Genomic DNA, 125,037 nt, shown 5'->3' with positions numbered 1-125,037 from the left:
CCCATTATATGTATGTGTGTGTATAAATAAAATTTGTATATTTATATCATGTTTATACAATATATATTTTAAATATAGTATATTATGTAATATATATTGGGCCATACCTGAGTCATATGGAAGTGCCTGGGCCAGGGATCAAACCTCTGCCACAGCTGTAACCAGAGCCACAGCAGTGACAATGCCAGATCCTTAACCCACTGAGCAACCAGGGAACCCCCACTATGTATTTTTTAAGTAAAAAAGCTGTTTATTAAAGTGCTCTTAGACCCTCCGGAAGAGGCTTGGCCAGGTTCTGAAGGCACTGAAAATACCCAGTGTCACTGCCCCCCTGAAATTTCTGTGTCTCTAAAGATCAGGATCCATATCTTATTTATCTTTTTCTGTTCCACACCGTCTAGCGCTGTGATTTCTATGTGTCGATAGTAATAACATTATGAAGGTAGGACTTTTAGTCATGTTTTATGGGCAAGGTATATATAGGCTTAGAAAGCTTAAGAAATTTACTCGGTGTCACTCACAATAAATGATGGAGCCAGAGGTGTTTGTTAAAATACACCAGTCATGGCTACTTAGATCTGGAATCAAGTTTGTTTGTTTAGATGATGTAAATGTTGGGAGCTTAGACCCCTGGAGCTACATGCATCCTCATCCATTTATAGAGGAGGAACTGCATTTCCCTGGCCATAAACAGAACTTCACTTTAATTAAGCCAGATTTGGATACTGCTCACCTTGAATCAAGCATTATAACCAAGGAAATGATATGATCTGATCAGCTTGGGGCTCTGTAAATCCCTTTGTCTGCAGTAATCTGAGAGCAAAAGGAAATAGGTTTATACCAATTGGTTGAGGTTAATGACAGCCTCCTCTGGACACACACGGCTTCCATGTAGCGGGGGAGACATACATGGAATGAATGCTGAAGAAATTATCACAATGCTCCCCAGAGATGGACGTTTTGAAGCTGGAAAATTACAGTTTTGGACCGATTCTACCAAATTGTCCTCCCCAAATGCCATAGTAATTTACATTCCCACCAAGCCTATGAGAAAGTCTGTTTCCCCACACCTGGATTATGTTAGATAATACTGCTAATAATGTCCACGTTGACCAATCTGCTGGGTGAAAATTATCTGGCTTTAGTTTACATTTTCTTGATGATTACTGAGGTTACACATATTTTCATGCACTTTTTCTTTTTTACATATGTGTTGGTCATTGGGCTTCCTTCTTTGAATAAAGGATATTAAAGTTCTTTTTAAAAAGGTGAATCAGATTTTAACTTGAGTATTGGAGATTTCTTTTGTGGATGTGTTTCCTGCCTCCTGAAAACAAAGGCAAACACCAGATTCATATAATATAGTTTGGCTCAAAGTATATTGTGGATCAAAAATTATTCTAAACTGGGAAATGCAACTCAACCAGAAGAATGCACTTTAAGTCACACTTGTCTTAAGTGGGGGTGAGCAGGCCCCTTTTCTTCTGTTGAGTCTTGGGAGGAAAAAAGTCAATGAGATAGGAGTACGTTTCCCTTCTAAGGTAGAGCAATGAAGAACTCAGTTCTGCTCGGATGGACAGGGATTGTTTAAGGAGAACCATGAAAGTTCTGCTTCATAGTTGCTGCAGGTGGCCTTACATCCATCTCACGAGGACGACATCTTTTTTTTTTTTTCCTGTCTTTTTGCCTTTTTCTAGGGCCGCTCCCGAAGCATATGGAGATTCCCAGGCTAGGGGTTCAATCGGAGCTGCAGCCACCGGCCTATGCCAGAGCCACAGCATTGCGGGATCCGAGCTGTGTCTGCAACCTACACCACAGCTCACGGCAATGCTGGATCCTTAACCCACTGAGCAAGGCCAGGGATCGAACCCACAACCTCATGGTTCCTAGTCGGATTCGTTAACCACCGCGCCACAGCAGGAACTCCAAGAACGGCATCTTACTCCTTTGGCTCCGCCCCGTACTGCCAAGCGCCATCCAGGAGGTGGCAGTAAAGCCCCGCTCGCCGCAAGCCATTTGCTTTCCCCAAAGGGGAAAAGTGCCCAAACCTGTGATGAATCCCACCCGAGGGCTATTATGTGTTCTCGCGTCTGTGCCCTACGCGGTCTTCGTTCCCGTTTTTTCTGGGTCCAGAGTTGAGTGTTTAGTCTCTTTGAACCTCAAGGAAGGGCTGTAGTAGACGGTCCATCAGGTGGTGCTGGCCGAAGAGTGGCGCGCCCTAGTGGACATTGATAGTTCAACACTCTAGCAGTCCAGTCCTCGGGTATGAAGCTCAATGAGAACGGAAGAGACCCAAAACATGTGGCCTTTGTCTCTGTGATTGGGTCAGGGTTTCCCTAATATTAGCAGGTGGTTGGTGACTCAGAGCTCAGCAAGACAGAAGCAGTGGCTGGTGGAGGGCTAGGCTGTGAGAGCACGATGGGAATGAGGTGGCAAGAGAAGCCGTGGACTACACTGAAAATCCTGAGTCAAAGAAAAAGAACTTGGAGGCTGATGAAACTAGATTTGCCTCACGACGATGAAATGTGAGCGGATGGGTGAAGGCAGAGCGGCAGGAAGCTGATCAGACCACTTCCAGGACTGCTAATCTGAAAAGGGTGTTGAACATCTTTGGAATGAACTGGAAATGTGGTCTTCAAGTGTGATTTACAAGCAGCAAAATGTAAGTTGATGCTCACAGTGAATGGAAATTGGAAAATTAGGTCACACCGGGCCTGGCTGTTTTCCTTGGTTATATTGGAGTGCAGCATAGGGGGTTTCAGCCCCAGACACACATCTAAACTTGGTATCAGGCAGCTAACAGTTAAGTCATTGGTCAGTCCACTGGAACTGGCAAAAGTGCTGGGGCATGCTGTTTAGGGGAAATAAGTTATCTATTGTGTGTCTAAAATTAAAGTCCTCAACATACCTCTCAGCATGTTGATGTGCAAAAAAAAAAAAAAAATCACCACTGAAAACTGAAAAGCGACTATATAGAAAAGGGGAAATACTTTGCTAATATGAAAACAGAACCTTAAAATACATTTTATACACAATTTTATTACTATGACTATATGACATCTACTTCTATTCTGAGTGAGGGTGGGCATCTAATTCTCCAAGTGTAAGTTCCCGTGGTGGCTCAGCGGTAATGAACCCTATGCTGGATCCTCAACCCACTGGGCCACAGCGGGAACTCCCCCTGTAAACATTTTTTTTTTTGGTCTTTTTAGGGCTGCACCTGCAGCACATGGATGTTCCTGGGCTAGGGAGTCTAATCGGAGCTGTCGCCACCGTCCTGCACCACAGCCACAGCAACACAGGATCCGAGCCGTGTCTTTGACCTACCCCACAGCTCACGGCAACGCCGGATCCTCAACCCACTGAGCAAGGCCAGGGATAGAACCCGCAACCTCATGGTTCCTAGTCAGATTCGTTTCTGTTACACCACGACGGGAACTCCATAATTTCTTTTAAAATTCACTTTGTAAATACACCTTGCTCTGTAAGTTTTCTAGTGACAATAAAAGGGTGTCAGTAATGTCTCCAATTGTTTTATAACAATCTGAATTTATTTAAATGTTCTTTAATTTGGAAGAGGCAGTTGATTCTTCTGGCATCTCAGTATGGATTTTTAGAACTTTTCTTGCATAAATATCCTGTGATCATAAAAAGTAGGGGATAAGAATAATGTCCTTGTCGCTTCTCTTTTGCAAAACAAATAACCTATAAACCGACATGTTCACTGCTGAGAAGGAAAACAATTTCTAGTCAGTGGTGTTTAAGATGCTGAAATCTGTTTCTAGTCTTTTCTGAGGCCTTGGCTTCTTTTACATCAGCATGTCTGGGGCTTCTGTCTTCTCTCAGCTTTCCTCGGAGGAGCTCCCGCTCCAGAATCTTCTTCCGGGGAAATAATTGTAATGAGGAGGAAGGCGACCGTGTGGCCAAACAAACGGATAGAACTGAAAACGGTGGTTGCAGGTCGGAGGGAAGAAAGGTGTGTATGGGAACCTAATGTAGACTCTGGGCCTTCGTGGCGGAAAAAAATAGAAGGGACGCCTGGGGGTCCTTGGGATGGGCTGGCTCCTTGTCACCGGGCTCCTTGTGGTGGGGGGCGGGGTGAGTGTGAAGATCTGGCAGTCTGTAGGGTCTGCATTGTTCTGCGAGTCTCCAGGGGGGGTGGCCACCTCTTCTTGTCCTGGGGGGGAGAAGAGTGCAAGTCAGGAGACAGGCTTGCTGGCGGGAGCAGAGGGCGAGTCTGCAGGTGGGAGCAGGGGAGGAAGGAGAGAGCCCCAGAGTCTCAAAGCAAGTTTGAAAGAACTACCCAGGTCAGTAAAATGAGACCTGGACCGCTTCTTATGCCCCAGCAATTCAACTCTGGGGAATTTACCCAAGAAATGAGTGCTAATGTCTACAAAAGGCTAGTTCAAGGACGTTCACAGCAGCCTTATTCATATTAACCCCACCCTGGAAGGGATACCAATGTCCATCAGTAGGAGACTGGATCAACCAACTGTGTGTATTCATACAGTGAAAGGCTATGCTGCAGTGAAAAGGAAGAATTACCAATACAACAACACGGATGCATTAAAAAAAAATCAAGTCAAAAATGGAGTTTCCATTGTGGTTCAATGGTTAACGAATCTGACTAGATTTGATCCCTGGCCTTGCTCAGAGGGTTAAGGATCCGGTGTTGCTGTGAGCTGTGGTGTAGGCCAGCAGCTGCAGCTCTGATTCAACCCCTAGCCTGGGAACCTCCATATGCCTCGGGTACGGCCCTAAAAAGCAGAAGAAAAAAAAATCAAGTTAAAAAATGAGTTAGCTTAATAGGGTTAGGGTGGGTGTTATTTAGTGGACAAAGTAACCAGTGGATTCTTTAGAGCAGGGTGGTTGTTACATGAATATGGGGATACACATTTATATTTATACACAGCTACCTACATACACAAAAATACACATGTACACACGTGTTTCTATGCACACACACATACATGTAAAACAAGATCAATCTGTACCTTTAAGATTTTGTGCATTCGATTGTGCATAAATTATAAATAAAAAAATTCATTGTAAAAAAGAATTAAATAAGTTCTAAGAAAATAAAAATAATTGCCCCTGCCCCCTCCCGAAGTCCATTAATCCAAAAAATCTGCTTCACTTCTGCAAGTGCGATCACCCCCCGGAAGAGACAGGGAGGGGCCCCCTGCATGCAGTGGGGGGAGGAGCACTAAGGACCGGGGTGAAGTTAGCTTCTGAGAAGAAATTCATATCAGTTTCCAGGGTCAAGGTCTTCCCTCCAGCTGTATCATTCCCTCAAACTGACTATGAAAAAGCAAGCTTTCCTTTAGAAAATTATTCTGTCCCTCCCGTGGAGACTTACCAATACAGGCCTGCTGAGTGGGAATGGTGGGGAAATGAATTCCTCACAAGAAGTTAAGACTACTGAGGCACTTTAGAGCTAGATTTCCTTTTACCTTTAGAACAGCAGAATTCAGATTTCTTGGTTGTATTGGATTTTTTTTTTGGTCTTTTTTTCTTTTTTAACTCTCCAAGGCAATCTACAGATTTTTTAAATTCCTTTTTTAAATTACTTAATGAGTTTTTATTACATTTATAGGTGTACAGCAATCATCACAACCAAATTGTACAGCCTTAGTCTTTTTTTTTTTTTTTTTTTTTTAGGACTGCACCTGGGGCATATGGAAGTTCCCAGGCTAGGGGTCAAATCAGAGCTATAGCCGCTGGCCTATGCCACAGCCACAGCAATGCCAGATCTGAGCCATGCCTTTGACCCACACCACAGCTCATGGCAGTGCCGGATCCTTAACCCACTGAGAGAGACCAGGGATTGAACCTGCCTCATGGATACTAGTTGGATTCATTTCTTCTGAGCCATGACCTGCATATGCTTTTTGACTGCCTACACTCCTAGCCCGTTCTAGAGATTCTGTTTTCACCCACAATCCCTGGAAAGGCCAGTCCTACACCCCTATGGTGGTGGCTGATTGGACAACTGTTTGATACTCAACTCATTCACTGGCTGGCCAGTGACCAATCAGATTCTCATTTGAGAATTTCAACAAAGAGACACAGCCAATGAAAGATGTTAGTGGAAGGTATACGGCATAGGTATACGTGCATGGAAACACGTGTGTACATGTGTATTTTTGTGTATGTAGGTAGCTGTGTATAAATATAAATGTGTATCCCCATATTCATGTAACAACCACCCTGCTCTAAAGAATCCACTGGTTACTTTGTCCACTAAATAACACCCACCCTAACCCTATTAAGCTAACTCATTTTTTAACTTGATTTTTTTTTTTTCTCCTGCTTTTTAGGGCCGTACCCGAGGCATATGGAGGTTCCCAGGCTAGGGGCTGGAGTGTCAGCTGTTGGCCAGTTGAATGTTGAATAAACAGAGAAGGCAATCTTTCCATAACTGTAAAGTGGAGAAGGCCTCTCAAAGAGAAGAAGAGACATGAGACCATGTGGTAACAGTGATGATGAGAGTAACCTTGGCACCTGACCTTCCAAGGCTGGTCTTTCTGAGGGCTGGCTGTACTTCAGGTTCTTAGAAATGTCCACATACTTATCATTCCACCTCCAGCTCTTTTCTTCTTTTAAGCCAGTTCGAATGGCTGTCTGTCTCTCTCCTTTTCTTTTTCTTTCTTTTTTTTTTTTTGTCTTTTGCCTTTTCTAGGGCCGCTCCCTCGGCATATGGAGGTTCCCAGGCTAGGGGTTGAATCGGAGCCGTAGCCACCGGCCTACGCCACAGCCACAGCAACTCGGGTTCCGAGCTGCGTCTGTGACCTACACCACAGCTCACGGCAACACCGGATCCTTAACCCACTGAGCAAGGCCAGGGATTGAAACTGCAACCTCATGGTTCCTAGTCAGATTCGTTAACCACCGCACCACGATGGGAACTCCGTGTATCTTGAATTAAATACCAACCCTCTCTCCCATCCCCACCCAGGATACTAAGTATTAAAATCTTAGGGTTGAAACTAGATTAAGACATTTCAAATAACAGAAGGTGATTAAATCCCATATTACTCATTCTTTCCTCCTCTACAGTCAGATCAGTTCTGAACTTTTGTAACAAGAAAATTTTTGCTGAGAATCCAGTCTTAGGGGGAGAAGCTAGCCTTATTCTTCAATTCCATTTTGACATTTTGCTATCAGATCAGGCTTAGTGGGACCTTGGCTCTGCCCCTCAGTAAGCTGTATTGAAGCTTTTAAAAACACACACCCAGAGTTCCCATTGTGGCTCAACAGGTTAAGAGATTGACTAGTGTCCATGAGGATGTGGGTTTGATCCCTGGCCTCGCTCGGTGGGTTAAGGATCCAATGTTGCCATAAGCTGTGGTGTAGGTCGAAGATGTAGCTCAGATCTGGTATTGCTGTGGCTGTGGCATAGGCCAGTGGCTACAGCTCTGATTCAACCCCTAGCCTGGGAACCTCCACATGCTGTCGTGGGTGCGGCCCTAAAAAGACAATTAAAAAAATAAATAAAAGCACACACCCCTTATGTTCATTTCTTTTTTGGGGGGGATGGTGCTGCATCTGTGGCACATGGAGATTCCCAGGCTAGAGGTCCAATCAGAGCTACAACCGCCAGCCTACACCACAGCCACAGCAACACAGGATTTGAGCCCTGTCTGAGACCTATACCACAGCTCACAGCAATGCCGGATTCTTAACCCATGGAGCGAGGCCAGGGATTGAACCCAAGTTCTCATGGATGCTAGTCGAGGCCAGGGATCGAACCGACGTCCTCATGGATGCTAGTCGGGTTCGTTAACCTCTGAGTCACTACGGGAACTCCTCATTTCATTTCTTAAAACTGAGGCTACTCTCCAAATCCTCCAGACAGTGGGTGTTAGAGTCTCTAGTCAGTGTTTCTCTGACTCCGGGAGCATCTGATATTATTCACTGCTCTCTTCTGGGAATTTTCAAGACTCAAGATGGAGATATAAGTTTGTCCCAGTAACTGGCTCACATAAAACCACATTCTCCCAGCAGACTAGACACATGGTGACTATTTCAAGTCCCCCGTTGGCCAGCTCAAGTGCTCTAAAATGTGAGAGCCTCAGGGATTGACTTGGGAAACTGCTACAGGTTTTTTGCAAGGTTCAGGACACACAGGGGAGTGAGTGGCTTGATGCTGTGCCTGGTCTCCAAGAAGCTAACACAGCTCATCCATCCTTTTGTCCACCCCTGTCCTGCTTCACTCCCCCTATCGGCTCACCTGTCACATTCTCCTCAGAGCCCCTTCAAGTTTCTCATTCTTATTCATTCAGTGGAAGACTTCTCTTCAAAATTCTCTCTCCCTTTCTAGGCAGATTACTTAGCTCCACATTTTAGGGAGAAAACATCAGCGACCTGCCATGAACTTCTTCGGTTTCTACTTCTCTCACTTCAAAGAGAACTCTACCCATTTCTGACTCCATCCCCACCCCCCCACCTGTTTAATCCATTGGAATCTGACTCTGTTTCTTCTAGTCCACAAAAACTACTTTGACAAAAATCATCGGAGTTCCTGTTGCGGTGCGGTGGAAGCAAACCCAACTAATATTCATGAGGACTCGGGTTCGATCCCTGGCCTCGCTCAGTGGGTCAGGAAACTGGCATTGTCATGAGCTGTGGTCGAAGATGCGGCTCAGATCCTGTGTTGCTGTGGCTCTGGTGTAGGATGGCAGCTTTTGCTCTGAGTTGACCCCTAGCCTGGAAACTTCCATATGCTGCAGGTGTGGCCCTATTAAAAAAAATTATCAACAATCCTGGGGTTTAAAAAGTTGGTTCAAGAAGTTTAAGTGGTGCAGGGGTTTAGGAATCCAACTGCAGTGGCTCAGGTTGCTGCAGAGTTGTTAGTTCAATCCCAGCCTGGTGCAGTGGGTTAAGGGATCTGCATTGCAGATTGCAGCTGTGGCTTGGATTCCACCCCTGGCCTGGAACTTCTATATGCCATGCACACAGCCATTAAAAAAAAAAAAAGAAAAGGAGTTCCCATCGTGGCTCAGTGGTTAACGAATCCGACTAGCATCCATGAGGACACAGGTTTGACCCCTGGTCTCTGTCAGTGGGTTAAGGATCCGGCGTTGCTGTGAGTTGTGGTGTAGGTCACGGACGCAGCTTGGATCCTGTGTTGCTGTGGCTGTGCTGTAGGCTGGTGGCTACAGCTCCGATTAGACCCCTAGCCTGGGAACCTCCATATGCCATGGGCACAGCCCTAAAAAGACAAAAAATAAAAAACAAACAAATACAACAACAAAAAAAGTCTGCTCCTGCCGCATAGCCACCGTTTCCTGCCCTCTCTGACTGGCTTACACCATTGCAGATTTCAGGTCTGTTTCCTCCGGGAGGCCCTCCCTTCCCTGAGGCTGGCTTACCACCCCTGGCAAGATGCTTTCCTAGCACCCTCTGAGTCCACTTTCATCTCACTCCTCAGTCTGATTACTTTTCAGTGGTCATATTCCTCCTCCACCGCAATATCCGTGTGACCAGCCTGTAAACCGTGGTCTCCTTGTCACTGGCACAGCACAACAATGGACTTCAATCAACTGAGAGAAGTCTCAGTTTCCCTAATTGCAAAAATTACCATGTTCCTACCCCTCAGGGATAATGTGATCATTAATAAGCAACTGTTCTTCATTGTGTAGCACACTGACATGACACCCGAGGCCCTGAATGTCAAAGACCAGAGTTCTCCTGCAAATCTCATTAGACCAAAGTAGGTCAAATATTAAATGCAGACCGAAAGCATTTTTTTTTTTTGTCTTTTTGCTATTTCTTGGGCTGCTCCCTCGGCATATGGAGGTTCCCAGGCTAGGGGTCAAATCGGAGCTGTAGCCGCCAGTCTACGCCATAGCCACAGCGATGCTGGATCTGAGCCACGCCTGCAACCTACACCACAGCTCACGGCAACGCCAGATTGTTAACCCACTGAGCAAGGGCAGGGATCGAACCTGCAACCTCATAGTCGGATTCGTTAACCACTGCGCCACGATGGGAACTCCTGAAAGCATTTTGAGAGGCAGGATAGCACAGTGTTCAAAAGCCTCAGATCCCTGAGCGATGCCATTTAATAACTGTGACCACCGACAGCTTCCTTAACTTCTCCAAGGCTTCTTTTCTTTATTTATAAAATGGAGAAAATAACACCGCCTATCTCATTGGCTTGTTGTAACATCTGGAATAAGATACGTAAAGGGCTCAGATCGTGCCTGACACACAGCATGCATTTAGTAGGTGTGAGCTGCTGTTATTACTAATCTTGAATGTTATGGAAAATTCTGTTAGCATGAAACGTCATTTTCTTGGATCCAGATGGTTATATTGTATTCATAAAATCTGTGCACTATTGATAGGACTGAAGGGTAAAGATGTTGTTACAACCGGACCTCCATGGAGACAAGGACTGTTGACTCTCCTGGTCACTGCTATGTCCCTAGTACCTAGAATAGCCCCTGGCTTAGAGTGCTGCTCGGTGGTGACAATTCTTTTTTTTTTTTTTTGTCTTTTTGCTGTTTCTAGGGCCGCTCCTGAGGCATATGGAGGTTCTGAGGCTAGGGGTCGAATTGGAGCTGTAGCCACTGGCCTACACCACAGCCACAGCAACACCAGATCCGAGCCATGTCTGTGACCTACACCACAGCTCACGGCAATACCAGATCCTTAACCCACTGAGCGAGGCCAGGGATCGAACCCACAACCTCATGGTTCCTAGTCAGATTCGTTAACCACTGAGCCACGATGGGAACTCCTCGGTGGTGACAATTTATAGTGGGAATTGAATGAACGGCAGGGAGATGTTGAGTGTAGATGTTCCTCTCTGCAGATTTTTGTGAAGCTCAGTGAGTATTTAATTCCTGTCCCAGAAAAACTGTAGTAATAACAACGTTCAAAATTAGAGGATAGGTGTACCTGTCACGGTGCAGCAGAAATGAATCCGACTAGGAACCACGAGGTTGCAGGTTCAATCCCTGGCCTCACTCAGTGGGTTAAAGATCTGGCGTTGCCATGAGCTGTGGTGTAGGTCACAGGGGCAGCTCGGATCCCATGTTGCTGTGGCTGTGGTGTGGGCTGGCAGCTGCAGCTCATATTTGACCCCTAGCCTGGAACTTCCATATGCCATGGATGTGGCCCTAAAACACAAACAAAATTACAGGATAATAAAAAAATCAAGCCAGAATATTGCTTGGAGTTTGGACATCAGTTTTAAGTGGGTTTATTATAGTCTAGACATGAAAGTCATGGTACACCAACAACTAGTACTTGTTTTAAAAAGTAAGGATGAGATGACTTTTCAAAAAAAAAAAAAAGGAATTATCTGGAGTCTGTGGTTCTTTGGGCAGACAATAGCTGGTTTGTAGTGAACTACCCTGACTTTTAACAGAAGTAAGCTTTATGCTTGACATGTAAGTATACGGTGCTTCCTTTATACATGGAGAATTAGAAACATTCTCAGGTGCTTTCAGAGTCAAGCCAGAAAGAAACATAAACCCTGTGATTAATTTGCTCACAACTGCAACTTAATTCATTTTGTAGACTCACTGAATGACTGGCTATTTTGGTCAAATCTCTAATTTTACAGATAAAGACTTTGGAGCCCAGTTCGCACAAGTTCACACAGGCCTCTTTCAGTCCTAGGCTGCAAGTCTAGTCATTTCAACAGTGTGCAGGTTACTGTGTTAGGTGCTGTGGCAATGCAGAGATGATAAAGACACAGGGAGGTGTGGGGAGGCGCTGCCAATGCATGGATCTGTAATACAGAGCAGAATGTAGTGAGCTCTGTGGTTGATGAACAAATTGCTAGAAGAATTCAAAGAGATTGGAGAGTGCATGATTGCAGATTTTAAAACTGTCTTAAGAAAACCTTTGTGGAGTTCCCGTCGTGGCACAGTAGAAACGAATCCGACTAGGAACCACGTGGTTGAGGTTCGATCTCTGGTCTCGCTCAGCAGGTTAAGGATCCCACATTGCTGTGAGCTGTGGTGTAGGTCGCAGACGAGGCTTGGATCCTTTGTTGCTGTGGCTGTGGCTGTGGCTGGCAGCTGCAGCTCTGATTAGACCCCTAGCCTGGGAACCTCCATATGCCGCAGGTGCGGCCCTAAAAAGACAAAAAACAAAAACAAAAAAAACCAAATCCAAAGCAAAGAAAACCTTTGTGAGGATAATACTATAGTGACATTAAATGTCATTATGAGAAGCAGAATTTTGATAAACAGAGGTGGGAACAGGAAGGCGGGAGGAGAAAGAACGAGATGGGTTGGAGAGCTACACGTGCCCCTGACTGGCAGAGCCAGGGCGTAGGTAAGCAGGTGATGACCTGGAACCTGGGCTGCCTGGAGAGGGTGAAACTGCATTGGAAGGACTTGGAGGCCAGTCTGAGAGACAGTGGGGAAGGGTAAGCCCAAATCAGAAATCACACGTTAAAGGCGTTAGTTTTTCAGGAGTTCCCGTCGTGGCGCAGTGGTTAACGAATCTGACTAGGAACCATGAGGTTTGGGTTCGATCTTTGACCTTGCTCAGTCGGTTAAGGATCTGGCGTTGCCATGAGCTGTGGTGTGGGGTCGCAGACGTGGCTCGGATCCTAAGTTGCTGTGGCTCTGGTGTAGGCCGGTGGCTACAGCTCTGATTAGACCTCTAGCCTGGGAACCTCCATGTGCCGAGGGAGCAGCCCTAGAAAAAAAACACAAAAAGACCAAAAAAAAAAAAGGTGTTTGTTTTTCAGACGTGTATAAACCTCTAATCTCCTTATTACTTAGCTGCATATTTACAAGGTTTCCTGGAGAGGGGTTCACTTTCTGAAAAGGGGTCAGAGGACAAGTTCTATTTTACAGGGCCTCTTTCGGATGTTGCTTTTAGCAGGCGATGCTTGCAGGTCGAGTCCTGGGAACCACGGCAGGTGTTCTGGGTTATCTATGGCTCCTTGCCTCCTGATGGCTCCAGTTCACCCAGAGATTGGACTAGGTGGTCTCGGTGGTGTCACCACCAGCCCTGACGTCACTGCCCTTCTCTGCTCTGCCGGGAGCTTTTGGGACATGGGGACAGAGGACTCAGTTTGTCTCCTGCTGATCCTTTTCTTTCCTGTCCCCAGGGTTTGCAAACCAATTCTGTGGCTCAGGTGACCTGGAAAGTTTGTAATCGGGGAAAGGAAAGCGCTAGGAGCAGTGGAGAAATGGAATCTAATGGAATCCTAAAGAAAGAAGTCTATGTCCACCTCTGTGGCCCCAAGACACAGCTGACTAGATATGATTAAAGAATGAATAGAGACTCAACACCCACCACGTGCAAATTACTGTGCCGCTGGGGATAGAAAGAGGTGGACATTGTATAAATTGTTAGCTCTATAACAATAACTACTAGTATTCATACAGTGCTGGAAGCAGGGAGATCTTGCATGAGAGCTCATTTGGTCCTCACAACCCCGCTAATAATGAGTGTCATTGATGCTGTCGCTTCACATACAAGGAGACATGGCAGAGAGGTTAAGGGCATCTAAAGTCGCAGAGCTAGGGCGGAGACTAGGACCAAGGTCTTCAGATGATAAAGTTCAGCCTCTTTCTCCTTAACCACCCAGGCTGACGGGAGCTGACGTAAATATCCCAATCCATGGATGTGTATAATCATGGAGCCAAATTTTGTCTTTTCACACAACTTATTAATTAGTGGGCCCACAGGAGAATAAAAACAAACCCCTTACCTTCTGCCACAGTTACCACCAACCAGCAGACCCATAGCCAGGAGGAGAAGCAGAGTCTGGGAGCCATGGCTTCCACCCCGAGCAGTCACTGCCTTGAAGCCATCGTGGCTTTAAAGGGGTTGGTGAGTCACCCACAGCCTGATTCAGGGAGCCTGCATTTGCATAGTGGACCACAGTGATCAGGGCTTGTGGTGTGAGGGGAAGAGGTCAGCAAAGAAACACCAGACAGTGTTTATCAACCAGAGCTCCGTGTAATGACAGCTGAGCATCATTCATCTCTCCTTGGGGTTGGATTGCGGATGACCACGCCCTCACCATCCTTTTAATTCCTTCAGATCTTCTCCCCCTGTTAGCGCCATCTCTCTGTTTGTGTGGATAGGTCTCCCTCAGCAAGAGAAAGACCCGGTCCAGGAAATACTCAGCACGGCTTTGCTCTGTGTGGCTTACTTACTTCACAAAGCCAAACAGGATGGGAGGACCCTATCCAAAGGCTTCGTGACCCAGGTGGATTGAAGAGGTTGTTGGCAGACCTCCGTTCAGAGGGGATGACTTCTCTTCTCTGCTCTTGTCCAGGAGCCAAGGGCAGCAGAGTTATAAAACTGTCTTTTCCTGTAGCTGTCAAGGTCAAGGTCTAAGCGAACATGAAATTTTAGGGAGATTAGGTTCGTGAGTTGTCCTTCCAGGGCTCCCTCTAATTCATCGAATAGCTCATAAGATGCTGGGTTTGTCTGTCAGCTGTTGGAGGCGTGGAGGGGGCTGGGGGTGGGGGTGGGGGGTCACAAGAGCATGGACCTTGGACCAAGAGATTATCAGACGAAGTGATGTAAGTCAGAAAGAGAATGACAACTATCACGTGATATCATGTATTTGTGGAATCTAAAATATGATACAAATGAACTTCTTGACGATGGCAGCCGCACAGACACTGAGAACAGACTTGTGGTTGCCAAGCGGGGAGGGAGGCAGGAGGGAAGGAATGGAAGTTGGGGACTAGTGGATGCAACTAGTGCATTTGGGATGGATAAACAAGTCCTACTGTGTAGCACAGGGAACTATATTCAATATCTTGTGATTAATGTGTATCTTGTCATATGCGTATGTCATTGTGCTTTACAGTAGAAATTAACACAATGTTTTAAATCCATTATATCTCAGTAATTAAATTTATAAAAAAAAAAAGGAGCTTGGAGTTAGGAAAAATTGGCTCCAATTGTGTCTCATTTTTTACCAGCTGGGCAATCATGATGAGTCTCTGAGAGGCCCGGTCTGTGAAATGGGGCTTGCAGTATTTCCCTCAGGGGATTGTTGTGATGAATAAAAAAGGTAATTGACATAAAGCTCCACCTACAGGGCCTGGTGCTCCAACGGGAGTTGTTGTGGCTGCAATTAAATTACAGTGAGTCCCATTCTTTGTTCTCTTAGATTATGCTTGCTGACTCATTGCATTGCTCAGCGGCCTCTGGGTTGAGCAGAAGAGTCCCTGGCCATTGCAGAAAGAACAAAACAGCGCAGTTCTTGGCTCTGAAGGGCGGACTATCTAGCCAGGCAGACTGTGCAAACTGAGAACCAAAGTGAGTAAGAACGCAAACACTCCCCAACTAGACAATGGTAAATTCCACAGGCTTGATGCTAATCCTAGGCAAACGTCTAGAAACAGATGATTAAATGGGCGATTTGTCAGCAGCCCGGAGAGGAAGGAGGGCACATTGAAAGGAGCTCAGTTCCTGAGAGTCGGCAGCTCTGTTGATCCCATGTCCTGAGCCACATCCAGGTCTGGTGTAGGTGCTTGGGCTAAAGATAGGGTTCCTGCTCCCATGGAGTTTCCAGTCTGGCAGGGACATTAAACACTAAGGAACAAGAAAGGGTTTGAGTGTTAAGAGAAAGGAAGTACTGGAGGCTATGAAGTCGAGAAACATAATGAATTTTACGTCAATAGGTGTGACTCATACTGCCATGCCGACAAAATTAGATTCACATGCTCTCTTAACTACTGCCCTGTGTTCTGTTTTATGCATTTCTTGCAAATTTTTTTTTGTCTTTTTTTTTTTTTTTTTTTTTTGCTATTTCTTGGGCCGCTCCTGCGGCATATGGAGGTTCCCAGGCTAGGGGTCGAATTGGAGCTGTGGCCACCAGCCTACACCAGAGCCACAGCAACGCGGGATCCGAGCCGCGTCTGCAACATACACCACAGCTCACGGCAACGCCAGATCGTTAACCCACTGAGCAAGGGCAGGGACCGAACCCTCAACCTCATGGTTCCTAGTCGGATTCGTTAACCACTGCGCCACGACGGGAACTCCCATTTCTTGCAAATTATTTAAGAAAATTTTCTGTTGAGAGTTCCCATCATGGCTCAGTGGTTAAGGAATCTGCCTAGGAAGCATGAGGTTGTGGGTTCGATCCCTTGCCTTGCTCAGCAGGCTAAGGATCCGGCATTGCCCTGAGCTGTGGTGTAGGTTGCAGATGCAGCTCGGATCCCGCGTTGCTGTGGCTCTGGCGTAGGCTGGTGGCCTCAGCTTGGATTGGACCCCTAGCCTGGGAACCTCCATATGCTGCGGGTGCGGCCTTAGAGAAAGGCAAAACAAAACAAAACAAAAAAAGACAACTTTCTGTTGATGGACACCGCACTATTTCTACTGATTACTAGAAATTTTCTTTCCGGTATTGGATTTCTGCTGACCTTTCATTTGATGTTTTGTCCAAATTAAAGAACCCAAGCAAAACGGTATACCTGTTTTTCTCTGTATCTGTTGTCCTGAAATTAATAAAAGAAACAAAACGGCAAAGAGAGTGAAATTTTTAAAAATTTCTTCAAATTCTTATTTGAGGCATTCCCATGTGGTTCAGTGGGTTAAGAACCTGACATAGTGTCCATGAGGGTGTGGGTTCCATCTCTGGGCTCAATCAGTGGGTTAAGGGTCCAGCGTTGCCAGCCAGCAGCCTGTATAGGTCACAAATGGGCTCGGATCTGGCACTACTGTGGCTGTGGTGTAGGCCGGACACTGCAGCTCCGATTCAGCCCCTAGCCTGGGAACCTCCATATGCTACAGATGCAGCCTTAAAAAAAAAAATTCTTTTTTGGCTGAAAATTTCTAACTTTTCTCTTTACTGTTGGAATAGGGAGTAAGTCTTGCCAGTCTTGTGTGTATACTCTAGTTTAGACCAGCGGCGTCAGAAAGGTTGGTCTGCTCTAGCTGCAGCTTGGACGGATGCTTTGCTGAACTTCCTTTCACGCACTCAAGGGCTCCCAGGTGTCGGCCTGAGGGATGCTTGGCTTCACCTGGCCTTCCTCATCTCTGCTGGCCTGATGGGATGAAGTCCCCATTTTGCTGCCAGGCCTTGGAGAAGCAAAGATGAGCTAGAGTTATGTCCATTGGGGTTAGTCTCCTGCTGCAGAAACTGCTGCAGCTGTCCGGGAGAGATGGTCCGCTCACTCGGCCTTGGTGAGTAAGGGTGACGCTGCCAGGAGGTCCTCCATGAGTCAGGGTTACGGGTAGCAGGGGGAGTGGTGGGTACCAGGCCTGCCGGAGTCAGGCTGAGGGAGTAGCAGCTGGCGCTGCGAGCGAGGCTTACCTCCCGGAGGCCTGGGGGTGGAAGGACTGGAGCACATACTTGGGGAATCTGAAGTTTCTGTGGTTGGCGCCGATTTGAAGGTGCTGCTTCAGGGTGGCCTGTATGACTCTAGGCTTGCTAGGACATCTTCTATGGGGACTTCTCCGAAAAGGGATTGCAAGCAGCTTAGACATAACTCGAGCTCCACCCTTTTGCAAATCAGGAGGCCTGGAGAAGTTTCCTAGAGTCGTCTCCGTGATTTAACAGCAGAAAGGTCGTAACATCCAGGTCAGGGGCAGAGTAAAGCCCAGTACAGGAGATCCCTCGTTTATCAATGGCTTGAACAGCATTAAACCAGCAGGATAAATTAGTGTTCTAGTCCCGGCCTTGCCATCCATTAGCTGGGAGACCTGGACCAGTCAGCCCCACTGACCTCAGTTTCCTCATCTGTACAATAGATCATTTTCTGTATTCTAAAAGCATCGTTATTCCAATTATTGTCCATGCATTAGTTAAGCTATTTAATTGCCAAAATAACTCAAAGAGTTAGAAACTACTGTCATCGCCACTTAAAAGATGAGAAAATGAAGGTACAGAGAGGCCGAGTCAGGTGGCTCATAAGTGGCAGAGCCATGGTAGGAACTCAGGCAGTTTGGCTCTAGAATCCTTGCCCTCACACTGTGCTAGGTGGGCTCTGGGCCCCTGGTTGTCCACCTGCTGAGGGAAAAGCTCTGTGAAAGGATCCTTAAAATGCACCCATGGCTGTAGGACCAAAACTTGGTTTGTTAAAAAGTATTTTTTCAAGGCAAAAATAAATAAGTAAAAAGAGGTGGAGGGGGAATTTACAGAGTAAAAGAGACTTAAAGAGCCACGTCAAACAATACAACTTTTGAACCTTATTTGGGTCCTGCTTCAAATAAATTGCTAAAAAAAAAAATCCACCTGGGGAAATGTGAACACTGACTGGATATTTGATGATATTAAGTGATTCTTGTAGGTGTGACAATGATGAATGACTTTGTGAAAAAAAAAATAGAGTCCTTACCTTTCAGAGATAGGTCCTGAAATACTTACAGATTATATGTTACCTGGGATTACTTCAAAATAATCAGCAGATACAGAGTGAGTGCCGGTATAGTTGCAATAAGGTTGTCCATGTTTAATATCTGTTTAAGCTGGGTAATGGGTGCATTTGAGTTTATTCTCCTCTCTACTTTTGTTTGGAATTTTCCCTTATAAAAAGTCTTTAATAAGTCACTCTGTTAGGAGTTCCTGTTGTGGCTCAGTGGTAACAAGCCCGACTAGCATCCATGAGGACGCAGGTTCGATCGCTGGCCTCGATCAGTGGGTTAAGGTTTTGGTGTTGCCATGAGCTATGGTGTAGGTTGCAGACACAGCTCAGATCCTGAGTTGCTGTGGCTGTGGCGTAGACTGGCAGCTGCATCTCCAATTTGACCCCTGGCCTGGGAACTTCCATGTGCCTTGGGCGAGGGTCCTAAAAGACAAAAAACCAGCCACAGCAACTTGGGACCTGAGCCACATCTTTGACCTACACCGCAGCTCTCGGCAACGCTGAATGCTTTAACCCACCAAGCAAGGCCAGGGATGGATCCTGCATCCTTATGGATACTAGTTGGAGTCTTTTTTTTTTTTTTTGGTCTTTTTAGGGCTGCATCTATGGCATATGGAAGCTCCCAGGCTAGGGGTCAGATTGGAGCTGCAGCTGCCTACCTACGCCACAGCCACAGCAACTTGGGATCTGAGCCACATCTGTGACCTACACCCAAGCTCATGCAGCACTGGTTCCTTAACCCACTAAGCGAGGCCAGGGATTGAACCCACGTCCTAGTGGATACTAGCTGGGTTCATTACTGCTGAGCCACAATGGGATCTCCACTAGTTGGATGCTTAACCCGCTGAGCCACAACAGGAACTCCTGACAATTTAATTTGAATCCCTAGATCCAGCTGTACCTGAAGCCACACACAATGTTTGCATGTGATTTGCTAAAACTGATTCTAAAATATTACCAAACACAATCTTACAGTAGCAAATCACATGGAGAAAAAGATTCTATTTTAAGTCCAGTGTCGCTTGCTAAGTGGAAAGAAGAGCTATGAAGTCTTATATTCTTGTATTTGATTACAAAGTAGACAGGGGTAAAAAATTATGTCCCTTCCAGTGGTTGGGAAAGGTATTTGCAGAACTTAGACCAATCTTTTTCTCATACAGTGCATTCTTCGTGAGAGCTGAGAGCGACCAGGTGACGGGACAGACTCCCTCGCAGGCGGAAGTTGCAGATACCTGGCTGTCTCGGCTCTGTGTGCAGTGAGGTGACTTCACTCTGCGGGTGTAGCCGCCCTGTTTACGCTCGGCGGTAGCATCAGATGGATGAGTTTGTGGTGATGAGTCACTGTGGGCTCTCCCCAGCTCAGACACAGGCTGACTTCACATTTTGGCCTCTAACCACCCCAGCTGGAGCTCCTGAATGGCATGACTGAGGTCTGGCTTCAAGTGTCATGAATGTGCCACAGCAGTCAGCTTGCAGGGAATGGAAATTTCTGGGTCTGGCGTTGTAGGGCCGGGTCCACAACATTGTGTCTCTGTGTAATGTTGAGGCGACATGTCCTTGTATAAAGCAGCTGTGAGAGCATGGGCAAATGAACTTTTCTCTCTTTAATTTCTCTCTTTAATTTTCTCTCTTTAATTCATAGAATGAGGAAAATAATAGAACCCTCCTCACAGGAAGGAGGTTAGATGGATACCAACATTTAGGCGCTCTCAGTGGCCACTGGTGCCTAGTAATTGTCAACTATCACGACTGCTGAACAACAGTAGCTTCCTACCTCTGATGGACATTTCTCTAGAACCCGAAATCTGAAATTAAAACAAAGACAAGACAGACTGTGACGATGTACCAAAATCGTGAGACGTTCTATGCGAGTGTGCCCTGCTTCTCAGACATCCCTACTGGAAGTGCTGATTTTTCGTTTTCTGAGGTACCGAGGCAGCTGGAGAGCTGACCTGGAAGGTTCTCAACAGGCGAGCAGGGGGCGTTTTCTTGAGGGTTCTGTTGGGTGACAGGCAAGCTAAAATCTTGTCACCGCGCCTACCAAGACAGTGGTTTCTGTCAGTTGCAATACTTAAGCTGGCAGGCTTTGACAGAGTTCTTTGAAATATCCTGGAGTTACAGGAAATGGTAGTAATTTAAGATTTGGATCCAGCTTCGGCCAGTGCCTCCAGGAGATGATGAGGGTAACAAGCAGCTCCTTGTTTTTTCAGAAATGGCATGGTTTTGATGTAAATTTGCAGAATGCTGTTAAAATTTTTTCTTTCCTCTCTCACTCACTGCCTGATTTTTTCCCTTCCTCTCCCTCTCTCTCAAACTCCACACCCCCCACCCCACACAGGAAGTATATGCTTCCTTCTCTAGAGCTAACCACTTGCCCTATCATTCCATTCCTTTTATTTATTATTTATTTATTTATTTTTGTTGTTGTTGTTGTTTTAAAATTTTTTTTTTGCTATTTCTTGGGCCGCTCTCACGGCATATGGAGGTTCCCAGGCTAGGGGTCGAATCGGAGCTGTAGCCGCCAGCCTACGCCAGAGCCACAGCAACGCGGGATCCGAGCCGCGTCTGCAACCTACACCACAGCTCACAGCAACGCTAGATCGTTAACCCACTGAGCAAGGGCAGGGATCGAACCCGAAACCTCATGGTTCCTAGTCGGATTCGTTAACCACTGCGCCACGACGGGAACTCCCATTCCTTTTTAAATATATTTATACACACACACCCAGACATTGTTTTGTAGGTGGGTTTAATAGTTTTTTATATAAATGGGACAACATCTTGAGTTGCCTCCTATTTTTTTTTTCACTGCACCTGCAGCATGTGGAAGTTCCTGGGCCAGGGGTTGAACCCGTTACACAGCTATGGCCTGCATCACAGCAGTGGCCACAACGCTGGATCCTTAACCACCGCGCCACAAGGGAACTTCCTAAGTTGCCTTCTAAATCATTTTGTTCACTTAAAATGTCTTTTGTTTCCATATGCTGATATATATATATATATATATATATATATATATATATATATATATCTCTTTCTTTTGAATTGTTGCTTCTTATTGCCTTGTATGGGTGCATCATAGATTTATTTATCAATTCACCACTTGATGGAATTTGGGTTGCTTTCTATTTTCTGCTCTTGCAAATAATCCTCCCACGGCCCTCTTTGGGCACATGTAGAGTACCTTTGTTGTAAGGTGCATTTAAAAATAATTTGCTGAGGTGTTCCCACTGTGGCTCAGTAGGTTAAGAACCTGACTAGTGGGAATTCCTGTTGTGGCTCAGCAGAAACAAATCTGACTAGTATCCATGAGGATGGTGGGTTTGATCCCTAGCCTCGCTCAGTGGGTTAAGGATCTGGTGTTGCCGTGAGCTGTGGTGAAGGTCAAAGACACGGCTCGGATCCAGTGTGGCTGTGGTATAGGCCGGCACCTGTGCCTCCGATTCAACCCCTAGCCTGGGAATTTCCATATGCTGAGGGTGCAGCCCTAAAAAGCAGGGGAAAAAAAAAAAAAAAAAAAAAGGAACCTGACAGTACTGACAGTAGTATCCAAGAGGATGCAGGTTTAATCCCTGGCCTTGCTCAGTGGGTTAAGGATCTGGCATTGCCTTAAGCTGTTTAAGATGCGGTTAGGATTCGGTCCTGAAAAGCAAAACAAAGAAAAACAAAAAACTTGCTGCAAGTGTTTTTAGATTTAAGTTCTAGAATATATTTTCATTTCACTCTAAAATTTGCTGGTCCCTATGAGGCCTTGGTGATTTGATCTTTTGGACTAAACACATGTCATTTGCTGGCTAAAACCATTTCTTGTCTTTTCAACAAAATGAGACAGGATAGGAGTTCCCGTCGTGGCTCAGTGGTTAACAAATCCGACTCGGAACCATGAGGTTGTGGGTTTGATCCCTGGCCTTGCTCAATGGGTTAAGGATTCGGCGTTGCCGTGAGCTGTGGTGTAGGTTGCAGAAGCGGCTCGGATCCCGAGTTGTTGTGGCTCTGGTGTAGACCATCGGCTACAGCTCCGATTCGACCCCTAGCCTGGGAACCTCCATATGCTGCGAGAGCGGCCCAAGAAAATGGCAAAAAGACAAAAAAAAAAAAAAGAGACAGGATAATGGTGATGGCCACAGAAAGGCAGAATGTACATCTCAATAAGGCATTCCCTACTCTTAAGACCCCCACCCCAGGTGTCATAGTGAAAGTGGCAGCCAGAACATTTTTAAAAAAATCCTCAAGATTTCAGAGGTAATTCCCTTCAGCTCTGTAGCCTGGCAACACTTTGTACCATTAGCAGGCCCCCCTCTTTTATAAGCACCAGCACCCTTTATTTTCTAATTAAATTGCATGTTGAGTACACTTTGCTGGCAAGTCTGCAGCTGATGCCTTTCTCCACAGGATGTTAACTACAGTATTTGTGGTTAGCATCTTGCACGGCCTCTATGCCTCACTACCTTTATTTAATAAAACACTTCTTTTTTTGAGTTCCCACCATGGCAGAATCCTAACGCAGCAGCTTGGGTCGCTGAGGAGGTACGGGTTCGATCCTTGGCCCGGTGCAGTGGGTAAAAGGATCTGGTGTAGGTCACAGCTGTGGCTCAAAACTGAATCCCTAGCCTGGGAATTTCCATATGTCACGAGTGCGGCCATAAGTTAAAAAACAAACCAAAAAACCCCCACACCCTCTCAAAAAACCCCACTTCTTCCCCCCCCCCCACTTCTGTTTTAAAAAGCATGAGGCCCAGATTTGCTGAGTCAGATGTGATGTTATTTTTCTTCTTCAACTGTACAAGCATTACTGTAAGGATTTGGGAATTTTTTTTTCTTTGCCTTTTATTTTTTAAGGTCGCACCTGCAACATATGGAATGTAGAAGTTCCCAGGCTAGGGGTCAAATTGGAGCTACAGGTGCCAGCCTGCACCACAGCCACAGCAATGCTGGGTCCATGCTGTGTCTGCGATCTACACCAAAGCTCATGGCAATGCCGGATCTTTAGCCCACTGAGAGAGGCCAGGGATCGAACCTGCCACCTCATGGATACTAGTCAGATTCATTTCCACTGAGCCACGAGGGGAACTCTCGGAATTGGAAAATTATTATCTAACACAAACCTGTCGGAGACTCCTCTACTGTCAACTGACCATGGACCATGGAACTAAATTTAGTTCAAACACTGTTTAGTAAGTGGCTGTCTACGCTGAGGCAGTGTCAAAGTAGCTAGTCCTGGGGAGATAAGAGAGATAAAGGACTCCTGATGCTCCTTTGTTCTAGAATGAAAATCAACACATTGGTTCCTTTCACAGAGAAAATCTTGAGAGAAAAAATGGTGACTACATTAAATCATGGGCTTGATGATATAGTTGGATTTACTTTCTGGTACAGGCGCTTTCACTTGGGCACTGTCCCTAAACTATATGTCTGATGGGCTTTAGGAACTCAAATGAGTAAATGGATGAGTGAATGAGACATATCTGAGATGGAGTAAAATAACTTTTCAGGGTTGACAAGGCAGGATGTGATCAAATAAAATTTTCTCACTCAGTGGGATGAGGTTCCTTGCTTGCTTTTGTTTGTTTGTTTGTTTTTGGTTTTGGTTTTTGGCTTTTCTAGAGCCACTCCCATGGCACATGGAGGTTCCCAGGCTAGGGACTGAATCGGAGCTGTAGCCACTACCTATATCACACAGCCATAGAAACACCAGATCCGAGCCATGTCTGTGACCTACACCACAGCTCAGGGCAACGCCAGATCCTTAACCCACTGAGCAAGGCCAGGGAACCGAACCTTGCAACCTCATGGTTCCTAGTCGAATTCATTAACCACTGCACCACGACAGGAACCCCTTCCTTGCCTGCTTTTGCCTGCCACGGAGGGAAGGTTTATTTAAGGCACCAGGCTCACCTGGCCACTGTTGCCTTGCTACTGTTATCCCCTATCAAGGCATTTTCTCTTGTCGTGTTTTACCCTTCTTCCAGATCTTATCTCCTTTTCTCAGACTCCTGCCATGGGACTTGAGGAAAAAAAAACAATATATGGAAAGCTCATTCTATGGTCTATTAAATACAATTCTCCCTACAACGGGCTGAGGAAGTTATTATAGTCTACTTTGTATTTATTTATTTATTTTTTATTTTTTGTCTTTTTACCATTTCTAGGGCCACACCGTGGCATGGAGGTTCCCAGGCTAGGGGACTAATCGGAGCTGTAGCTGCCGGCCTACACCAGAGCACACAGCAATGAGGGATCCAAGCTGTGTCTGTGACCTACACAGCTCATGGCAACGTCGGATCCTCAACCCACTGAGCATGGCCAGGGATCGAACCCACAACCTCATTGTTCCTAGTTGGATTCGTTAACCGAGGAGCCATGACAGGAACTCCCTATTGTCTACTTTGTAAATGCTCAGAGAGGTTCAGGAACTTGGCCTGGGGCATATGCAATAAACTGGCACCTACATGTAAACTTGAACTTATGTCTCTGGTTCTCCCTGGTGGTCTGGGCTCCTACTCTCGCACCCAAGGAGAGTGCTCCCAGAATCTGGGTCCTGGCACAGAACCTTAAAGGTGCCCACACTGACACACTTATGTTCCCTTTTGGCTCCATTAATTTCATAGTCATCTACATTTTTTTTTTCTTTAGGGCCGCACCTGCAGCGTATAGAAGTTCCCAGGCTGGGATTGAATTGGAGCTATAGCTGCTGGCCTATACCACAGCTACAGCAACGTGGGATCCAAAGCTGTGTTTGTGATCTACACCTCATGGCAATGTTGGATCCTTCACTCACTGAGTGAGGCCAGGGATTGAACCCGTATCCTCACTGATACTAGTCGGGTTCTTTTTTTTTTTTTTGGTCTTTTTTGTCTCTTTGTTGTTGTTGTTGTTGCTATTTCTTGGGCCGCTCCCGCGGCATATGGAGGTTCCCAGGCTAGGGGTTGAATCGGAGCTGTAGCCACCGGCCTACGCCAGAGCCACAGCAACGCGGGATCCGAGCCGTGTCTGCAACCTACACCACAGCTCACAGCAACGCTGGATCGTTAACCCACTGAGCAAGGGCAGGGACCGAACCTGCAACCTCATGGTTCCTAGTCGGATTCGTTAACCACTGCGCCACGACGGGAACTCCCACTAGTCGGGTTCTTAACCTGCTGAACCACAACAGGAACTCCACATGGTCACCCACTTTAATTGCCACGGTCCTGCCACCATGTCCACTTCTCTGTGTTATAGACTCTGTACCTCCCTATAGGTTGAGAATGCCTTCGTCTTATCTTCGTATCCCTCACAGTAATGTGTGGGGCTTTGAAAGCAGCACACTCAGTAGATTATTATGTTAAATATGCTAGCCTATGAACTTTTTTTTTAGGGCTGCAACCTCCATACATGGAACTTCCCAGGCTAGGGATTGAGCTGAACTACACCGAAGCTTGTGGCAACACTGGCTTCTCAACCCACTGAGGCCAGAGATCAAATCCACATTCTCAGACACTATGTCAGGTTCTCAGTCAGCTGAGCCACGATGGGAACTCCCTTACGAACTTCTTTATGTGCCTAAGATAAATGTTAAATGAATGAGGTGTTCCCGCTCTGGGGCATGGGATTGATGGCATCTAGGGAGTGCAGGGATGTAGGTCCCAACCCCTGTCCAATACTGTGGGTTAAGGATCCCATGTTGCCATGGCTGCGGCTTAGGTCTTAACTACAGCTTGGATCTGATCCCTGGCCCAGGGACTCCATGTGCTGCCAGGCGACCAGAAAAAGAAAAAAAAAAAAATTAAATGAATGAGACTGAATGAGATGCAAATACTTAAACTTCAAGATGCTGTGATGTGAATTCCGTTGAGCATGTGTGTCTACTAATAAAGCCGAGGAGAAAGGCATCAGGCAGCCCATCCTCCTGAAATGCACTCTTTCCTCTCCCTGGGGCTTTTGGAGCTTCTTGCCAGTCTCTAACCTCCTTGAGGGCAGAAACTGGGCTTCTCTTTGTTGGTTCTCTGGTGCCTAGCACATTTTTTGGCACACAGTTCCTGGAACTTGAAAAATATGTGTGAAATGGTTGAATGTGCTAAATTCTTAGCATTTCTTCAACCGCTGTTACGTGAGCTTACTATCGGCCCCCGTGTGGTTCTTAGATTACAGATTGTACTTGGCTTCTGCTCCATGGTTTCCTGGTGCTGGTCTGACATTTTCTTCTGCCAATTCCATCACTTCCAGCTTCTGTTCTGCATCAGGCACAATTGTGTGATGAGAAGTACAGGCTGGGAGGAAGGTGAGTGATGTGGGAGTGTGGGCACCATTGTTTTTCCTGAGCACATCTCCGAAGAGGAGAGGTGACTGTTGTTGGAAGGATGGTGAAATGAAGTTTGAGGAAGCAAAGTCTGGAGGTAACCGGATGTGGGCTTCCAAGAGTCCTCGCTCAGGGTAGCAGTTACCTCCTATAGCATAGCATAGTGACAACACATATGAAGTGCTGTATACCAGGAAAGCTCATGAAAGACTCAGTGACCAAGATTTTACTGGGGGCTGGTCATGTAGGTGCTCTTTGCTTAAGACATCCCCAAATTCCAGACTCCTAGAAGGAGAGCAGGTGTTCAGCATAAACCACAGTGTTTCTACGAATGGTGAAGGCAGAGAGAGCTCCCCTCTTATCAGTTAGGGAATGGGGGAAGTCCTCCTGAAATCCAAATTCCTAGATGTCAGCCAAGAGCCATTCTTGCCAATAGGCCTAAGGATAGCAGTCCTCAAGTCTGCTATGTTAATTTATTTTTTTCAGACCCCTCAGCTTCGGATCTATGTTGGCTAAGATTGCCGCCTTTGCAGATCTCACAGGATGTAGGAACATGGCCCCCCACTAAAACTCCACTTAATTCCATAGCTCCTGCAAAATTTAGACAGATGCTTCAGGTTGACAGTGGACTAAAGCAAATCAACCAGTAACCCTGACTATAGCTGTGGGCCAGATGCAGTATTTTGAGCTGGTTAATATGGCTATGGGCACATTAACGGTATGTGATCAGTCATGGTTTGGACGCATACTTTCCATCCCTATGAAAAAACAAGATCAGGAACAGTTCATATTCACATGCATTTTTATTTTATTTTATATTTTTTTGTCTGTTTTTTTAGGGCTGCACCCATGGCATATGGAGGTTCCCAGGCTAGGGGTCTAATTAGAGCTACAGATGCTGGCCTTCGCTACTGCCACAGCAACCCCAGATCCAAGCTGCATCTGCGACCTACACCACAGCTCACGGCAATGCTGGATCCCTAATCCACTGAGTGAGGCCAGGGATTGAACCTTCAACCTCTTGGTTCCTAGTCGGATTCATTTCCACTGCACCACAACGGGAACTCCTTCACATGAAATTTTAAAAAAGCAATGTTGGAGGTCCCCTTGTGACACAATGGAAATGAATCTGACTAGGACCCATGAAGTTGTGGGTTTGATCCCTGGCCTTGCTCAGTGGGCTAAGGATCTGCTGCTGCCGTGAACTGTGGTGTAGGTTGCAGACACGGCTTGGATCCAGCATTGCTGTGGCTGTGGTGTAGGGCGGCAGCTACAGCTCCATTCCGACCCCTAGCCTGGGAACCTCCATATGCTGTGGGTGTGGCCCTTATAAAACAAAACAAAAAAAGCAATGTTAACAGCCTAGGTTATGTTATAACTCTCTTGCTGTTATAGCTGAAAGAGACCTAGACCAGGTAGACATTCTACAGAAAATCACTTCACTATATTGATGGATTATGTTAAATGGGATGAGCAAGATGTGACTAGTAAATGAGGCCTCAATAAAGTACATGTGCTCCAGAGAGTGAGCTAAAACCCATGAAATTCAGGGGCTACCACATTAGTAAAACGTGGAGGGATGAGTGTCCAGTGATTGGCTCCATGCTAGAACATTCCCTCTAAAGTAAAGACAAATGAGTGCAACTTGCATCTCCCATCATGAAGAAGGAGGCACAAAACCTAATAAGCCTGGCTGGGTTCTGATGCAGGCAGCATATTTCCAATCTCAGAATACTGCTCTCAGCTATATACTGGTGACAGGAAGGTGGCCAGTTTGGAGTGAAGCTGCAAGCAGGTCTGTGGCAGGTCCAGACCAGGATGGAAGCACGCTGCCGCCTGGGTCATCTACCCTAGCAGACCGTGATATTAGAGTTATTGGTGAGGAAAAAATGCGGAAGAGATTAAAGTAAAATCACTGTTTATGTATTCTTGATTTACCTCTGCTCATTTTACTGAATAACTGAATGTTTAAAAACCACACAGAGCACATTAGTGGAAAACATTTTATTTTTCAAATATATAATGGATTCTCCATTGCTCAATTATTTCTATAAAAACTTTATCTTTGTATTAAACCTAAATAGATGTATATTTATTACATTTATCTTTTCTCAGATTAAAGACTATGGTATAATTGTGATTATCTTTAGCAACCAAAGTCTATTTCCGGAGATTTAAACTTGCGATGGAGAAGAATCCTATGTCAAGTCCTTCGTACCTGATTTGGTGCCAAGGCTGGTTTGTCCCAGGACCCAGAGGCAATCCCATGCTTGAGAGCAAAGTGAGACCCCCAGGCTGGCCTCTGGAAGGGGCAGCTCGTTTTGCTCTGCACAGGACAGTTCTTCCTCAGGCCAAGCTGGAAGCCCTGGGAACAGTGGACTGAGGTATACGCTGTGTTCAGGCACTACTGGTGTGGCTGGCAGGTGGCAGACCAGGATGGAAAGAGCCAGTTTCGTACGTCAGACCTCTATTGGTAAACATTTCTTTATAAAAATAATGTCAAATGGTAGCTCTGGGTCCTTGATGATACTAATACTCTGCCCACGGTTATCTCGCTCTCTGTGATATTATGGCCAACGAAAACAGACGAACTGAGTTCCTTAAACACTGAATGCAAGTAGGAAAACTGATGGTGCCAACTGGGATGATGGTGGTGGAAATTGGGAACTAACTCTTGGAAAGGTCCTCTGGGCTTGATTTACTCTAAGCAGCCAGGAGAGACCGAGGATTTGGCCAATACTGTGCTTGGCTCTGCCCTCTTATTTTTCTCCATTGTCCACTGACTTTCATTTTTTAACTTGAAAATAGGGTGAGGGAACGAGTCTCTCCATCTCTATCACAGAATCTCCGTAAAACCTAAGATCGTACCCTAACTTTCCATGAGAGTGTCTGTTATGAATTTAAAATTAAATAACTAAAATAAATAATGGGTGATTCTTGAGTTTTAAGGTAGTAAAAAGATAGGAGGACCTCAGTGATTTCTTAGCATAATGCTAATCTCTCAAAGGTGGGTAAAATCCCACTTAGAGGGAAGGTTTGGAATCCTACATAAAAACATAACATGCATTAAAACAAAGTTCTTAAATATTAAAAAATTCAAGTGACCATATCCTTACTGATAGTAATATAACACAAATAAAATTACAATGAACATTTTAGCCCAGAATACAGTTCTAGTTAGCACACTGAAATGACTGACATTTAAATTTTAACTCTTATAGCATAGATGTGAGAACGAAGTTTGTGTATATGCACATGCTTCAAAGCAGAATTTGGCTTTGGGGGATAGTAATTTTTATCCTAATCCACAGTATTTATGATTCTTAACTTCAGTTGTTTTTACGAAGAAATTAGGAGAAAAAATTTAAACTTCTGACCCTTGGATCAATCAGAAAATAACTGAGTTATTCTCTTGTAAATTCAGTAAGAAGCTATTCTAGAATTGCTATTTTACATATTTATTTCTCTAAACAAAGGCTCTTGGATAGTAATCTACTTTCCTAATTTAAGGAAAGTATTGTAACTCTTTCTCCAATTCCTATTTTAACTAGAAGAGCCACAACATTATTTTTAATCATTTCTTCAGTATTTTGTATTTTAAAAAATGTAAGTAATATGACTCTCTATAAGATATGAAACATTAAATGTATCTGCTACTACTGGCATTCAGATTTTGAATATACCTTTATGATGAAATTACAGTCATGAAACACAATGTTCAGAAGAATTGTCAGAGTACCTAACCATTTAAAAATGAGATTTATGACCCTCTTTAAAAACCTGTTAAAGCTATGCGGGTTTACATCCAAGTGCTCCCAGTGGAGAGAAATGACATACTGTACCGAAAAGCCGAGCCCTCATCGGGGGTCTTCTTAACTTGGCTCTGAACTTTAAAAGCCAAAAGAGCTGCGCCATATGCTGTTCGCAAGTTCAGTGCGACGGGATGCCTTATAAAAAGATCTTTTGGTATTACTGATGACAGAAGCACCTTGGATTGGAGCCAAGATAGGCACATGGTAACTGAAAGTAACTGAATTCTGCTTTATGGTAAAATCCATTAAAGGACAATTCAATGTACTTATTATCATCAAGCACACACAAGCAAAGGTACTCCTTTGAAGCCAAAAATCTAATGCTGCTGAAGTGTCCAGTTCCTACTACTCTAGCTTAATGTGGCTGATTTGATACCATTTCCTTAGTCCTACACAATTTTTCTGATCTTGTAACATCTTACATTAGTGAGCTGGCACTAGCTTAGGTCTATGAAAACATAATTGTCACATGTCACACAAAAACTAGGTAACTCGTACAAATTTCTGCACATCTTCAAAATAAGTCTTTGGATAGTGACTCTAATGTATAATGCTGCAGAAGATCCAAAGAAGCACTCTGATGATGGCTATTATTTAATGATGGTAAATGAGAATTCTTTTCTAAAAATCTGTACCAACGTCAATTTTAGGTAGAACATAACATGAAATCAATTTCATGAAATATAGTCTTGTTCTATGCCCTCCTGACGACACTCCCAACAGAAAGCGTCAAGTCTCTTTGCTGTTTCTTGGCTGATGAGACATTCATCCTTTAATTCCCTGATTGTCTTCCTCAGTGATTTTTGGAAACGTTTTTCTCGGTCTAAAACATGCCGCAGACTTTTCTTAGTATCCTCTAGCTCGCTGATCACATGATCTAATTTATGCTTAAGTTTCTTTGGACTGTCCATTACACTGTAGCTATGTTCCTAAAAACACAAACAGCAAGTTATTAAACCAGACAAGTGGTTCGATAAAAAATTATAACTAGGCCTGTTTCTCCACTTCCTATGCTTAGAGAGGATCTTTAAGTTGTGGTACTAAGAGGTTTAATGGTCATAGGGAGAGGATGAAGGTAGAAGGAGTATTTCAGGGGCCGTGGACCCTCTTTGTCCAAGACCTGGCCTCCACATGGAGTGCAGAATCCTGCAGGTGGGAAGCACTTCTCGCCTGCAACTGGGTATCTGCTTATCAACACCATGACACCTGCAATGACTATAAAGCTCTCAGTCCCAGGAGTTCCCTTCGTGGGCAGGGGAAACGAATCTGACTAGTATCTGTGAGGATGCAGGTTCTCTCCCTGGCCTCGCTCAGTGGGTTGGGGATTTGGTGTTGCTGTGAGCTGTGGTGTAGGTTGCAGATGTGGCTCAGGCCAGGGTCTACAGCTCCAATTCAACCCCTAGTCTGGGAACTTTCATATGCTGCAGGTGTGGCCCTAAAAAGCAAAAAAAAAAAAAAAAAAAAGCTTTCAGTCCCTAAGTGTGATAAGTGTTACTTATCAAAAACACTTAAATAATTAAACTTTTACCTGAATTGCTTTATTTTGATGACTATTTCACTCTATAAGGGATGACAGGAAATGAGCACTAAAGCAGGTGCTCAAGGCTGGGCATTATGGCTTTACAGGGGACTCTGGTCTTGGATTTTTAAAGAGATAATTTAAGCTCTCAGTATTTATTATGATTATGTTTGCTACATATACTTTTTTCATTAGAAAATAATTTTGAAAAGCTATTACTTAATATTAGAATTAGCAAAGAGGACTTTGCTTCCAGCTGAGATGAAAGAGCAGAGATTGGATTGATTCCTACTTAAAAAAGAAAAAAAAAAACCACCAACACACAGCCAGAAGATGTGAAAAAAGTTTTGAAGATAATGACATCAGGCAAGGAAGGCAGAGACTGCAGAGAGATGGGAAATAGAGTGGGCCCTATGACTGCTCATCTTCCTGAGAGAGTTCTAGGCCTCCAATGCAAGGAGGGGAAATCCAGGCAGGGCTTGGTAGACTGAGTCCAGGATATGGTGCCAAGTACCCAGGGAGACCCAGGTGGTTACAGTTCAGAGGGCAAAGTACCGGAGAGGAAAGAGCTGCACAGAGAGAGAAGCCTGGCAATCTTCTGAGGCTCCCCAAGTATTCCTCTGAGTTAGATCAGCGCATGTGTGTAGGAGATTGCTCAAGGCTGAGGAAAGACTGATTAGAAAAGATAAGGAGTGCCCTGAGCTCACAAGGCACAGACATTCTTCCCACCAGCCAGACCAGATTCATGGGGCACTGCACAGAGTATACAAAAAGGTCTTGCCTCAGGGATGGAGAACAAGCAGCCAGAGACTGAGCACTGCTCTAGTCCTGCCTAACAAAGCAAAACCTGAAAAGATCAAACTATTTCCCAGTAACTTAACTATACCCCATACCAAAGCTCAAGTGTATAGGATACAAAAATACCCAGCATCCGGCTTGGGAAAATCCACAGTGTGTGGCACACAAAATTTACAGGCATGCAAAGCAACAAGAAAATATGAGCTGTAATGAGAGAAAACAATCAAGAGAAGCCAATCCAAAACTAGCAAATGTCAGAATTAGCAGACAAGGGAATTAAGAAAGTTACTGAAACTGTATTACATATGTTAAAAAGCTAGGTAGATACATGAAAGAAATAAAAAAAGAATCAAATAGAAAAGCTAGATACAAAATCACAATATATGAAGTGAAAAATGTATTGGAGAGAATTAATGGCAGACTAGATATTTCAGAAGAAAAGATTAGTGAAGGTAAAGCTATAGGAATAGGAACTATATAGAATGGACAAAAGAGAGAAAAAGTAATACTAAAAAAAAAATAACAAACAGAGCATCAGTGAGAGGTGGAATAGCTTCAGACAGCCTAAGGTAATTAACCTCCCAGAAGGAGAAGGAAGAAAAGTTGAGGTAGAAAGAAATATCTGAAAAAATCACGGTCAATTTTTTTCCAAATTTGATGAAAACTATAAACCCGCAGATAAAGAAGCTCAACAAATCCCAAGCATAAGACACATGAAGACAACTAAATTAGGTACATTATAATCAAATTATTCAAACCCGTTGGAGAGGAAATTTCTCGAAAGCAAAGAAACAAGAACTGTTAGGTACAGAGGATAAAGGTTAAATGTGACAGCAGATTTCTGCTGAGTAACAATGCATGTGAAAATACAGTGGAGCAACATCTTAAAAAAACCAACACCAACCAACAAACCCCCAAACCGTCAACCTAGAATTTGATACCTAGTAAAAGTATCTTTCAAAAATGAAGACTAAAGAATGATTTTCAGATATACAAAAGCTGAAACAATTTCTCACTAGCATAGCTGGACTGTAGGAATGTTAAAGTAAGTCCTTCAGACAGAATGATAGCAGACAGAAGTACAATCTTACACAAAGCAATGAAAAGTCCTGCCATGGCAACCACATGGGTAACATGTAAATTTTTTTCTTATTATTTAAATCTCCTTATGATATATTTTACTATTTAAACAAAAATAATATCAATGTGGGATTCACAGCTTATGTAAAAGTGAAAAGCATGACAGCAAAAGCAAAAAAGGTTGGAGAAGAGAAATGAAAGTATGCTGTGGTAAGGATCATACACTATGTATTAAGTGGAATAATATCGCTTATCAGGTAGCTTGCGGTAAGTTAAAGATGGATGCTACAGACCCAAAAGTTATTACTAAATAAATACACCAGAGTTATGGCTAATGAATCAAAAAAAAAAAAAAAGGAGATAAAATGGAATTGCAAAAAAAAAATTCAGTTAATCTAATATAAGAGAGAAAAAGAAGAAAATGGGAACACAGAACAAATGGAACAAATAGGAAGCAAGTAAGATGATAGGTTTAAATAAAACCATTTCGGGAGTTCCCGTCGTGGCTCAGTGGAAACAAATCCAACTAGCATTCACAAGGATGCAGGTTCGATCCCTGGCCTCACTCAGTGGGTTAAGGATCCAGAGTTGCTGTGACCTGTGGTGTAGGTGGAAGATGCGGCTCAGATCCTGCATTTCTATGGCTGTGTTGTAGGCCAGTAGCTGGAGCTCTCACTTGACCCCTAGCCTGGGAACTTGCATATGCCTTAAGTGTAGCCCTACAAAGCAAAAAAAAAAAAAAAAAAAAAAAAAATATAAATAAGTTGTAAGTAAGGGCATGGAAAAAATATACAACAATAACACTAATAAACGAAGCTATCATTGGTGCACTACTTTCAGACAAAGTAGAGTGAAGAATATTACTGGATAAAGGTCACTTCCGGAGTTCCTGTTGTGGCTCAATGGTTAGTGAATCCAATTAGGAACCAGGAGGTTGCGGGTTCGATCCAATGGCCTTGCTCAGTGGGTTAAGGATCCAGTATTGCCATCCTAGCCGTGGTGTAGGTCGCAGACACGGCTAGGGTCCTGCGTTGCTGTGGCTACAGTTCCGACTGGACCCCCTAGCCTGGGAACCTCCATATGCTGCAGGTGTGGCCCTAAAAAGACAAAAAAAAAAGGTCACTTCTTTCTTCCTTTCTTTCTCTCCCTCCCTTCTCTCTCTCTCTCATTCTTTCCTTCTCTTTTTCTTTATTTCGCTGCCATCTATGGCATATGGAAGTTCCCAGGCTAGGGGTCAAATAGGAGCTGCAACTGCAGGCCTATGCCAAAGCCAATTCCACAGCAAGACCAGATCTGATCTGCAACTGAGACCTACACCGCAGCTTGTGGCAATGCTGGATCCTTAACCCACTAAGCATGGTCAGGGATTGAACCCACATCCTCACAGGAACCATGTTGGGTTCTTAATCTAATGAGTCACATGGGAACTCCAAGAAGGCCATTTCTTAATAACAAAGGGGTTAATTTATGAGGACATAAAAATACTAAGTATTTAGTACCTAATAACAGTGCTGTAAAATGTAACAAGCAAAAGCTAACAACTGCGAGGAGACTCAAATCTACACCTATACGAGAAGATCAAACACTTCTCCCAATAATATATAGAATAAGTAGATGGAAATTCATTAAGAATGAAGATTTAGTTCCCATCGCGGCGCAGTGGTTAACGAAATCTGACTAGGAACCATGAGGTTGTGGGTTCGACCCCTGGCCTTGCTCAGTGGGTTAGGGATCTGGTGGTGTTGCCCAGAGCTGTGGTGTAGGTTGCAGACGCGGCTCGGATCCTCCATTGCTGTGGCTGTGGCGCAGGCCGGCAGCTACAGCTCTGATTGACCCCTAGCCTGGGAACCTCCATATGCCTCGGGAGCGGCCCAAGAAATGGTAAAAAGACAAAAAAAAAAAAAAAAGAATGAAGATTTAACATTATAGAACATTCAAGGCATACAATGTTTCATCTCTGACCACAACAGAATTAAATTAGAAATTAATAACAGACTGCCCCCGCCGCGGGTCCCAGGAGCTCCGGCGGCGGGAGGAGCGGCAGCGGCCAAACACTCCAGTTTCGCGAAGGCTCTTGGGGCGCGGCGGACCGCAGGCACCCGGCACGCGCCCGCTCCGTCGCCACGATGCCCAAGAGGAAGGTCAGCTCTGCCGAGGGGGTGGCGAAGGAGGAGCCCAAGAGGAGATCGGCGAGGCTGTCAGCTAAACCTGCTCCTGCAAAAGTGGAAACGAAGCCAAAAAAGGTGGCAGGAAAGGATGAAGCTTCGGACAAAAAAGTACAAACTAAAGGGAAAAGGGGAGCAAAGGGAAAACAGGCCGAAGTGACCAAGCAAGAGACAAAAGATCTGCCTGCAGAAAACAGAGAAACTAAAAACGAGGAGAGCCCAGCCTCTGATGAAGCAGGAGAGAAGGAAGCCAAGTCTGATTAACAGCCCATGCCCAGTCCTGTCAGTGGTCCCTGAGTCCCTTCTTGTACAATCCAGGGGAATATTTTTATCAATTATTTTGTAAATGCAAGTTTTTTGGTAGCTCCAGAACATTTTTAAGAAGAAGGGAATCTCACCTCATCCCATTTTTTAAGTGTAAATGCTTCTTTTTAAGAGGTGAAATCATTTGCTGGTTGTTTATTTTTTTGGTACAATCAGAAAATAGTGGGATATTGAATGTGGGAAGCTTTGATCGTCTTGGGTGTCAGCTTAACATTCCATAGACAGGGAGCTTTTATATCCTATAATACAAAGCTACTAAATGGTGATTTGGAGTCAGTTGTGCATTTAACGTCCTGAACACTTGAAATTACTTCTCTTCCCGTGTTGTTTTTGGTAGAACTGTTTCCTAAAGCAGACCAACCTTGACTGTGGCTTTCCTTGTCAGAATTTTGTGCACTCTGTAACACCTTTGGTCATGGTAGTCCAGTTTTCTTAGTAATTTTGTTAGTGTGCTGTGAAAGACTGAACATTTGAGTACGTAGTGTATATGATATTAAATTGTGAATTAGTGGGAATTATGATATAACAGCATATCAACATTTGAAGATATTGGTACTTGATATCCTGTTAAGGAAAATTTGCCTCCAAATTTTAAGCTGTAAAGTCACTGGAATAACTGTTGAGAAAAGAATCACAACTATATGATTTTTTTAGATTTTTGGTACGTTATGTTAAGAATTGGGTACAAATTGAAATGTCTGTGTACTGATCCTCAAAACAACCAATAAACTCTCAGTTATGAAAGAAAAAAAAAGAAATTAATAATAGAAAGATCTCTGGGAAATTCCCTAATATTTGGAAAGTACACAGCACACTTAGAAATAACCCATGGATCAAAGAACAAATCAAAATGGAATTTGGAATTTTTTTTTTTCTTTGCCATGCAGAAGGCAGGTGGAAGTTCCCAGGCCAGGGCTGAACCCATGCCACAGCCTTGACCTGAGCCACAGCAGTGACAATGCCAGATCCTTTAACTCCTAGGCCACCAGGGATTCTGGAAGTATTTTGAATTAAGTGAAAAGGAAAACATAACATATTTAATTTGTAGAATGCTGCTAAAGCAATGGAGAAATATTATAAAATGTTAACATTAGAAAGGATAAAGCCTCAAATCAATGACCTCAGCTTCCATCTTAAGAAACTAGAAAAATAAGCAAATTTTACTGAACTAAGTAGAAGGAAATAAAGAAGATGAGCAGAAATTACTGAAGTAGAAAATAAAAACAACAAAACAGCAAAATGATAAAATCAGTGAAAGCTAGTTCTTGACAAAATTAATAAAACTGATAAATCTCTAGGCAGACTGATCAACAAAAAAAGGACAGAAACAGGGTACTCGTATTAGAAAGAAGAGAGATGATATAACCACAGATTCTGCAGATATTGAAAAGATTAATAAAGAAATGTTTGAAACAATTTTAAGCTAATAAACTTGACAACTGAATAAAATGGGCAAGTCCCTTGGCAGATACAAGTTACTAAAAAACTTTCCCATAAAGAAACACAGTTCCAGATAAGCTTTACTGGAGAATTCTACTACATCCTTATAAAAGAGGTTATTGCCAATCTATACAAACTCTTCCAGAAAATTGAAAAATAAGGCAAGACTTTCTCATTGGTTCTTTGACGTTACCATTATTCTGATAGTGAAACCAGACAAAGACATTCCAAGAGAAGAAAACTATAGGCCAATATCCCTCTTGAACATACAAGGAAAGATTCTAACCAAATTTTAATTTGAATGCAACAAAATATAAAAGGGATAACATCATGAAGAAGTAGGGTTTATTCCAGAAAGCAAGGCTGATTTAACATTAAAAAAATCAGTCGATGTAACTAGTCACATTAACATACTAAAAAACACAACTCATACGATCTCTTAACAGATACAGAAAGAGCATTTGACAAAACTGACATTCCCTTCTGATAAAAAGTCTCAGCAACTAGGAATAGAAAGGCACTTCCCCTGAGACAATATGGATGGACCTAGAGGGCATTATGCTAAGTGATAATAAGTCAGACAGAGAAAGACAAAACTGTATGATTTCAATAATATATGGAATCCAAAAAAACAAAACATATAAACAAATATAGAGCAGAAACAGATTTATAGATTCAGAGAACATACAGGTGCCAGAGGAAGGGAGGAAAGAAAAAGGTTAGGAAGTAAGAGCAATAAACTTCTAGTTATAAAATAACCAAAGGTATGAGTGTGCAGTGTGGAGAATGAAACCAATGACTAAGTTATATGTTTGTATGGTGATATATTGTAACTATACTTATTGTGATAAGTTTGAAATGTATAAAAATAGGGAATCACTATGTTGTATAAGAGGAACTAACATAGTGTTGTAGGTCAATTACATTTTACAAACAAACAAACAAACAAAACAAACTCTTAGAAAAAGAGTTCAGATTTGTGGTTACCTGAGGCAGGGTATGGAGGAGGAAGAACTGGAGTGAAGGCAGTCAAAAGGTATGGGCTTCCAGTTATAAGAGAAATAAGTACTAGCTATATATCATACAACATGATAAATATAATTAACACTGCTGTATGTTATATATGAAAGTTAAGAGAGTAAATCCTAAGAATTCTCATCATATGAAAAATTTTGTTTTCTGTTTCTTTAATTTTGTTCTATATGAGATGATGGATAGTCACTAAACTTACTAATCATTTCATGATATATGTAATTCAAATCATTACTGTACACTTTAAACTTATACAGTGCTATTATTATGCCAGTTAAATCAATAAAAGTGGAAGGAAAAATAGAAAGGCACTTCCTCAATCTGATAAAGGGCAATTATGAAAGCCTACAGTTAACATCCTATTTAATATCATATGAATGTCTTTAATGGTAAAAGACTGAATGCCTTCCTCCTAAAATAAGGAGCAAAGTATAAAAATCAGTTCTCAGGACTTCTATTTGTCATAGCCTTGGAGGTTCAAGATCTCCAGGTAATGCAATAAAACAAGAAAAAGAAATGAAAGGTATTTATACTGGAAAGGAAGAATTGAAACTGTTTTAATGTCAGACAACATGATGGTCTATGTGGAAGATCTGCTAACTTCTACCAAAATGCTTTGATAATTAATTTGTGGGTTTGGCAAGTTTGACAGATATAAGATCAATATGAAAGTCAATTTATTTCCATATACTAACAGTCAGTAAAATACCATTTATAATAGCATCCAAATATATAAAATACTTAGGGATAAATCTGATAAAGAAGTGAAAAACCTGTACAATGAAAATTATAAAGCACTGCTGAATTTAAAGGTCTAAGTAAATGAAGAGATATAATGAGTTCATAGGTTGGAAGACTTAAAATAGTCTTATTAAGATATCAGTTCTTCCCTATGAGTTCCCTTGGCGGCGCAGTGGTTAACGAATCCGACTAGGAACCATGAGGTTTGCAGGTTCGATCCCTGACCTTGCTCAGTGGGTTAAGGATACAGCTTTGCCGTGAGCTGTGGTGTAGGTTGTGGACATGGCTCAGATCCTCTGCTGCTGTGGCTCTGGCGTAGGCTGGTGGCTACAGCTCCAATTCGACCCCTAGCCTGGGAACTTCCATATGCCGTGGGAGCGACCCTAGAAACGGCAAAAAGACAAAAAAAAAAAAAAAAAGATGTTAGTTCTTCCCAAGTGGATCTGTGGATTCAATGTGATCCCAGTCAAAACCCCAGCAGGCTTCCTGTAGAAATTTACCAAGTGATTCTAAAATTCACATAAAAATGCAAAGGACCTAGAATATCCAAATACTTTGGAAAAAGAACAAAGCTGGAAGATTAACACTGCTTGATTTCAAGAATTATAAAGCTATAGTAATCAAGACAGTAAAACAGATCTGGACTCCAGGCTTTGTTCTAACATGAACAAGCAATGAAATGAATAAATAAATGCAAGTTTCAATACCCTCTGTGTGTATGACTGTCCTTGAAGAAAACCTAAAGACAGGAATTCCCTTGTGGCCCTGCAGGTTAAGGATCTGGCGTTATTACTGCAATGGCTTGCATCACTACTGGAACTACTACATGCTGTGGGCATGGCCAAAAAAGAAAACCTAGAGACATAGTTATTTTCAAAAATTAGATCTTTCCATATGGAAACAACAGTACCTAAAGGGAGGAAACGATTACTGTATTTTATTGGTTGAAATAACCTTGTGCAAGTATTCTTTGTACTAAACATGTCACAAAAGATTAACTACCTGTATATCATCACTGCAATTATATAAATTATAATGGCTCTGAGAAACAATATTATTTTTGGATATTACATTTAAAAAAAAAAAATCTCAAACACCCAAACTTGCTTTTCAATAAGATTTTGAAAAGCTCAATCCTAATTAAGAGCACATGTTCATCTTCATCTTAAAAATATCAACATTAGCCCATTAACTAATTTACTTACAAAAATGAACTGGGACTGGAATTCTTCAGTACATGAGGAAGCACCAACAAGCTGGTGATTGTGGTTCGTGACTGGAAGTGCTTTGAGGGTGAAGTTTTTCCTACAATGGAGCTTTTCTCTCTTCCCCTGTTAAGAATAGTTAATAGCAATCGTTGTAGATATTTCTGTCCTTTTGTAAATTATTAATCTTTTTAACTTTGTGTAGTAAAACGAACATATTTCTTTTCATGGAAATTGCTTTAAAAGTCAGTAAAATTTAAATTCACTCAGATTACTTTAAAGGAACTTCCCCCAAGATAACGAACAAGGACTTACTGTAGAGTACAGGGAAATCTACTCAATATTCTATAATAACCTACATGGGAAGAAGAATGGATATATGCATATATATAACTGATTCACTTTGCTGTATATATGAAAGTAATACAACATTGTTAACTATACTCCAATAAAATTTATAACAACATAAAAGGAAGATCCAAGCTCTTTGATATAACATTAAAAAAAATGGCTGATCATCTTTAAAGTACTAAAGGACAAACAATAATGAAAACTACCATTTGAGAACAATGAAAAATCTTTTTAAAACAAAGGAGAAATAAAGATTTATTTTCTACCAGCAATGGCAAAAGAATTCTTTAGAAAAAAGGAAAATGATTCTAGATGGAAATACAACTTTTCCCAAAAGAATGCAGGCTACCAGAAATGGTCACTAAATGAGTAAACATGTGTTTTCCTTTTCTAATTATCTGAATCTATTTACTTGCCTTTTAGGGTTGTACCCGCAGCACATGGAGTTTCCCAGGCTAGGGGTCGAATCATAGCTACGGCCGTCAGCCTACGCCACAGCCATAGCAATGCCAGATCTGAGCCGGGTCTGTGACTTACACCACAGCTCATGGCAATGCCAGATCCTTAACCCACTGAGTGAGGCCAGGGATCGAACCTGCAACCTCATGGATCCTAGTCGGATTCGTTTCTGCTGTGCCACAACGGGAACTCCTGAATCTCTTTTTAAAATGTTCTTTAAGCAAAAAATAAAAATAATGATGGGAGTTCCCATCGTGGCGTAGTGGTTGACGAATCCGACTAGGAACCAAGAGGTTGCGGGTTTGGTCCCTGCCCTTGCTCAGTGGGTTAATGATCCGGCATTGCCGTGAGCTGTGGTGTAGGTTGCAGACGCGGCTCGGATCCCGAGTTGCTGTGGCTCTGGCGTAGGCCGGTGGCTACAGCTCCGATTCAACCCCTAGCCTGGGAACCTCCATATGCCGAGGGAGCAGCCCAAGAAATAGCAACAACAACAACAAAAAGCCAAAAAAAAAAAAATAAAATAATGATGTTCGAGGTTAAAATAAAATAAACCTCCCCTAAATAACTCTGAAGTTCATTTGGAAACTTACCTTAAAAAGAAAAAAAAAAGAGTGAAAGAGTGATAATGAGGGAAAATATGCCCTAAAGTATTAAAAATACACTACACAGTATTAATAGTTAAAATAGTATATTACTCTCTTAGAAAAATCTGAATAGGTCATGTAGATAAAAGCCTTTAGGATAAAAATGACATTCTAAATAAGTGGCAAAAGGCTATAAATCATGAAAAAAATGAGCTAAGAAAAAATTATATCCTTTATGTGTAATAAACCACATTGAAATTCTACATACTGAAAATTCAAGCAAGAATGAAAAGCATGGAGTTCCCATCGTGGGTCAGTGGTTAACGAACCTGACTAGTATCAATGAGGACAAGGGTTTGATCCGGGGCCTGACTCAGTGGGTTAAGGATCTTATGTTGCCGTGATCTGTGGTGTAGGTCACAGGTGCAGCTTAGATCCCAAGTTGCTGTGGCTGTGGCGTAGGCTGGCTGGCAGCTGTAGCTCTGATTTGACCCCTAGCCTGGGAACCTCCATAAGCCGCAGAAGCGGCCCTAAGAAGACAAAAGACAAAAAAAATGAAATAAAATAAAAGAATGAAAACCATGAGGAAGTAGAAAAATACATGGGAATTATTTATATAATGTTAAGGCAGGGAAGGCTAATGTCAGATAGCACAAGAAAAAATATAGGACGACTTTTAAAAAAAATCTGAATTTCAAAAAACAAAACAAACCAACCCGGTAATTAGAAGTAAAGGCAAACAACAAAAAGTAACTGCAATGCAGATGGCATTTAAATGATTCACAGCCTCAATATCTAGTGTTGTTACAGAACAGCTTAGAAAAAGATGAAAATTGAAGAGGACCTGAATAAGTTAATTCACAAAAGAATACAAATGTCTAATAAACACGTGAAAATGTAGAAATGCACTAATATTCAACGATAAACTGAAACAATAAGATGCCATTTTTGCCTATCGCTTTTAGCAAAGGTTAAAACACAGCTTATAGAGGGTTAGGGTGGACAGACACCTTTATTCTTGGCTAGCTGGAGAGCAGACTGGTATAAGCTTTATGGTGGGCTGGGCCTTTGAGAGGTCTCTATCAAAGCAAGCACCTTAAGAGTGCACATACTTTTTTTTTTTTTTTTTTTTTGTCTTTTTAGGGCTGTACTTGAGGCATATGGAAGTTCCCAGGCTAGGGGTCCAATAAGAGCTGTAGCCGCCAGCCTACGCCAGAGCCACAGCAACGTGGGATCCGAGCAGGGTCTGCAACCTAAACCGCAGCTTACAGCAACACTGTAATCCTTAACCCACTGTGTGAGGCCAGAGATAGAACCTGGGTCCTCATGGATGCCAGTCAGATTCGTTTCCGCTGAGCCACGATGGGAACTCCAAGAATGTATACACTTTTTGATCCTATGATTTTATTTCCAGGAATTCAGTTTGAGGAAATGAGGATATGTACATAGATTCAGCTACCATAAATGTTCATTTTATACTTTTTTTTTGGCCGCACCCATGGCATGGGATCAAACCATAGCCATAGCAGTGACGATGACAAATCCTTAACCACTAGGGAACTCCAGGAGATAGTTTTTGGAAGTTGGTAATTTACGGTTTATTTGATTTATTGTGTATTTCTTAAGGTCCTCTTAACATTACAGATGTTGCCTTAACTACAGGAGACAAACCCTTTAGAGCAAACTCCACAAGATACTGTACATTTATTAATACAGAAGAAAGTGAGGCAATTGGTAACTTAAAGTACTGCAATATGAACACCTGTGAAGGTGACCAAGACCTCCAGGGAGCAGGTTCCCTTCTGGACTACTCCCCTTGTTTCCAGCTGTCAGGAAGGAGATACCTTTCAATGGAGGTTCATTATGATTGCTGTGAGAACCCACAGGCTCTCTCTGAATTGTCCACACAAATCAGTCTATAGCTTCTAGAAGCAGATACTTTTGGGGAAATGAAATTGAGAGATTGAGGGTGAGGCAGCCCAGCAGGGGCACCAATATCACAGAGGAAAAACACACAATTCAACTGCGTTGACTTCGACAATCCTTTTATTGTCTTTTTCTGAACTCTTTTTCTCCTTCCCTTCTCCTGTTCTTCTCTCTTTTTGGTTTTCCATCTTTAGTCCCACCTAGGCTTCACGCTTGAACGTATGTGGCTCTAGAAGTAAACTTTGGGTCTGTGAGAGGCTTTACTCTTGATTTTGGCTCCAGTGTGAGGACCACTACCAACCTGGGACTTCAGTTCAACTCTCTTATGCGCCTCCACTATTTAGACACATACTCATCTACACCAACTCCTAAGATTAGCCCACTTCACCAAACCTAAGTAATGTACAGATATTTATGAGTGGCTACTGGTAAAATACTCCTACTACTCATGACAAAAACTAAAGCAGCAGTTTACGAATCTAAAAATTTAAGAATGGGTGTTCCTGTCATGGCGCAGCGGTTAATGAATCTGACTAGGAACCATGAGGTTGCACGTTCGGTCCCTGGCCTTGCTCAGTGGGTTAAGGATCCGGCATTGCCGTTAGCTGTGCTGTAGGTTACAGACTCGGCTTGGATCCCGAGTTGTTGTGGCTCTGGAGTAGGCCGGTGGCTGCAGCTCCGATTTGACCCCTAGCTTGGGAACCTCCATATGCAGCGGGAGCAGCCCTAGTAAAGGCAAAAAGACAAAAAAAAAAAAAAGAAAAAAAAAGAAAAAAAATTAACAATGGACCTCAAATTAATAAGCAAACAATAAACATGGTGGCAAGTGTGGTTTAAGTTCTTAAGTAGTACTGCAAAAAAGTGAGTAATGATGGCAAGCAGTATTTCATCAACAAACCTGTAAGTGAGATGGGGAATCAAAGATAGAAGGTATGACTCCAGGTTTCAGTTTAATATTTGGAGTGGTTCTGTCAAAATCTGTCTTCTTAAAGTGCCTTGAACACAACACATCTCCTTTTTTAGGCTCCCACATGCCTGCAGCATTCACATCCAGTCTTTTCATGGCTAATACCCATTTCCTTTTGACTTTTTCATCTGTGGGGAATCTAGGAAAACATACAGAAAGCCTTTTAAAATTAAACACTACTGATTTATACTTGAATTAAGGCTGTGACTAAACTGATTCTTTAGTTTGTTATTACTCTTGGGAACTGGAATATTCAGGAGACCGCCATGATTCACACTTTCATAACTTTCAGTTTTCATAGTCAGTCTTTCTATCAAACATGCTGCAGGCATATGGCCCTCATTTAAATTTTTCTCATATTATAAGGAAAAAAGTTTCAAAGGACATTTAACACCTTATAGTAAGATTCACAGCTGAAGATTTTTCTTCATCTATAAATGATAAAGAATAAGACTTGGGGAGTTTCTGTTGTGGCTCAGTGGTTAACGAATCCGACTAGTAACCATGAGGTTGCAGGTTCGATCCCTGGCCTTGCTCAGTGGGTTAAGGAACAGGTGTTGCTGTGAGCTGTGGTGTAGGTTGCAGACTCGGCTTGGATCCTGAGTTGCTGTGGCTCTGGCATAGGCCAGCAGCTATAGCTCTGATTAGACCCCTAGCCTGGGACTCTCCATATGCCGAGGGAGCGGCCCTAGAAAAGACAAAAAAAAAAAAAAAGAATAGCACTTGGGCCTTTTTCTATCTGAGAAATTTATCCCAGATGAACAGACACACTGGTACTTTCATTCTTCCATCAGCACCAAGACATTTCTTAGTAGAGCATTTAATAGAAAACGGGTATAAATGCGTAGTGAATGAATGCAGAGAACACCTGCAGAGTTTGGAATTTTGGAGATCAGAACTCATTTGAGATTTGGAGGCCAATAACTATCTTTTCTAATTTTCCAAGCTGGTTTGAATCTTTTTTGGAATAAGGTAGGGCACACATACTCATTTTTTATTTCATTATATCTAGCCAAGTAGTTAGAGACACTTCTCTGGCACATAGCACAAGTGCCTGGCACAAAAACAGCAAAATAAACTTGTAGCAAATGAGTAATTATTAAATCTTATTGTCCCTTCTTTCCTATGCTGCCAGAAGAGTGGTTAAAATACTAAATTAGGACCATCTTAATTTATCTGCAATACAGCTACAAAACCTTTAGTCTGAACTAGTAATTTATATATATTTTTTTCCTACCACGGAAGTTTGATCTATTTCTAAACATAAACATAACCTTGACTTATTTTCTAAAAGACAGAATATATTTAGGCAAAGATCCTTCATTCACATTGTAAACTATATGTAAACGACACTGAATTTCTTTGAAGGTATGTTAAAATGCAAAGTAAGAATCTTAGCAAAGATGACTTTAATGATATTTTTGTTAATCAGCTTATGATACCTCGGGAGGTATTTTTTACACTTCCATACCAAATCACACAAGTGTAGAAGTTATCACTGTCACTTCAAATTCAACTACAAAGGTTATTTAAAAAGAACTTGAGAACTACAGTTCAAAATTGAAGATGAAAATAGAACTGCCTTTTGCTTTTTCTAACAGTCAAAAACATACTGGGTATAATTAACTAGGGCAGAATCTTACACGTGAAATGTCAGTCCTTTTAACTTGGAATTTGGTAAACAGCGAGAAGCACATCCAATGGCTGAGCAACATTTCACCATGGTGTTAACAACTCATAACAGAACTGAAAAAAAATTAAAAGGGCAAGCGTTAGTAACTTAAAAGCTAAGGGGAACATATTCACCTTTCCCAGTATGTCCCGTTATGTTTCAGTTAGGTAGCATGAAATCACGTTAGAAAGCCAAAGGCAAATATTTTCTTCCAAAACGTTTACTTTGCTCATAAAATTTTCGAGGGGTTTGTCTCTTTACTAAAGCGAGTCATATTTAGCTATGCCACAAGGCGCCTGATTGCAGTTTTGTAGCTGGTACATTTCCCATCCACAGCCCCTTAACAGGCACCACGTTCCCTCCGCTACAACGCCTTGGCACACTAACTCCTGAGCTTCCCCCGGGAAACCATCCTTGACACCCAGATATGTCGGCTCCTCTCCAGTATTAGCTCTCGGAAAACACACACTTCTCCTTCTCAAAGTTGTAATCATTCCTACATTTATTCCACATTCTCTGATGAAAGTCCTCCTCCACCAGCCTGGTGAGTTCCATGAGAGTATGGCAGGGCTTGTGTTTTTTTCTCACGTGTGTCCCCACCGCGTAGCTGGTAAATGTTAATACACATTTTGAAGGAATGAAGCGGACGTAAAGGAGAAGAGGAGGTAAAGGTGGGGCGTGGGACGCTGGCAAGTACGGGTGCCCAGCAGCAGCGGCGCTCCCGTGGGGACCAGATCCGAGCCCGGAGGCCGGCCGAGCTCCGCCCCCTTCTCGAGGCCCTGGCAGCGGCTGGGAAAGGGAGGGGCCGCCCAGTCACAGGTGTGGATGCAGCCGGAGAGCGGCCCTTCCTCTGGGGCCACCGGGCGTCTCCGCGCCGCTGCGGTCCTCCTCACGCCCAACCTCGCCCAGGGTGTGGGCAGGCAGCAATGGGGAGAAAAGGAGAGACAACCTAAGATTTATTACCGTTAGAGGCGAAGGCAGCGACTAACACCGATAACCGAGATTGCGTCTCACTTCACTTCCGCCCCGTCGCCCCGGGAACCGGAAGTCCGGCTGCCCCGGGTCACGTGTCGCTCCGCCATCTTGGCTCTGCTGGCAGCAGCAGCCAGGAGGGGGGGTGCTGGAGCAGAGCTGGGTCTCTGGACGTAGTTTTCATCCTGGGGGAAGGGGCCGTGGAGTTTGAGAGGCTGTGGAAGAGATGGCGGCCTCGGCGCGGGAAGATGGCGGCCGCGGGCAGGAGCACGGACGGCGGGGCTGCGAGCACTATGACAGAGGATGCCTCCTGAAGGTGACGACTTCACTGGGCTCTTCCCCTAGGAGCTTCCGCCGGGTCTAGCTGGGGGCGGGGTGGGCAAAGCGGTTCGGCTTGGGCTTAAGTTTGAGGCTAGGCTGTTGTCAGGACACCTTGTCTAGCTGGGTTGCTGCCGTAGAGAACGTTTTTGACAAGGCGACCACACGCCCCACCTTTCCTCTTGTGTTGTACTTTGCAAGCAAAGCTCTTCTTGCTTGGGAAGAGCCTGGGCTTGCACATAGGTCACTTTATTAGTGGGTTCTTTTTATTTAGTCTTTCACTTCTGGAAGTGGACTTAGGCAGCCTCAGGCCTGTGCTGACATTTCCCTGGGATCACTTTCAGGTGTGTGATGAAATAATGGAAGAAGGGCGAACAAGCGGAGCATCGGCATACGATTTCATCTCCTGTAGTAAATAAGTTTTACAGCTTGCCAGCTTCATTTTAGAGGCAGTGAGTATGCCTAAACCTGCCGCAGAGGAAACGTATATGTGAAATAGGAAGACAGTCATTTAATTGCCACAAAATAGGAAATTATGTATGGGAGAGTGTCTGATGGGCATGTATTGTTACTTCTGTTATTTAAGAAAAATTCCTAGTCAGCTTCGAATTTGAAAAATTGACATCCATCCAGTTATTTTTCTTGCAAGAATTTTTCTTCCTTAAAGATTTTGCTTAGAAGGCTTGAGCTTTGGAGTCCGACAGTCCTACCGCCAAATCTTAGCTCTGCGCCTTAATAATTCGGTACTTTTGAGAAAACTACTATTTACATATAAAATAGGAGTGATAGAAGTTCCTCTTTCATAAATAAGTTTGAGGTCTTTGAGATAACCTAAAGCCTCTGCTGTAGGCTGTGGTTTGGTGAACATTCCTTCACCGCACTGGATGAAGCTCTTTCTCGGCTGGTCATTTACCAAGGGTTGTGTAAAGATATTGAATGCTATCCTTAAGATTCCATTTCCATTGAGATGCCGTGTTAGAGTTTCGGCCTTGGGGTTTTAGACCTCCTCCTCTCATCTTCCCAAGAAAGGCACAAATACATCTGTGTTTCATAGATACATAGTATTCATTGTATTCATAAGATACTTGACCCTGAGTATCAAATGCTATCCACACCCCCTTGGTTCTTTGCTTAAATACCGGAGAGGAGTGTAGAGTTTGAAGGAGGAAGTAATCAACTAAATCAAATGCTGCTCTTTGGGTAAGATAAGAACTGAAAATCAACCTTTAAATTTAGCAAGAAGGAGGTCACTGGTGATGTTGATATGAGAAGTTTCTGTGGAGAGATTGGGACAAAGCCTGATTGGAGTGGATTTAATATGGGATGACATTAATGGAAATGGAAATAGCCTTTGTAGGCAATTCTTGGAGTTTGGCTGTAAAAGAGAGCAAAAATATGAGGCTCTGGTTGCTGCAAGATGTGGGATAGTGTCCCCCCGCCTTGAGATGCGAGATGTTGCAGCATATTTGTAAATTTTTAGAAATGACCCAATAAAATGAAAACATTTTATCATGAAAGGAAGAGGGAAAATTGTAGGAACCCCGTTTTTGAGTAGCCAAACAGGATGCGATCCAGTGTACATACAGTAGAGAAGTTGGCCTTGAGTAAAAACGTGGACTGTAAGATTCTGTAACAGAAGGAAAGACAGTGTGAGGTGCATTTGCAGGTAGGTCGATGGAGTTTGTGGGAGGATGTTCTTTTTTGATTATTATTTCGGTTTTCATAGTTAAATAAGCAAGGTCATCAGCAGAGTGTAAGGGGGAAAAAGAGGTGTTTGAAGTTTAAAGAGCGAGGAGAAGATGTGAAATCATCATCGAGGTCCTATTAGGGCCTAAGACTTTGGAAGAAGGAGGGGATTGATTAGGGGAACATGGTAGTAAGAGCCCACTTTTTGTCAGTGGTTGTGACTTAAAAGTGACACCAGCGACTCTAGTGGTGCTATTGCTTTAGCCATATTTAGCTGTTCCTATGCAGGTTGAGTAGGAGCGAATTGTATTTAACCAGAGTAGGGATTCTGGGTAGGTGAGTGTGTAGAGAAAGAGAGAAGGAAGGAACTAGATCCATTGCAAAGAGAGGAGATAGTGGTTAGAGAATTTCTTGCTTAAAATTAAGAAACAGGAGTCACTTCTTGATTGGGACCCTGGGAATTCCTGTGGCCAATTAGAAGAGTACTTTCTAATACTAAGACATTATTTGTCTTTTTGAGCGTGTGTGAAGTTAATAATTAAAATCTCTGGTACCTTAGCATGAATCAGGGCGGTGGCACTGAACTGTACTAGACCTGTAGTTTTTTTAAAAAAAAAAAAAAGAAAACCAGTTTCACTTAAGAATATTATTGATAACATAAAAGCACTACAATTATTGTATCAAATATCAACCATTGAATACATGTCTTTTTTGTATGTTCGAAATGGGGTGTTTTCATCAAGCACGTATGCAAAGTGAAATTAGGTGGTTGTTATGAGACGTTCTTGTGCAATTGGCTTATGAACTGAACTAGTTTCTTTTTTAGTGGAACATTTTTTTTATTTGAACCGTGGTTATTCAGATTTGGGTATTTGGTGGACATTTTCTTGAGTAGGAGGAAGCGAGACTCATTACAAGGAGAACAATCAGCAGTGATAAAATTCGAGCTTTCATGTGAAAATTAGAGTTTTGGAAAGCTTGTCTCAGCCTCTGTGAGCTTGAAAGTTTATCAGTACTTGACTTTTCTGACAAGATGGGTGGTGGTGTTAACAAACATGATGTTTTTTGGATATTCTGTGTCAACGGTGGGGACATTTGGAAGGTCTGCATAACTCAGTAAACTGATTTTTTCCAAATGACCAGAGCAGGGATAAAAGAGCCATTCAAAATGCAAGATAAAAGGTGACTTTTTACATGTCCTCTGGTCCCAAGATTATGGCCAGGGGGATATTAAGTCACCAAGAATAATTTGGAGGTTGCCAAGGACTTGTTTTAAAATATTTTCAAGTCTGACCGAGAACTCTTGACAGTTAGAAATAAGAAGATATGAATGTTTAAAATCATGTTTTTTCAGGAAAAAAACAACCAAAAACCAAAATGCAAGATAGATTAATAGATTTTATTGTTAACAGTTCACTGATTAATTTCAGATTCTACGTTGCAGCAAACAATTTTGAGTAGTTGAGTTCTGGTGAGTATCAGAGAGGAGTATCCATAATTCTCTGAAAAGGTTATTAAAATACTCCTCCCTTTTCCAACTACATGTTTGTGTGAAGCCAAAATTTCCTCATATACTTCAACCCAAGCTGATTGAGTGTAGAAGCAAATATGGGAATCTACCTATTTTGGGGAAATATAGCTTTTTCATTAAACTATGTTATTTATGTTAACCTGTAATTGGTTTGTTGCTAATTTTTTTTTTTTTTTAAGGGCCACACCTGAGGCATATGGAAGTTCCCAGGCTAGGGGTCGAATTGAGAGCTGTAGCCGCTGGCCATAGGCATAGCCACAGCAACTCGGGATCCAGGCAGTGTCTGCAGCCTACACCACAGCTCACAGCGAAGCCAGATCCTTAACCCACTGAGGGAGGCCAGGGATCAAACCCAGGTCCTCATGGATACTAGTCTGGTTTGTTACCTCTGAGCTACAACGGGAACTCCGCTATTATTTTAAAAAATAAGTAATAACTATTTTAAAAACCTGGAAGATTTAATCTGTAATACGGTAAGTATCAATAGATAAAATTCACATAAACAAAAGCCCTTTGGGATCCTCAGTAATTTTTAAGAGTGTGAAGGGGTCCTGAGACTAAAACATTTGAGAACCACTGTTCCGTGGTATGACTGAGAATATGCGGCTGATGAGGCTTGGAGGATAAGACCATTGCAGGTGAGAAAGGGAACTGAGAGTTCATGGTCTTGGAGGGATTAGCACTGTGGGTGTGCAGATCACTATGATTTAGGACAAGAGTGATAATTGCAAAGAAAAGGAGATGACTGAGTGTTAATATGAGGAATGAACCATGGGAAATCACAGCACAGAGAGCCTTCAGAAATGAATGGATCTGAAAGGTCGCAGTGTACGGGAAAGCATTGGGTTAGCTTACTGGCCTGGAGACTTCTCAGTGTACTAGTTAGGATAAGGTTATAACAAAAAGACCCAAAAGTAATGTGAGTTAAACAGTAAGGAGTTCATTTCCTCTCACCTACCAATTCGAGGTGAGTGATCCAGTTTGGTAATGAGGCTTTGATCCACATCATCACTCCAGGGACAAGTTCTTCCCATTGTATTATTTTGCCATGTTTTGGGGCATAGTAGTCATCAGCTGGGTAGCTGCTAGGTCCAGGCCTCATCTGAAGGCAAGGGAGAAGGAAGTATGGAGGAGGAGGCATGCCCAGTTACTTAATATTCAGGCTCAGGAGCAGCACTGATTTCTTCTGTCTGTATCCTCTTGGTAAGAACTTAAGGCATTTGGCCTCATCTAACAGCAGTCATGTACCCGGGAAGAGGAGAGTAGATTTTGTTGGTTAACTGACAGTCTTTGCTCCTCTTAGACAAGGGCTTTTGCATTTATTGCATCAGGCACATAGTTGATGGTTAATAACCATAAGTGAACTAAAATGTAATCTTTATAATACTTAATGCTTGGGGGTTGAAGTTGGTAAATGATTTTCTCCGGAAAGTCTAAGTAGAAGTTGCCTGCATGCCATTTAGGCTGAGAATGAGTTTAGTTAGGGTGCTGTGGGATTAGTTTTCCAGTTAGTGACTTCCGTCCTTCACAGTTCTTCTATCTTTAAGGACAAGGTTGTGTTCAACTTGATACAGACATATGGGATGTTGAAGGGAAAACAGTGAACTGGTTATGTTTAGGATCAGTTTATGAAATGGTCCATTGGATGTAATCTTTGACCTTGTTCCAGGAGGAGGAAAAAAAATGTCTTTTTGCATGGCAAAACTTGTCTTCTCTTGCTTCTAATAACTCTTTTTCTCCCCTGGGTATTAGGCACCTTGCTGTGACAAGCTTTATACTTGCCGGTTGTGTCATGATAGCAATGAAGATCATCAGCTAGATCGCTTTAAAGTAAAGGAAGTGCAGTGCATAAACTGTGAAAAAATTCAACATGTAAGGTTTGATCATTTCTATATTCCCTTTCTTTTTAAAGTTTTACTAAGGTGGATTAAAAAATTAAGAGTATTGCAAATAAGACTTATTTAGCTCTTGAAGTGAGCAATATCTTGGATTTAAATATTTAAAAACTTATAAAACTGCATATATGTTAAAAAAATTCTGGATATTTCAATAGGGATTAAAAATGTTTTGGAAAATGTATTCTAATTTTTTAGTTACATGTGTTTTTTTTTTTTTTTTTTTAGGCACAACAGATTTGTGAAGAATGTAGCACATTGTTTGGAGAATATTATTGCAGTATATGCCATCTCTTTGACAAAGATAAGAAACAGTATCATTGTGAAAACTGTGGAATTTGTAGGTACTGTATGTAAAAGGTTTTTTCCTAATTAATATATCTGAGCAGCAATAGTTTTTAAAGTCAACTTAGTTGGAATATAATTACATCTTATAAAATGCATTCATTTTAAGTGTCCAGTAACTTTTGACAAACTTACATATTACATAAATGTATGTCTCAAGATAAAGCATTCCCATTATTCTGAAAGTTTCTTCATGCCTCTTTTGCAATAATCATTTAACTAGCCCATCAAGAATTGTGTTGGCCATTTAAAATTTTAACCTTGTATATCAGGTGTTTTGTAGGCATCTAGGGTAGGAAATTAGGGTAGATTTTTTTTCCTTTTTAAAAATTACGGAGTTCTCGGAGTTTCCGTCGTGGCTCAGTGGTGAACGAATCGGACTAGGAACCATGAGGTTGTGGGTTTGATCCCTGGCCTTGCTCAGTGGGTTGAGGATCTGGCGTTGCCGTGAGCTGTGGTGTAGGTCACAGACGTGGCTTGGATCCTGCATTGCTGTGGCTCTGGTGTAGGCCTGTGGCTATGGCTCCAATTAGACCCCTAGCCTGGGATCCTCCATATGCCACTGGAGTGGCCCAAGAAATGGCAAAAAGACAAAAAAAAAGGGGGGGGGGAGTTCTCATGGCTCAGTTCCCATGAGGCTGTGGGTTTGATCCCCAGCCTTGCTCTTTGGGTCAAGGATCTGCCATTGCTGTTGCTGTGGTATAGGTCACAGACGTGGCTTGGATCTGGAGTTGCTGTGGTTGTGGCTTTGGCTGTGGTGTAGGCTGGCAGCTGCAGCTCTGATTCAACCCCTAGCCTGGGAACTTCCATATACCATAGGTGAGGCCCTAAAAAGATGAAAAAAAAAATTAGAAAATACAGAAAAGTAGAAAGAATGAAAACAAAACAGCCTGCAGTCCAACCACCCACTAACAAGCTACAGTTAACATGTTGGTGTATAGGAATTTTTTTTGTTTCTAAAAATCCTGAAGTGTTAGATATGTACAAAAGTATATATGTGACATATGTATGTTTTGAAGTATACTAATAGGATTAGCCACTCATTTTAAGAAATAGAATGTTACTAATAGTGTTGGAGTTCCAAGTATTTTATGCCAGTCCTTTCTCCTTGTTTCTATTAGAGAATTTTAAGTCACTTTTCTTTTATGTAGTTTTTAAGGAAGGATAATAATAAACATACCAAAAGATGCAGAAATCATAATTTTTGTCTCTATAAGTTTGATTTGGGTTTTTAATAATATTTACGTATATATACCAGCTCTTTGAGCGTGTGGAATATAGTTATGATGATTGGTTTACTGTCCTCTGCTAATTTAACGTCTTTGTCAGTTCTGGATTGATTTTCATTGATTGATTATTCCCTTTTTGGGTTGGGTTTTCTTGTCTTTTTGCATGCCTGGTCTTTTTTTTTCCTCCTCCCCTTTAAGTTTCCTTATTAAGTAGATTTATTTAAGTGGGGGAAAAAAAGCAAATAAATTAAAACATGTATTAGTGCAGGTAGGTCTGTAGATATGTAAATATGATAGTTGAAGTTTGTTTTAGTATACAACATTAGTATATAACATCAAGGTGACTCTTAAGATTCTTTGACTAAAACCATTGTATATTATAATATGATTATCGGAGTGTGAATCCTTAAGTTTTCTGTTTCATGTTAAATACAGCACAGGGTTCACTTTCTCCAACACATCGAGAGATAGCTAACTTTGAGCCATTCAGGGAAGGAGAGAAGCTATCTTCTCTGCCCCATACTGTTTCTTCTCTGTCTACACCTGCAGTGGTCATCTTCTCTCTCTTCATTGCTACTGGCATTTTAAATACCTACAGTTAGGACCCATGAGTAGAGTTGATAATATGTTAAGCTATCCTTTAAAAAAATTTTTTTTTTCATTAAAGTATAGTTGATTTACAGTGTTGTGCCGATTTCTGCTGTGTAGCAAAGTGATCCAGTCACACACACTCACACATTCTTTTTTAAATATTGTTTTCCATCATGGTCTATCCCAGGAAAGTGGATCTAGTTCCCTGTGCTATGCATTAGAACCTTGTTGTTTATCTGCATGCCTAGTCATTGTTGATTGGATACCAGACTTTATTATGATTTTGATCTTGTTAGGTGCTGAGTATTTTCATATTCCTCTGGATCTTCTTGAACTTTATTTGGGGATGCACTTAAGTTTCTTGGAAGCAGTTTGGTGCTTCTGAGACTTGCTTTTATAATTTGTTAGATGAGTTTGGAGGTATGATTTTTCTAGGAGTAGTATTACTCCTCACTCCTGAGGCATTACCTTCCTGAGTTCTCTACCTGGTACCCCATGAACTTGAAGGTTTTACAGTCTGTCTATTGGGAATAAGCACTGACTCTGGCATGTCTGAGTGCCAAGCACTGCTGGTTTCCTTGGGTGGTTCTTTCCCTACCTTGGGTAGTTTCTTTACATGCATATGCTGACGTGTATCCTGCTAGGTAAATACTTGACAGGCTTCCTCAGGGCAGCCCTGTCCTCTCTGGTGCTCTGTCCTGTGTACTCCAGCTGCCTTGGTTTCCCTGGGTTCTCAGCTTATCTTCTCAGTCAGGAAGTCTTCGTGGCTCTGCCTCAGTTCCTCCAACTTGTCCTAGTGCTTGAAAGTGCTCTAGGCAGTAAACTGGGGCAATTGTAAGGCTTGGTTTGTTTCCTATATCTCAGAGATCACTCACTGTCCTTCATCCCCTGATGTTCATTGAAACCTGTTTCATATAGGTAGATATATGAAAGGCAGGTAGACCTAGTCTCTTGTCTGTTATTCTGTCTTGGGCAGTATTGGAGCCTCCCTGCATGCTTTTACCTGTGGAATTTGACAGACTAATTCTGAATTTCATCTGGAAGAGAAAAGTCACAATAACTAAGCAGATTTTGAAAAGGAAGAGCAACAAGGGGGGGGGGAGTTGCTTAATTGCATAATCAAAACAAAGTAAATTTAGAGTACTTCAAATGGCATCCTTTGCACAGGAATAGACAGATAACAGGAAAAACTGTTGTGTGTCATATTTACACATACGATTTTATAGCAGAAGTGGCATTTTGGAGCAGGGGAAAGGATATTAGGATAATTGATTACCCATCGGGGAAACAAAAAATTGATTACTAAACTCTTTGCATTCATTAGAGTATGGTTTTAGCATGTTGTGACAAAAGTCCAAAATAGCAAGTGACTCAAAAAGGTCACTTTTCTCCTGGAAAAGTCTGAACCATGTAGTTTGTTAAATAGGAGTCCAGGTTCCTCTTATTTTTTTGCTTTTCCATCCATAAGATATTTTCTTGTCTACATAGTTTAAAAGAGCTCCTATTCCGGGTGAGTGGAAAGGGGGAAATGGTGAAGGGAAGGTACACTCTTTTCTTCTAAGGGCATAAGACAGAATTTTCATTTGTCTCTTCTATTCACAACCTCCAGAGAAGTTAGAAAATAGTTTTTATTCAGGATAGCCCTGTGCCTAGCTAAATGTTCTGTTGTGCAAGAGGAGGATAAAAAAAATTGGGTAACAACTAGCAATCTCATTTTTACCATATATAATGTTTCAGATGAATGAAAGAAAAATATAAAAATTATGAGTCATGGTATTACAAGTATTGGAGAATATGACCCATAGGTTTCAAAAGTCTTTGCAAAACAGACAGAAGCATAAGCCATAAAGGAAAATATCAGCGGCTTTTTATTACATGGGAATTGAAATGGCTATATGACAAAAGATAGAAAAAAAGGTGGCGGGCGGAGTTCCCGTTGTGGTGCAGTCATTAACGAATCCGACTAAGAACCATGAGGTTGCGGGTTCGATCCCTGGCCTTGCCCCATGGGTTAAGGATCTGGTGTTGCCGTGAGCTGTGGTGTAGGTTGCAGACGCAGCTCGGATCCTGTGTTGCTAGGGCTCTGGTGTAGGCCAGTGACTACAGCTCCGATTCGACCCCTAGCCTGGAAACCTCCATGTGCCGCGGGAGTGGACCTAGAAAAGGCAAAAAGACCAAAAAAAAAAAACAATGGTGTACCAGAAAAGTAATTATAACATATACAGGTGAAAAAGATTAATATTCAGAATACATACAGAGCTCTTTTAAATTCGTTTCCTCAAAAAACTAAAAGTACAACTGCCATATGATACCATACGCAATTCCACTCTTGGGAACATAATCTGAAAGAATTGAAAATACTGATTAGAAAAAGTACATGCATCCTAGTTCATAACAGTAGCCTAGATATGGAAGCACTCTTAAGTGTTGACCAATAGATGAATGGATAAAGAAGATATAGTATGTACACACACACACACACACACACACAGACACAGACATACGCATATACACAATGGAATATTATCCAACCATAGAAAAGAATGAAATTCTGCCATTTGCAATGCTGTGGGTAGACCCGAATAGTATTATGCTTAGTGAAAGAAGTCAGAGAAAGACAAATGCTGTATATTATCACTTATGTGTGGAATCTAAGAAATAAAACAAATGAATGTTTGTAACAAAACAGGAACAGATTCAGAGATATACAAAACAAAGGTAGTGGATACCAGTGGGGGTTGGGGAAGGGACAAGATATAGGAGTAAGGGATTAAAAGATACAAACTGATACATATAATAGGTAAGCAGCAAGGATATATTGTACAGCATAGGGAAATATAGACATTATTTTCTAGTAACTTTAAATGGAGTATAATCTATAAAAATATTGAATCACTATGCCATACACTTGAAACTAATATAATATTGTAAATCAACTATCAACTTCAGTTAAAAAAAAAAAGCTCCTTTAAGTTGATTAAAGGCAAATACCCATGTGGAAAAATGAACCGAGCACATGAACAGACAATCCACAGGAGAAATCCAAATGGTTCATAAACATGAAAATACGCTTCCTGTCTCATCATTTGAGAAATGCAAATTAAAGTGCCATTTTTTATTTGTCATGTAAGTAACCAGTGTTGGCAGGAGTGTGGGGAACAGAGGTACCATCACACGCTGTTCGTGGGAGTATAAATTGGTACCGTCTTTGCAAGTCAGTTTGGTGGTATCAGACTGCTGATGCAATGCCCTCTTACCCCATAGTTTCACTTTTAGGAATCTTATAAAAAATCACCATGTAGGTTGTGATGTCTATATATAGGTATTTATTATGTTATTGTATTAACTAAAGATAGTAAATCATGTCAATAAAAGTATTAAAATTTACACTATGTTCCTATCATGTAATCCTGTGTAACTATGAAGGGGAATGAAGTGGTTCTATATATTCACACATAGAATACTCTTGAGGAAGTACTGTTAAGTGAAAAAAAGTTGCCAAGCAATATATATAGAATCCATCTATGTAAAAAATAAAACCCAAATTGTGTCTATGTGTATATTTGTAGAGAAAAAGACATGGAAGGGTAGATAATCATTCTCCTTAGAGTGTTTACGTTTGGGGAGTGAGGTTGAGGAGGTAGGGATTTATTACCTCATCTTCAGTGTGGTTTGAACTTTATAGTGAAATTAAGCTTATATATAATGAACAAATGATTACTATAGTAAAAATGAATCTGAACTTTTGTTTTTCATATTTTTTTTTTTTAGGATTGGTCCAAAGGAAGATTTTTTCCACTGTTTGAAATGTAACTTATGCCTAGCAATGAATCTCCAAGGAAAGCACAAGGTATATAATTCAGTTCTCATGATTTAAAAACTATTACAGTGTTTTTGAAAACACCTTAAATCCTAATTTGTTTAGGAACATGCTGATTTTCAGATATTACCAAGTCGTTCATGTCGCTTGTTATTTTTAAGCAATACTAAGAAGTAGATGTTCTAAAGCTTACGTGTCAGAACATCTAATCTATAATTCCTTTTCTCTATATAAGAGTACTTACATTTTTGTTAGTATAATGTAGACAAGTTCTAAATTGGCTCATGGATTCTTATTATTGGTACTGGTTTTAAGAATAGCTTTATAATGTATGATATAAAGTGTAACCTTTTGTTAGCATTCCTAGAAAATTTAGTATTTCTTTCATAATCTGAAATATTTTTTAATTTGGATGCAGCAATTATATCATGATTCTAGGCCTTTTAAACATTATTTTTCATTACTTAGGAAAAAATCTAATGACTCATTTACAGTGCTGATTCTGTCCAAGAATTTAGAGACTGTAGAGACTGATGAGGGGTTTTGAATACTATATAGTAGGTAATAACTGGCCTAAAATACTAGAGTGGTAAGAGAAATTGAGGTGAATAATAAACATATGGAATATGCTGACAAGGTGTAAGGGAGAAAGAATGAGGCTGAATAAAGACTCCCAAGGATTTTAACCCTGGCTTAAAGTACTTGATTAATAGATTGTGAATTTGTAGGAGATAAAAAATTAAGTTTAGTTTTACTGGCTTTAGTTTGGGGTGATGGCAGGATGTGCTCTGTTGTCTTTAGAAAAATTATATACCTATTTTCTCTTGTGGTTTTGTTTCTTAGTTATTTTGTATTGTCTGTGTTTGTAAATGGTCCTGTCAACTACTCAAGTGCTTACTTAAAAAAACCTGGGCATCATCTCTGGCTTGGTGCCTTCTCTTACCTCTTCACAGACGACACTATCTTGTCAAGTTAAGATCTCAGGCCCTGGAGGTCCCCTGTTGGAGCTCAAATATATTTCTACCTCTTGCTAGTATGTAATTTTGGAAAGTTATTTAGTGTTTCTAGGCCTCAAATACCTCATCTATAAAATGGAGTAATAATTGTACCTGTTTCATTTAGAGTTGTGGGGATTAATTGGGTTAATACGGGTAATGAACCTGGCATATGACATGTGTTAAAATTTCTGTAATATGAACTGTTATTTTGTTATTTGTAAAATGAAGATAATTTGAATAATTAAGACACATTAAGCAATTTCATTGTCTCAGGTAATGTGCACAGCCTGAAATAGTTGTGAGGGTTAACTGTTCAGTTCTTGTCTGACATACAGGAAACGTGTATTAATGTTACTTATTACCTTTAGTAAGCTGGTATTGTTTCATTTGTTAGTTTTTTTTATAATTAATACTATTAAGCTTTTGGTAATTTTAGTTTTGCTTTTAAACAGTGTATTGAAAATGTTTCCCGGCAGAATTGTCCAATATGTTTGGAGGTGAGTTTAAAATGTTTTTAGCTTTGGAACATTCTGTCTTGGATTGAAAGTACTGATTATTTATATTGTCTTCGTGTAAGTAAGCACTAGCATTTATTTCCTTTTACAGGACATTCATACATCCCGTATTGTTGCTCACGTCTTGCCATGTGGACATCTTTTACATAGGTAAGGTAACTGGTTTTTTTCCTCAAAAACATTTGAAAATAGTGTAGATACTTTTTGCTTTACTAAAATAATGTTGTGTTTTCTTTCAGAACATGTTATGAAGAAATGTTGAAAGAGTGAGTGTTTGATGGGATTTTAAAAAATTGTAATTGTAAGATGTGTGTTTTTCTTTTTTCTTTTTTGAAAGGAGGGGGAACTGGGCAGACTTTGCAGTTACTTATATAGGGTATGGCAGAGACTTCCCTTAAGATGGGTCAGGTTGTGTTAAATCGGTGGAGCACTTTGGGGGACGTGGGACTATGCCTTTGTTCCTGTGTTTCTGGTATGCTTATCTCATCGCACAACTGGAGACAGATACCTCTCATTTTCTGGCTGTACTTAGTGGAAAACTCAGTTTCTCTGCCAGAGGCAGTCATAGTGTTGTAAGAAAATAAAAATACTGAGGCGTGTTGCTCAAAATTCTAAGTTGTTGTATGGGCTCAGTATAAAGACCTGCAAAAAAGGCTGATAACAATTTATCTCATATTGACTTTATTGCGGGGAAAGGGTGGTAAAAGCGGGTGCAAAAAGTTAGGGCAGAGGAGATCGTCATAACTCATTCCGTCCTGAATACTGATGAGCAGAGATTTTAATTTAACAGATAGAATGGAACATTTTTCAGAAGTTTTAGAAAGGAAATAATATCATCTGAATAAGTTTTAAGGAATACTATCTCTTCTTTGCTTGGATATATTAAGAAATTAAGGCTGTTTAGGTAAAAAGCAGCTTAATTGATTTGTAAAATATATTGAGTATATTCTACAAAGAATATGGCGTAATTCCTTTCTATGTTAGAGAACTGAGAAAAAAGTAGGTTTAAAAAGTACCTTTGATAACAGGATTTAATTGAAAACTTTAATCCTTAAGAGTTTGCGGGTTCGTAAGTTTATCTTGGCAGTATAGACTGTATGCCCTGTCTTGGTTTATGTGCCAATCAACATGTATCTTCTTATATGCTTGAGTTTATAGACACCTTGTATAATGTTTGGAAAATAACTCTTCTGTCTCTTCTAGAGGCTACAGATGTCCATTATGTATGCACTCTGCTTTAGATATGACTAGGTACTGGAGACAGCTGGATGATGAGGTAGCACAGACTCCTATGCCATCAGAGTATCAGAACATGACTGTGGATGTGAGTAGGATCCATGCTTAAAAAACTTTGCAGATTCCTTGTTGATGTTCGTTTTTGCTGTTTCTCTTAAACCTGTATAAAAAATTGTTCTGACATAGATGCCAATGTGATGATTAATGGGAAGGACAAAATAATCTTCTTTTAGTTACTCTTAACTCAGAAGACCAGGGTGTGGGCGGAATCTAAGAATACCTTTGTGTAATTCTCTCCAACACTAGATGGCAGGCAGAAACTTTATTCTGGATTATTTATATATTACTTACAGAGGCAGTCAGTAATGTAACTGAGTAGAGGTAGTTTACTGGTCTGTTTTATTTTAATTATATAATTAATATGCTCAATTTTAATTAGTTTAAATTTTATTTCATGCAAATATGTTTGCTATTTTTTTTTGAAGGTTACATTTTGGTTTTTACTGTTTATTACCCATTTTATTCTAATTCTTTTAAAATTTGGTCTTAGCCTACAACCTAAAATAAAAGAAGTATTTCTGTGCTTTTGCCTTATGGAGAATGATCATCTTTTCTCCATTAATTGAGATTGCTGCTGTCTTAAGTCTCAACATATTATATCAAATGACAGATTGGAATCCAAAGTAGATAGCTTTCTGGTACTTAAATAATTTTTTGGACATAGGAATTTTCAAAACATCCTTAATTCAGATACCTCTACATAAACAGATGAAAACCACTTAACAAAGCCAGATAAGAAATACTTTGTTTTATTTATGCTGGAGCACTTCATAATTCATGTGGATAATTATTAGTAAGGTCAATGAAAGATGGCTTTTGTAATACTGATAGTCATGTGATGTTTTATTAGATGCTGTAGTGTACCGTGTTCTGTTTAGATCATTTTTTAAAATAACAGCTTTATTGAGATATAATTCATATACCATAAAACTTGTCCATACTAAGTATGCAGTTCAGTGCTTTCTAGTATATTCTCAGCATTGTGCAAACATATCCACCATCAATTTTAGAATATTTTCATCAGAAGGAAACCCTGTATTCATTAGCAGTCATCATTCCTTAATCACCTAGCTCTAGGCAATGACTAATCTATTTTCTACATTTAGATCATATTCTTAAAGGAGTTATTTTCCAAATTATAATTTAGAGAAAATGTGGATATTTTCTACTTATTATGGTGTGATTATTCTAAAGCTAATGCTTTTTTCACATAGTACTGTATTAACTTGTTTTCAGGTTAACACCTTTTTTATTTTTCAGCATCTCAGTACTAGAAGAGATTAATTCCTAAGAGGCATCTTATTTTAGGGACGATCCCAAAACTTTTCTTTGTGCAACTTTAGAAACTATTTGGACTTTAATTCATTCCTAAGGCATGGAAGACTAGGAACTTAGTATATTAAAAAATAAGCAAAAATATTATGAGTATGTAAAAAATTGTTTTATTAGCTAAGATATATATATATATATATATATATTTTTTTTTTTTTTTTTTTTTTTGGTTTTTTGAAGGGCTGCATCCTTGGCATATGGAAGTTCCCAGGTTTGGGTTCGACGGAGCTGTAGCTACCGGCCTACATGCCACAGCCCCAGCAACCTAGGATCTGAGCTTGCATCTGTGACCTACACCACAGGTCATAACCATGCCAGATCCTTAATCCACTGAGTAGGGCCAGGGATTGAACCCACGTTCTCATGGATACTGGTTGGATTAGTTTCTGCTGAGCCACAATGAGAACTCCTACTAAGATTATTTTCTAGGTGTCAATGAAAATAATGAAGTTGTGTGTTATTTTGAGTTAGTATAGGTGTTGATCTGATTCTGCTTTTGTTAATTTTTGTACTAGTACTGTTTTTACTACTTGGGAACTATTTTAAAATAAGACTTCTTGGCTCAAATCCACATTTACATTTTCTAAATTCAGAGCTACCTTAATAGCTTCTTAGAGTTTTCAGTGAACAAATAAAAGGTTAAATTAGATATTTCTGTTTATGGAAATGTTTAGTTTTATATATGTATGTTTTCACATCTTCAGTATGGTTTTTTTGAGCAGACAGTGCCACTTCTATCTATAAGGTTTCAAGTTTATTTTATTTTTTTTGGTCCTTTTATCTTTTTGTCTTTTGTCTTTATGCACCTGTGGCATATGGAGGTTCCCAGGCTAGGAGTCCAATCAGAGCTGTAGCCGCCGGCCTGCACCATAGCCACAGCAACTTGAGATCTGAGCTGGGTCTGTGACCTACACCACAGCTCACAGCAACGCCGGATCCTTAACCCACTGAGTGAGGCCAGGGATTGAACCCATGTCCTCATGAATGCTAGTTGGGTTCGCTAATCGCTGAGCCACGATGGGAATTCCTATCTGTAAGGTTTAATATACATAATTTGAATTCATCTCTTTTCAGATTCTCTGCAATGATTGCAATGGAAGATCTACAGTCCAGTTCCATATATTAGGCATGAAATGTAACATTTGTGAATCGTACAATACTGCTCAGGCTGGAGGATGTAGAATTTCATTAGATCAGCAGTGAGCAGCCTGTACTTCACTGGAAAACTCAGCATTTTCTGATACAGAAAAAGGCTATCTTTTTGTCAATGCGTCAATCTATGCAGTAGAGCTGATGTGTTTTGTACTAGTGTCACAGCATAAAATCATATTACAAGACTTAAGGATTCAGGGTCTCTTTATAGAAGAGAATGAAAGCCACCATGCTTGTGTTTTGATTGGAAATTGCTTTGGTGTTAGTTGTTTGGAAGTCAATGATGTTTGCCACTGAAATTTACATTCATAAATGTATTATACGTCTATGGACCTTTGCTTTAAGTGACACTATGCACACAGAATTCATTTCTAGGTCTTGATAGAACTGTACTTAATTCTCAGTATTATTCTTGACTTCTTAAGGGCTGCACTATAATGAGAATGTGTTCTATCTTACTGTTAAAATCTAATTACATATACTTTAGAATTTTCTAAGACAGTCCTGTAAATGTGAATTTTGATGTAATAACTGCTAATAAAATTATATGGAAACAGAATTTTATAGAAATTTTTTTCTAAGGTTATCTATTTTTTGGCTCAGAGCAATATAGTCTTAAAATGTAAAAGAAATCCTCTTTTCTTTGTTTTGAGGTATTCCCTAAGAGTAATTGAGAAAAGTTAAAATAGTAGAACTCTTCTTAGCCTAAAGGAAACCATCTGCATTGAAAATAGTTCTCTTTTGCTTATCTGAAATGATTTTTTTTCCAGAAATAGTTTATTTATTCAGTTAGCAAGTAGTTAGTGAGCAACCGTTGTGTTCTGAGTATGGTTCTAGATGCTGTAGTGAACAACATAGACGGAAGTCCCTGCCCTCATGGTGTTACATTCTGGTGTTCCTCCTGCGTGATTGGCTTTTCCTTGTTTTTCTTTATGCATGCAGTGGTTGTCTTTGTTATAAATGGGGTAGATTCTTTCTTCCCTCATGCTTGAATTTAGATATGGATGAGTAACCTTTTTTTTGGAGACTCAAGATGGAATTAATTATACCTCAATTCAGGAACATGGTACAGAGAAATGTTTGATGATCCTGAATTTTTTTTTTTTTTTTTTTGGTCTTTTTGCCTTTTCTAGGGCCGCTTCCCACAGCATATGGAGGTTCCCAGGCTAGGGGTCCAATATGAGCTGGTAGCCGCCAGCCTACACCACAGCCACAGCAACACGGGATCCGAGCCACGTCTGTGACCTGCACCACAGCTCATGGCAACACTGGGTCCTTAACCCACTGATTGAGGCCAGGGATCGAACCCTCAACTTCATGGTTCCTAGTCGGATTTGTTAACCACTGAGCCACAATGGGAACTCTGATCCTGAATTTTTTACAGTGGTGTCCCAGTATCCAGCTTAGCTTATTTAGATTAGGAGCTGAAATGTTTACATATCTATTGGCAGGTATTTATTAAACACCAATTTCTTTTTGTCTTTTGTGATTTCTCAATTCTTCTTAACCAGTATATAGAGCTCTCTATGATCTTTTAGCTCATCTTTGAGGTAGTAGTATGTTTATGGCATCATAAATTTTAATTTTAAGCTCAATCTTTTTTTTTTCTCACTAAAGCCTATTTTTATATTGTATATGTATTTAATTTTAATTAAAAAATTTTTAGTCATGTGTCAAAATGAATGTGAGCAGTAAGTAGCCAACATCATCTCTTGTAAGTACTTGACACTTAATAGGTGTTGAGTAGTGAATAGATTAATTTGAAATGAATTAATTTGAAATAGATGTTCAGAGTCTATGCCACTTCTTTAAATAATCATCTCTGCTGGAGTTCTTTTATAGTTTTTGCTGTTTGCATTATTTCACTGAATTTCTTACTAAGTGGACTTCTTTCTTATTGTCATCTTCAAGTGGCTTTTCCCATAGTGCTTGTCTTTAATCCTTTGGATTATATGCCACCTTCGGCAGGTCTGCTTTTTAAATTTGTTATTACACTTCCCTTTTCATTCTCATAAAATGGTTATATTCCATCCAGTTTCACTCTCTCTCTCCCCCAACATCCATTGCTGGAGTACTTTTCCTAAGCTTAGACTTGTTACAGGTTTGGTCAAAATAATGTACGCGTTCCCTGCTGTGTATTCAATTAAGCCCAGATTCCTTGCACTGAAGTCTTTACAATACTGTTCCAATTTTATCTTTTCAGTTTTATTTTTCATTGTTTATTTACATATTATTTCTTTAAAACACCTCCTTTGAAATTATGCTGTTGGCCTTTGCACACATGGTCCCTCAGGAATGATCATTCTCAGAGAAATAAAGTTGTCAAAGGCCTGCCTCTTCTTCCTGGTCCAGCTCAAAGTTTACCTTCTCCATGAATGCCAGTTAACACCCAAACCTGTTTGTTAACCTCTCCCTCTTCTGAGCTACAGCACTTTGTACAAGTCTTAAAAGGACTTAGCATTTCCTTTATTATCGTCCGGTTTGTCCTTTTCCCCTCATTTGTACATTGTATGTGAAAAGTAAGTATAGAAAGCATTCCATGGACCAAGCTGGGGTGGGAGTACACCCGAGGTTACCGACAGCCCTCTAGCAGTTACTTTGTGGGGGTAAAAGGAGGTGAAGGTGAGCAGGGTGGACTGAGGCAGCGAGCGCACTGACCCCCGGGGTTGGGGGTGAGAAAAATAGCCTGTTACTTTATGAAGTCAGTGACGCATCTTTACATCTTTTCAAACACCTTGCTTATAAGAATTTGTTGAATTTCTAGTGAAATTAAAAAAAAGAAACAGCTAAGTGTTACTGTATATAAGAATTTGATAGAAGTGTGTTTGTATGTACAGAAATTCCTTGGAAAGATCCCCAGAAGTGTTTAGTACTAGAATATATTGATTGAAACATGATGGTATTAAATCTCTCAATCTAGGAGGTAGGAATCAAGTCATGCTGGAATCCGGTTAATAGGTTCATCTATTCATTTATCCCATTTAACAAGCATTTATTTTGTGCCGATTATGTGCCAGGTACAATCTCTGGAGCTGGGTTATTTTAAAAAAGACAGTAAACGACCTCAAGTTGTTCTTGGCATAGGAGAGGTGGGTGTGTGGCTAGTAGTGTGACAGGAGGGCTTCTGCTGATTTCTGACAGTATCCAAGTAGCCCAGTAAGTCATGAGCTCTTTAGAAACAGCTTCTTCAGGACAGCTTTTTGCTTAGTTCTGCCACAAAAGGACCACAAAAATACAGTCTTTGGGAGGTTTGTAAGTCTGCGACTTAAGATGTTCTCTATTTTAGAATAGGCAGTTTATCTTAAATTCTCATGGCTATCAGCAGACAAAGCCCACTCTGAGGGTGATACACAGGGTCCCTGGTGTAACACCTGCCATTCCCAATGCATAAAGGATTGTCTTTGTCCAGGTTTTGTTGCTTAGGCCTGCCAAGCGTCTACACTTGTAAACTTCTGATCACTATCAAAGCATCAGAATGATGGCACTATTTTTTTTTTTTTCTCTCGAGGCAAACAACATGATAATCAAAATTGGAGTAAAAACTTTTCTTAATCTTCCACCTGTTTTCAACTATTCTCATTTTCACTCCTTGCCCTTTTCGTCTTGCATATTCTATTTTTCTGGAGTCATAATTCAGAATGAGCTAAGTATGGTAAGCATTCCCTTGGCTTTTTTTGAGGCTGCTCTTCAGAGGTAATTTCAGCCATTGCTCCTCATCCTCTTACAAGGATGTGGAGACTCTGAGGGGCTGAACCTGTCTGAGCCTGGAGAAACTTGAAAGAAAAGGACAGTTCTGCATGTCCTTGGGTCTGGTCACAAAGTGAAGAGATTCTTTTGGAAACCCATCCATGCTGGCCCTGACACGTTGTCCATCACCCCCTTCTCCCCACCTCCCACTTGGCATCACCATAGCATTTACTTAAAATCTCTGATTGTTCCAGTCTGCCTTGCTTATTAGATTGTTTGCACGTTAATCTTCTTGCTGAATTCTAATTTCCTTTGGAGCCAATTGTACAGTGCTTGATACTGAACTTAATATGATCTAGGCCTTCTCTCAAAGTTTTAGAGAGTTACATTCCTCCTGAGTTCTGAATCAATTGAGAAGTAAATATGGGAGTCAGATATTGCTGCTAAAGCTGGAAAGGAGATTGAGGTTTGGAACCAAGGCCACGCTGAGTTTTGTCTTCCCTGTTCTAAGTTGAATTTGTCCATACAGGGGAGTCTCAGCCCTGGAGAAGGGACCAGTGAGACCTAAACACTGCAGTTGCTGAGGGCAAGGCCAGAGCCAAGCAAAGGCTTAGCCACCCATGGACAATGGCTTTTTCCCAAATCTCACCACTCATGTGCAGTGACTCCCAAATCCAACCATTATCAGGTAAGTCCCTCTGATGGGGTGGGATGAATGGGGAAGCCATGGAAAGAAGGATGGAGACTTTCCTAGTACTTTTAAAGGGGTCAGAATTGATGACATGAGGAAAGAATATGGAAAAATTCCTGTTCCAGAGACCCTGAAACAGCCTCATTGTCCTGGTATCCATTGGATGGAAGGTGATCTCAATCTGACCACACCCTGTGGGCCAATGGAACTTGGAGAGGATAAGATAAATAATCTTTTCCTGATAGAGACTCTAAAATTGGCCTGACTGCCGGGGGTGATGAGCTGTGACACCAGGCAAGACCTGCCTTCCACTGTCATCTTGAGAGTGAGGCAGTGCTGGCTCAAGTAAGTCTACACCTTTTTTTTTTTTTTTTTTTTAAATCAAAGCATATTGATATTGTAGGCACAGAGCAGTTTTAGAATTTATCTCCTTTGACCTTTTGCTTTAGAACTGAAAGACCATGTAGTTCAGCCCACTCTGATTTTGCTTGATCAACAGAAGACCAGCAAACTTCAATTTAATTGTCCGAGCTTTCTTTGAAGACCTTCAAAGGAAGCTTCTTGTTATTTTCTGCACCATTATCTCTCAGAGGCTCCGTGTAATGCACACACCTTGGAGGCAGGAGTAAATAGGGTTGTCCTATTTGACAAACATGTACCCAAGACATACAGATCTAGAGAGAATCTGAATCGGGAGAAGGGAGGCATGAGGAATATGTGAGAAGGATGGGAAACATGGAGGAGTAAACAGAAGGAGTATCTTCTCTAGGCTGTGCTTCCCAACACCATAGCTGGGCATTGTGTTCCAGGTGTACTTGTATATCCAAATATTTGGGCTCTCAGGCTAGCCTAAAGTTTTGAGGGAGGGGCCAGAAAGAAGTCTAGAGTTGCCCGTGTCATGACTTGTATATTGCATGAGCAGTGTATAATAGAAATGGCTTGGAATTTGTTTTTGTTTTTTTGTTTTTTTTGTTTTTTTGTCTTTTTGCCTTTTTTTTTCTAGGGCAGCTCCTGTGGCACATGGAGGTTCCCAGTCTAGGGGTCTAATCGGAGCTGTAGCCACCGGCCTACGCCAGAGCCACAGCAACGCAGGATCTGAGCTATGTCTGTGACCTACACCACAGCTCATGGAAACGCCAGATCCTTAACGCACTGAGCAAGGCCAGGGATCGAACCCACAATTTCATGGTTCTTGGTCGGATTCGTTAACCACCGAGCCATGACGGGAATTCTAGAAATGGCTTGGACTTTGAAAGCAGAGAGAAATTCATATTCAGTTGATTTAACATGTTACCTGAGTCAGTCTTAACTTCCTGTTATTCTTTGTGAAAGAGGGTCAGTAGTGATGGCCTCATAGGGCTTGTGTGGTGAGGCTTGAATAAGATAAAGTGTAAAGCAATAAGAATAGTGTCTATGTATTTGGCCTTGGGTAGACATCAAGCCTCACACCCTCCCTGCTGCAGCATTGAGGTGATCTCTAGTGTGTTCCCAGTGACCTGTACCAGTGTCCCCAAGTTGCCCATGGCTGGAAATGAGTCCAGGCCTTAACATCATGGGTGCTGGCTGAGGAGGGCTTGGGAGTCGGCCAAGGGACAAATGGTCTCAAGTGGATTGGGCCTTGCTCCTTGCTATGCCTAGGAGGCCTCGTAGACATGAGGTTCTTCTCGCATAGGAATGTGGTCCTGTTCCCTTCAGCCCTCAGCCCAGAGCTCTGCGACTCCTTGACCTCCCTCCCACCTTGCCCCAGACCTGTTGGACTCATTTTTCCCGGAGGAGGGTAGGAATGGGAGCTCTGTCTTTTCCAGGGAAAGGTTTTTCCCTTCCTTTCCCCCATGCAGGTTTCACTTGACAAGTGAACTAGTCTTCAAATCTGGAACCTTCTGAGTGACTCTGCTCAGCCGATTCATTGGTTGGTGGATGAATCAGTCCGGTTATGTAGGCCTTGAACTTGTCATGGGGGGTATCCATTCTCTTTGTAAAAGCAACTGATGGATTTTAGTGAGGCTGTGATAAGGGACATAACTTGTGCAGTCATTGTAATACATTTTGATTTCTCAGAAGAACAGAATTGTTCCTAAATTTGGAAGGGAAAGAATCTTCTAAACCTAAGAACCGTTTTATTGTGGATGGGAGACTACGACTACATACTTCCTCCGTCCGCTGCTTAGCATGGGGAGAGTAATTTTCCTGGCAGTCAATTTTCTTTTAGGTAAGAGCAATAATACCAAATAATAATTCTTGATACATTTAAAGAAACAGCCCCTCCACCCTAAATAATCATAGTTCTTTCTTTGGTGGTAGAACAGAGTGGTTAAGGACATAGACTCGAGACAAATGGCTAGGGTTTGGATCCTGGCTCTGCCATTTACTTGCTGTGTGACCCTGGGCAACTTGTTTATGGGTCATTTGTGGAGATTTCTTTACTTAGGTAAAGGGTTTGGACCAAGGTAGCAATATTACATGATGTGTCTGATATCTGCTGTCCCCTGAGTCTCTACCTGGCTCTCCCTTTCTTACTGCCATTCTCCTACACATACGGATTCGATTTTCATTCTCTTCCTTTACTCTATTGCCCAAATGAAGCGCTATTAACTTTCATCCCCTCACTGATGTATGCTTTCATATCTGGATAAAGTGATTGGCAGCCTATGGTACAAGGATGCTAAAGAATCCTGCAGGATACTTTAAACCCAGAGTACCTTAAACTTTGTTTCCTGACAGCAGAGGGTGCCACAGTGTTTCTGGTGACAGGAATGTTTTTGTGCAGAATGATTTTTTTCCTACCTAGTTCTTTAAGAGCTTTCCCAGGATACTAACATAGAGGGCTTTTATTGCCTATTATATAATAATGACAAAAGCCAACAGCAAAATGCACAGTCTTTGAACGGTTAAAATTTAATCAAGCATGTCTCTTAGCACCGTATTTCATATCTGCCTGTTTGCATTCTGTGGTCCAGGTTTGGAAAGAGTATTTTTCAGAGTATATGGCCAGTGTTCTCTGCTGTGATGTGCTTATATATTTAGGAATGGGCGAGGGAGGAGGGAGGAGGAATGGTGAGTGGTAGGGAGTAGAGGCAGAAGTCTGGGAGCAGGCAGCACCAGTGCTGGAATGATGTAAATTTTGGTGCCAAGGGGAGTCTGTGAGCTGAGCAGGGCCAGATGGATGATAGTTCTAAGCGGAAAAGTGCTGTTTGGCTTGTTGACAAATGGGAAGTGGTCAGAGCCAGAGAAACATGTGCGGGCCAAGGAGGAGCCAGCGTGGCAGAGTGAATTTTCTGAGATGGGTGCAGCAAGATGATCATCCCATGCACCCACCTTCCAACGTGACATTGACACTCTCTTCATCAAGACACGGCACCTGCTTTTCTCCCCTTGAATGTGTGTGGCCAGTGACTGGCTGAAGTGAGGTTTCCTAAACCAGGTCATAAAAGTGATAGAGTGGCTACCTGGGATATGATTGGGATGCTAGCATTTGGAACTTCATCACCATGCTAGGAGGAAACCCAGGTCACATGCAGAGCCCACGTCTAGGTATTCTGGCTGACGGCCTCAGCTGACATCCCAACAGCCCGCGTTGATTGACATATTTAGGGCTGAGGAAACCTTCTGATTGTAACTATGTGACAGTCTGTGAGTGAGAACAGCCCAGCTCAACCGAGTCAACCCACAGAATCATGAGAGATAATAGAACATGATTGCTGTTGTTTGAATTCACCAAGTTTTGGGGTGATTTGTGACGCAACAATAGTAACTGAAATATGAAGTTAAGTCCATTAGCCAGAGGGTCTGGGATAAGAGAGTTAAGTTGAGCCTGAATTTCCAAAGTAAAAGCTGTAAGTAGTTTGACTCTAGAAGAAGGGTGGAGGTGGAAGATGCGGCGTTGGTCAGGGGAGTCTGTAATGAGGCGGGACTGCTCAGAGTTCTGACAAGGCGGACTGCTTATTACTATCGCTCTTCTTAACAGTAAGCCCAGGCGCAGCCTCTTCTAATCCCCTAACTTTTTGTCATGAAAATGTTGAAGGTGCAAAAGTGGAGTAACTAATACAGTGAACTCCATATTCAGCATGATCAACTCATGGCCACATTATACTGTTAATCATTTTTCCCTTTCACATTATTTTGAAGCAAATCTTGGTCATAACATATTGTCCCTACATATTTTGGTTCCTAAGATGAGGACTGTTTAAAAAATGTAACCACAATATTATTAGCACACCTAAAGCCAGGAAGAAATGAACAGTTGTGTCTATATCTATCAACTTTGTGTGTTTAAATCAGAATCTGAAAGACAACTTTCAGAATGGGAGAAAATAGTTTCAAATGATGCAACCGACAAGGGCTTAATCTCTAGAATATATAAGCAACTGATACAACCCAACAGCAAAAAAGCCAATCAGTCAATGGAAAAATGGGCAAAAGACCTGAATAGACATTTCTCCAAGGAAGATATACAGATGGCCAGCAAACATATGAAAAAATGCTCAACATCGTTGATTTTAAGAGAAATGCAAATCAAAACTACCATGAGATACCACCTCACACCAGTCAGAATGGCCATCATTAGTAAATCCACAAATAACAAGTGCTGGAGGGGTTGTGGAGAAAAGGGAACCCTCCTGCACTGCTGGTGGGAATGTAAACTGGTACAGCCACTATGGAGAACAGTTTGGAGATACCTCAGAAATCTATATATAGAACTTCCATATGACCCCACAATCCCACTCTTGGGCATCTATCCGGACAAAACTCTACTTAAAAGAGACACATGCACCCGCATGTTCATTGCAACACTATTCACAATAGCCAGGACCTGGAAACAACCCAAATGTCCATCAACAGAGGATTGGATTCGGAAGAGGTGGTATATATACACAATGGAATACTACTCAGCCATAAAAAAGAACGACATAATGCCATTTGCAGCAACATGGATAGAACTAGAGAATCTCATCCTGAGTGAAATGAGCCAGAAAGACAAATACCATATGATATCACTTATAACTGGAATCTACTATCCAGCACAAATGAACATCTCCTCAGAAAAGAAAATCATGGACTTGGAGAAAAGACTTGTGGCTGCCTCATGGGAGGGGGAGGGAGTGGGAGGGATCGCGAGCTTGGGCTTATCAGATACAACTTAGAATAGATTTACAAGGAGATCCTGCTGAGTAGCATTGAGAACTATGTCTAGATACTCATGTTGCAACAGAACAAAGGGTGGGAAAAAAAATGTAATGTATACATGTAAGGATAACTTGATCCCCTTGCTGTACAGTGGGAAAAAAAAAAAAAGAATTGTGAAAAAAAAAAATCTGGATAATATCAATACCAGTGCTGTCATAAATAATTTAAAAGAATTATAATTTAGAAAGTAAAAATAAAATTAATATGTTTTATTTGATCTGGAAGCTTGATCAGATTTAAGTTGAATTTTTGCCAAGACTACTTATAGGTTATGTTGTGTTTTTCTATTAGGAGACATATAATGGTTGGCAGCCAATATGAATATTATCTTAGATTCAGTACTTTATTAAGGGTTGAAGATTATTATTATTATTATTATTATTATTTGTGTGTGTGTGGCACCTGCAGCATGCAGAAGTTCCCAGGCCAGAAATCAGACCTGAGCCACAGCAGTGACTATGCAGGCAGGATCCTTAATTGCTAGACCACCAGGGAACTCCTATTATTCATTCTTTATCTGTTAGCCTGAATGTTGCCATAAGGAGAAACTCCCCTCATCAGCTTGGTCATGTAAATGACAACTGTGGCTGGATGTTTTCATTTTGTAAACCATTGCTTTAAAATCTTGTAACAATCAGTAAAAATGCCTCCTTTTTTAAATGGCGAGAGTTCTATGCAGATTATAGTTATTCTTAAATTTCTTAAAGTTATTTTTGTTATTTATCATAAGAGTAAACACACATTCATGATAGAAAATATGGAACAGTAGAAAGAAGGGAGGAAAACAGTGGCCTTGAATTATATCACCCCACAGACAACCCTGTGAACATTTCGGTTTATTTCCACACTATCTCTTGTCTAGGCGTTAAAAGGACCCCGTTTGTGGTTGTAGTGTCTTGCATATATATATCTTGCTCTTGTTCCTGTAATAGAGCAAGCATGCTTATAGTAATACAGTCTCTGTAAACATTGTTTAAATGTCTTTCACAGTATTTCAGTTTATAGATGTCAAGCATTTCGAGTGTTGCTGATATCTTTTCACTTGTAAATGTGCTATGATGAAGAGTGATGTATTTCAGAGGCCATCCCTAGGAAATGCAGTTTATTTCAAAAAGCTATGAAAGGCTCGTGTGCAATGTAGCAAAACAAATCAAATAAGAACTCCACAATCTGAGAACTATTCATTCAGTCACCAAATATTTGTTGAATTTCTGCCATGTCTCTATTCTAAGCACTGGGGATACAGTGGTAAGGAAATAGACATGGTCTTTTCTCTCATGGGACTAGTAAATGGGCTGTCTGTATTCATGGTTCTGTACCCCTGAATCCCACAAACCATGGATCTAAAGTATTTTGAAAAAAAATTCCGGAGAGTTCCTCCAAAAGGCAAAGTTGAATTTGTTACATGCTGGCAATTATTTACACAGCATTTACATTGCATTTGGTTATTACAAATAATCTAAAGATGATTAAAAGTATATGAGAGGATGTGCATAGGTTATTTGCAAATACTGTACCATCTTCAGCCATGGATTTTGGTATCCTTGGGGTGTCATGGAACCAGTCCCTGTGGATACTAAGGGGCGACTATTTCAGAGTATGTGTGGAAAGACAGACAATGAACAAGTAAATATTATTTTAGACAGTGATAAATACTATGAAAGAAATAAAACATGGAGGGGCAACTTTAGAAAGAGTAGCTCCTTATTGGCTAGAGACTAAGTTTGGAATTGTTGGAGCTATTGGGGAACAGGGATGAAGGAAGCAAAAAATAGGGCATCAAATGTATGAATGTTCTATTGGTAGAAGAGAGAACAGACATTTCAGAATTAAACGAGGTATTCCAGAAAGAATCCTAGGAGTTCCCTGGTGGCTCAACAGGTTAAGGATTCGTTGTTGTCACTGGCTCTGGTTACAGCTGTGGTGTGGGTTCCATCCCTGGCCTGGGAACTTCGGCATGCCACATTAAGCTAGGGGGAAGAAGCCAGTCATGAAGAACCACATGTAGTATGATTCTATGAAATGTCCAAAATAGACAAATCCATTGAAACAGAAAGTAGAGCCACAGGTCGAGGGAAGTGAGGGATGGGCTGTGACTCTTACTCATTACAGAACTTCTTTGGGAAGTGATAAAAATGTTCTAAAATTGATGGTGGTAATAACTGTGCAACTTTGTGAATATACTAAAAACTGCTGAGTTGTATACTTAAGACGGGTACATTTTATGTTATGTGCGTTAATATCTCAATAAAGCTGTTATTAAAAAGGACCTGCCAACACTACACTCAAAAATGTTTCTAGGGAGTTCCCTCTGTGGCTCAGTGGTAACCAACCCGACTAGTATCCATGCGGACATGGGTTTGATCCCTGGCCTCGCTCAGTGGGTTAAGGATCTGGCATTGCCGTGAGTTGTGGTGCAGGTTGCAGACGCGGCTCAGATCCCGCATTGCTGTGGCTGTGGTGTAGGTCAGGAGCTATATCTCCCACTGGACCCCTAGCCTGGGAACCTCTATGTGCCACAGGTGCAGCCCTAAAAAGACAAAACAGACAAACAAAAACCACCACTAAAAACCAAACAAAATGTTTCCAGATGAAATGACATGATGCCTGGGATTTCCTTCACAATAATCCATTATTGGGAACTAAGGTTCTAGATGAAACAAGATTGGCTGTGATTTGATAATTGCTGAAGCCGAGGTAAAGGTATGAGGGGATTTGTTTTACTCTTTTCTCTACATTTTTTTTTTTTTTTTGTCTTTTCCAGGGCTGCACCCGTGGCGTATGGAGGTTTTCAGGCTAGGGGTCTAATCAGAGCTGTTGCTGCTGGCCTACACCACAGCTACAGCAACTCCAGATTTGAGCCATGTCTGAGACCTACACCACAGCTCACAGCAATGTCAGATCCTTAACCCACTGAGCAAGGCCAGGGATTGAACCTGCAACCTCATGGTTCCTAGTCGGATTGTTAACCACTGAGCCACGACGGGAACTCCTATTTTATCTACATTTTATATTTTACATAATAAACATTAACAGTGTCTTTTTTATTTAAGTACATTTGGTTCTAGGGTAGTTATTAGCAGGTCATAAACATGAGAATCAGAATGGCTTGATTAATAGCATGACTCTAGAGGAATTCTTCATATTTTAAATCCTAGCTTTGCTGTGTGACTCTGGGCAAGCCATGTCACTTCTTTATACCTCAGCTTCCTCATCTATAAAATGGAGGCATAAGAGTTCCCATTGTGGCTTAGCAGGTTAAGGACCCGACGTAGTCTCAGTGAGGATGCAGGTTTGATATGTAACTTCACTCAATGGGTTAAGGATCCGGAGATGCTGCAAGCTGTGGTGTAGGTTGCAGATGTGGCTTGGATCTGGTGTTGCTGAGGCTGTGGTGTAAGGCTGGCAGCTTTAGCTCTGATTCATCCCCTAGCTTGGGAACTTCCATGTGCTGCATGTGTGGCCATAAAAAGAAAAGGAAAAAAAAAAAAAAAAAAAGGAGGCATAAATCACCTACCCGGGATGTTATAAGGATTAAATGAGTTAATATTCACAAAATAATTGGAACACTGATACTTAGTAAGCATTATGTGTATTTACCTTTTCATTAAAAAGAATAAAGGGATACTGGCTGCAACCCATTGAACTGACTTATGTCAAGGAATTCAGTTTTGGTAACATTACTGCCTTCATGGAGCTTGGCTGTTTCCTTCTCAAAACCAGCTTCATTTTATGTTTCTGGTAGCTTGTGCAGGGGGATGATGTTTGCACCGGCACCTCCATCATCTTGCTCCCCTGAGTGCGGGTGTCCTCTGTGAAATGAAATACCTTGTTTTGGGTATTTTCACTCACTCAAGTGAAATGCTTTTGATCGACCACACATAGCTGATCACAAACAGAATGAGTTCTTCCCTATTTTTAAAGAACTTTTATCTTCCCTCTCCTCTTGCTTTAAAATTGAGAATATGCTTTCGCTTTTGCTTTTGAAACATCCACACTTGCTACACACCTACAGAGAGACAAGTGCTGTTGACATGCCCAAAGGAAAGTGCCGATCAGATGCTAAAGCAGATCAGGCACTGATGGTCGGCCTGTCCTCCTCAGCTTGCTGTTCCCAGACACTTAGCATCATTTGTCAGATGCTCTGGGAATGCATTTCTATAGACTGCGTTGAAATCGGCAAGTTCCCTCGGGCTGCTGTTCAGTGCCACCTAACACTTGCAGCTGACCCTGGCAGCATTTTCCTGTCTGCAGTGGAGTGGGAGGAGATAGGAGATAACTGTGCTTCTCAGACGTCATTATGTTAAGTGTTTCCTGCTTTGATGCTTGAAAATGCTCTCTCTGCCCTGCAAGCATGTGATAACTCTAGTTAGAGGGCCAGGTACAGAGTTCCTTTTCTCTATATCGATGGGTACTTTTGGGGTCATTTGTTCTTGTCAGGAAAGATTTTCCACTGCCTTTTCCTCCATGGCTGAAGCATGACTCTTGGTTCTAACTCTGACCTTGGGTTGGGTCCATGGATGACCTCTGTGGAGATACTCTTGACTTTGCAAAAGGAGGCATCAGTGTTTCCTTGCCACCCACTAACTCACTTCTCACCCACTTTAAAGTCCATGAAGGCTAGACATGCCTCTGTTCCTCTAATTTTTCAGTAAGCTTTGATTGATTTTCCAATACATGTGGAATACCTGCACTCAAGGCTTTGGGGTCTCCACAAAAATGAAGAAAAGAAGGAAGTAGGAAAGGTGGTTTTGTCTTTGGGGAAGACCAATTTTCTAGTTGGAGAACTAAAATGTACGTGTAAAATTCTCATGGCAAATGATCTAAGTGTTCAGTGTCCTAAAATACTTTTCTTTCTTGCTTGTAACATGTATAACATTCACCAGGCACGGTCATTTTCCATGTGCAATAGAAACTTCCCCTATCTTTCATTCTACTACTTCTATGTTTGAATCCTCCTGTGTAAGAAGCAAAGCTCTTTATTTTGATGCTTCTGTGTCCTTCACCCACCCTGACACACGCTCCACCTCCCTCATTTCCTTCCTTCCTTCTTCTGATTCTCCTTCCCTCCTTCCCTCTCTTTCTCCCCTCTCTTCCTTTCCTGGTATCTGGATTGGGGTAAAGATTTTATGTGAAGCATCGATATACTTAGGCTTACTCTTTTGGGTTTATTAGACCAGCACCCCTTCACATCGACTCCCAGCTGCATCCCGGCAGGTGGTGAAGAAGGAGATGAGCCCAAAGACAAGAGCCAGGTCACATGATGTAGCACTTGTTTGGCAAAATAAGTTTGGATTTTATCCAGAAGGTAACAAGTGGTTATTTATTGAATATTTACTATAGGCAGGCACTGTTCTAGGCACTAAGGATATAGCAGTCAGATGGGGTCCTTACTTTTCAGGTGCTTATATTCCAGTGGAGAATAATGAACATAGGAATAGGTAGTGATAAGCGTTATGAAGAAGGTAAATAATGTATTGTTAAAGAGAGCGCCTAGCGTTGGGGATGGTTGTTCTAGTTAGAGTGGTCAGATCAGGCCTTTCTGAGGTGATGACATTTGAGGTGAGGGCTGAAAATTAGAAAGGAGGAAAGCTATTCTAGGCATGAGGAACAGCAGATGCAAAGGATCTGAGATGAAAGCAAGTTTGGCACCTTTAGGGAGAGAAGAGGGCAGAGTGGTTGGACCACGGTGCTGGGTGATGAGCAGAGTGAGATGAATTCGAAGAGTTTAAAGGGTGGCCAGGAGTACTTTTGTGGGAGCCATGCCTCCCAGACTCTGCTTCTCCTCCTGGCTATGGGTCTGCTGGTTGGTGGTAACTGTGGCAGAAGGTAAGGGGTTTGTTTTTATTCTACTATGGATCGACTAATTAATAAGTTGTGTGAAAAGACAAAATTTTGGCTCTGCGATTATACATATCCATGGATTGGGATATTTACGTTGGGATATTTACGTCAGCCTGTGTGGTTAAGGAGAAAGAGGCTGAACTTTATCATCTGAAGACCTTGGTCCTAGTCTCCGCCCTAGCTCTGCGACTTTAGACACACTTAACCTCTCTGCCATGTCTCCTCGTATGTGAAGCGACAGCATCAATGACACTCATTATTAGGGGGGTTGTGAGGACCAAATGACCTCTCGTGCAAGAAAATCTCTTTGGGGAGTTCCTGTTGTGGCACAGTAGAAATGAATCCCACTAGTATCCATGAGGATGTGAATTCCATCGCTGGTCCTGCTCAGGGCATTAAGGATCCAGCATTGCCATGAGCTGTGGTGCAGGTCACAGGTGTGGCTTGTATCCTGCATTGCTGTGGCTGTGGTGTAGGCCTGCAACTCCGATTTGACCCCTAACCTGGAAACTTCTATATGCCGCAGGTGCGGCCCTTTAAAAAAAAAAAAAAAAAAAAAGCGTGGCCAGGTCATGTAGGACTTTGGATCCTGTGGTAAGAAGTGAAGATATTTTTTCTGGTTCAGTGGGAAACTTTGGAAAGTTTTAAGTAGTAGTTTACCTAATTTGTACTGTTAAAGAATATTCTAATGGTTGCCAGGAGGATAGAGAGAAGTGGGGCAAGTTGCAGGGGGACAGTTAAGAGGCTGTTGCAGTCCAGGGATTAGATGAGAGTGGCTTGAACTGGGGTCATAACAGAGGGTCGACTACATGGCCAGTAAGGGGTAGATGGGAAACTTACTTGTGTCTCACCCATTCCCTGAAGAGTCCAGAGCAGCCGTTGAAGGCCACGCAGGAACTTAGATTGATGGTGGGAAGGAACAGCTTTTACAACTAAGGGAGAAGCTGCTGGGTTTTTGAGGTTGATTCTCATTTTATTTCTCTGTTTTAACTCATGATCATGGAATTTCATTACGACAGATTTGAAAAACTAGAGGGAATGTTTATTTCCCAGAAAAATATCAATAATCAAAATTGAACAAAGGAGAAACGGAAAATTACTATTGATGAGAATGGAAAGATGATTCAAGTCTTATTGGAAAAAAATCAGGCACAGATGGTTTCAGAGCAATTATCTAATCTTCAATGAATGAATACTGCCATTGTTTTTCAAATGATTCCAGGCCGTGTAAAAAGATAGATGTCTTTCTAAATGATTTCATGAGGTCATCGTAGATTTAATACTGAAACCTGAGAAAGGTAGGAAGAAAACATAGACAAATCTCATGTATGAATGTAGATGCAAAAATTACAAAGTATTAGCAAAAATAATCTGGTAATGAATTAAAATAATATTAAAACAATATTTTGATGAAATATTTTTATTTTAGGAGTTTAAGGATAATCAATAGCAAGAAACCTGACAACAGGAGTTCCCATTGTGGCTCAGTTGTTAACAAACCCGACTAGTATCCATAAGGATGCGGTTCAATCCCTGGTCTCACTCAGTGGGTTAAGGATCCAGAGTTGATGGGAGCTGTGGTGCAGGTCACAGACATGGCTTGGACCCCGCGTTGCTTTGGCTGTGGTGTAGGCTGGCAGCTGCAGCTCCGAATTGATCCCTAGCCTGGGAACTTCCAAATGCCGCAGGTGCAGCCCTAAAAAGACAAAAGACAAAAAACAAACCAAAAAAACCTGACAACATACTTTATTATGTCAGCAAATCATATGATCGTTTCAGTAGATATGGACGAATATTCAATAAAAGTTAACATTCATTCCCAATTTAACTGTAAGTACAATGGAAACAGGAGGGAATTCTTTGGGGGTGGAATATTTCATCTGACAACCATTATTTGTCCCATTATTTAAAAAAAATTAGGCTTTCTTACCTTTATGATAAAATACAAATATTCTTGCTAACCAGTTGAATGCTGGCAGCTAACCACATAGATTTCAGAGAACTAATTATTCAGACAAGTTCTCCTTTTTTAAGCTGTCCACCGATCTCCTTCATGTTACAAAATGCTCATGGCAGTCTCCTAATTCCTGTTATATGGCATCTTATGAGACCTCAGTCGTTTGCCTGATGGTGGGAAGCTGGGCACTGTCCAGACTGAAGGTCAGCCTAATCTGATGCTTGACTCTCCCCAGTAGTCCTCTGTCTTTATTTACACCCTAATTACCAGTGGGATTGGTCATTTCCAATTTTACTATGGAATTAAGATAAAGATCATGTACCCAAACCTGACAACCCTAAAATCAACTCATAGCAACTTTTTCTATCAAAATCTGGAACTAATTAGGGATATCCACTCTCACCATTATTATTAACGCTGATTAGGAGGTACTAGTGATGTAGTGTAAGGCAATAAAATCTAGAAATTGATATAAATGTTGTAAAAGCGGAGTGAAAACTATGGCTTTTTGCTGAGGATATGATTTTATATTTAGAAAACCCAAGACGCTAGTATATAAAACACAAAAGAATTAGTAAGAAAATTTGGTTAGGTGACTGCTACAAGATTCTTATACAAGAATTGGTCATTTCCTGTATTTTAATAATAAGCACTGAGTAAGGGAAATAGAAAAAATAGCATTTATGCAAAAGTGACAAAAAGTGTGAAGTACTTAGGAATAAGATTTAAAAGAAAAACACAGGAATTATGTGAAGAAAATTATAAATCTTCTTGTATGACCTAAAACAAGGTTTGAACAAATGGGTAAGACAATGTTTTCTTTTCTTTTTTTTTGTCTTTTTAGGGCCACACTGGAGGTTTGTGGAGTTTCCCAGGCTAGGAGTTGAATTGGAGCGTGGTTGCTGGCCTACGCCACAGCCACAGCAATGCCAGTTCCGAGCAGCATCTGCGACCTACACCACAACTCATGGTAACGCTGGATCCTTAACCCATTCAGCGAGGCCAAGGATCAAACCTGCGTCCTGTGGATCCTAGTCAGATTCATTTCCGCTGAGCCATGACGGGAACTCCCAAGACAATGTTTTCAAATGAGAAGGCAGTGTAATAAAAATGTCAATTTCCCCTAAATTAATATAAGTTGATGAAATGTAGATTAGAATACCAACAGGGCATTAAAAAATCTCTTTGGGAGTTCCCATTGTGGCTTAGTGGTAATGAACTTGACTAGTAGCTATGAGGATGCAAGTTTAATCCCTGGCTTTGCTCAGTGGGTTAAGGATCCAGTGTTGCTGTGAGCTGTGGTATAGGCTGGCAGCTGCAGTTCTGATTTGACCCCTAGCCTGGGAACTTTCATATGCCGCGTGTGTGCCCCTAAAAAAGTTAAAAAATTAAAAAATAAAAACCAAGGTAAAGAACCTTGGTACCTGGATGAGCAGAGTTCTGCTGGGAAGCCTGGATCACCCACATCTAGACACTTAAGAGAAATAATTCTGAAAGAGAAGTAAATTTGTTTCTAAAAAAAGATCTCTTTGGGACTGGGTAAAATTACCTTAAAGTTTAGAAGTAAGAATAGGTGCCTAATAATAGTTAAGAAAAATTTGCAAACATAGACTAACAAAGGAGTGACTTTTTTGGTTTGTTTTTGACTGTGCCCATGGCATGTGAAAGTTCCCAGGCCAGGGATCAAACCTGAGTCAAAGTAGTAACCCAAGCCACAGAAGTGACAAAGCCAGATCCTCAATCTGCTGAGCCACCAGGGAACTCCAAGAGTGACTTTCTTATTGGATATTAGAATATGATATAATGCCATTCAAGTCAAAACTATATGGCAGTGGCATAGAAAGAGACAAATAGGCAAGTGGGTCAAAAAGAGAATACAGAAATAGATTTGAGCATATAAGATAATTTAAAATGCAAATGCAAGTAACCAGTATTTTACTATGTTGGGAGAAGTTAAAATTATTTAAATCTAGAAGAAAAGATTTGACCCTTATATTACACCATAGACAAATATAATTTTAAAATTGTTTAACATTGTAAATGAAGAAAAAATATTATAATAAAAATTCTGGGAATTTAGAAGTTCTTTTGTGTATGTATGCATGTATGTATATTTTTTCCCTTAAATATTTTTTTTTTCTTTTGCTTTTTAGCACCACACCTGTGGCATTTGGAAGTTCCTAGGCTAGGGATCTAATTGGAGCTACAGCTGCTGGCCTTCGCCACAGCCACAGCAACTCAGGATCCAAGCTGCAACACCAGATCCTTAACCCACTGAGCAAGATTAGGGATTGAACCCGCAACCTTATGGTTCCTAGTCGGATTTGTTTCTGCTGCACTATGACGGGAACTCCTTTAAACATTTTTTTTTACTACATTTACATATTTAATATAACTACTTGTTTTCTAAGCATCTTTTGTCAATGGTTTCCTTTGCTATGCAAAAGCTTTTAAATTTAATTAGGTCCTACTTGTTTAGTTTTTTTTTGTCTTTTTGCCTTTTCTAGGGCTGCTCCCATGGCATATGGAGGTTCCCAGGCTAGGGGTCTAATCAGAGCAGCTGCCAGCCTGCAGCACAGCCAAAGCAACGCAGGGTCCAAGCCACGTCTGCGGCCTGCACCACAGCTCACAGCAACTCTGGATCCTTAACCCGCTGAGAAAGGCCAAGGATTGAACCCGAAAACTCACAGTTCCTAGTAGGATTCGTTAATCACTGAGCCACGATGGGAACCCTTGTTTAGTTTTTTTTTTGTTTTTTTTTTCTTTTGCCTTAGGAGACAGATCCCAAAAAATACTTGTATGATTTATGTCAAAGAGTGTTCTGCCAATGTTCTCTTCCAGACATCTTATAGTTTCAAGTTTTAAATTTAGGTCTTTAATCTATTTTGAATTTATTTTTATATATAATGTGAGAAAATGTTCTAATTTTATTCTTTTACATGTAGTGGTCCAGTTTTCCGAGTCCCTCCTTATTGAAAAGACCATCTTTTCATTATTGTATATTCTTTCCTTCTTTGTTGCAGATTAATTGACCATATGAGCATGGGTTATTTCTGGGGTTTCTGTTCTATTCCATTGATCCATGTGTCTGTTTTTGTGTCAGTACTGTTCTGTTTTGATTATTGTAGCTTTGTAACATAGTCTGAAGTAAAGGAGCATGATACCTCTAGATTTTTTTTTTTCCTCTCAAGATTGATTTTGAAATTCTGGGTCTTTGTGGTTCCATATAAATTAATTATCCTAGTTTTCTAGGATTAATTGTTCTAATTCTTTGAAAAAATGTCATAGATATTTTGGGAGTTCCCTTCGTGGCTCAGTGGTAACAAACTGACTAGGATCCATGAGAAGGTGGGTTTGATCCCAAGAGCCTCGCTCAGTGGGTTAAAGGATCTGGTGTTTCTGTGAGCTGTGGTGTAGATCCCAGACGGGGCTTGGATATCATCTTGCTGTGGCTGTGGTGTAGGCTGGCAGGTAAAGCTCTGATTTGACCCCTAGCCTGGGAACTTCCAAATGCTGTGGTGCTGCCTTTAAAAAAAGACAGAAAATGTTATAGGCATTTTATTTATTTATTTATTTATTTATTTTGTCTTTTTGCTATTTCTTTAGGCATTTTAAATAGAGATTGCATTAGATCTGTAGTTTGCTTTGGGTACTATGGACATTTTAACAATATTAATTCTTCCGATCTATGAACACGGGATGTCTTTCCAGCACATCTATTATTTCTGTATTTATAAATTGAAAACCATGATTTTGCACCTGTATCTTCATTTCCAATCCAACATCATAGGTATAATGTAGTTTTTTTTTTTTCCCCTTTCCACCTACATTTGAAAGTTTGTTCAAATTTTCTTTTTTTCCTTTACACATTTTTTTTTTTTGGTGTGAATCTTGAATAATACAGTCTATATTTTATCCTGTTTCAATTATTTGCCATCTTCAATCAGAGAGACTGAAAAGGAAATTTAAAATTAAATATTTATCATTCAAAATATGCACACCTAGGAGTTCCTGTCATGGCTTGGTGGTTAACAAATCCGACTAGGAACCATGAGGTTGTGGGTTCGATACCTAGCCTTAATCAGTGGGTTAAGGATCTGGCTTTGCTATGAGCTGTGGTGTAGGTCACAGACGCGGCTCGGATCCTGCATTGCTGTGGCTCTGGCATAGGCCGGCATCTCTGATTAGATTCCAAGCCTGGGAATCTCCATATGCTGCGGGCTCGGCCCTATAAAAGACAAACAAACAAAAAACAAAATATACACACCTAAATAAGTATAGGAGAAATTTAAATACTCAAACATTCAAATTTTTTTTTTTTTTTTTTTGGTCACACCTATGGCCTAGGTAAGCTCCTGGGCCAGAGATTGAACTTGTGCCATAGTGACCCAAGCTGCTGCAGTGACAATGCTGGCTTCCTTAATCCACTGCACCACAATAGAATTCCTCAAGTTCGTTTTTTATAAGTTTGCAGAATTTATGGTTCTGCAGTTTTTTTTGTTGTTGTTGTTTGTTTTGTTTTTTTTTCTTGTCTTTTTGCCATTTCTTGGGCCACTCCCGCGGCATATGGAAATTCCCAGGCTAGGGGTCGAATCAGAGCTATAGCCACCGGCCTGTGCCAGAGCCACAGCAACGTGGGATCCGAGCCGTGTCTGCAACCTACACCACAGCTCACAGCAAAGTGTAGGTTGCAGACCACTCACAGCCGGATCCTCAACCCATTGAGCAAGGCCAGGGAACGAACCCACAACCTCATGGTTCCTAGTCGGAGTCGTTAACCACTGCGCCACAATGGGAACTCCAGGTTCTGCAGTTATTAAAGCTTAAAATTGCACGAAGACTTCAGGGACAACTTTTATTTAATTATTTGATTAATCCTTATGCAATCAACTTCTCTTCTCTACTCATGCCCATCCCTGTGTGATGGCCTCCTCGCTGTACCCATCCTGCTAACCTCCCATGCCAGGCTGCTTTTCCGCAGGGATGCCCTGCCCACCTTGCTAGGACTCTGCTGTGAGCTGTGGTGTAGGTGGCAGACACGGCTCGGATCCCACGTTGCTGTGGCTCTGGCGTAGGCCTTGTGCCTCAGAGTGGAGGTAACCCCTTACCCTGCCTGACACTCTTATCTTCCTAAGATGCCACCTCCTTGCTTTGGGTTGCCATGGCTCAGCCTCAGCCCATTCCTGATATGTGGAGGCCTGCATCCCTTAGAAGTGAGCCTATCAAATATAGTTAGGATTGAATTGTTCGGGAAAGGAAGGCAGGAAAAAAGATGAAGAGAAAGGAAGAAGACAAATAATTTGTTTTTAAATTTCCATCAGTATATTCAAAGATATAAATTTCCTTCTAAGATCTATTTAGATGCATCTCACAGATTTTAATGTTTGGTACTTTCATTGTTATTCAGTTCTAAGCATCTCCTAATTTACTGTTTAACCCAAGTGTTATTCATTTATTTAAATAAGATGAGACTTTCAATCAAACTCTGTATAAAATGGGAATCTAAAAGTCATTTTGCTTGTTTTCTCTAGGCATGTTAAGTGCCATTGATCCCTTTCTGGCTTAACAAAGAAAGTCAACAAGTATTTATATCTTTAAGATGCCATTTTAAATATTATCACCAGGGCAACATATTATAAAACAACCAATCAGCATGATAAGCCTCTTAGAGATGAGGAACTATTTCTCCAGGATATAACAACAATTTCTGAAGTCTGGATATCTTACAAATCTTTTTAGAATTAAAGTTGTCAGGTCAGTTTTATGATGCAGAATATTCTGTGCTTTTTCTGGCAGCTTCAGGGGGAAGTGGAAATAATTTGCTACTTATCTTGCAAAGACTTTTCACTAGAGTTAGGAGCCTCTAGTTTTTCAAGGCTAAAAGCTAAAATGTCTGAAATGAAAAAGAGACAGTGCTGGAGTTCCCATCGTGGTGCAGCAGAAACAAATCTGACTAGGAACCATGAGTTTGCGGGTTCGATCCCTGGCCTTGCTCAGTGGGTTAGGGATCCAGTGTTGCCATGAGCTGTGTAGGTGAAGATGTGGCTCAGATCTGGCATTGCTGTGGCTCTGGAGTAGGCCGGCAGCTCTGACTAGACCCCTAGCCTGGGAACCTCCATGTGCTGTGGGTGTTGCCCTAAAAAGACAAAAGACAAAAAAAAAAAAAGAAAAAAAAAGAAAAAGAGACAGTGTTGAAAAGCCCAAAATTCAGTTTGGAATGTGTTATAAAATTTTTGCATCTATTTTTAATAACATTTTTTAGTTTTAATTTGAGAATTAAATGTTCTGTATCTTTGCCCTTTTGTTCACTTAAGCTATTAATTTCTGAAAATAATGACTCAAAATTTTCCAAGTAGAAGATTAATTTATTTCATTGTTCTGTCAGTTATTGTTCCATATATTTCTAAGCTGTATTACTAAGTGTGCATATGTTTATGATCATTTACATCTTCTTGGTCCCTTGTTCCTAATGCTAATATGTACTACTCCTTTCTATCCCATATCATGTTTTTCATTTTGTATGTCTCTTTTTGTCTAGTATTAAAATTGCTATACTGGATTTCTCCAGGTTTATATTTAACTAGTTTATCTGTTCTCATCCCTTTTATTATTATTATTATTATTTTCTTTTTAGGGCCACACCTGCAGCATGTAGGAGTTCCCAGGCTAGGGGTCAAATTGCATCTGCAGCTGCTGGCCTATGCCACTGCCACAGCAACGTGGGATCCCAGCTGTGTCTGTGACTTACACCACAGCTCACGGCAATGCTGGATGCTTAACCCACTGAGCAAGGCCAGGGATCGAATCCACATTCTTGTGGTTACTAGTTGGGTTCATAACTGCTGAGCCACAATGGGAACTCCCTTCTCATCGCTTCTAAAAAATAGATTAAAAATTTTTTTAACATCGTTTGACTCAAGAACTAAAACAGTGACAGTTACATCTACCTAGTGCTTCTCTTTCCCATGCTCCTGCCCCATTCACCTACTTCCCTCAAAGGTACTAGCTGTGCTCGATTTTGTGTATATCACTACCTTGCTTTAAAAATTACTTTATTACATATATGTGTATGTATATATATATATATATATTATATACATATGTGTCATGTATATGAAAAAATATATTTAAAGCTGCCATATCTATGTACAGGTTTTTGTGTGGACACAAGTTTTCAGTTCCTCTGGGAATATACTGAGTGCGATTGTTGGGTCCTATGGTAGGAGTATGTTTAGCTTTGTAAGTAACCACCAAACTGCTTTCCAAAATGGTGATACTTCGCTTCTGGAAGCTTTAAAATTATGAATTCATTTTCCTTAATGGTTGTAGGGCCACTTAAAGTATTTATTTAATATCTCATGTGTTGTTTCTTCTTTTTCTGTTTCTTCCATTCTGCTGTGAACCATCCACTGAGCTTTTTATTTTGGATTCATATTTTATAATTCTAGGATTTTCATCTTTTCTTTATATCATCTATATTTTCTGAGGCATATTTTTCATGTATGTTTTAAACATGTTAATGACTGTTTGTTGAAGCATTTTTATAACAGCTGCTTTAAAATCCAACATCTCTGTCACCTTGTTTTTGGCATTTGGTGATTGACACTTTTCATTCAGCTCGAGATCTTTTTGATTCTTGATTTCATGAGTGATTGTCAGTTGAAATGTAGACATTTCTATATTGTATTACATGACCCTGGATCTTACTTAAACTTCTGTTTAGCTAGCCTTTTTCTGACACTGCTCTGAGGATGCCACCCCATTGCCTCTGAGTGGAAGAAGGAGTCCACATACTCTGCCTGGCCTCCACTGACACCCAAGATGGTGGGAGGGAACTCCTCTTTATCCCAGATGAGGTGGGAATTACCACCCCACATGGTCTTCACTGACACAAGGGTGGGTGCCCATGTTATCAGTGGGCGATGAGGCAAGATCGGATTCTCCACCAGGAGGTACCTCTCATACCACCCCTGTGGGGAGGAAAGGGATAACTCGGTGCTGCCAGGTGGAGGTGGAAGTTCTGACTCACCCCATGGTCTCCAGTGACACTGTGGGGGAGGGGCTTGTTATTGCCTGGCTCTCTAGTTGGCTTTCTGCCCCTGGGGGTAGTGGTGTTGGGATGCCTCATGACAATTTTGCAAGGGTGGAGGTCCAGACTCCCCACTTCACCTCTGCTACCATGGATGGTGGTGGTGCCACAGCATTTTCTGTAGTGCTTGGCTGGGCTAGAGTACTCACTGTCTGAAAGATTTCTGTCTTGCTAGATTACCACTTTCCTGGTTTTTTGGCTAGTTTTGTGAGCAACTTTGGTTTTATTTTGTTTATCTATTTAGTCTCTGCTCATTGGTGTCTTCAGGTTGCCATCTTATTCAGCTCCAAGTCTGGGATATATGAGGCAAAAAGCAAACTTGTGTTGTTCTTTAGGTCATGAGGTCCCTAGCTGGTCTGCTTTCGCTCTTACCTTTCAGCGTCTTCTTATATTATTGTATATCTGATGTCCAGAATTTTTAGTTGACCTTAGTGGGAAGAAGAGAGAAAATGATGTCTACTCCATCCTCTCAGAAATGGAGGACCAGGGTAGGTTTTAACATTTCCATTTTACAGAAGAAAAATTTGATATTAAGAGATGTTAATGAGGAGCTCCCTGGTGGTTCAGCAGGTTAAGATCCAGTGTTGTCATGGCTGTGGTTGGGGTCATTGCTGTGGTGTGAGTTTGATTCTTAGCCCAGGAACTTCTGCATGCTGTGGGTGCAGCCAAAAAAAAAAAAAAAAAGAGAGAGAGAGATGTTAATGAATCTCTTGAAGTTCACACAGAAAGTGAGAGATAGAACAGAATAAAACTTAGGCTGTTAAGTCCTGAATGTCAGAGTTGAGGAGCCAGCATTTTCTAGTATCTTTTCCAATACTGAATCCTCTCTCTCATGTCCTTAGTAAGTGGTCATCAGTAAAAGACCATGAAAGAAATTTCCATGATTCCTAATTTCCTGCAGCTTGCACCAAAACACGGTCACTTGTTAGGCAGCATAAATCTCAGCTTAAGGAAATAGGACAGTATGTTCTGTTATCTGATGTTTCCATAATTCCCACTCCTGTGCAAGGCACCGGTGTTGATGATCAGTAGCTACCAAGTGACCTTGGTATTAAAGTCCTGGATAATGCTAGGCAGACATGGTCTGAGATGTGTGAGAAAGAAGGTATGGCCACCTTCATATTTTCTTTATATCCATCTCTCCACAGTTGTCCAGTCTCCTCCAATGTAGAGGATAACAGGTGCTCTGCTCAGATCCCCTTGGATACCATGCTATTTTTGTGCACCACCTGGGTTTTCTGTGCTTTCCAAAGATCGTATTTTTAGCCTTGCTCTGGACTCTGACTCCTGGAGCCTGGTTTTCCTAAAAGGCAGAAAGCTGAAAGTCCATGGGAATTTTATCCCCTGGGGCGACCTTAACCAGTGACAGATGGGAGCAGGCCACTCTGTGGTGTGGCATGTACTCCACTTCCTCCCTGGGAGCAGGCTGAGGCTAGCCTCTGCAGGCCCGTGCCTGGGGTGACATTACTGCTTGGCTTTCCCCTTTCCCGTCTCTTCTCTGCTTCCTTCCTGGTTTCCTCGGGGAGCACTTCTTCAGTAAACCACACCCATCCTTTGCCCAGGGTCTATATTGGGGGAACCTGACCAAAACAACCATTAAGAAGTTTCAAGGTGGATGCTTGTCTATTTGTAATGTGAGGGCATGTCGCAGAGTTACGGTGGTCACTGCTGAGGAGGAATGAGGAGGAGTCATGGCCAAGTTGCCTTGATCTTGTCGTTATGGAGACAGACGTGCCGGGCTTCATCACAAGGCTGCTTTCCTCCAGGTATGATGTTGCTGTGGAAACAGAGCCTGAAGCCTCAAAGAACACTCTGTTCTAATCCAGCTGCTTTATCCATCTGCTTTGTGTCTCATTAGCAGAAGGAACCTGGCGAGACGGGAGGCTTTGACCACATCTCTGTTCAACCCAGTTCTCTAGAGAAGCGCCCCACCCCTGGGCTTTTTCGTGGGCAAGTGGGAATCTTGGGGTATTTTTAGGCAATATTTGCTAAATGAGATGGAAACAAAATCTTGTGTGCTGCATTGATTTTCAAAATGACTCCTGGGAATCACACTTCCTGCATATTTATTGCAGTCTAAGTTCAAGTGGATCCATCGTAGACTCAGTCTTATTTTGAGCCTCGATTCTTTCAACATTCACCTCCCTCTTCCCAGAAGTGGGAATGAGTATGCTCACTCATGGTTAATGTCTTCCTGCGGTCAAGGAAACAAAATTCTAAGCAGAGTCATTCTGGGATGGGTTAGCTCCTCCTGGGAACGACACTGATGCTGGCGTCTGACCACAGGTGCGAATGTCTCCCCACTGGGTGACCGTGTTTCTCAACTACAGTGCAATGTGGTAGATACAGCCTCATGGTTAAGAGCATGGGCTTTGGTGTTACAAAGTGTCTCAGTGGGAGCAGTAGCTCTAACAAAATGACGTAGACCGGGTGGCTTACATTACAAGCATTTATTTCTCACAGTCGAGAGGCTGGAAAATCCAAGACCACGGTTTCTGGCAGATTTGATGTCTGGCTAGAGCCCTCTTCCTGGTTTTCGGATGGCTACCTTCTTGCTATGTTCTCACATGTTGGGGAGAGAGAGAGAAAGGACTCTGGTCTCTTCCTCCTCTGGTAAGGACACTGATCTCATCACGAGCAGTCTACCCTCATGGCCTCATCTAAACCTAATTACCCCTAAAGGCCTCACCTCCATGTACCTTCTTATTGGAGATTAGGGCTTCAATATATGAATTTTGGGGCAACACAACACTCAGTCCATAGCAGGTGGTTTTAGGTTGATTCTTCAGTTAAGGAGAGAGTCATGAAAAAAAGGTCTCTTTCATTGTAAAAAGTTACTTTGTCATTTAGAAGTGGCAGTCGCTGCTACTTTTCATTGTTGCTATTGTTCTTGAAGTTAAACTTTGCCAAATGAATTAAATTTCTTTTTTCTTTTTCTCCTTTTTGGCTGCACCTGCAGCATGTGGAAGTCCCCAGGACAGGGACTGATCCCACGCCACAGCAGGGACCTGAGCCACAGCTGTGACAACGTCAGGTCCTTAACCTGGTGAGCCACCAGGGAACTCTCAGAATTAGAATTTCTAAAGCTAATTCCTGACATTTTACTGCCTGCATTTCTTAGAAGTAGCTAGATCTGAGAGTCAAGGTTAATTTTCAGAGAAAAGCACCAATATCAGTTAGGGTTCAAGAGGGAAAACAAATCATTCTAGGCATTTCAAACAGAAGAAATGGGGAATAAGTTGCCTGCAGAAATCACTGAGAGGAATGGAGAAGTTTCCATTGTGATGCAGTGGAAACAAATCCAACTAGAAACCATGAGGTTGCGGGTTCGATCCCTGGCCTCAGTGGATTAAGGATCCAGCGTTGCCGTGAGCTCTGGTGTAGGTCGCAGACACGGCTCAGATGTGGTGTGGCTGTGGCGTAGGCCAGCAGCTGTAGCTCTGATTTGACCTGTAGCCTGGGAACCTCCATATGCTGCGAATATGGCCCTAAAAAGCAAAAAAAAAAAAAAAAAAAAAAAAAGAAAGAAAACATTGAGAGGAATGGAGAAGCAAAAGTCAAGAGGACAACCATAGCAATGGTCCCTCCAAGGGACCAGGGAGATTCTGATGCCACTCAGAGGTCAGGAACCGATAGGACACTCCTGCTGGCCTTGTAGTTTCTCTGCAGCCGAAAGGGGGTGAATTTCAAGGGAACATGGAGGCTCTTATTCAGACTCCCCATTTGTGAAGCCCACATGTTGAGGAAAGCTAGCAGAGGAAGAAGAGTTATTCCATTCCCTTCTGCCTTCGAAGTCTTGCACGAGTGTATCTCGTTGTAGACTAGGCCATGCCCTGTACCCTGCAGGCAACTGAGCATGGGACATTTAGTTCCCATTCTTCAGTCCTTGGGATGTAAGGGAGAACAGAGAAGGGAATCAAGAGTGTGCGGGGCTGATAGGCACTATCTGGTCATCGTCGGTTTTATACAACAGCATCCAGCATCCGGTCCCCAGAATCCCAGTTTTATTTCTCAGCACTTATCATTGTGAATTAAATGGTGATGTTTGAGAACTGGATTTGTTTGTTTGTTTTTTGTTTTTGTCTTTTTGCCTTTTCTATGGCCGCTCCCACAGCATATGGAGGTTCCCAGGCTAGGGGTTGAATCGGAGCTGTAGCCACCGGCCTACGCCACAGCCACACCAACACGGGATCTGGGATCCGAGCCACGTCTGCGATCTACACCACAGCTCACGGCAACACCGGATCCTTAGCCCACTGAGCAAGGCCAGGGATCAAACCCGCAACCTCATGGTTCCTAGTCGGATTCGTTAATCACTGCATCATGACGGGAACTCCAAGAACTGGATGTTTTTAACTAGTCTGCTGTAATTACGTTTTTGCCCTTGTGTGGCTCTATGTATCGAATGGAGATAATTCACAGTTATGTGCACAATGGATTGTTTGATTTTAGGCCCACTGAAAGTCAGCCTGTATTTAGTTAAAGCTGAGAACCTGAGACGTGATAATTACAATGCCATTAACCATCTGGGATGGTAGAATAACAACAGCAATAGTGATAATGATGAAGAGAATAATGATGACGATAATGATAGCTACTGTTTGTCTTTGCTCTTGGCCCCTGTTCTAAGTGCTTTACGGTCCCTAAGTCATTGTCCCTCACCACGGTCATATGTGATACGATTCCTGTTTTACAGATGAAAGCACTGAAATAGCAAGAGGTTAAATAAATTTCCCGCTTTCATAAACAGAACCAGGATCTGAATCTCAAACTAGCTTTTAAGCACAGCAAAACACACAGAAATCCTAGCGGTCATACACAATTTGTATTCATTTGTCACTCTAATCTAAATTATTTTTTTGGATTCCACCAAAGGATGAGTTTTCTCTGACTCTCCCTTCTGTTTACCCTTGTATTTTGAGATAAAATTAGTGGTTAAAATTTATCGAGAGCTTTCTGCGTGCCAGACACTAACTAAAGGATTTGCAGGCAATAGATATCATTTAATAAGCAAAACAGCTTTATGAGGCCTGGGGAGGTTACATAATCAGTCCAGCGTCATAGAATAAGAAAGTGGCCTCTAGACCTGCCCTGACCAGCCAGCACAGTAACTACCTACCAAATGTCACGACCAAGCACTTGAAGTGTGGCTAGTCTGAATTATGATGTGCTGTAAGTCTAAAATGCATACCAGATTTCAAAGACTCTTCACATCATGGTGCATCTGGGAGAGGCTGTAGTGTGAAATGAGACTTAAAACCTCACTTCCAGCCTCAGTCTCTTCCTAGGAGTTCATCTAAAAGTTATTGAGGGAGTTCCCATTGTTGCTCAGCCAGAACGAACCCAACTAGTATCCATGAGGATGCGGATTCAATCCCTGGCCTCGCTCAGTGGGTTAAGGATCTGGTGTTGCCATGAGCTGTGGTGCAGGTTGCAGACGTGGCTCGGATCCCCTGTAGCTGTGGCTGTGGTGTAGGCTGGCAGCCGCAGCTCTGATTCAACCCCTAGCCTGGCAGCTGCAGCTCTGATTCAACTCCTAGCCTGTGAACATCCATATGCTGTGGGTGTGGCCCTAAAAGAAAAAAAAGTTATTGAGACATGTTGGCCACTGTGATTGGAGAAGACTTTACTGAGTGCAAGGGAGCTGGAGGTGGGGTGGGCTTGGGCAGGGGTACTCTGAAAAGAATAGGATATATTTGCGTTTCTTAGTGTCAGTGGCATTTTGGGGTTTCGGGAACAGATCAGTCTTGTTGGAGGAATGTGTTGTAGTTGAGTATTACTTATTACGGATCACTCACCCTGGCTTGCCGAAAGGGGGCATTTATTGAATGGCAGATAGCACAGCTGCATCTCAGGTAGGACTGAAACCAGGGCCCTGAAACCTTCCAGGAACAAAGGAGGCCACTCTTCTGTTTTTCTGGAGTTGCCTAGGCTAGCAACTCAGTTTCTCTCTCTGCTTTGTTGTCCTTTCCCTATGTTGACCACTTTTTCTGCCTCCCAGCGTACGGTGGAAAAACCCTTCATTGACTGGAGTTGCTGGCTCCTATTCAGAATTAGCTAAAGGGGAAACTGATTGGCTGGGCTTTGCTCAAATATTCTCCTCTAGTCCAAAGTAAGCAAAATTAAATAATATGACCACTACAGAAACAATTGCCTTTGTATTTTTACCTGCTCTTCTCTCATACTTGGGTAACTCCGTCAACTCTTCTGCCTCTCAAAATACTTAAAAAATACTTTTTCTGCCCTGTAATCATGTCACAGCTCTTAACTTAGTAAAGCAGTATAATTAGCTCTTTTATTTAAGGGTGTTCCCAATCTAGGTGTCCTGAGAAGTCCTCTTAGGTTTGGCCAAGGTGAGTACCTTTTATTGTTCCCAGCTTTTATGTATAAAACTCAATTATATTCAATAGCTTTGTTCTTCCTCTATTTTCCCAGTACTCTGACATTCTGTTCACATATATAGATGGTTTTACAGTATCAGGTTGTCTTTAGATAGACTACATTATCCAGTTCTGGAAGGCAAGGTCTATGTTTTATTTGCTTTTACCTTCCTAATGCTGGTGCCTAGTACACTTTTCATAAACATATGTGAATGAAAGAAACAATGAATGTAATTGCATTTATTTCCAAAAAAAGGGAAAGAGTTTTTTTTTTTTTTTTTTTTTTTTTCCTGTCCATCTTGGCTGAGCCCATGGCATGACGTTCCTGGGCCAGGGATCGAACCTGTGTCACAGCAGTGTGACAATTCCAGATCTTTAACCACTAGGCCACCAGGGAACACCCAGGGTTTGTGTTTTTATAATCCTTCTCTATCAGGTATTCTGTGATTCCTTTTCTAAGCTAACAGTATTGCTTTTTAAAATAATTTGTACTTTGGACTGTCTTTCTTGGATGGAGAAAAATTCACATAAGATAACTTTTTAATACTCAAAATTCCTTCATGTAAGTGACGAGACTTGGCAGGTGAATTGCACAATCCTTCTGGAAGGGCTTTTCTCAGCAGGGGTTGCCCTATAGGAACGCTCTACAAATGGTTTCTCTGAAGGGAGCCTGTAGACTACAGAACCCTGATTCAACCCCCTGTCAATCTCTGTCTTGTTCAAAGTTTCTGAACTGAATTATGCAACCAACAAGCCTTCTTCTCCGCTGTGTTCCTGGCATGATTATGGTCTGAAAAAGTCAGGATGGACTGGCCAATTCGAAGTCTGCGGCCACAGGTTTAACTACAGAAGTGGATGTTTTGACCTCTTTTCTGTCTATAGCATCAGATTCCTCGGACAGTAGCCAAATATCTGCTCCACACTGTGGAATGGCACTGAAACTCCAGGGTAAAATCACACTGCTGCCAAATTTGGAGCTTTGAAACCTTGACAGTAATTATTAAAAACTGTGAACAGTCCAAACTCTTTGGCAGTTTAATGCCATAAAAATTAAGCGGAACCTTCAATTAAGGGTTTCTAATACAATCTCTCTCTTGCTTTCTCTGCTGTTATACAATGAGTTTCACTGCTTCACATAGTACATGTAAATTAACCAGGTTGGATTTGATACATTATTACTATGAGAAATTGGCGGATTTTTATCCTCAACATAAAATTTCCATCTAGATTCGTAAATTGAATTATTTCCGGGTTTATACCAAACGTACAATATTGAGTGCTCATTTAATGTTGAAAGATATGGCTCATTGTTTAAATGTTGAAAAAATTAATACACAAAACCTGTACTAAATGCTGTCTGTGAGCTAGGAGCTTTACATTCTTTATGCTGTTTAACATCCCAACAACTCGCAAGATTTTCCTCACGTCTAAGGGTATTTTGGGGGGATATGATGAAGATAATGGTATATTTACAAAATATAATTCAAACCACAGTAATAGGAACCTCCACTGGCTTTATGGCCAAGTGTCCCCAAGCTAGTTATGCATGTGCTGAGGCTGCCTCACGTGTCCTGGGAATGGAGTCGGGCCCCCAAATCCTTCAGCCCCACCCCTTACTGTGTCTCCACACTGAGTTTCTTCCCTCAAGGTCCCCCTCTATTCACCTCTGGGGCCTGACCTTGACCTAGCAGACCTGTTGAGGCTGTGCATTCAGTTTTCTTTGTAGTCCTGCTGCCTTGCCAGGTAAGTCCTATACCTGAATTTCAGCACAGATGGCAAGATTTAAGGGTCTCTTTAAGTTCTATAAGGGAGATTTCATAATTTTACAGTGTACTTGGTATTATTAGCTAACTTGAGCCTGTCATTTCCTCTTGTCAAGGTTTCTAAATCTATTAAGTAAGAGCAGACAGCTTCAAGACCCTGATAATTATCCTGGGTGCCATACTGTTTAGTGTCACTGCTGGCGCCTACTCCAGTGCTTCTCTTTGTCTCCTTTCCTCAGTCCCCCACAGGGACATCTTGGTAGTTCGCATATGCCAGAGTCTGTAGTTCTTTACTTACTGACAGCTATTGGTCTTTATCTCTCAATGCAAGAGATCCATATCTTGAATCCCATCTCGAAGGTTTGGTAACAGCTGTTGGTCCAGGTTCTTCCTGAGAGCAGTGCCTGAGACAAGGTCTTGTGTTTAGGATGTTTATATTGGGAGACATGAAAGTGGGAAGGGGAGGAAGCCAATCCAGCAGGTGCATTAAAGTCTCCAGTATGGGACCCCAGGGCTTGATCCTTCCAGGGACTTCGAGGAGCTGTGTGAAATGTACCCCAGTGTGTGTTCCTAAAAGACAGACAATGGGAGAAGTTATTTTCTGTCTCTCACATGCAGTTGGCCAAGAGTGGTCTTGGGTGTTAACTACCTTCTACTTTCGGACACCTGTGGGATTAGAAGAGCGGGTCTGCAGTATCTCAAATGGTCTGACAGTGGCAGAAAAGCCTGGGGGCAGAAAGTGGGTCGTTCCTTTGGGGCAGCTGATAAAATGTGCGGTCAGTTTTCATCTTAGCACAGTTGATTGTGCCAGGAATGACTGGGGTAAAAAGGTAGACTGAGGGCACATGACATGGTCACAAGAGGTGTCAGATATCTATATGATCTTGTTCTATGGCTCCAACAAATCATTACACAGTGGTCAAACAACAGGACAGTTCCTAAAGTCTGGATTCATTGGCATCAGGTCACACTGCTTATGGGGCGTTCGTGGCGCCATCTTGGTTGGGGCTCTAGCTGCTCCTCAGCTCCTTCCTTCCAACATTTACAGACAAGGTGGTACAGACTCAAGATCACCTTGAAACACACAAATATCTGGGGTTTTACCTAAACTAAGCCTCAAGTACATTCCTGAGGCTAGTGCCACCTACATGGATGTGTTCTTAGCATAATACTTACGTGGTGGCTGATGCTTCCCCAGCAATGCTGTAAAATGTGCGCCTCTCTGGGTCAGAGAAGGTAGACATAGACTTAATTCATCTCCGAGTTGGGAGAGAGCCCAGAGTAAAGCTGTGTGGCTCCAGCGATGGGGGTGAATTCAGTCAAGATCCGCTTGGGAAATTCTCCTACAAAATCGTGCTCTGGACAGGGGAAATGACAGGGGATGGACATGGGAGAGTATTGGTGGAGTTTCTCAGCAGGTGATTCTGCAACACCCCCACCCATTTTTCCTTGAGAATAAGAACAGAGTTCATTTGCCCAGTGGCTAGCTGGCATATCACAGAATGCTTGGCATTCTTCTCCCTGTGCTCCATCAGATCCCTAAGGCACTATCCCAGGCCACAGGAAGCCGTGGGGAATGTGACAGCTGTAAGCAAAGCCCATGGAACACAGAAGTGATGGGATTGAATTAGGAAGCTGGCACAGACTTGCACAGACCTACACATTGGTCAGCTTTGGAAAACCCTGGATTGTCTTCTTGGCCTCTTGACTGCACGTACTAAAGGCATCCCCTGTCCTCACCACTAAGGGACCACTTTTGAGGCTGGCAGCAGGCTGAGTCTACACTGCAGACCATCTGCATTCACTGGGAGTCCTGCCTGCCTCCTACCCCGCCGGGAGGGCCTCCCGGGATGCTGCCCTTGGCAGGAGTGTCTTACAGCTGGGCTGATTATTAGTGAGTTTCTGAATTATTTATGTCAATGCTCCCTTTCATTAGTGTGAATTGTCACGAATGGGTTGTAATCAGAGTGATTTAAGTTAGAGGAACCAAAGAATGAGGTGCATTTTTTAGTTTAATGTTATAACTTGTGGGGCTTCGTTATTGCTCTTAAAGCTCCTACTGACATTGTTAGGAGAGGCTATTTGGTGTGTTGGAAAGGACCCTGGACTTGGAATCTGGAGACCCTGGTTCCTGGATTTGCTCCCCTGCCCTGGATGCGGCCTTACGGTACCTCACTGATCACCTGTCTAATGTTCTGATGCTTCAGATGAACAGACAAGCAGAAAAGCAAGCCTAGTGGGAGAACCAGAATGAGGAGCCAGGTGGCACAGTTCACTCTTTGCTCTGATTCGCATGATCTCGTTGACCTGTTGGGCATTTGTTTAACTTGTCTGGTCGCAAGCTAGAAGGCAGCTGTCTCCCAACTGGAGGCGTCTTCACCAGAAACAGATCGTGCTGGCACCTGGATCTCAGACTTCCAGCCTCTGAAACTGAGAGAAAACAAATGTCTGTTGTTTAAGCCACCCAGTCTATGGTTTTTGCTAGAGCATCCTGAACAGACTAATACACGGGGCTAGACTAGGGAGGGTGGACTATCAGAAGTGGAAAGCAACATGTCTCAATTTGAGTTCTTCCAGAAGCAGATCCCCAGGCAAGGATTAGAGTGAAAGTGATTTGTTTGGGAGGTGAGTCCAGGAAGCAAAGCTGAGGGTGTGGGGAAGTGAGACAAAGGAAGATAGGAAAACTGCTGTGGGTTATCACCATGGGCAACTGGGGCTTAGTATCCCTGGGGGCCTCTAGGAAAAAACGATGTGGACTATGACTCAGAATTTTCCTATTTAAGGCCAGGAGAACTGGGATGCTCATACGTTGACTCCCTAAGCCCCGCGAAGGCATTGAGTTCCCAGCAGGCGTCTTGGGTCAGATAGAACCACCAGGGAGTGCTGTGCAGCAAGGCATACCAGGGAGCCATCTCCGGTCACCTCCAGGGTAGACAGAAGGGCCAAGAACACAGCGCAGGTGACAACTACTACAGCAGAACTCTGCTACTCTCAGGTGACCACTGGATATTGGGGGGTGGGGTTTTTCGAAAATACAGAGTCTGTTTTGCGGGTCTGGAGTGGGACCCGAGATTCTGCATCTCTAACAAGTTTCTCCATGATGCTGAGGTAGCTCAGCCATGGGCCAGTCTTTGAGTAGAAAGAGGTACATGGATTCAGTTCAGTTCAACATGTGTTTGTTGGTCACCTGCTGAGCTGGGTCCTGGCTCTATCCCAGGCTTGCCTTCGGGACTGGAGAGATCTGAGCAGAGGGGTCAGGTGCTGCATCCGTTTTACAGATGATCTAGGGGTTTATCCTGCTTCGCCTGTCCAGGGTTGGAAGTGCTCACTACGCATTTGCTGTAAGAAACAGAAGAAGGTAGAATTCCTGAACTGTTTTTGTCTCTCAGACCGAATTTCAGCCTACAAAAACGGTAAAACCATCAGCTCCCACTTACCTCTAGATAGGCTCCCAATGTCTTAGTAGCAGCCCCTCTGGAACCATGGGAGAGTTTTCATAAAGCCATTGCTCACTTTAATATTTTAGAATTACAAAAAAAAAGCTAAAGTTGTAATAAAAATAGCAACATTTTTGCAGTACTTCACAGCTTACAAAGTGCTTTCCACCACATTATCTCATTATGTCCTTGCTGGCTTGAGAGAAATCATCTACAAATGGCATTTAAAAATAAATGTGTGGCACATTAGGGCAGGTACATCACACAGCTGGGCACATGATATTCCAGATCCAAGATGATGAAAAATAACCATGAAGAAGGCTTCATATAAACATATACTATGTCCTGGGGCACCCGGATAAAGTCGGCATTAGCTGGGAAAAAGCAGTTCAGACTCGTCGGTTTCTTACTTTTAAACTTTCCCCAAGGGTCTTGGGAACGCCTTTGCTCTCTGTGCAGATCTTCTAGTTTGACCACTTGGTTTTTCATCCTGTTGAGACATGTCGGGCCATCTGTACACCCACACTCAGGTCAAGCACCAAGAGTGTGGTCATACACAGTCAACACAGCCCCGGATGTGCACTTTGACTGGACGGACAGTGAATGGGTTCAGCCAGTCAGTTAAGAAAATGAAAATGAGTTGGCAAAGACTTTTTTGAGGCATTGTAAGATTGCAACTGCTCATCTCAGATTGGGACTCGAACCCACTGTCTTGTAAGTGACATCACACACCTGGTGTCAGGACTTACTGAAGCTCAGGTTTCTTATGTCTCTCAGTGCAGAAGGAATTCAGAGAGAGGCAAAGTGATAGGTAAGAAGGAGATTTATTGAGCGAGATACACACTCCTTAGAGTATGGGCCATCTCAGAAGGCGAAAGCACCCCGCAAATATTGGGTGGCTAGTTTTTATGGTCTGGGTAATTTCATAGGCTAACAAGTGGATGGTTTATTCCAACAATTTTGGGGAAGAGGTGGGAATTTCCAGGAACTGGGCTACCACCCACTTTATGCCTTTCATGGTTGGTTTCAGAACTGTCATGATGCCTGTGGGTGTGTCATTTAGCTAATGTACTACAATGAACATATAATGAGGCCCCCGATCCACTGGAAATCAAATCTTCTGCCATCTGGTACCTAGCTGGTTCTAACCAGTTTATGCTGTATCCTCAAGGGATATGTCCTTCTTTTAAAGGTTATACCATGCCCCCTTCCCTCTCATTTCAAAATGACCTGGCTGTGATGACCTTTGCAATGATTTAGCTTCATATACCCATGAACTCTAATTACATCTATCAAATATTATTATAGAGTTTATGAATTATATCGAATTTATTTGTCTTTTTTTGGGGGGGGGCCACACCTGTGGCAAATGGAAGTTCCCAGGCTAGGGGTCAAATCCGAGCTGTAGTTCCTGGCCTATACCATAGCCACACTAACGTGGGATCTGAGCCACAACTGTGACCTACACCACAGCTCACAACAATGCTGGATCCTTGACCCACTGAGCAAGGCCAGGGATTAAATCTGAGTCCTTGTGGATACTAGCCCGCTGAGCCATGACAGGAACTCCAAATTATATCTAATTTTATAATTACACAAAAATAAAAGTGAAGATTCTATTTATAATATTATCCGATGATTTCATTTATAATAACTTCAATAACCTTGACATACTTCAATGAAAGGGAAGGAAATCGATGTCATTCATGCATATTGTATCAGGATGGTGTTTTGCTTTGTGGAATGAAATATTGAATCGAACCTCGAAACAAGAGTTTATTGTTTACATAACCAAAATCTTGAAATAATAGTTTTGAGTTGCTAATTTAGCATCACAGTTGATGTGTAGGGTCTGGGTCAGTTTCTCTGATTCTTTTCATTTTCATTTCATGGTCACAGAATGGCTGCCACAGCTCTAAGCATCATGTCCTCACACAGCTCCTCAAACAGGAAGGAGAGTGCTTTTTTTTACAGTTTTTTTTTTTTTAATAATGGAGAAAAATTATTCTGAGGCATCCCTATTAAGTTCCCTTTAGGCCCTTTTGACCAGCAGTGGGTCATATGCCCACTTGCGTAACAATCACTGGTAAAAGAAATTATGCTTAATCTTCTAGGACCGGGGTGGGGTCCAGACGTCCTTGAGCACATTGCTTCCTCAAATCTCAACAAAATACTCAACAAAATACTCATCGGTTGTAAGGAAAAGAGAGAAATGGCTTTTAGGGAGGGACACGAGATGTTTGATGTACATGTTTTCTATTGTTTCTTTAGAGGTGGTTTGGTTGCCTATTAATTGAAATGGAGACACATTCAGGGATTAAAATCAAAGACTAAGGTTGAAAACATGGCCTCTTACTGAATTTTACCAAGTATAAAAATATCTTGTGGGACAAGCGGTGTCTCTTGCTAGTTTGGGTTCCTTTTGGAATGGAAACCTTCCGGTCCAAAGCTTGGCCCCCACATGGTGGTCTGTGTCCGCACCATACTCATGCCTGGGGTCTTCAGAGAGGTGGAGGAGAAATGGCAAGAGAGCTAAAGTCCCTGGAGGAGCTTCTAGGAGGGAATTTTCAGGGGAATTTGGAGATCGAAGGAGAGCAGGGCTGTGAGGAGGGAAGTAGATATGAGGGGAAGGAAGATTTGAACATGTGTTACTATGAGCAGGGAGCCACTCTTCATATGTTCGAAAGACACAGCTAAGATTGTGGCCTCACCTAGTATTGATGTCTGGTAGCCAGTGCTGGTGTGTCTTTTCAACATTGCTCTGACTATTGTGGCTTCAGTAGGGGATAATCTCATCATGGATAGTAAGGGGCAGGCATAGTATTTTCCCCATGGACCCCCACCCCAACTGAAAAGCCAATTTAGATCTGTGGGGAGGTCTCATGGAAATTATAGGATGTTGGTACCTCCATGCCCCAGGTCACTCACGTTCCAAGATGGCAGTTCAAGCTTAGCCACTACCTCTGCATTCCAGCACGCAGGAAGGAAGAAAAGTGAAGAGGGAGAGGAGGCCAAGGCAGTGCCAGCTGGTTTCTTAAGGATGATTCTCAAGATACATGCCTCATAAAACACATTGCACACATTAATCAGAATTTAGTCACATAGTCCATCTAGCTATTTGGGAGTTTGGAAATGTATTTATTTATTTGTTTGTTTCTATGGCTGCACCTGCAGCATATGAAAGCTCCTGGGCTAGGAGTTGAATTGGAGCTGGAGCTGGGGCCTAGACCTCAGCCACAGCAGTGGGGGATCCTTAACCCACTGAGCAAGGCCAAGGATCAAACCTGCATCCTCACAAAGACATCAGGTCCTTAACCTGCTGAGCCACAGCAGGAACTCCTGGAAATTTATTTTTCATTTTTTTTTTTTTTTACTTTTGGCTGTACCTGTGGCATGTGGAAGTTCCAGGGCCAAGGCTAGAACCTGCACTACAGTCGTGATGACCCCAAATCCTTAACCTGCTTGCACCACTGGGGAATTCTATGGAGTCTTTATTTTGATTGGCCATGCACTTAGCTAAAGATTCTATGACTATGGAAGAAAGGAAGAGTGGATATTGGGAGAACAAGAAAAAGGAGCCTCTTTGAGACCCTACCCCTCTCTATGAATGGGAGATAGACCAGCATTTTTATGTCCATTTGCTTTTGTTATTTATTTAGCACAAAATCCCCTTTTCCCCCATTGCATCTCACATATCTTCCTAACTCCTTTGTTGTCTACTGATTTTTTTTCTCAAGCTTAAATGAGAAATTAATTTTAAATTCAATATCACTTCCTTAAAGGCGTTTTCTTGGACTCTACCAATTAGAACTAACTTCTGTGTTCCCTAGTCCTTTTTCTCCTGCTTTCATTATAGCAAAGTGTTCATCCTGTTTCCCATTATCCATTTTTTCCTTTAGATTGTAACTTTCCTGAGGGCTGGATCCTGGATTTGGTCATCACCAATTCCATAGAGTGCCTACATGAAAGAGAAGTAAACTCATGTCTTGTTTAAGCCAAGGTCATTTTGTACTTTTCATCACTCACAGCCAAGTATAACCCTAACTAATGTAAGACCCTTTCCCCTTCTCTTTACAGAGTTAGACACCACTCAGTGATTATACAGATAACATGCAAAAAGGGTTGGAACATTACAAGAAGTTAATGAATGGAAGAAGGTTGGGAAATAGTCTTGGATTGGTGCTGTGTTAGTTTTTAGCGTTAGAGTTTGTAGGGTGTGGAGGAAGGAGGGAGGCTTTGTTATCTGACTCTCTCATTTAAAATCTTGGTTGAGTGACTTATATAGGTGTGACCTCGGGTAAAGAAATTATGCTCCCTACGCCAGAGTTTCCAGATCTGTAAAATGGAAATGAAAGTGCTAACGTTGCAGAGTTGTTTTGAGAATTAGGTAAAACGTCTGCAAAGAGCCTGGCACTTAGAGGATGCTTGTTTCTGAACATTATTATAATCATCATACTGCAGATTGGGCATGATTAAGGGAAAAGTTCTCTGATGCCGTATCCGAGAGCCACGAAGCTGATTACACATGGGCCAGGGGTTCTTGGAAAGAGATTTGCTACAGAAGGCAAGAAAGGTTATTACTGGTAACAGAAATGGAGAGCATATCATTTATACCCCTGTAATTGAGATGAAATTTGGCATATTGACATCAACAATATTCCCCCAACATCCATTTTAAAAGTTTCCAGATGAAAAACTTTGACCCAAAGTACAAGCATTCACTGACGCTCTTAATAGTTATAGCAACATGTAGGGAAATAGTAAAAATGATGAAAGTGGCAATTCCATTGAAATGCGGGCTGAAGCATACCTATTAAGTTGAATCCATAGTTAAAACAGCCTGGGCTTTTCATAGTTCTCTAAGGAGGAGCAGTTAACCCCCAGATTTTGTCTTTATTGACAGTAATATAGAAGTTGTGCATATCACAGACCAAAAGCAATCAGTGACACAGCTGTCAGAATATCAAGGTCAGAAAAAAAGAGATGCTGTAATTTTAAGGAAAATTGGAGAAATTTATGTGAAGACTTGATTAAAAAATATCTTTTGTTGGGGTTCCCTTTGTGGCTTAGTGGAAACAAGGCCAACCAAGATCCATGAGGATGCGGGTTCGATCCCTGGCTTTGCTCAGTGTGTTAAGGATCCGGTGTTGCCGTGAGCTGTGGTGTAGGTCTCAGATGTGGCTCAGATCCTGTGTTGCTGTGGTGTAGGCCAGCCACTGTACCTTCCATATGCTTCAGGTGCAGCCCTAAAAACAAAAGCAAAAAAAAAATCTTGTGGATTCCCCAAAGCATACGAGTAACATTTCTTACTTTGTACTATGTAAAGTCTCCATGAAGTTTTGGTATACTTTGAGGTTAATACATAACATGTATTTAGCACTCGCCAGTTTCCATTAAATGCTTTGACATACCTTCACTAATTTTATCGTATTCCTTTTCTGTTGCTGCATAGCAAAGTACTACACACTTGGCCATTTATAACAGCATGCAGTTATTCTCTCACAGTTCCTATGGGTCAGAAGTCTGGGTACAACTTAGCTAGATTCTCTGCTTAGGGACTCCTAAGGGTGTAATTAAGGTGCCAGCTAGGCTGCATTTCCATCTGGAAGACCAACTGGGAAAGAACTGTCTTTCAAGCTCATCCAGGTTATTGGCAGAATTGATTTCTTGTGGTTGTAGGACTGAGAGCTCGTTTCTTGCTGGGCCCTCAGCTACCGGACACTCAGCTCCTGGAGGCCATCTTCAACTCCTGGACATTGCCCCTAGCTCCTTGGCACTTGGGCTTTACCAGTTTCCCCATTGACTTTACCAAGCTGGCAAGGAGTGCGTCTAGAGAGAGTCTACAAGCAAGATAGAGCCTCATGTAATATTTTGTAATCACTGAATGACCTCAAAGGGAGGGGATTAAATAAAGGTATGGACACCAGGAAGAAGGGGTCAGAGTGGGCTACCTGAAGTGTGTCAGCCACAATTATCAACACAGTCCTTTGAGAAGCCTGGATAGATGTTCTTATTTCTATTGTATGGGTAAAGACACTGATGTTCAAATAGAGAGGTTAAATGAGCTGATGCTGAAGATTATGCCATTAATAAGAGGTAACTAGGTCCTAGTTCTATGCTCTGTCAGCATCTGCCTTATACATGTCTTTATATCCACCCATCCAGCCATCCTAATCCAATGTTCTTTTCACTATATCCTGATACTTCTTATATAAATATAATATTCAGCAAACTCATCCCTTTGAACCCAGTAGAATTACCTCTTTGTCACTGTATGAGGCAGGCTAAGTTAGAGGCTCCTGTGGTAACAAATAACTTCAAAATTACAATTAGTTGACACAAGAAATGTTTATTTCTTGCTCATATTAGACATCTGTTGCAGGACGGCTGGGTTCTTTGCGCCACGTTTTCTTTTCTTTTTTTTCTCTCCATGTTTTCTGACTTGACACCCAGGCCGATGTTGTAGTCACCATCCTGAATGTGGCCAGTCCCCATTCCAGAAGGAAAAGAGAGCACTGGTGACTTTTGCAATGGCAATTAAATGCTCTGACCTGAAAGGGAAACAGATGACGTTTGTGAAAACCTGGCTCAGAACTAGTCAAATGGCTCTACCCTGGAGTTCCCATCGTGGCACAGTGGTCAATGAACCCGACTAGGAACCATGAGGTTTCGGGTTCGATCCCTACCCTTGCTCAGTGGGTTAACAATCCGGCATTGCCATGAGCTGTGGTGTAGATTGCAGACTCGGCTCGGATCCTGCATTGCTGTGGCTCTGGTGTAGGCTGGCAGCTACAGCTCCGATTAGACCCCTAGCCTGGGAACCTCCATATGCCGCGGAAGCGGCCCAGGAAATGAAAAAAAAAAAAAAAAAAAAGGCTCTACCCAACCATAATGGAGTCAGAAAGTGCAATTCAATGCTCTTCCCAAGAGTGGGGAGACCTAGAATAATTGGCTTATAACTGGTGAAGTAATTACCACCATGGCCAGGAAACTAGGGTCTGCTCACTGCCTGCATGCAGGAAAGCCAGTCCCCTGACACCAGGATGTGGTGAAGGAATGTGCTGTGTTTACTGCAGAGCGCTAAGCAAGGAGGCCAGGCAGTGAATGCTCAAAAGACCCGGACACCCCCCACCCCATGGTGTTCAGGGAAAGCTTTTCAAAGTCAGGGTGAGGGAGGGGGGTTGTGGGGTGTGTGATTAGCTCGTGGACATTCTTCTGTTGGTTGGTAAGGCGACTTGGAGTCAAAAATATGGTTCCAACTGGTGGTAACTGATCTGGGGTTTGTGTGCATGTGGTCAGCCTACAGTTAACTTCTTCCGTCTGGTGGAGGTTTCAGTATCTGCAAAACAGATCAGAGGACATGACTTCAAATATTACCTGTAGCCCTTGAGGAGGAACTAAAGGGTTTTGATGGCCAACCGTTATCGTCTTGCTTGATTATCCTTGGTTTCTGCATTTGCTCACTTCTATGACTTAATTTGTTCTTTGGCACTAGGGGAAGGCTAAAGTGTTTTTACTTTTTTGGTTTTGTCTTTTTAGGGCTGTACTCATGGCATATAGAGGATCCCAGGATAGGAGTTGAATCAGAGCTATAGCTACTGGCCTATGTCACAGCCACAGCAACACAGGATCTGAGCCACCTCTGGGAGCTATACCACAGCTCATGGCAACGCAGGATCCTTAACTGACTGAGCAAGGCCAGGGATTGAACCTGGGTCCTCATGAATACTACTCAGTTCATTACCACTGAGCCACAATGGGAACTAAGAGACTAAAGTTTTCCTACAAACATGAGGCAGGTGGAGGACATGGGGGAGGAATCCTCTGTCCTGGGAGGCCCCAGAAGTTCCTGCTTGGTTACACTTCTCCCAGGCTGCTTTCTACTTCTTTTCTGGATTACAATTTTACTGTGTCTTCCTAATGACATTGTTTTTAGCCATTCTAGGCAAACAGTTCACCAAATCTTGCTGCACACTCCTGGGATCCTTCAGACCCAGACCTTGGAAATGAATGCCTCTGTGAAGTTGAGCAAGTCATTGATAACCCCATGGTAAATGTCACGTGGGGAAAGAAATATGATTCTATCCTTAAGTATTCCTCTGAGTGTCTGTCTTCAGAGATAATGTGGGCACTGATCTGAATTCAATTAGCGAGTGTCACCAAAAAAAGTAAAAAAAGGAAACATCAATGGAAAACATGGATCAGAGGATTAGACATGATGGAACCCAGCAGGAAAACAGAGCTGACCATTCTCATGGTGAATAATTATCGGAAGAAAGGTGCATGACCACCACGCCATCTATCAGTTCCACACCCATTTTGGCTCCACATGAAAGCCGCAACAAGTGAGCTAAAATATTAATGCTACCGTGAACCATCTCAGAAGAATATTGCACGAGTACAACACTCTCAGTGGGGGCCTGCACTGCTGGAACAAGGTATTAAAGAATAAAGAAGGAGCTGGACTAAATATACGTTCACAGCAGAAGGAATATTTTTTCATCCCATGGCCGTACTCCATTTCATCATTTTAAGCATTGCTGTCAACTTATAGACTGAAGTGTGCTCAGCTTGGTTGTGGAAATGTCATCACACTCTAGCCCAGTAAAGAAACTTGCTTGAGAGCAAGGAAAGTGGTAGATGAGGAGAGGCAAATTCTGGGGAAGATCTTCATTAGTACAACTCACCACTTCTAAGATTTAGCCCCAAATAGAGTATTTGCTGGTCAGGAGGTGATGGGATCAGTAAGCCCCCTTCTGCCTCGGAGAAGTTCTCATTTTGATTCTTGGGGCCATAGTGGGACCATGAAGCCCTTGAGTTTCTACAGCTCTTCTGGTTCAGCTTTTAGGCTGTGATTCATACCTAAGCAAGACCTCCCCCCCACCTTCCCTCGGTTCCCCCCTGGCACAGCTAAGGAGGTTTGGAACTTATTAGAAACTTCAAAGCAACAAGGAGATACATAAACCTTTATAAGCACAGGTTCCTGATCTTTTCCATAGTTTGCTCATTGCTCGTCACCTTACACTCTCTGTCTAGCCGTCTCCATTTGAATTTTCCCCAAAGCCGACCCTAAAACGTGGCTCCATATTTGGCTTGATTTGGGAGGCTATCCCAGGAGGCACAGTGAGGGAGTGAAGAAGTGAGGTTGTTGAGAGAGGGAAGCCAAGAGAGTTAATGAACAGATCGCCAAAGGGACCCTCTGGGATGGTATAGAGCACACCCCCGAACTGTCCTGCTGGAGGGAGCAGAAGATGTGATATCGATCCACCAGTTTCCATCCCTCCCTGTTGAGAGTTGTTCTGGGGGTGTTAACTCTCTGGCATTTGCAACCTGCCCTGCACAGGTGCTAGACTCAGCACCAGGGAAAGCCTTCAGCAGACATATGAGGGTGTTTGAGGAAGAAAGACAGCAAGGAGTGAACTCTGCACCAAAGCTGCAAGTGACCTCCAAGGTGGGCTCGGGATATGAGGGTGGGGCGCTGGGGGGACACCAGCAGCATCAGCTTTAAGGAGTCCTAATGGGTCAGCATGATGTCACAGGCTCCTCATGCTCATGTTCCAGCTCCTGGTCTCTCTCTTAGCCATCTGGCTTCTCTATCTCCCAAGAACTAGCCTCTTGCAATAGTGCTTCGCCATGAATGGTGTCCACATACACACACTCACATTTTATAGAAGTAATTTTATATGACACTCAAGATTTTCGTTCTTGGAGTTCCTGTTGTAGCTCAGTGGTAACAAACCCAGCTAGTATCCATGAGGACCTAGGTTCCATCCCTGGCCTCGTCCAGTGAGTTAAGGATCCTGTGTTGCTGCGGCTGTGGCATAGGCTGGCAGCTGCAGCTCCAATTCAGCCTCTAGCCCAGGAACTTCCATATGCTGTAGGTGTGGTCCTAAAAAGACAAAAGATGATAACATTATATACTTATAATTAATAATATAATTACCAATTGAATCAACCATGCTTGATTAAATGACTCTAACAAGAAAGTTCAGACCACCCTCTGCACACCCCTAGTTAAGGCTGCTCAGTCTCCCTTTCTGCACATTTAGTCCACATGTATCCACCCTATTGTTTCCCACTGGCTCCAGGGACTGGTAGCCTAGAGGCTTCCTGTAACTCACAGCCTGTAGTGCAGGTCACAACACAGCTGGCTCATCCAACAAGTGGCCTGCGGGGTCAGCAGCATCGCATATTTTGCCCACCTTAACGGAAAATCAGGAGGAGTTGGCTCTTAAATCTGCTTTGGTCTGAATACACTTTTTTTTTTTTTTGGTCTTTTTGCCATTTCTTGGGCTGCTCCAATGGCATATGGAGGTTCCTAGGCTAGGGATTGAATTGGAGCTGTAGCCACCAGCCTACGCCAGAGCCACAGCAACTTTGCGGGATCCCAGCCGCATCTGTGACCTACATCACAGCTCATGGCAACGCCAGATCCTTAACCCTCTGAGCGCGGCCAGGGATCAAACCTACAACCTCATGGTTCCTAGTTGGATTCGTTAACCACTGAGCCATGACAGAACTCCTGAATACACTTTGTTTTATCAACAAAGAGTTCCCTGCCTCTGGGCTCTTACAGGGAGGTGTTAGCGCTGTTGCATCTGCAAAGGATGAATAAGAGAGAAATGGGTCATTGCTCTTTGTCTTCTGGATTTCCTCGTGTGTTTAGTGTGAGACTTCACATGCATCTCACAGGTTACCAGATAGGTCCCTGGCACAGAAATGAAACATGGAACCCTACAAAACCCTTCCTGGCTTATTTTAATAGAATACTTGGTAATAATGAAACTTCATAAAAAAGGGAAAGATTCCAGGACAAATATCAAACTGTTAGGGACATGTGGATAATGGCCGTGAACAATGTCTGGGACAGTCCCAGGGCAACCGGGATACATGGTCAGACTCCTGGAAATCCATTCTCTTCTCATTCTTCAGCAACAGAGTCCCCATTTCTTAGCTGAACACGTGGCCAACCAGGAATAATTCTTTCTAGTGGGGTGGCACCCGAACCATCTAGTTTCCAGGTGCAGAGTGGCAGTGGCAGCAGAGGTGTAATTCAGGGTTTGGCATAGGGGTGCCAGAGGCAGCATCCAGCCGGGCATTGGCTTTCTAGCATGATTTTAGCTGTGGTGTTGCTGTCCCTCCTGTGTCCTGAGCCTTATTCTCTGGCCTTCCTGGTAATTCCTTTTTTTTTTATTAGGGCTGCACCTGCAGCATAAGGAAGTCTCTGGGCTAGGGGTCAAGTGGCAGCTGCAGCTGCTGGCCTACACCACAGCCACAGCAACACTAGATCTGAGCCAAGCCTGCAGTTCTGAGCGACCTACATACACTGCAGCTTGTGGCAATGCCAGATCTTTGACCACTGAGTGAAGCCAGGGATCGAACCTACATCCTCATGGACACTATGTTGGGTTCTTGACTCCCTGAGTCAGAACAGGGACTCTTTTTTTTTTTCTTTTAAGATCTCTAGGACTTATGTATTAACTGGTTGCAAGTGTGTATTTTTTTTTTTTTGGTCTTTTTGCTATTTCTTGGGCTGCTCCTGCGGCGTATGGAGGTTCCCAGGCTAGGGGTTGAATCGGAGCTGTAGTCTCCGGCCTATGCCAGAGCCACAGCAATGCGGGATCCAAGCCGCATCTGCAACCTACACCACAGCTCACAGCAACGCCGGATCGTTAACACACTGAGCAAGGGCAGGGACCGAACCCAAAACCTCATGGTTCCTAGTCGGATTCGCCAACCACTGCGTCATGACGGGAACTCCCGCAAGTGTGTATCTTTATATAACGTCTCCCCAATTACACCCCTACCCCTATCGCCAGCCCCTGTAACCACCATTATATTCTTTCTGTCTCTCTCTCTCTTTTTTTTTCAGTTTATTAGAGTATAGTTGACTTACAATGTTATGTTAGCTCCTTCCTGGTAATTCTGTTAGTTTTCTAATATTATTTCAATAAACATCTTTCTCCTCAAATCAATTCGTTCTGTTCAAATAAGAGCATTGATTGATTTAGGGAGCAGACCCTGGATGACATTTTCTAGTGGGTAAAAAAAAATGTTCCCTAACATTCCTTAAGTCTAGGACATGGACATTCGCTGATTTGGTCCCTTTAGCATCCACGTCCCCTTGGCATGTAACCCTGAGCTGGCTGGTCCCACAGAGTATGCCATTCTCTGGCCATAGAGGTTTGCTAAGGATGGACACACATCTAAGGAGGCCACACAAAGTCTTTCCCAAGAATTACGAATTTCATCCAGGGAGTTCCCGCTGTGGCAGTATGAGGGTTCAATTTCTCCATATCCTCATCAATACTCAATATTATCTGCCTTTTTTGAATCCACCCATTCTACTGGATGTGCAGTGGTATTTCATTGTGGTTTTGATTTGCATTTTCCTAATGACTAGCGATACTGAGCATCTTTTTATGAGCTTACTGACTCTTTGTATATCTTCCTTGGAGAAATGCCCATTCAGATCCTTTGTCCATTTTCATTTTTTTGGGGGGGGGGTTGCTGTGTCTGCAGCATTCAGAAATTTCTAGGCTAGGGATTGAATCTGCACCACAGCAGTGACAATGCTAGATCCTTAACCTACTAGGCCATCAGGGAACTCCCTGTCCATTTTCAAATTCAGATATTTGTCGTTTTTATTATTGAATTGTAAGAGTTCTTTATACATTCTAGATACAAGTCACTTATCAGATATGTGATTTACAAATATTTTCTCCCATTCTGTGGGTTGACCTTTAAAAAGCTTAACGGTGCTTTTTGTTTTCCAGTTCTAATTAGCATAATGAAGCAAATGAGGTCCTAATATCCTTCGTTTCATCTCTTTTGATGTATTTCGCTACCCTTGGAGTCTGGAGTCAAGTAGAGGCCTTTTTTTTTTTTTTTTATCAAAATGTAATCATTTTTCAAACCCAGTAAAAGCATGAAACCTATAGGACACATTTTGGAATAAAAAGAGGCTCATTCTAGCCTGATGCTTTGCATAGGCCTTCCAGCTTGGGAACAGACACAGTAGTTAAAAAAAAAAAAGCCATTTCTCAATATCCTTCACATTTTATCTTCATAACACTGCATCCATAACCTGGATACAAATTTGTTTAGATGAAGTCGCAGACTCAAATCACTTGTACAGTATGTGACACTTCTGAAATGTGTCCAGATGAAAAGGGGCAATGACCACCTGACAGTGTGTGCAATGAGGAAAAGGAAAATAATAGACTTTAGGATAAACCCCAGGATAAAGGAATAACTCCAGCAGCTCTGTCAGGTATATTTACCCAATGCAACAATTTATAATGAAATTCAATGAGCAGATTTTGAGCATGGGAAGGGAGAGGCTCTGTTGGCTGCTTTTGTGGTGATGGTCGTGGGGAGGGGTGGAAGTGGGGGTGCACACGCAGAAAAGTCTGCTTTGGAGTCGACAGTTTATGATAAAGGAAGTGAGAAGAGAATGGAGGCAGCTAGAGAGGAGCAGGGATGCTATGAAGGCAATAAAAGAGGCTCAACACAGGAGTTTCCATGGTGGCTCGGCTATAAAAAACGTGGCTAGTATCCATGAGGATGTGGGTTCGATCCCTGGCCTCACTCAGTGGGTTAAGGATCCGGCTTTGCCATGAGCTGTAGGGCTCAGATCTGGCATTGCTGTGGTTGTGGCATAAGCCTGGGGCTGCAGTTCTGATTCTACTCCTAACCTGGGAACTTCCACATGGCAGGGGTGTGGCCCTAAAAAGAAAAGAAAAGAAAAAAGATGCTCAACACGGGCAATCGTAGCAATCCGAGAAAACCTACCCAGGATGGGGAATCAGCTCAGGAAGTTCTGAAAAGCTTCAGCATTTTTGCTGTGTCTTGGTGTTGGGAATTCTAGAGATGACATGGGCAAGAGCACTGCCAGCATTAATAGAATTTGGCAGAGAGAACTGTGAGTGGGTTCAGCTAGAGTCCAGGGTGCCTGCATGAGAGAGGCTGGAGGTGAGGCTGGGAAGTTACTTGTACCAGAGCAAAAAGGGCTGTAAACCTTCGTCCATGATTATTGAGACAACGAGGATTCACTGAGCTGTTGAGCAAGATGCATTTGGCAACTGGAGGCAGGAGGCGTGGAGAGAGGCCGCATGCAGGGAGGCAGCGGTGACTTCTTCAGGGACAATAGGGACATGGCTGTGAAATCAGACTTTGGTTTAAAGGCACCCAAGCCCTGCACCAATGACTAGAATACACTCGCTGGACGAAGTCGCCACCCTTGTTATCAGGAAGGGGGCAGGTACAGAAGGAGAGGTGACAGGAAATGGAAGGTAAGCAGCATCCTTTGTTCCCACGCTCAAAACTGATCCCAGGAGTTCTCGTCGTGGCTCAGTGGTTAACGAATCTGACTAGGAACCATGAGGTTGAGAGTTTGATCCCTGGCCTTGCTCAGTGGGTTGAGGATCCGGCATTGCCGTGAGCTGTGGTGTAGGTTGTAGGTGTGGCTCCGGATCCCGAGTTGCTGTGGCTCTGGTGTAGGCCAGCGGCTACAGCTGATTAGACCCCTAGCCTGGGAACCTCCATATGCCGCAGGAGCGGCCCCAGAAAAGGCAAAAAGACACACACAAAAAAACTGATCCCACTTGTTAAGTCCCATGGGAGCTTTATAATTAGTGCCCAGGGCTTTGAAAGTGCCAGTTGGCAGAGCACAGCAGGGGATGGGATAAAGGATTGCACTGCAACTGGCTGGGTGAAAACAGAGGACCCACCCTGGGGAGGACCCAGGTATGGGGTGGTGGTGGGGAGAGGCAAGGGGGTCTCCTGCTTCCTGGGCTGTCTACACATCGCATCAAAATGTGTGAGTGCGATTCGGCAACTAGGTCTCTGGAGGGGCTGTGGGGCAGGGCCCCAGCTTCTCCATCTGTAAAACGGCAGGTGTTTTGAGGATTAAATTAAATAATTCACATGCAGCACTTGGCGGAGGGTCTGGAACCCAGCAGACAGTTACCTGTCCCTTGGGCTGCTCCCAGGACAGCGAGCCTATGGTGCTTGGGAGGGCTCTTCATATCAGAGCCTCGTGCTTCTGTTGCTGGAAGGCGTCAGGGCACCTGACTGTTTTGTGTTTGAGGTTGTAGTGTTGCGGCAGCCATGTGAATTAATTTTTTAATTTGCTTGAATTTTTTTGGGGGGGCACACCCTGTGCTATATACAGTAGGACCTTGTTTATATATAACCTAATATATACTATATAGGATTATAGTATATATGTTTGCATATATGTATGCAATATATGTATTAGTTGCTATATATATATATATTTTTTGTCTTTTTGCCATTTTTCTTGGGCATATGGAGGTTCCCAGGCTAGGGGTTGAATCGGAGCTGTAGCTGCCAGACTGCCCCAGAGCCACAGCAATGCTGGATCCAAGCTGCTTCTGCAACCTACACCGCAGCTCACGGCAACGCTGGATCCTTAACCCACTGAGCAAGGCCAGGGATTGAACCCGCAACCTCATGGTTCCTAGTCGGATTCGTTAGCCACTGAGCCACGACGGGAACTCCAATATATATGTTTTATATATATATATGTATATGTATGTATGTATATATATATATGTATATGTATGTATGTGTGTGTGTGTATATATATATATATATATATATATATATAAATAACCTGCTGTATATATTAGCAGTTTGCATCTGCTAATCCCAAACTGAAGTGGTTGTATCTTGCTACTTCTCCTGCTACATTGGTTAAGGGCATAGGTACGGAACACTAGCGCATTACACAGATAAAAGCAGGACTTCTCTGGTGGGGGGGGGGAATGGAAGATATACCATCCCCCACCCAACCACTCTGCAGAATTCTGGGACTCTGAAAAAACGTAGATTGGCCAGCTAAGGGATGAAGTCACAGTCCTTTGGCCCAACATCACAGAACCATCAAACATGGCTTCTGGGGAAAAAAAATCCTAGAGTTTTTGGTTGAGGTGGCTGGAAAATGAGGTGCAGTTACACCACCATCCCTTGAAGAATTACAGAAGAGGGAGGACATAGGCTAAAAGGCAAGGAGTCTCTTCTGCATAATTTATGCTTTGATAAAGCTAAGTGGTCTGCACGGAGAAAATTTTGTTGTTTTGGCTGCCTCAAAAGGAACTCCCGCCACTAAAGGGATCTACTGCACTCTGTGGGCTCAGAGAAGCAGCTGTCTGGAGAGGTGGTGGATTTGGAAAAGAATCAAGAGGAGATCAGCTGGGAAAGGAAACGGAGGGGAGAGAGGCCCCTCTTCCCTGGGTGAGGAGGTCTTCCTGGCTGGCTTCAGTGAATGGAGCCAGAACTGCCGGCTGGAGCTTGTTTTTGTGGACTTGTAGGCAGTGAAGACATGTCCTATTTCCTTGCAAGTGTGTAACTCTGGATCACCAACCCTGAACTGAGAAAAGGGGAGCAATGTGCAGCCGCGGGGACTTGGAGTCCTTTGCTCACATCGTCCACGATGAGGTGTGTGGCTTGGGAAATGCAGAGCCGTGGCAAGGCAGCCCAGAGTGGGAAGAGTCTCCTGTTCTCCCTGCCGGCGGCCAACTCTGGGAAAGCAGGGCTGGTGCTTTCCCACCGAGCTTCCTTCAGGGAGACGTGTGTTTCGTGTTTGCAGGGGGAAGAAAGAGAACATCCGACTCTCTCTTTCCGACTTCTGCGGAGATGTGTTAACTTGAGAAGCGGAGGCGGTGGCATCTTTGATGAGAATTACACTGGCAGCTTGGGGCAACGCGTAATGAAGGGGATTTACAGATTTGCCCTTGAAAGCTGCAGATAGCTGCGTACTGTTCCCAGCTGAGCGAAAGCTAGGGCTGCCTGTTACAAAGGTCAATGCCAAATGTAAATGCATCTCTCTCTTTTTTTTTTAGATCATTTCCATAGCATTTTGTTCACAAACGTTGCATAACTTTCCGTTTCTCAGGAAAAATAGTCATTAACATTTTTATTTCCCTCTCCTGGGTTATAATTATGTTGTTATAAATATGGACACTTTAAAGAGAGGCTGCTGAGGAAAACTGGGCATTTTTTGGTGATAATGAGGAGAAAACAGGGGTGACTGATCTCTCTCAGCAATGATTTCAAACAACTGGCTTTGCGCTTGAGGTGGGGTGAGTGAAAGATTCCACATCCACTAAGGAGATGTTTTGGGCTCTTAAACAATGAAGAGAAACGATAGCATTAAAAATTGAAGAAAAGTGTCATAATTCAAATGGTTTATAATAATAAACTTGAGGAAGTTTGCACAACTTATAAACGCAGAACTCTTCCTTCAAATAAAATTGTATGGGAATGGCAAACATGCAAGGCCAGTCAGAGAGCTGCTCTGGGTGAAGGTGAACTGGCTGTTCTGCATCTTGTTTGTTTGTTTTAAATTCTTTTTAGGGCTGCACCCTTGGCATGTGGAGGCTGCCAGGCTAGGGATCTAATCAGAGCTGTAAGTTGCTGGCCTACACCACAGCACAGCAACGCCAGATCCCAGCCCCATCTGCGACCTATACCACAGCTCATGGCAACGCCGGAAACTTAACCCACTGGGTGAGGCCAGGGATCGAACCCACATCCTCATGGATACTAGTCAGGCTCCCAACCCGCTGAACCACAGTGGGAACTCCATTAGAACTCATCATGTTTGTCACCCTCCTTTGACTCTGGGGTGACCACGGAGGCTTCTCTGTGGGACCCCTGGAGTTCTGAAAATCCCAGTGAGAACACAGTGGGTCAAAGAGCAGGTTTTCTTTGCATTCCAAGTCTATGGCGTTTGGCTGATAGCCTCCAAGTCTATGGGGTGACAAGAGCCACTTAGTGTTTGGGCACAGCCAGCCTGAAGAATAGTCCAAGACCCACAGGAATTGTCCAAAATATGAAGTCCAGAGGGGATTGGCAATGAATCAAGGACAGAGTCTGAAACAAAGAGTCTGCACCTAAAGTCAGCTAAGACTGGACTGGGTCTGAGTGGGGACAGGATGGGGGTGTGGATTTGGGATAGAGGGAGAAAGCCTTTGTGGGGTGCTGTATTTTGCAGGCAGGGAGCTGCAAGGGTCCCAGGAGGCTTGGAGAGGGATCTGGCTGGGAGCAGTGGTGGGAGGTGAGCCTTCTTATCCTGCAGTCACTTGGCATCTTGAATACACTGTGAACCTGGGATGGGTCTGAATCACAGGTCCGTCCTGCCCTCTTCCTCCATCTCACTGACTGAGGATGGGGATCTAAGCATAGATGGGCTTCAGAACTGACCTTGGACCAGGATTCCAAATAATCCCCCAAATTTATTTTTTATTTTATTTTTTTGAAGTTAGAGATTTTATTTCATTTTATTTTTTGGTCTTTTTCCTTTTCTAGAGCCACTCCCGTGGCATATGGGAGGTTCCCAGGCTAGGGGTGGAATCGGAGCTGTAGCCACCGGCCTAAGCCAGAGCCACAGCAACACAGGATCCGAGCTGCGTCTTCGACCTACACCACAGCTCACGGCAATGTCGGATCCTTAACCCACTGAGCAAGGCCGGGGATCGAACCCTCAACCTCATGGTTCCTAGTCGGATTCGTTAACCACTGAGCCGTGACGGGAAACCCCCCCCCCCAAAATTTAATGTAATTTAACAGTCCTGAATAGATCAAACAAACATGAGCGCTGTCCATTTCCATACCATGGATGTCTGTGCCACTGGGCTTTTAGTCTTTGGGAGTTTCCTTGTGTTGTCCTTATGGTTCTGGGGCTGTAAGGCAGCACCCTCCTCATAGCCTAAAGTCGTGTGCACCCAAAAACTCTCCTGAGGCTGAGGGGGAGGGGCACCTGCTGTGAAGCTTGAAAATGGGCACCATCCACTCCCCTGTGTGCCTGGGAGGGTCACCACCCAGCCAGAGAGAGGAGAGATAGTTGAACACGGAGAAACAAAGGCTTATAAATCCTTGTTTTCTTTCTGCCTTGAGTTGATGAATGTTTTCCTCTGGCAATGTCTTTTAAAAGTAGGAATCAAGGAGTTCCCGTCATGGCGCAGTGGTTAACGAATCCGACTAGGAACCATGAGGTTGAGGGTTCGATCCCTGGCCTTGCTCAGTGGGTTAAGGATCCAGCGTTGCCGTGAGCTGTGGTGTAGGTTGCAGACTTGGCTAGGATCCCGCGTTGCTGTGGCTCTGGCTTAGGCCGGTGGCTACAGCTCCAATTCCACCCCTAGCCTGGGAACCTCCATATGCTGCGGGAGCGGCCCTAGAATAGAAAAGGCAAAAAAAAAAAAAAATCGGGAATCAAGAGGCTCAACAGGACCTACTCTGGGGTAGGTGAAATCAGGCATCTCTGAAATACAGCCTCATGCCTCTGTGATGAGCTCCAGCTTCTCTTCATGAGTTCTTTATCCTTCCTGCTGCCCATGGCTTACAGAAAACTGTTCAGAGAACTCCAAGAACAGGGAAGTCATTTTAACGTAAGACTAGGAAACACTAAATAGAAGTATAAATTGAAAGGGAAATTATAGATCTGTTGGCAGTTTAGAGAACAGGGGGGAGGGGGAGACCTCAAAGCCCAGAGCCTGATATTTCCTGTTTTTCAGGTCTGGGGCCATCTGTAGTGGTGATTTGAAGCTTCTGGGGCTCTTTCTCCAGAACCCCCTGGAGAGGGGATACTAGGGGAGGGGAGAGGAATGCCTGAGTGAGGAAGAGATTCCTTGGCTGTGGAGCTGACTAGGAGGTTTGGCTGGACTTTGACAAGTTGAAGTCATATATCTAAGATCCAAAGCTTGAAGAGTGGCCCCCAAACTCAGGGGCCCCCTGGAGCAGATGGATACAGATGTATCCGGAGAGAGCCAAGCATAATTTAAAATCGGTTAAGTTCCGGGAAACTCAGAAGGGACCGGAGTGTCCAGATAACCCTGATGAAATCTGGATTCCTTTTCTCAGACCACGAAGTTACAGAGAGATTTGGGCCAGAATGTCTTACAGTTGGATGGCACGTTGGTGGCAGAGTCAGGTTTAGAGCTCCTGGCGCTTTGCTGGCTCCAGGTTCAGCAATTTTTCATCTCTATAGTTCTACCTCCATCAGCACCTGACTAGTATGTGCCCCAGGTTGTCTTTGTAGGAACCAGTTTCCCATCCCTTCTTCCTCCCTTCCCTCCTTCCTTCTACCTGCAAACTTTTGGTGCTCATCATGTGTCAGGATCTATGTCATTTTTGGAAAGACAAAAATGAGTAATACTGAGTTTTGCAATCTTAAAAATCTTGAAAAACAAAACAAACCAAACCAAACCAAACCAAACCAAACCAAACCAAACCAGGGGAGTTCCCTTTGTGGCTCAGCAGATTAAGTACTTGGCTAGTAACCATGAAGAAGTGGGTTTGATCTCTGGCCCTGCTTGGTGGGTTAAGGATCCTGTATTTCTACAAGCTGTGGTGTAAGTCACAGATGCAGCTCGGATCCAGTGTTGCTGTGTCTGTGGCGTAGGCCAGCAACTGCAGTTCTGATTTGACCCCTAGCCTGGGAACATCCACATGCTGCAGGTGCGGCCCTAAAAAAAAAAAAAAAAATCATGCAGGAGTTCCCTGGTGGCTCAGTGGATTAGGGATCAGCATTCATCACTGCTGTAGCTCTGGTTACTGCTGTGACATGGGTTCAGTCTCTTGCCTGGGGAGCTTCACTTGCTGTGGGCATGGCCAAGGAAAAAAATCATCCATCAATCAAGTGGTGAAAGCTTCACCTAAGGACTTATGTGATCAAGGGTCTTTCTAGCCATGTATTCTGTTATAATTTGCCACGGGTCATACCTGGGAGTCTCGGTCTAAAGCCAAGCACCTATATTTTTGCCTACGGGATGGTGCTCCTGATGCGTTGGCCAAGTCTAATTTCAGCTGATGGAAATGCTTCATCAGGAACACTTCCTTTCCAGCCATGGGGTAATGCGAACTCCCTCATCCAACTAGCATTCTGGCCCCAGCACGTAAATGACTGGTAGTGGCAAGGGACAGTTTCTTGTTGGAAGGAGCCAGGGATGTGGGTAAAGAACTGGGCAGTCGTAGGTCAGAGGACACAAGGCAGGAGCCAGGACGGAGAGTGTCACGGCAGACCCGGGGACCCAAGGCAGAGCATTCTGGGTCAGAACCCAGTGCGAATTCCGAGAACCGTGAGAGCAAGTGGGAGCCATAGTCAGGAGCCAAGGAGGGAGCATGGCAATGGGCACCACAGACCTGGGTCAGAGTCAAGTCTGCAGCAGCCACAGCCGCCCTGAGCCACAGCTGCCGTGAGGAGGAAAGACTGGCCTCGGAAGAGGTTTGGATTCTTGCCTGTGCCTCCGTTAGATGCAGGACTTGAATCCTCTTGGTGGAGGCCCATGGAGCGAAACACACAGCCCATGCAGGCTGCTTCCAAGCCTTCCCAGGCTCCCTGGAGGTTGTCATGGCTATTGACTTACTAAGAAGGAGATGCAAACGGGATCCTGGGAGGGGCTTCAATCTCACAGCATTGCTTTTGCTTCCCCTCCAGACCCCCTGGCCTCCACCTGCACCAGGGAAAAACGCATTGTGGGCATCTCATAAGAGAAGTCATTTCAACCCACTTATGCAAGGTGACAGAAGAGCAAATGTATCGCACGGGCAACATGCCCGTGATTTGAGAGTTTGTTGCAAAAAAAAAAAGGATTCTACAGCATCCTCCTCATAGTAAACAAAAATGTGTACAGGTGGATGTGGTGATGAAAAAAGCCCATCAGAGGAGAGCACTGAAGAAAAGGCACTTTCTTAGAAAAGGTATTGCCTTAAGTTTGTAACCATTATTTGGGAAAAAGAACAGAGAAGCTTGGCCCCCAGATTTCTGGCAAAAGTAGTGACGATGCTGTTCCTTAGGGAAGGAACAGTTAAATCAGTTTGATATTATTAAAGAGAATAAAAGAACTAATTGGTGCCATCGATGATTTAAGAGAATCTCCAACATTTGTTTAGACTGTTTTTGCTTGTTTCTTTTCTTTCCTTTTTTTTAGGGCCACACCTGCTGCATATGGAAGTTCCCAAGCTGGGGGTCGAATTGGAGCTGCAGCTGCCGGCCTATGCCACAGCGACAGCATAGTGGGATCTGAGCCGTGACTGCAACCTACACCACAGCTCATGGCAATGCCAGATCCTTAACCCACTTAGCAAGGCCAGGGATCAAACCTGCAGCCTCATGGAAGCTGATCAGGTTCTTAACCCATGAGCCATGAGGGGAACTCTCAAACTGACTGGTTTTTAAGTTTGACCTCCATCTGCATCCGCAGGCACCATCATCTCCATCCACAAGAAATAGCAGCTGATGGGTTCTGTAGGGAGATCTATGGACCTCTGGACAAAATCCATCATTCTGGTGATGAATGGGGGCCCTGTGTGCGCTCCAGTTGTGTCCTAAGTGGTGTGGTCAGACAGATGCAGTCAGATCAACAAGAAAGGACTTGCTGGAGAGCTGTGTGGTCAGATCAGGTAAGGGCAGGGGGAATTTTGTCTTCCTCTCGGAGCCGAACCATGTACCTGCCATTGACCTGTTTTCTCCATGATCCAATTCCCACCCTTGCCTGCTCTGCTCTGTATCCCAGGAAATGCTATCTCCAGATAGGTTTGGCCAGTGGGAGGTGCCGGCAGAAGATCACAGGGCAAGAGGAGGGGAGAAGTCAGTTATTACTTCTCCTGCTCCATCCCGAGTGAAGCTCACCTCCCATAAAGCAGCTCCCTTCATGATGCCCAGCTTCCATGGACGATGGCCCCAATTCTTCCAGTGGCCTGTGTTTCTGGGCCCTGATGATGCCACATGCTTGTACAATTTCTCCTGCTCAGGGTGGTAGTGGACTCCTGCTGTGGCCTCGTCATTTCTTTCTTTGCTTTCTGGACTCTTGAATTACCTGTTTAATCAATCCCTTGAATTTAATTTTCTCTGTTTCTAAGATCCACAGCAGTCTCTGGTTTCTTAGGAGGAACTTAACTGATAATATATATTTCGTCTGATGGATACTGAGAAGCTGGGTGTCAGACCATCAGCTTATAAAGCCCTGCATTTTCTGGCTTTTCTCTAGGGCTCTGCTTCCTCACCTGTAATTTTTCTTCTTGCTCTCTCCTTGTTTCAGTGGCAAGTCAAACTCATTACCTGCTCAGAGCATTTGTCTCATCATCGTCTTTACTTGGAAAGCTTTGCCCAGATCTACCCGAAAGGCCTCATTCCAAAACCAGCTGGATGTCTAGCGTCACAGCTTTTGCAGGTTTAACTCTGAGGTTCTTCTTCATTGGACTGGATAAACCAGACTCCCCCATATGAGCTTCTTTGCACATCCTGTTTCCAAAAAGCAAAACCCAACAAATTTCCGTTTCATTTCCTTTCTTTCCAGTTCCTTTCCCCACAAACACTCTTTCCTTTCCTTTCCTTTCCTTTCCTTTCCTTTCCCTTTCCTTTCCTTTCCTTTCTCTTTCTTTCTTTCTTTCTTTCTTTCTTTCTTTCTTTCTTTCTTTCTTTCTTTCTTTCTTTCTTTCTTTCTTTCTTTCTTTCTTTCTTTCTTTCTTTCTTTCTTTCTTTCTTTCTAGAATAGTTTTGATGAGAGTTCCATTTGGTCCTATGACTCTTTAATGGCATAGGCCTTTGAAGTTTACATACCAGAAGGAACTGTCAAATTTATGCATTAACTGACCTTGCTCAGCAGTTGAAGAGGAAAAAATCAAAACAAA

General features: G+C 42.5%; 4 protein-coding genes across 5 annotated transcripts; 2 read left to right on the top strand and 2 right to left on the bottom strand.

Moving 5' to 3' along the window:
- Window positions 1–3,488: 3,488 nt before the first annotated feature.
- Window positions 3,489–13,873, bottom strand: ODAPH (odontogenesis associated phosphoprotein). Its single transcript, XM_047798901.1, has 2 exons — window positions 13,691–13,873; window positions 3,489–4,177 (listed from the first exon to the last, which is right to left on the bottom strand). Exons 1-2 carry the CDS (start codon window positions 13,755–13,757, stop codon window positions 3,843–3,845), a joined length of 402 nt encoding a protein of 133 aa, XP_047654857.1. The 5' UTR covers window positions 13,758–13,873; the 3' UTR covers window positions 3,489–3,842.
- Window positions 13,874–28,581: 14,708 nt separating this feature from the next.
- On the bottom strand, window positions 28,582–47,718 carry THAP6 (THAP domain containing 6). Of its 2 annotated transcripts, none has more exons than XM_047798413.1 (5): window positions 47,631–47,718; window positions 46,639–46,741; window positions 44,927–45,134; window positions 40,709–40,834; window positions 28,582–31,333 (listed from the first exon to the last, which is right to left on the bottom strand). In XM_047798413.1, exons 2-5 carry the CDS (start codon window positions 46,716–46,718, stop codon window positions 31,079–31,081), a joined length of 669 nt encoding a protein of 222 aa, XP_047654369.1. In that variant the 5' UTR covers window positions 46,719–46,741; window positions 47,631–47,718; the 3' UTR covers window positions 28,582–31,078. The 2 variants fall into 2 exon arrangements, with proteins under 2 accessions (XP_047654369.1, XP_047654370.1); XM_047798414.1 differs by lacking the exon at window positions 47,631–47,718 and adding an exon at window positions 47,168–47,404.
- Window positions 35,770–36,942, top strand: LOC125137586 (non-histone chromosomal protein HMG-14-like). The gene has a single exon (XM_047798415.1). It carries the CDS (start codon window positions 35,928–35,930, stop codon window positions 36,228–36,230), a length of 303 nt encoding a protein of 100 aa, XP_047654371.1. The 5' UTR covers window positions 35,770–35,927; the 3' UTR covers window positions 36,231–36,942.
- Window positions 47,719–47,816: 98 nt separating the features above from the next.
- RCHY1 (ring finger and CHY zinc finger domain containing 1) lies at window positions 47,817–64,906 on the top strand. Its single transcript, XM_047798412.1, has 9 exons — window positions 47,817–47,955; window positions 52,927–53,046; window positions 53,298–53,413; window positions 59,006–59,084; window positions 60,505–60,549; window positions 60,659–60,717; window positions 60,807–60,833; window positions 61,771–61,891; window positions 64,270–64,906. Exons 1-9 carry the CDS (start codon window positions 47,866–47,868, stop codon window positions 64,396–64,398), a joined length of 786 nt encoding a protein of 261 aa, XP_047654368.1. The 5' UTR covers window positions 47,817–47,865; the 3' UTR covers window positions 64,399–64,906.
- The last annotated feature ends 60,131 nt before the right edge of the window (window positions 64,907–125,037 follow it).

This window comes from Phacochoerus africanus, chromosome 10 (genome assembly GCF_016906955.1).
Source record: "Phacochoerus africanus isolate WHEZ1 chromosome 10, ROS_Pafr_v1, whole genome shotgun sequence".
Classification (NCBI taxonomy): domain Eukaryota; kingdom Metazoa; phylum Chordata; class Mammalia; order Artiodactyla; family Suidae; genus Phacochoerus; species Phacochoerus africanus.
Note: the sequence above shows the minus strand (reverse complement) of the source record. Positions and strands in the feature narration are given on the sequence as shown.

What these genes read in the sequence shown, in the direction of transcription:
- ODAPH (XM_047798901.1), bottom strand. Translation starts at nt 13,757, where the DNA reads ATGGCTCCCAGACTCTGCTTCTCCTCCTGGCTATGGGTCTGCTGGTTG. An exon ending in GGTGGTAACTGTGGCAGAAG is followed by an intron (nt 4,178 to 13,690) that starts GTAAGGGGTTTG and finishes TCTCCCCCCCAG; the next exon opens with GACAAGAAGAGGTGGCCACC.
- LOC125137586 (XM_047798415.1), top strand. Translation starts at nt 35,928, where the DNA reads ATGCCCAAGAGGAAGGTCAGCTCTGCCGAGGGGGTGGCGAAGGAGGAG.
- THAP6 (XM_047798413.1), bottom strand. Translation starts at nt 46,718, where the DNA reads ATGGTGAAATGTTGCTCAGCCATTGGATGTGCTTCTCGCTGTTTACCA. An exon ending in ATTCCCCATCTCACTTACAG is followed by an intron (nt 40,835 to 44,926) that starts GTTTGTTGATGA and finishes TATTCTTAACAG; the next exon opens with GGGAAGAGAGAAAAGCTCCA. An exon ending in TCCAGTCCCAGTTCATTTTT is followed by an intron (nt 31,334 to 40,708) that starts GTAAGTAAATTA and finishes TTGTGTTTTTAG; the next exon opens with GAACATAGCTACAGTGTAAT.
- RCHY1 (XM_047798412.1), top strand. Translation starts at nt 47,866, where the DNA reads ATGGCGGCCTCGGCGCGGGAAGATGGCGGCCGCGGGCAGGAGCACGGA. An exon ending in ATTGTCCAATATGTTTGGAG is followed by an intron (nt 60,550 to 60,658) that starts GTGAGTTTAAAA and finishes TTCCTTTTACAG; the next exon opens with GACATTCATACATCCCGTAT. An exon ending in TATGAAGAAATGTTGAAAGA is followed by an intron (nt 60,834 to 61,770) that starts GTGAGTGTTTGA and finishes TGTCTCTTCTAG; the next exon opens with AGGCTACAGATGTCCATTAT.